This window comes from Pelophylax lessonae (genome assembly GCF_965119305.1).
Source record: "Pelophylax lessonae genome assembly, chromosome: 3".
Taxonomy (NCBI): Eukaryota; Metazoa; Chordata; class Amphibia; order Anura; family Ranidae; genus Pelophylax; species Pelophylax lessonae.
The window spans coordinates 348,508,635-348,652,813 of record NC_138770.1 but is presented as its reverse complement, the minus strand read 5'-3'; the positions used below and the strand labels follow the sequence as shown (position 1 = coordinate 348,652,813).

General features: G+C 45.0%; 1 protein-coding gene across 1 annotated transcript; it reads left to right on the top strand.

The window, feature by feature from the left end:
* Positions 1 to 59,896: 59,896 nt before the first annotated feature.
* Positions 59,897 to 125,387, top strand: LOC309549559 (cyclic GMP-AMP synthase-like). Its single transcript, XM_082249919.1, has 6 exons — positions 59,897 to 60,309; positions 60,526 to 61,020; positions 63,708 to 63,933; positions 74,128 to 74,358; positions 103,960 to 104,059; positions 124,941 to 125,387. Exons 1-6 carry the CDS (start codon positions 59,977 to 59,979, stop codon positions 125,287 to 125,289), a joined length of 1,734 nt encoding a protein of 577 aa, XP_082106045.1. The 5' UTR covers positions 59,897 to 59,976; the 3' UTR covers positions 125,290 to 125,387.
* The last annotated feature ends 18,792 nt before the right edge of the window (positions 125,388 to 144,179 follow it).

The window sequence follows — 144,179 nt, the reverse complement described above, 5'->3', positions numbered from 1 at the left end:
CTGGGGTGCATGCTCAGATAAGGGTCTGGTATGGATTTTTGGGGGGACCCCATTACTTTTTTTTTACGTGGGGTATTCCCTCAAAATCCATACCAGACCCGGAGGGCCTGATATAGAACCTGGGAGGGGGCCTCCACACCTTTTTTTTTCCATTTTGGCGTGGAGTTCCCCCTCAAGGTCCTCAGAGTGCAAGTCGCACCACAAGCCGGATCATCATGATCCAACTTGGATGCGACTTCTATTCAAATCAATGGGCTTAAAGCCGTATCAAAGCTCATAGGCAACCACTGATCTTGAATAGAGGCAGAAAAATGCTGCTTAAAGCTAACGCGGCTAAACGTGCATTAACGCCAATGGAAGAAGCTACTAAAAGCACGCTACTTTTTACGGCTGCTTTTTCCTGGCATTGATAGTGGCTCTGCAGCTCATTTTAACTAACGCTCTGTGTGCATGAGAACTTAGATTGTTTCTTTTCAATGATTTTTATTGAAAGTTTTCAGCATACAAACGTGTGTTATAACAAAACAGCAATAATTGAAAAACGGTACGAAACCGTATAACAGTCCCAGTGGTCAGGTAGTACAGTCCGGGATAGACAAGCATAAAAATACAGTAGGAAACTTATTTCCCAGGAGGGAGACCTTGCGAAGTGAGGGCTCAAGGACTCCCACACACGTGGAGATATAGAGACGTCCCCCCGCAATGCGTCAGAACTCCAACAAACAATATCAGCCTTCGCTAATTGATAAACATATAGGCTACTGCTAGATAGCTGGGCTGAAACCAACCTAGAAGATTAAACCACAGCCGATGACCACCGAGAAATCCTCAGCAAAAAAATAAAATAAAAGAAAAAGGCTGCTGAGAGACAAATATAGCGGATAAAGGAAATGGAGAAGAAAGAAGAAATGGAAAGAAAAGGCGAGAGAAAGAGGAAGAAATGGACCCAACCCCACCCACCGGACCCCCACCTCCAGACCCAAGCGGACTACTTATTCGTTCCCAGTAAGATAATTGAGCCAGGGTTCCCACACTTTGTCGAATATGTGCATCTTATCATCCAGTTGAGCCGACAGCCTCTCATTCAGCATTATCCAGGATAGTTTGTGTCTAAGTTGCTCAAACCGCAGGACAGGAGACCTCCAAGATCTAGCAATCGTAATTTTGGCCGCTGTAAAAATAAATGTTATAAGTTTCCTTTGCGCCCTGGTTGCCGTGTCCACCTTTCTGCCCAGTAGGGCCTGCTGCGGTGACTTAGTCAGGTTTATCTGTGTAAGAGAGTATATAGAGTTATACACTCTGATCCAGAAACGTCTCACTTTGGGGCATTGCCACCAAATGTGGAACATAGAACCAACCTGGCCACAGCCTCGGAAACACTGAGGAGACGCCCCGGGCACAAAGGATGCTATCCTGGTCGGCACCATGTACCAACGCAGCAGTACCTTATAATTAGCTTCTATGATTGAGGTGTTAATTAGGGATCTGGAGGCCTCCTGAGCCATGGCATGCCAGTCTGCCAAATCAATGGTTTCCTGGACGTCTGCCTCCCAACGCTCCATGTATGGGAGTTTCAGAGGAGAGTCCGTCAACATATTGTAAATCATTGAAATATAGCCCCGCAATTTGTCGTGTTTGCGACACAAAAATTCCATAGAAGTCATGGTGGTCAGGTCAGAGAGGTTAGAGAGAGAACGCAGAAAATGATCAATTTGAGTGAACCTAAAATGTTCCGAGGCAGGCAACGTATATTTATCAATCAACTGTTGTTTCTTAAGAATACCTCTATGGTCACAAAAGTCTGCAATACGGAGTAGTCCCTTGTTTGTCCACCACTGGAACGATTTGGGTGAGAGACCCGGGGGGAACCCGCTATTATTGAGGATCGGGGCCAGGGGAGCATGCGGGGAGCGAAAGCCATGCAATTTAGACAATCGGTCCCAGAGGGCTAGGGAGTGAGACAAGGCCGGGCAAAGAATAGGGGGGCGATCTCTGGGTGGCAACCACATAATGTTGGAGATCTCTCGGTCCAAGACGGAGCTAGCCTCCATTCTCATCCAGATTGCAGGGGGTTGATGGGTATGAAATTTCGCTAATTGGGCTAATTGTGCAGCGTAATAATATTTCAGCAAGTCTGGCACTCCCAGACCGCCCCTGATTTTAGGTGTGTAAAGCGTTCTTTTGTTCACCCTGGGTCTCTTATTCCCCCAGATAAATGCGAGAACCTGGCTCTGAAATCGAAGCACCTCCGACCTCTTTAGTGCAACTGGTAGTGTGCGAAACAAATACAACACCCTCGGAAGGACATTCATTTTGACTGAGTGCAGTCGACCAAACCATGAGGGAGGGTGTAATGACCACCGTTCCATGTCCACCTTCAAACGGGCAAATAATGACGGATAATTTTTGGAGTATAATGTGTGCAGGGAAGGAGTCAAATTGATACCTAAGTAAGGCAGGGAATCGGAGTGCCAGACAAATTTAAATGTGTTCTGAAGCAATGTTACTGTCCGTGCTTCAAGGGTCTTAGATTGTTTCTAGAAAAAAACTCTTCTTTGTGGTGTTTCATAAAGATCTCTTGTATCCAGGGCCGGCGCTTCCGCTAGGCGGTCGCCTAGGGCGCACTGCTGCCTAGGGGCGCAGTCACGGATGCAGTTCTCCCTCCTGCTCCCACCACGGATACTGGCCCCCTCACGCTGCGTGCCCCCCGTGGATGCTGTCCCCCCTCGCGCTGCGCCCCCCATGAATACTGGCCCCCGTAGCACTTTCCTCCTCTCTCAGCGCCCGTGATGAGCAGCTCCGCCCACCGCTACTTCCGGGTTTCGTCACATCATGGAGCCGTGGGCGGCAGGAAGGGAAGTGCTGGCGGCGGGACTGGCTACCCCCTCTCACCTGACACTCCCTGACACCCTGCTACCCCCCCTCACCTGACACCCTGCTACCCCCTCTCACCTGACACCCTGCTACCCCCTCTCACCTGACACCCTGCTACCCCCTCTCACCTGACACCCTGCTACCCCCTCTCACCTGACACCCTGCTACCCCCCCACCTGACACCCTGCTACCCCCCTCACCTGACACCTTGTCCTCCCACCTGACACCCTGCTATCCCCTCTCACCTGACACCCTGCTACCCCCTCTCACCTGACACCCTGCTACCCCCCTCACCTGACACCCTGCTACCCCCCCCTCACCTGACACCCTGCTCTCCCCCCCTCTGTGACACTATGAGTAATGCAAGTATAGGGGGGAGTATGGAGAATGCATTGATGCAAGTGCTGCGAATATAGGAACATAGGGAAATTTTGACATTTTTTTAAATTTATTTATGGGGGGGGGGGGGCACAAGTAGCTGGTCTTGCCTAGGGTGCAGAATAGTCTAGCACCGGCCCTGCTTGTATCCTCCCAACTGTGGTAAAACAAGATTACATGGGAAAGACTTGAATCCCTTTTTAAATATAGGGCACCATGTTGGCCTTTTGCCAGTCTATTATTACAAAGCCAGACTTTAGAAAGCCTCTATAAATTAGAAACAATGGCTTTTAACAGAGCTCAACACTTTGAGGACACATAGGTGTTTGGCTTATTCACTATTCACCTTTATTTAGTCTCTTTCTGGACCATATTCATTTTGAACCAACGTTCATTTGAGGCTGTGGCACTACTATTCCCATTATGGACTTAAAAGAGAAGTATGGGAGTTGTGTTTTTTTGTTTTTTTTTAAGAATCCTATTTACCAAGGTGGATGTAGCATCAGTCCAATGCTGCATCTGTCCCCCACCAGGTAGAATCGAGTGATCAAACTCCACCGATCGCTCAGTTCTTACAGCTTCATGAGCAGAGAGCTGGTGACTGTCAGTCTGGAGCACTGGGCTGTGGAGGGGGTGGGAGCGGCCAGCTCAAGCTCTTAGCAGCTCCCTGGGAGGATGAGCCGAGTGTAGGTCCAGGCATGTGGATGGATCCTGACCATACGGTCGCGATCTTTCCCGAGCATGGACTGGCTCTGTGAAGTTAGCCCACTGTCTGATGAAAACAGGTTACAGGAGTGCAGAACAAACTGCATTCCTGGGATCCACAGGAGAAGTACAGCCAAACAAGCTAAACAGAGCTAAATAAGGTGTTTAGTAGATTTGCCTTTCATTAGTCCCCAGTCACCACTAATATATTGAAATCATTTTTTTGGTTCGTCTTACTCTTTTGCAACTTGACATTTGTATTGAATATTTTTACATTTTTTGTTACATTTTTTTATAACATAATTTTTAATGGCATTTGTAACATTGGATGTGACCCTGGTTTAAGTTTAGCCTTTTGAACGTATCAACCATGGAAATATAGTTTGCAGTGTGTAAAGTGTCATTTTGAAACATTCCCAATCCCTGTTCTGCATTCTTTGATGGCTATATTCCCTCCCAGTCTAAGTTTTAATAGGTGGTAGAAACTCCAGAGCCACTGCATACCTCTTGTAGATAAGCAGCGTTATATGACTTGCCTGTAGCGGGTGGTCATGTGCAGTTGGCGAGTTCTCTGGGGTGGGGGTGGTGGATCACTGGAATACTTTGCTGACGATTTTCAACACTGAAGAATTTTTGCACAACACAATAGCACTTTATGGTGTTTCTTATTATGCCCCATCTTTTGTGTGATTGGGTGAAATTGTGTCACATCTTGGAGGCATTGGGAGGAACGGTCCCCCATCGTTTGTGTCATTGGGAGGAACTGTGCCCCTTTGTGGTTGTCAGTGAATGAAATAGTACCCCAAGGGCTGGATAAAATAAAGCAAAGGACTTGGATTTTTATAAACACATACTATACCCTTTGCTCTAATAGTGACCTAAGGAATAGTAAGCAGTTCATGGACTGTATAATTTAGAGTGTTGTTGTATCTCACCCAAGTCACTTATTTTTACCTACTTCCACCGCGCTAGGTGCCAGAAAATGTCAAAAGAGAAGTATGGACTCCTCTAGGTAGATGCATGCAGCGTCGATCCCCTGCCAAATCTGCAATGAGAACTGAGTGATTAAACACTGCTGTTGGCTCAGTTTTTCCCTCCGCTTAAAGCAGAAAGTGGTGACTCAGTCACTGGCTCTCTGCTCTGCCCCTTTAGCGCTCACTGAGATGCTGGGCTGTGAAGGGGCAAGAGGGACTGGTTCAGTTGCCCAGTGGATTTCTAAGAGATTGAGCAAGCTTCGGGTCCAGGCATCTGGATGGATCTTGACCATCATGAATGGGCTCAGGTAAGTATAAGGGGGAGCAGGGGGGATTCTGTTACACAGAAGGTTTTTTACCTTAATGCATTTAGGTAAAAAACCTTTAGGCTTATAACCACTATAAGGAATGGCAGCCTCTACATGTGGTAGCTCAAGGATGAGAATGTGAAAAATGTTTGGGGTTTGTATGCTGAAGCTTTGTGGGTCAGACTATGTAACACACTAACAATTAAGACACACAGAAACTCCCCCAAGCTCAACCGCAATAAAGGGAGTTAATGAGCTGAGTGTCGTTGCTCAGGCGACCATTTTAAATTCATAAGATCACAAAGCCGGCAACACGAATGCTTCTTTACAAAGCTATGAGGACGGCCACGGCCGAAACGCATTAGCATTTCATGATGTTGTCATTGCTGTAAAGTGCTGGAATAAAGATTTGTAAAGAAGCATTCGTGTTGCTGGCTTTGTGATCTTATGTAACACACTAAGTAATGTGTGTACTTTGACCATTTAATGTGCAGTCTGTATCTAGGGACAAAAGCAAATTTGGATTTTATGAAAATAATGTGTCATCTCTGAATTTGAAAAAGGACTTACAACTACATGCGTTTGGTTTTAGTTCTACAATGCCATTTCATCAACCTACTTTCATTATGGTCCAATCTGTGAAATAAAAGAAAATAGAATCAGGTTTACATTGCTGGGTATTTTGCTTCTAATAATTTCTTTAATTTTTTTTTAATTGTAAACGGTAGCTGCTATCTAGACTTGGGGCACTATGGGACTTTTTACATAGGAATCAATCAATGCATCATAAACACCAATCTTCTTACCAAGATACTGTGATTTTCACAATGTATGTACGAATCAAGATTTATGAAATGCAATAAAAGATTCAACAGTTACAATGTTTGTTTCATCATTTCTGAAAAACTTAATTTAATAAAAAGGTTGATGACCCGTAAACACTTGTTCTTGAAACAGCATACAGCTTAAACATACAACAGCTATGAGACCAACTCATAACATATAATGATTTGGTGTGTAATCAACCAGCATTCTGCTATCATATAGAGCATATGTAACTATTAAAGTTTGCATAAATTACTGTGTAGCAAAAAAAAATGTTAATCTCGTGCACTGGTGTGCAGTCATGTTGGAACAGGAAGGGGCCATCCCCAAACTGTTCCCACAAAGCTGGGAGCATGAAATTGTCCAAAATGTCTTGGTATGCTGACGCCTTAGGCGTTCCCTTCACTGGAACTAAGGGGCCAAGCCCAACCCCTGAAAAACAACCCCACACCATAATCCCCCTCCACCACATGATTTGGGCCAGTGCACAAAGCAAAACCCATAAAAACATGGATGTGCGAGTTTGGGGTGGAGGAACTTGACTGGCCTGCACAGAGTCCTGACCTCAACCCGATAGAATACCTTTGGGATGAATTAGAGCGGAGATTTCGAGCCAAACTTTCTCTCTAACATCAGTACTTGACCTCACAAATGTGATTCAGGAAGAATGGTTAAGCATTCCTGTAGACACACAAACCTTGTGGACAGCCTTCCCAGAAGAGTTGAAGCGGTTAGATCTGAAAAGAATGAAAAGAAAGGGGTGCTTTTAGCCCCATTTCTTTATGGGATGGCGCGGTAAGGGGGAATTTTTAAATAAACTTTAAATTATTCAGTCAAAGTATGGGCTTAGTCAGCTGGCCTGTCAGGTATTAAGCCTGGGCAGCTGAACTTTTGACCTGGGTCAGTGTGGTTTGAATTTCCCGCTGAACAGCGGGGTGAGTAGCTAGGCAGATTTGAGGGTCTGGTGCTTATTCCCGCTCTTTATCAGCTGTTACTGGGCAGTTTCAGCGCGTGGAGCTTCGCTCCCGCTCAAATAGCATTTTTAACCTCAAGAGCTTGTGCACTTCGTTCCCCAGCATGAGTCTATTGCGCAAACTATCCCGCCGTTACTGGGCAGTTTCAGCGCGTGGAGCTTCGCTCCCGCTCAAATAGCCCGCCGTTTTTTTACTAAATCTGGTTCTGACTGGCTCCAGTGGGGCTTATTTAAACAAGTGGCCGCGGGGCTCCGGGTCACTTTCACCTCAAGAGCTTGTGCACTTCGTTCCCCAGCATGAGTCTATTGCGCAAACTAATAAAGGAAGCGGGCGAAGCGGGAGGAGAAGATTGGATACGTCGGTGCCTAGAGTTACCTCTACAAGAACGGACTTCGGTAGCCACATCGGGAGAAGCCGTCGGTCAAGCCTCGGTGTTTTCAGCGTGCGTTGTGCCTGAAGAGGAGAGCACCAGTGAGAACACCCGGAAGAAGTGTGGACGAGGCTTCGCAGCACAAGATCGCCGCGCAGAAGAGGAGGACGGAAAGCGACACGATGCCATCAAGAGCCCCCCGTGAGTCTCAGCTCCCACCCTGGGCACAGGGCATCTGACGCAGGTTCCGTAGAGGCGTCGAGATCGAGACCCACCACTACAGCCACCAGGGAGACAGAGGAATCCATCCAAGCTGAGGCATCAGCTTCACAACCCCCGGGTGAGTGCTCTACCACCAAAAGGATGATGCTGATGTTGGCTAACATGTTGGAAGAGTTCAAATCAGTCACTAGCCTTTTTAAAAATCAGTCTTTTCCTCCAACTGCAGCAAATGTCTGGGTTGCGCCATCTAGTGGCGATTTACAAGTTAGTCAGGCATCGGCTTCTTTTGATTTGGCGCAGAGTCAAAACCTCCCAGAAACATGTTTAAGAGAACCAATTGTGTGTGAAATTTCCCCCCCTTGGTTTCCACCTCTCAGGGTCCATGAAGGAGAAAATATGGCAAGGAGCCTTTATTGATCATTGCTCCCCTCAGCTAGAGAATTTGTTTCTAAAGCTGACAAAAAGGAGGAAGATGAGAGGAGGCCTATATCAAAGTCATTTAACAATTGGTTGCAGGCATTCCTAATTTTCTCCAGTGTTTTTTGTGAAAAACATCCTCAAAAAAGTGTGGGATTATTTCAGCATATAGACATTGTCTTAGAGGCGTACAAAAATTTTGGAGGATCTGCATGGTTTTCCTACGATGTGGCTTTTAGGCAAAAATTATCAGTTCAACCATCCTTGAAATGGAGGGTTAAGGATGTGGGTCTATGGCTGGACTTATTTTTACCTCTTTCTTGCCAAGCAGACAGCCAATCCTCAGCAACCCAACATGCAGTCCTTCAGAAAAGGCATCTGCTTTAATTTTAATGAGACAGCATGCAAATGGCCAGGAACGTGTAAATTCAAACACGAGTGTGCTTTCTGTTCAGGATCACACCCTTTATTTAAATGCTTTAAAAGATTGGCGAATTCACAACAGTCAGGAGGAGTTCAGAAAGGCTTCCACGCCAGTGAGGTTAGCAGAAATGCTGCCGTGGCTCCTCAATTACCCAAACAGGGAGAAAGCGCAATTACTAATTGATGGGTTCGCTTTTGGTTTTCAGCTTCCTGCTTTCAAAGGTACTGGCTGTACTATTCATAAAAATTTAAAATCAGTGGAAGGTTTGCATACCATTGTAGCTGAAAAAATTGCTTTAGAACGGAAGGAAGGCAGGTTTGCTGGCCCCTTTTCAGAGCCCCCTTTCTTGAATTTCAGAGTCTCCCCTCTGGGGATAGTTCAAAAAAAGGAACCCAACACGTATAGATTAATTCATCACTTATCCTTCCCTATGAATGATTCACTGAATGATGACATTAATGAGAATTTGTCTTCAGTTCAATATGCAACGTTTGAAGACGCTTTGGAGAGATTGAGATTCGCTGGTCAGGGGGCTCTGCTAGCCAAGGCAGACATTAAGTCTGCCTTTAGGCTACTACCAATCCACCCTAGTTCTTTTAACTCTTTGGGATTTTATTTTAACAACCAGTATTATTATTTCGATAAATGTCTCCCGATGGGATGCTCCCTATCTTGTTTTTTATTTGAAAGCTTCTCCACATTTTTAGAATGGGTGGTATCCCAAATAACCGGTTCTCATCTATTAGTACACTACCTGGACGATTTTCTTTTTATTGGTCCTTTTTATTGGTCCTCAGTCTTCTGCTACATGTTCAATTTTATTGGAAGTCTTTTGGAAGGAAAAACTGTTTTTCCTTCCAAATCACTAGTTTTCCTAGGAATTACAATTGACACGGATCTGATGGAATTTAGGCTGCCAGAGGACAAAATTGACAAGCTTCGCAGATCCCTGCTGGTCACAGTGAGACGGAGAAAGGTTTGCCTTAAAGAGCTGCAATCCCTTTTGGGATTGCTGGCATTCGCATCAAGAGTAATTCCGGTAGGTAAGGTGTTTTCACGAATGATCTATACAGCTATCTCCGGTTTAAAGTCACCTTCTTCTCACGTAAGGATTTCCTCTGACTTAAAGGAAGATCTGCTAGTTTGGCTGCAGTTTCTCATCTTTTTCAACTGTGCTTTTGTTTGGCAGGAGCAGTTTGTTGTGGACGAGAAATTTTTGCTATTTACAGATGCTGCAGGGTCTTAGGGGCTTTGCGTCCATCTGGCGCAATCACTGGTGCGCTGCACTATGGTGTGTCAGATGGAAGAGCTCGGGCCTTACACGCAATATTGTTTTATTGGAACTATTCCCAATAGTAGTGGCTTTAGAGTTATGGGGTCAATATTTCAGAAATAAGAGAATTTTAGTAAGGACAGACAACAGGGGAGTGCTCTTTGCAATTAACTGTTTGTCCTCCAAATCACTCGGGTATCTGATGGCGAAATGTTTACAATTTAATATTTGGCTGAAAGCCTCTTTTGTTCCTGGCAAGTCTAACACACTAGAAGATTGTCTGTCCCGTTTTCAGATGGAACGCTTTTTTCATTTGTTACCGGAGGCAGACAGGATGGGATTTCCTTGCCCTGCACACCTTTGGGATTTGATCTAACTGCTATAATTGAAAATATTGAATGGTCTCTAGCACCATCTACACTGGCTGGATACCAATCAGCTTGGTGGCACTGGACTCAGCATCTCCAGATTTTCAATCTAAAACCAGAAAATGTTTCGGAAAGTTTCTTTTCTGGATTCGTTATTTAAAAAGAAATTGGCAAGGTCCCATATTAATAAAATGCTAGCCGGTATTTCCTTTTTTAATAAACTTCGTAATCAACCGGCTTGCTTATCTTATTTTTCAGTTAGACAGGCTATGAAGGGTTACCGTAAACGCCATTTTAAAACCGATGACAGATTGCCCATCTCCATTGATCTACTCGTTAAGCTGTGTGGGGCTTTGGAGAGAGTTGGTTTCTCCAGTTATGAAAAACGATGTTCAGAGCGGCTTTTGCGGTAATGTTCTTCGCAGCTTTCAGAATCTCCGAGCTACTCCCAGATAAAAAATTAGGTTGTTCAGGTTTAAGAATCCAAGACATTAATTTCTCTTCTTCCAGCGTTAGTATTTTTTTGTCCCACTCTAAAACGGACCAATTAGGTGTGGGAAGGCAAATTCTCTTACATGAATTTAAGAATTCAAACATATGCCCTGTTTTGCTTCTCAGAGATTTTATTTTTCAAAGACCTTCTGTAAGTGAGGTTTTATTTATTCATACCTCAGGTAAATATCTGTCACGTTATCAGTTTTCTGCAGTGTTAAGAATGTGTTTGAAGTTTTTGAACTTGAGTGAGGCAAAAATAACATCACACTCATTCAGAATTGGGGCAGCCACAGAGGCAGCCAGGTTGGGCATGAATATTGATTCTGTAAAGCAGATTGGTAGGTGGGCATCTGACTGCTACAAGTCTTACATCCGCCCTAATACTGTTGTTTAATTTACAGGAAGCCAGGTCACGGTCTGGATCATAGGCCATTCTTTCATTCATTGGGCCCTACATCGTGCCAGGAAGAGAGTCTACTCATAAAATCTAGGACTGAATGCAGATAGATACAAGGTCTTATGGTTTAGTAAGCGGGGAATGTTATGGGCAGAATTGGTGACATTTATAACTAGGCTGGCGAACTCCTTCCTCCACCCTAAGATTTTAGTTATTCATTTAGGAGGTAACGATGTCGGGCGTGTAAAGACTCTGGATTTGTTGTTTCATACAAGGGACGATTTTCTTTACATTCAATCACAATTTCCAGACGCACTGCTGGTCTTTTCTGAAGTGATTCCATGCTTGACATCGTTTAAGTATCACAGTTTAAAGCCTATAGAAAAAATGAGAAAGCGCTTAAACAGGGGCCTCGCCAAATTGCTCACAGGCTTGGGGTTTTTGTCCTACAGGCATGTTGAGTTAGGAGGAATAGCGGGTCTATATTGGAAAGATGGTGTACATCTTTCAGACATAGGATTGGACATTTTTAATAATAATTTAGGCTCTTGCATAGAGCAGGCCGCGTGTTGGGTGTGGGGAGAGGCGTAAAATTTCCGCCTGTCTTGTGGGTAATGTTTTGGAAGTTTTAATTTATATTTGTCAACCTGAGCCGTAGTGGCTAGGTTGTGTTTATGTGATCTGAAGTTATGTGTAAATAAAGCTGAAAGTATTTATTCTGTATGTTTAAAGCCAATAATTAAAGCAGCTGCGGCCTTTATGTCCAAACTATGTCTGTGGTCTTTTATTTAATTTTTAAGTCTTTAGTCTAAGGGTAAAATGAGTTCAATCTGGTTATAATATATTCATCTTGCCTGCCATTCCCATGAAAAGAAAGGGGTGCTTTTAGCCCCCATTTCTTTATGGGATGGCGGTAAGGGGGAATTTTTACATAAACATTAAATTATTCAGTCAAAGTATGGGCTTAGTCAGCTGGCCTGTCAGGTATTAAGCCTGGGCAGCTGAACTTTTGACCTGGGTCAGTGTTGTTTGAATTTCCCGCTGAACAGCGGGGTGAGTAGCTAGGCAGATTTGAGGGTCTGGTGCTTATTCCCGCTCTTTATCAGCCGTTACTGGGCAGTTTCAGCGCGTGGAGCTTCGCTCCCGCTCAAATAGCCCGCCGTTTTTTTACTAAATCTGGTTCTGACTGGCTCCAGTGGGGCTTATTTAAACAAGTGGCCGCGGGGCTCCGGGTCACTTTCACCTCAAGAGCTTGTGCACTTCGTTCCCCCACCCTCCCATCCCTTTGGTCGTCGCGGCCAGTTATTATTTATTGGCTAATACTGTCGCCCTAGCATGGTGCTTCGGTGGACTTTTTTCAGTTTAATTATTAAAGTGAAGTTGGGTAATGTTTTGGAAGTTTTAATTTATATTTGTCAACCTGAGCCGTAGTGGCTAGGTTGTGTTTATGTGATCTGAAGTTATGTGTAAATAAAGTTGAAAGTATTTATTCTGTATGTTTAAAGCCAATAATTAAAGCAGCCGCGGCCTTTATGTCCAAACTATGTCTGTGGACTTTTATTTAATTTTTAAGTCTTTAGTCTAAGGGTAAAATGAGTTCAATCTGGTTATAATATATTCATCTTGCCTGCCATTCCCATGGGCCAACTCAATATTGAACCCTACAGACTAAGACTGGGAAACCATTAAAATTGATGTGTGTGTGTAAAAGCAGGTGTCCCAATACTTTATACAAAGAATGTAAAATATTGGTCTGGCGTAAATAGGAAAAATAGCAGCCACTTAGCAAACCCTGATACCAGTTAGTAAATTATAAAAGGGGAAAAAAAGCAGTGCTCCAAATTGGGCTACAATACATAACATTCAGTTGTACATGAAAAAGTGTCAATGTTCAAAATAGAACTCAATCTTAATAATGCAACGCAAAAAAAACAAAAACCGCCCATAAGTGAAAAGCAATCCAATGAAGGAATAATCCGTGCATCCGTCACCAGCAGCACCCTTACACTCGAGCTTCTTACCAGATGTCCAGGACCATAGATTATAATGGTCAGATAGGCAGTGACAAGTTTATCCAGGAAGGTAACGGTCATATGGATCACAGAACGTATAGGGGAGACTCACAATGATAAAAAAAAAAGGAAAACTTCCATCGTGAGTATACTTCCATCATGATAAAAATGATTTATTTTAAAAGATGGCTACAGTTACCTTCCTGAAAAACATAAAAGGCATTTGTTTTGTATAAGAGAAGAGCAGCAAGCTGTCAGCTTCAAACACTACTGCTGGTAAGCTATCGGGCGCGCGTGATGTCGTCACTGGTAGGCCACTCCATTATTACTTTTAGTAATATAGTGTATTTTGTGTCTTTGACCTTGCTGTAACTGAAGCCTTTACACCCTCCAGCTGTTGCAGAACTACACATCCCATTAGGCATTGTAAAACTTGGACATGCACAGACATGACTAGGCATGATGGGAGTTGTAGTTCCTAAACAACTGGAGCGCCATAGTTTGGAGACCCCTTCTCTACACAGCTGCAGATGAGGAGTTGCAGTGGACCTAAATGAGTGCCTGAAAAAACTCAGCACTCTGAAGCCTAGGAGTTATGCCAAATATCATATTAGTTCTTACTGACATAGAATGTACATATTTAACCACCTCAATACCGCTGTAAATATATATATGACCTTGTACTGAAGTGGTTAAATCAGGATCATGGTTAAGGCTACAACCGTGATCCTGGTATTTTTTTTAATATCAGGCGATTCTGCAAAGTAATACAAGCAGCTACGCATCCACTGGATTACCTTTACAGGTGGCCTTTACCAGGCTTACAATCTGGGAGCATGGTAATGATGCGACCGGCAGCATCAGCTTCACTGGACACAGTAAGAGTAACTGATGATGCTCCTCCCACTGGGTGATGTCAAAAACCTGAAGCAATGAGGATTTAGTCACTTCAAGTTTTGGTTTGATGTAAACAAGCCGTTGCTTGTTTGATCAGATGCTTTGGAAGCCAGAGGAGAGATATGAGATCTAATAGACCCCAGATCTCTCCAAAAAGAGGACCTGTCATGGCCGCAAGCTATCACAAGTGTTATGTTCATGACAGTTCTGGATACTAGTAAACTGTGTTTGGCTACAGCTAAACATATGGTACAGGCTGTTGTGATTGGCCCAGGTACCATGTGACAGTTGTGGGCCAATCCCAGCTCACTAGTACTAAGAAGCAAAGCTGTTATGCATCAGATGAATTTATAACCGCTTTGTTGACATTGTAATTATGTGGGGTGTAGTGTTCCAGTGTGTCTGTACAGGCAAAGCAACGTACAAGTACATCGCTTTGCCTGTACAGGCCGCTCGCCCGCAGTAAATGTACTGTTGGCAAGTGGTTAATTAGGATATCATACTTCTATTTTTTGGTCATAAGCATATTTTTCGGTCATAAGCATCCTAAGACAATTTCCTTACATTCCTTAGCTATGGTACAATGTATTTGTGTGCACCGCTCAGCTACAATTTCCTTCAGTCCCTCTTTTATTCTTGAGGGTTCCTGGAAAAGGCAACCTGCTTCTCGCTCCACTATATACATCTCTTTGGCTTCAAGATGTCTTTATACACCCCTATTGTCTAAATATAAGGCTCCCTTTTCCAGTCAAGGTGCACTCTACTAGATCAGTGAGCGCTTCTCTGGTTTTTCAGCATCAAGCAACTATTTCCCAGATGTGCACGGCCAACACCTGGTCTTCGGTTCACAGTTTTACCAGGTGCATCCTCAAATATCTGTTTCTGCAAGCTTTGGGTGTAAGGTCCTATGGCAGCCTTTTAAGCTGCAGACAGTACCTAGTGTTTACATTGTTTTTTCATTTTGTGGGCTGTTAGCGTTGTTGATTGCTGTATTGCTTATATGTCAGCTGGACTGCTTTGGGTCAAACCAATGGTCTCAGATTCAACTGATTTTGTCCCTTGATAAACACTTGAGAAAACAGGATTTTTGTACTCACAGTAAGGTCATTTTCTTGGAGTTTCTTGTGAGGGACACAGGTCTCATCTCTATATGTTTATTATCTACTCCAAATGCAGATTTTCTAAAAACTGACGCATCATGGGAGGGGATATACTTGTTGTTTAGAAGTGAAATACTTATTTTTCATTGTTTACGCATTTTCTTTCTCCTGAAACACTTTTTTGGCCACCTTAAATGGCTCTTTTATCAACAAAATCTCACTGAAACTTACAGTTATGGCCAAATTGAAGCATCTTGTTATAACGGGTGTCCTCAAAATTCTTAAACAAAGGGAGAGTTAACCGTACAACAGGCTATTTGGAAAAAAAAATTGTGGCCAGAAAACAAACAAACCAAAAAAGAAAAGCACCTGACATAAGTAATCCACGGGAGTAATAATTGCCCCTGCATCGTTGGCCAGTGGGATAAAAAAATGCCCCCTTGTTAGAGGGAGGAATGGTGCCCTATCATTGGTGTGAAGTGGTCACTTAGCTTGCTGGCTCCATGTCCTCTGCTTCTCCGTGAAGAGATGTCATGGTTGGGACACCACTGGGAAAGAAATCACACTTTCTCTGTCGCTCATTGACAGACGTAGTCCTCGTTGATTCAACACACTCGGGTTATGCTGCCCTCCACAGGAGTAGGACTAGACAGGAAAGAAAATACTCTGGCCACACCCTAGGGGCAGTCCCCGAGGGTATATCCTCTCTCTCTCTGCTACAGCAAATCATTTTTTTTCTGTCTAGTTAGGAGTAAGGACCTAGATACCTTGCTGGGATCTTCGGTCCTGGCAGGATTTTTTTCTTAGAAAGATTTTTAGACAGCTTTTTTCTCCAGTGTTCCTGTGAGATCTTCAAGCAAGAAAGCTGAAATGGGCGACGGGCTGGATGTTGAGATCCAGTGGTCACCCCAGTTCAGCCTGCCATAGCCATAGCTCCGCGCTAGGTCGGCCGCGACATAGTCCCACTGGAAGGGGATTGACCCTGCGAGTTAAACGTCTCGCTGAAACGCCAAAGACCATGAGTCACGGCGTCCGTATTGGTCGACAGCCCTCCCACCTCGGTGGAGAGGGGTACTGTCAGGAGTTGGCACCCGCCTGGTTCCGGTATGGTGAGTAGTATGTTCCCTCCTTTCCCCTGACGGGTCTTGTGGTGAACGCGGGCCCCTCTCTGTATGGTAAGGATGGGTTCCCCTCTATCCTATAACATGGCACAGATTCTCCTATTTGAGTGTGATTTTTGTGTATAAAAAGCCAGGAGGCTTGGTTTGGGAGCTGACAATCTAATTGCAAGTATGTTTAAATGATTGTAATCAGTGGCAGTACTAGAATCTTACTGTGATAGATATGGTATCCTACCTGTCAGAAGCCACAGGACATGTATACTGCTTTCCAGGTCATTCCTCCAGCAAAAGCATGCCTCCCGACGGCCACGCTGTCCGCCAGGGTCCGGTACCGCCGGCCACGCGGATCTCCATGTAGAGAGAGGTCTATTGATGCCGAGATACTCTGCAGTCACGCCGCTATTCTGTAAGAGGCCGCCGCTATTCTCTGGTAGATCGCACGAGGCCGCCATTTTGGCGTAGCCTCGTGTCTCCAGCATGGGAGCGGCCATGTTTGAGGTGACTCAAACACCTCGTGGAGCTAGGGGAGGCGCCGGAAGGCGTACAGAGGGGCGGAGCCGCCTCCTTTCTCCCGGGCAGCCAGCCAAGAGACTTCCTGTCTGTTCTAGACAGTGCTGAGACAAGTTGTAGTAAACCCTGAGCATCAAGTGGTGAGCCTGGGGGTCTGTCTATCTCTCTCGATAGGGGTCCCTAAGCAGGTAACATTAAGGGGCTTTGTGGCGCTGGGGGTCTGGAAAAAAAAAAAAAAAGTTTTATTTTGTTTTGGATTGATTTTTTTTCCGGGTAGTAACTGGAATTATCATGGACCCTGCCACACAGGTAACCCCACCTGTTTCCCTCGAGGGGGCTGCGGGACCCGCCGGTGCACAGAGTATAGATGCATTTACAGCAGTTTTGGAGTCTTTGGTGGCTCGGATGGAGACGGCCTGTCAGGAACGGGGGTCAAGAAAGCGACCCCCGCCTACCCCTATATCATCTGACACTTCAGACTCAGATTCTGAGATGGTCATTGCAGCTGCAGGTCCCTCTGCAAGGGCTGTTGTCTCAGGTAAAGTTCCTTCAGACAGTGAGGAGGACGTTCATGCTTCTGCCATAATTCGGGAAGAAGCATTGGTGGACGCACTAGTTGTGGCGGTTCGGGAAACCTTAAGACTTGAGGTTTTACCGGCAGAGGCAACTGAAACAGAGATTCCCTTTGGTACTAACAAACCCACCAAAACGGTGAAGGTTTTTCCTGTACCCAAGTGTTTTGGTAATAAAATTAAAGAAGAATGGGAGCATTCTAAGCGTACCTTTACTATTTCCAAGCGTATTGCTAGACGCTATCCGTTTGAGGAATCCCTCATTAAGAAATGGACGGTACCACCAGTGGTGGATCCACCTATTTCCAGACTGAATAAAGCCACGGTTATTCCAGTGGAGGACACTTCGTCCTTTAAGGACCCGGTGGATCGGAAGGTAGAAGCGGAGTCCCGCACTATCTTTTCCCTGATAGGGTCAGCCTTTAGACCAGTAATTGTCATTGGTCTAGTTTCCCAGACACTAACGGAATGGGCGAGATTGGTGCGCCAGGACCTGAAGGGGAAAGATATCCCCCAGGGAACATCTGAACTGATGGAACAGATCATACAAGTGTAACATTCATGCATTTTTGTTTGTGGATGGATTTACAGCTGCAGAATTATTACACTCAGTAGCCTTGTAGAGAATCTGTTGAACAACATATCCAACTCTCAGGACTTCATCACCGTGTACAGCCTGTTATATACTATATATATATCAATAGATGTTTAATGGAGGGATAGAGTATATGAGGATATAGATGAGAGACAGGCTATTGTATGGTGAGCACTAGAAGTAGTATTAGGAGAGTTGCAGGTGATGGGAAAGCAGATAGGTTCTGATGTCAAGTATAGTGCAGATGGTAAGAGGACACAGATGGAGTATACTTAGACAGAGTAACCTAGTGCAAGGATAGTTCAAGGTAGTCCCAAGAGCTAACAGTCTTATGCAGGTGATAGTGAATAGATAGATAGATAGTCTTGGTAATTGCAGTAGATGACAGTAGGAGATTGGTAGCAAGAATCCCCTGCGGGGTACTTATCACTTAGATAGGTTTAGGAACAACAGTGTCCATTGGAGAGGGGTGATCCCGTAGCGAGATACGGATCACCAGTGAGGTTTCCGGCTTCAGTTCAGCAAGGAAGGTATGTCAGCACCTCCGACTTCTCAGGCGTAGGTGCGATGAACATGTGGGTGAAGGTGAAGACAGCATGCCAGGGGTGATCGGGTGGCGAGACACAGGATCCGAAAACAGGTTCAGGTAGCGAGATACAGGAACGTGTCGAACTGGTATGCTGACTTCAGACAGCGGGACGCTCCAACCATGGCGGTTGAACGAGCGATGAGTGAGAGCAAACCGGCGATTGAAATAGCCGCTCATAGCGGCGCTCGGCAGTGATGTCATCCGGTCTTAAAGGTATATGCGTCCTTGTTATACAAGATGAGACGCAATTAAGAGAGGAGAAATATGGAAGCAAGGGTACCAGAGGTACCGGAACATTACAAAAAGGAATACAGTTCGTCTGTGACGCAGCCTTGGATGCTACCCCCCTATTAGGGCATGCATCTATGTCAGCGGTAATCCTCAGACATGTGCTGTGGTTAAAATGCTGGTCAGCGGACCTAGGTTCCAAAAAGACCTTAACGAATCTCCCCTTTCAGGGGAATCGCCTATTTGGGGCCACCCTAGATGAGATCATTAAGGATGCCACTGGGGGCAAGAGCACTTTCTTGCCACAGGCTGCTAAAGCTAAAGGACCTCGTAACAAGCGGGGACCTTTCTTTACCGCCCATAAAGGGTTTGTGCGCCCGACTGGAACAAGCGGGAAAGGCAAGGCTCCTCCAGGAGGGTTCAAGAAGGGCTGGTCGGACAGACAAAAGACCGACTCAGCCAAACCTGAAGCAAAGGATTACATAGCCTGAAGGTGCGCCCCCACCCGGCTTGAGGGTGGGGGGACGTTTTCACCGGCATTCAGGGCATTAGATCGAGCATCGACCACTGCTACCGGTGCGATTCTTCCCTTCCAACATCTAAGTACTACAGGGAGCGGTAGTTACCATTCCCTGAACAGATCTTTTTCTTTACCTTTTCCAAAGATTAGTCTCAGTTCCCCACAAGAATCGGATCTGGTTGAACAGACAGACCAAGAAGCCTCTAGCCGGGTGACTTCGGTCCCTGAGGTTCAACCAGGAGAGATCACTGTTCCTGATAGGAATCAGGTGTCTGATAAATGTGTGGGAACGGAGAACGATCAGACTTTGTCGGATGGTCAGGGCCAGATAGCTCTAGGGCCGCCTGGTTCAGATCCAGTCAGCGCCAGTGGTCCTAGAAATTCTAGGCTGGCCTCGTCAAGCCGATCTACCCGACTTGGACATGCGAGTCGCGGACGTTCCTTGGGAACTTCGTCTCAGGGAGTGTCTGCGGTCTCAAGGACCAATCTTCCATCATGCTTTACAGTCGCTGGTTTTAATGGCCTGGCCATTGATACCCAGGTACTGAAGGACAGAGGGTTGTCAGCTTCAGTTATTCCTACCCTTATTAAAGCAAGGAAAGAGACTTCCAGCAAGGTCTATTATCGCACATGGAAGACGTATATCGCGTGGTGCGAATCTTTAGGGATTCCTCCACGTACCTATTCGGTGACTCGAATATTGGCCTTTCTGCAATAAGGGGTTGAGCAGAAACTAGCCTTGAGCACCATCAAGGGTCAAGTTTCAGCATTAGCAATCTTCTTTCAGAAACCTTTAGCTACTAAGTCCTTGGTGCGGAATTTCATCCAGGGGGTGCGGCACCTGGCTCCACCAGTCCGCGCGCCCTTACCACCCTGGGATCTTAATTTGGTTTTGTCGGTTCTACAGAAACCTCCTTTTGAAAACATCAGGGAGATTCCCTTGCTTACTTTATCCCAGAAGGTAGCCTTCTTGGTGGCTATCACGTCTGCACGCAGGGTGTCAGAACTGGCTGCATTATCATGCCAGTCCCCATACTTAGTGATTCATAGGGATAAGGTAGTGCTTCATCCTAAGCCATCCTTTCTTCCAAAGGTGGTTTCAGATTTTCATCTGAATGAAGATATTGTACTACCTTCCTTGTGTCCTCAGCCCAGTCATCATCGGGAACATGCGTTGCATTCCTTGGATGTGGTTCGGGCAATCAGGGTATACCTGAAGGCGACGGAATCGTTCCGTAAGACGGATTCCCTTTTTGTGATCCCGGATGGCCCCAGAAAGGGGTTGCCTGCATCTGCCGCGACTATCTCCAAATGGATCAGACAGACGGTGGTACAGGCTTATTCTATTAAGGGTCGGAATCCTCCGTTCCCTGTTAGGGCGCACTCCACTCGAGCGCTCAGTACTTCCTGGGCCTATCGCCATCAGGCGTCAGTGGTCCAGGTATGTAAGGCGGCCACCTGGTCGTCGGTACATACCTTTACAAAATTTTATAAGATTGATGTGATGGCATCGGCGGATGCCTCATTTGGCCGCAAGGTTTTGCAGGCCGCAATTTGAGGAGACCGGTGGTCTACCTCAAGGGTTTTTTTCTGTTGGAAAATTTCTGTTGAGTCTCATCATTGAGGATGAGCATTGTAAACTTCTAGTTGGCACCGGTTGGGCCTTCTAGATTGGATTTGATTTCCATTTTCCCACCCCTCATTTGTGGTACTGCTTTGGGACGTCCCGAGTGTGTTGAATCAACGAGGACTACGTCTGTCAATGAGCGACAGAGAAAAACTGATTTTTGTAAAATCTTACCGTAAAAATCTTTTCTCTTAGCTCATTGACAGACGTAGTACCCGCCCCTCTGTTTTTGAGTTGGGTTGGGTTAAATTCTCTTAACACTGCTTTGTGACATAACTGATTTGCTGTAGCAGAGAGAGAGAGGATATACCCTCGGGGACTGCCCCTAGGGTGTGGCCAGAGTATTTTCTTTCCTGTCTAGTCCTACTCCTGTGGAGGGCAGCATAACCCGAGTGTGTTGAATCAACGAGGACTACGTCTGTCAATGAGCTAAGAGAAAAGGATTTTACGGTAAGATTTTACAAAAATCCGTTTTTCTGATAGTGCCTATTACATTGCCAGGTGCAGCACAATTATTCATGCAAAGCTGCTCTAGTTTTGATAAATTCCCCTTATTATGCCTTAGCCCTAAAAATTGAAGGACTGTACAGAATATAGTATAGATAATCATGAAAAAGGATTTCATCTTGAACCAGAGATTGGGTCAAAGTATTGTCAGACCTGTTTTTCATTTTAAAAAGCAAGTAAAGTGGGCAAAAAATGCCTGCCTTGCCTGCTACAGAGAGCAGTGGAAGCAGTCAAGGATAAATGAATATGGTTTTGTATTTCATTTGAGTCCAACTTATTTTATTTGCGTTTAAGACATCCTGTCCCAAGAAATACAGTACTTGGATGTTTCCTTAAAGGTAAAAGTTATGAGGTGGTAAGAAGAAAGGGTAGTCCCTGAAAGTCTGATTGGAAAATTGCACTTCTGGGAGTGTCAATCCTCACAATCTAAATAGTGATGAGAGATCAGTACCACAAGAATTGATACTGTCATAGATAGATGATGGTTTCCCATGGACTTTGAAGGCCCACGTGAAAAAAACAAAAACAAATAAAAAAAGTGGCTCTACACTCCACATTTCCAGCTTTATTGATCAAATATCCAAATTCTTCCAAAAAGCATTGCTAGTAGCCATACAAAAGAAAATTGATAGCAGGTGCAGGCACTTTTGTTCTACTGCAAACTTTGACATGCAGCTGAAAACACAGAAACAATTCCTATGGAGCTGCAGTTTAGGTAATTATAATCTACAGTTATAAAACAAAATAAAACAAAAATCACAGTGGCTCAGAACCAAACATGGTTTACCTGTTAGTCCATTACTGGTTCTGCTCACTGTTGATTGGGTAGTACATTTACAACATTATGTAAGTATGTCTAAAAATAATTCTGTGCACAAATACTATAACCAAGTAAAAATGTGAAAAATCACCCAGAATATAAATGTGTGTGTGTGTGTGTGTTTGCTGCACTCCAAACACATACAAGTGCTTTAATACTGTATATGCGAGTGGCAAATCCCAATAAAATTTTTGTTTTTGTTTATATTCACCTGTATTGACAAAGGATAAACCAAAATATATAAATATGTGGGAATAAAAGTATATAAAAGATACTGTTGAATTTATTTGCGTAAAGTGCAAGTACACTATATATATTGTAACTGAGCAAAGAAAATATGCAACCAGTAGTCCTCCACTGTGACTCCTCTTTGGGCACACTGTCACCTTTTAGGCTCCATTCACACCTGGGCGTTTTCAGCTCCAAAAACCCTCAAAAGAAACGCTTCCAAAACGCCCAACAAGTAAAACCCCATTCATTTAAATGGCCCCTGTTCACATCTGAGCGTTTTGCAAAACGCCTGTAGCTGAAAAAAGTACATGAGCTTCTTTTTGGGCTGATTACCAGCGTTTTTGATAGATGTCAATGAAAAACGCCTGAAAAAATTGCGGTAAAAATCGCGGTAAAATCGCGGTAAAAACGCTACGCTCAAGTGTGAATGCAGCCTTATAAAATGAGGCTTTAGAGAACAACCTTGTCCTTGTGTAACACTAGGAAAGGCCCTGTACAGGATAAGGCCACTAACCCAGAGACCCTCCACCCTGAGGTGAGGGCTACCTCATGAGAGGTCAGACTTGGAAATATCTCTAATGAGCTCAAATAGCTACAAAAAAAAAAAAAAAAAACAGGTTAACATCCTTCATAGTCACAAGGGAACAGACGGGGAGAAATGATTAATATTCAGGATTTATATAGAGCCAACAATTTACACAGCACTTTACAACTTGAGTGGAGACAGTACAACTACAATACACTTTATTACAGTAGGAAAAAGGGGGGGGAGAATATGTGGGACTTTGTATGAGACTCGTGACCAACAGAGTCTCCATCCCTAATGCATGAAAGCAAAAGCAAAAAACAAAAATGGGACTTTATATGAGGTGTGACCAGCTACAGATTAGATTATAAATACATCATAAGAAAGACCAGAGGCATATCCTACGATGTTCAAAAAGGTGGGTTCCCAGCCCATTGAGGCTACGCCTCCACTACCGCGGCCACAAAGCCGCGCTACTTCTAGTGTGACCCTGTAGTGCGACTTGTTTGCAGCCACTTCTGGGGACCCCAGTGCGACTCCCTTCTATGAGGGACAAGTCGCACTAAAGTCAGCCCAAGAGCAGCGCAAAAACCCTTTTACAAGTCGCTGCGACTCAAGTCGCAGCAGCTAGAACGGGCCTAATTGAAAATAATGGGTTTTGACTTGCTGTGCGACTCGACATGTGTCAAGCCGCACTGCAAGTCGCAATAGTGGAAACTGAGTCCAATAGATTCTAGATTCGGGGAAGAAAAAGGAAAAGAAAGAAAGGGGGGGGGGGGAGAAAAAAAATAGACATTTTTTCTGTTTTTTTTTTTTCTGCTCGGGGTGGCAGAGCTCATCACTCCCTCTATTCAGACACTACCTCCTGGTAGGTGGCACCGGTGGCAAGTTTTCCCTGGGGCTGGTTGAGTAGTCTTTTTTGTTATGGCTACAGGAAAACAAAGCTTAGGCTTATTTTCCTTTAGTGGAGGTGGTTTTTACCTCCCTCTTTTGTTTTTTGTGGGTTTTTGTTTTTTTTTGTCGAGCCTTTTTTCTCCTCCCATTCTTTTTTTTTTGGTTCCCACAAGAGAGTGGAAAAGGTTGTCATATCCGGTATGGAGCAATGCACCTCAAGGACTATTCATTATCAAGAAAGGTACAAGGTATTTCCACTATTTAAGACTCTGTCAATTTTCCTATGGCTACCTCTTTAAGAGTAACCTCGTATAATGTACGAGGATTATGTTCCCCTAACAAATGGGGGAGAATGTGGCAGGAATTGCGGCATTCGCATTTTGATATCCTCTTTCTTCAAGAGACGCACTTTACTGCCTCCTCCACCCCCCAGTTATTCACCAGAATGTTTTCCCAATGGTTTCATAGTGTCTCTCCAATCACTAAAGCAAGGGGGGTATCTATTGCGGTACATAAACACTGTTCCTTTGCCCTGAAGGATTGCCTTCAGGATCCGGAAAGGACGTTTTTTGTTTCTTAAAGGGACAATCAATGGTCAACTATATACTTTTGCAAATTTTTAAGCACCTAATACCGGTGCGGCCCCCTTCCTGACCTCCACGTTGCAGCGGTTTGTGGGGTTTAGGGAGGGTATGGTTGTACTGGGGGGGGGGGCGGATTTCAATGTGGTCATGGATCCAGAATTGGATTCCTCCTCGGGTAATAATTCCCCCTTATCCTTTAGAGCACGTAGACATCTTAAGAAAATGCTTAAATCAATGCATTTAGTGGACTGCTGGCGACTTTTTAATCAAAGTATTAAGGATTATAGTTTTTACCCCAAGGTACATGATATGTATTCTAGGTTGGACTTTCTATTGGTGGATCAGTTTTACCTGCACCTTGTTGAATCTGCTAACATTGGGTCAATTACTCTCTTCCTGATCATCCCCCAGTATCTATTACTTTTAGACCTCCTGGAGCTTATCACGTAACACGGACATGGCGATTAAATGAGAATCTCCTGGATGATCCCCCTACGTTGGAGAGGGTCACCATGGAGAGGGGTGGGAAGGAAGGGGGTGAAAGTGCCCTGTATTGAAGTGGTTAAATATCCTACACGCACGATTCAGGGATTTCCCAATGTCAATGTGGCGATATAGACAAATGATGGATTTTGTAACTAAATTTCCAGCCCCCCCCCTCGATCGATTGATCAACTCTATCCTTTGGAGTCATGGGTGATTAAACCCCCGGAATCTCTGCATTTACTATCTCATATGCACAATCTGGTTTTGGACTCAGTTGTGGAGACGATACATTTTTATGTTTGAGAATGGGAAAGAGTTGGGAATAAAATTCTCCCCTCCGCAATTAACTAATATTATGCAACTAACTCATGTTTCATCTATTAGCACTAGGGTTCGGGAATCTTCTTATAAGTTTATATCGTGTTGGTATAGGACCCCTGCCAAGTTGGCACAGATGTTCCCCACGGCCGATCCAAGCTGTTGGCGAGGGTGTGGCCAGGTGGGCTCGTTTTTACATATTTGGGGGGAATGCCCACATATTCAGTCCTATTGGGATGATATTCATCCCTGGATACAGAAACTGGCCATGGCCCCGTTGGACCACACCCCCTTTCAATACTTCTTCCAAGATACGCATTCCTTTGTAAAGAGATACAGGCGGAGTATTATTCCGTTTGTGCTGAATGCTGCCAAGTGTCTAAATCCCAGACACTGGAAGCAGTCTACAACTCCTTCTCTAGGAGAATGGAAACGAGAGGTTAATGGGATCATGGAGGCGGAGAGGAGGGTGCTGGTTTCCCTGGGTCAGCAGTCTCTTTTTCAAGAAATATGGGCGGGTTGGAGGCTATACTCCGAGGAAATAATTGACATTTAACATGATTGGAAATAGACCATGGACTTGGAGGTGGTATCGTCTATATTCTTATAATTTATACTTGAGGTGCATGCTCAGGATAAAATGGGGGGTCCCTAAGGGGGGTGGTCACTCCTTAGGGGAAACTCTTTTCCCCCCTTTTTTTTTTCTTTTTTCCTTTCTCTCTCTCTCTCTTCTTCTTTCACTTTGACATGACATTAGAGGTAATTAAAGGATCCATTTAAATATAGATTAACCAAAGCTCTCAGATATTGAAGAGTGGAGTTTTGTGAGACTAGTATTTGATTGAGCAATAAGTATAAATTCCTTCCCCTTCTTCCTCATTTTTTTTCTTTCTTTCCCTCCCCCCCTCCTTTTTATTTTTATTTTTTTATCTTTTCCACTGTATGTATCACGAATTATGGTATTGGTTGGTTTGGGGGATAAACTCCCCCTTATGATTTGATAATAGAAATAATCACATAGAAGTGTAATTCACGACAATGGGAAAGAGGGAAAAACTGGGGTTCTTTTTTTTTTTTTCTTTTCTTTTCCCCTCAATACAGGGGAATCATGACACTGGGGTGAAGAAAGGTTTTTGAGATGGGAGATATCTGCCCTTAATGATTGATAATATGAATTAATCACTTTGGGGTATAATTCACGATAATATGATGGAGGAGGGAGAGAGAATATTTTCTCCAAAGATTGTTATTGAAATTAATTGATGGCTAATATGGAGAACATATGAGGTTGGGGGGGGGGGAGAGGCAATGTTTTTATAATTGAAAATGTTAGAAATGAAAGAAGAATTTTTTGGGTTCTTTCCCCATTTCTTCTTTTGTCTTACATTTACTTTGTATGTGTTTTGAAAAATGTAATAAAAATATATAATATAAAAAAAATGTATTTAAAGTCTTTAGACCAAATATCAGTAAAACCAAAGTGTTCACAAAGAATATGTAAACCCATGGTGATGGGATAAACATAAATGATACACATGTGGATGTAAATGGTCCAAGACAATAATACAAAAAGGTACAGTATTAATCTGGTACATTCTGATACATGGTAAACATATAATATAATGGGGTCATGTAACAAAGATACATAATAAAAACTTGTAATAGATGGATTTGCCTAGGTTTGACGCAACGCATTTCATGAAGATTCACTTCATCAGGAGTATGCATAGTTCAAATATCTAGGGAAAATGTATATTCATAAATAACAGTATATCCAATAAATAAATCAACCTTAAAAAAACTATCAAAGGTATAGCTTACAATTGAGTGTCAACTGTTTCAGGGGTGACATATCGTCCAGGGGTATGTCTATCCCGGGCACTGAGGGAGCGAGGCCTGCATGCGCCAGGCAGGTATATAAAATGGATAATGTGGCGAGGATCTCCATAAAGGGATCTCAAAAAGCCTCTACTGACCATACAAGTATAAATCTATAGGAATAATAAAGTGTGTGTGTATATATATATAGAATAATAATGTTGGTAATTCGGAGAGTGTGGCTATAATTGAGATCCAAAGAACCAAAGCCCAAAAAACAGGAAAAAGGAAATAAGTGAAACAGGTAGATATTTAGTGATATGTCGAGCAACCACATAGAGAGAAAAAAAAAATAATATATATAAATATGAACGCACCGACAATATAAAAATAACCGCGTCCCGGAAGTGCGCCATCGCAACTGCACCTTACATTGCTGCTTACATTTTTGCCTTGTGTGAGTATTATTTCAATAAATATTTGGATTTTTACCAACGATATTACACTATGTGAGCCCCTTCTTTCCCCATATACATCCTTGGAACATCTCTGGACCTTGTGAGAGTACGATCTTAGAGTGACCAGATTCGGGCAGATTACAGCTTTCATGCATAGGGATACCATCCAGATCTGACCAGACCACCCAGGGAATTCGAGGGCTTGGACCTGAGGAACGGAATAGACAGTTATTACCCACAGGCTTGTTACCCCTGTAGGGGTAGCTGTAATGATATCTTGCGTTGGCACTCTAGTTTGTCAGGCCGCCATTTCGTTCAAGCGCTGTCACAAGCATCTATCTTGTGTTTCAAGCTTAGTTGACAGTGTTAAAACCAAATGGGTCATTCTTACCAGCTTCATCCTCCAGCCTTTTGGCAGTTTAATGACCCCCTGGGTCACTATATGCCAGGTTCCTGCTAAGCTGACATTTTTCACACCTTTACCATACACAAGCTTTGACCAAGCAGACATTCAGTCTCCCCATGCTTTAAGAGTTAATTTGTAATCTGAACTCAGCATATGGCTACTAGGTAATTTCGGAAAATGACACGGTTGACCATGAAACTTCATATCTTTTTAACCAAACATAACATATTAACAAAAAGTAGATATTTGGGTGCCCCATAAAATACCAATCGAATTAAGTCCAAGCACGGACACCGTCATGCCGAGGAAAGGCAAGCTAGCGATCCAAGGGCGTACAGGGCAGAGGTTAGTCCGAAATACCCCATGTTTAGTGTCTAAAGATAGGACATTCCAAACCGGACCATAAGATATCGGTTTCAAGCGTGTAAACCATTTCAATTCTCAAGATATGAGTGCTTTTATTAATCTGTCAAACGGGGAGGTCCCGTAGCAGTTTAGAAGACTCAGAGCCTATTGGCTAAGTACTTCTGGTGACACCCCCTGGAGAGTCAGAGAAAAACACAGGAACTGAGAGAGTTCGGAGTTCTCATCCTAAGATCGACGGCATAACACCGCCCCAAGGAGAACCAAACATACCTGTTCAACTCTGAAACTTAAGGTAATACCAGGACTGTTTTAATGCAAGTATTTTCATTCTTTTATTCTCCTATTTCTTAATTGCTGTATTGTGTCTCCATTCCTTTGTAACCCATTTTTCTGTAAATATTTTTATTCGCACCAAGTTTTAACCTTTCTTATAATTAAACCTTATTTTGAAAAGTGTTAACTTTGTCTCTAAGTTCTTAAACGCAACTTGACCCAAACGAATCTGCCTCCTGAAGAGCGCTATTGTGTGTTATAGACAGTTATTTTAAAGTCATAATTGATATTTGTACTGTTTGGGCTAACCTATCTGAAACATTCTTGTCAGGTGACAGTGTGTGTTACAGACGGTTAGTCTAAAGTCATAATTGATATTTGTCAAACCATGAGCATCCCCTAGGCTCAGTCAGTATAACGTAGGGGTGGTGGCAGGAAAGGGATAATCGTTTAATTAACCCGGTGACAATCACTCTCAGTCTGCTGGCATCTAGATTGTGGTCCCGCAAGCTGGACAATCTGTGTGCTGGGTGCAGCTGAGAGTGGCATTGTTACACAAGTGACGGCAGGGTGTGAGATTGCTTGGTCTTTGGTCACGAGGTGGATGAGAAGGCCAGGGGTCTGATACCCGTATTCGTCACAGTAGCCACCTCTGGTAAGTGCGGTCCTGGGAGTGCGGGGAGCACCGTTTGACCACTTTACTAAATACCCCTGAGGAGTTTTTAAGGCACCTGCACCAAAGTCACTTTGGTTATATTACTCCTGGCATTTTAAGAATTGTTTTCGGGATTTGGGAACATCCTAAGGATATTTGTCCTATATCTGGTCGTTGCACATATGTTGGACAATTTCTTTCCCTGCTGAACCTGTGTTGTGGGACTTTGGGTCCCCCATATTGCATACATTTTGGAACTTTTCTCTCCTGCTGATTTTGTGTTGTGGGACTTGGGTCCTTTAGGTCCCCCATCTGCTACAGGATTCGTGTTTTTGGCACTAAGAACGCACCTTTTAAGCATCTGTGTTTTTAGAATTCTATGCAATTTTTTTAGCATTTAGGATTTTTACCTTCACTTATATTCTTCATAGTCACTTTATCTCAGCTTTTAGTATTTTTACACATGCATTTCTTATCTACTTAATATCTGTGGAAACTACTGAGCACTTCATCACTTTTTGCACAAATTAGCACTTTATCAGAGCGTTCTGATCTGTATGCGATTTTGGTGAATCGCATTATATGCAATAATATTTCTTGCAATGTTTGCACGCCCTATTGGGCTTATTTGTTTAATATTTCAATCTGTATAACATATCATATGTGTTTTTCCACACCAGAGTGGTATCCACACTATTCACTGGTTATATTTTATTATTTAAAGTCACTGTATATCTGAGTTACATCTACAACTCTTTCGACCTTTCTATACTAAGGAAGTTGAGCCCAATTTCTGGGGCTATCCCTTTCTTGCACAGTCACTTAAGCACTTTTAGTTAACTTTCAGGGTTTCAACCCCCTGTGTTTTGCACTTATTCACTTTAATTTATGAATTTTATCGATAAAACATAACTTTAAGATCTACTCTGTTATTAGAATTGCATATTTATATTTATTACATACATTGACTCATACAGGCAGCGCCATCTACCTCCCCCTTTTTTACTGATTTATTACTATACATCCTCGGATTATAGTTTTAGAGGTGGGCTGCAGCCAGTTATATATTTTTTCCCCAATTTGGTACATCTATATCCTAAGCGCGGATTCTTTACATATTTAATAATACAAAAAGGTACAGTATTAATCTGGTACATTCTGATACATGGTAAACATATAATATAATGGGGTCATGTAACAAAGATACATAATAACAACTTGTAAAAGATGGATTTGCCTAGGTTTGACGCAACGCATTTTGTGAAGAATAACTTCATCAGGAGCATGCATAGTTCAAATATCTAGGGAAAATGTATATTCATAAATAACAGTATATCCAATAAATACATCAACCTTAAAAAACCTAACAAAGGTGTAGCTTACAATTGAGTGTCAACTGTTTCAGGGGTGACATATCGTCCAGGGGTATGTCTATCCCGGGCACTGAGGGAGCGAGGCCTGCATGCGCCAGGCAGGTATATAAAATGGATAATGTGGAGAGGATCTCCATAAAAGGATCAAAAAGTCTCTACTGACCATACAAGTATAAATCTATAGGAATAATAAAGTATATATATATATATATATATAGTGATATGTCGAGCAACCACAGAGAGAAAAAAATATATAAATATGAACGCACCGACAATATAAAAATAAGTAGATATCATAAAATCACCAACAAAGGAGTGAGGATTAAAGTGAAAGATTAAAGGTGCAAGAAAATAGATGTCTAGTAAAAGTAATGTAGACAAGGAAAAAGAGGATATCCAGGTTATAGTGCTGGCTGACACAGCCATAGGAAGTACGTGTCACAGATGGATTGAAAGTGGTAAGAGGGGTGAAAGGTAAACCAAGAGAGCGTGTATACCTGCATAAGCGACAAAGCCGGGATCGCACCCAGCGTCACGCTGGTGCTTAAACATATGGGAAGCTGCCGGACTGACCACGGCCGCCGCACAGCCTCCCTATTTCAAGCATAGGTGGAGAACACGTGACGGGACGCCGGCACCAATACAGACGTCACATCCCATCCGGAAATGCGTGGCGCCGATTCACTGTGGCCAACACCCAACCCCACACCCCGACCCAACTGGGTCAGGGAAGAGGGGGAGGGAATGGAGGTGGCCGGAATGCATCGGAGTGCCCGGAAATGAACAAAACCACGGAGAAGACAGCGACCCCAGCACTACAAGGCAATGCAGAACATAATAGAAACACATGCTGAGAATGAACCCAGCAAGGATATACCAAAACCATAATATGAAAAAAATTATATATAATGACAGAGACAACAATAACATGGAATAATAAATGAGATTATAGTAAAATAAAAAAATTTTTTTTTGAAATATTGCTGGTATATCACATTACAGTAGGAATCAGAGGGCCCTGCTCATTAGAGCTTACAATCTAAGAGAAATGTGTGCAAAACCCTGCACAAAGGCCTTAACTAAAAAATGAGAGGCCTACAGTTTCTGAAACAGAATGACGAAGGCTGAGAATTTCCCCACAACAGTACTCAGATGTTGGTCTGGAGCAGACTAGAGAAAGGACAGGATCCGTATCACAGAACAGTTGTTAAGATAGAATTTCCTAGCCGTGCACAGTATGTTCTCCAGGTGCGATGGTAGACTTTACGAAAAGTTGACTTCCTAGTCTTCAGCAGGATAGGAATGACCTAATCTCACCTCTGTCCAAGACCTGGGCTTCAAAAGCCATGATGTTAAAGCCAGCAATTGAGGAGCGGGATGGTGAATTGGCTTTTGAGATTGAAGATACAGTTGAGCCAGAAGGTCCCTTGAAGAATCCACTAGAAGTCCGATATATCTGAGTACCACTTAAACCTGGGCCAGTTCAGTGCAATGAGAATCATTGGAATGCCCTGTGGATCAGATGAGGGAGAAGCTGTAAAAGAGGAAATGCTCAGGACCTGTGAACAAGCCTGTAAAATTTCTGGTTGAATCTGGATGCCAGAAGATCCATGTTCGGCATCCTCCACCTGTGGCAATGTGCTTGGAACACACCTGAGTGGAGAGACCATTCCTTGGCATCCAGGTGCTGTGGAAAGTTGCTTGCAAATTTTGGAAAGGGCTAATACATGCATGTCCACTTGATGCGGAACTTCACTGTCTCAATCAACCTTGACTAATTTTATTTATGCTGCAAGCATTACGTAAATATGATAAACCTTCTTATTTACGGTTTTAAACTTTTTTTCTTTTTAACATTTCTTTAGCTACTTCTGTGTTTCCAGACCTAGCCAAATCATGTCATACATCCCAAGAGTCTTTAGGAAGGGAATAGGGGTATTCCCAGCAAAGCACTCCAAAGCTTCTGCCAGTATGCCTGAGCTAAGGGCAGACTGATTCCAGGAAGTAAATGCTATATGAATCATATGCATATCATCAGGGGCAGACTGGCAACTTTCAGCCCAGGAGGCAAGTACAAACCAGAGGCCCATGGTGCAGCAACTCGGCCCCCCCTCCCACTCTCCCTCTCCCTGGTCTCCTCCTGACCCCCATTCCAGGCTGAAGGTCTGCTCCAGGTACTCTCTACTCACCGGTCGATTCCGGGTTCCTGACTTGGCCAGCAGGGGGTGGTTGGGGGGAGCTGGGACAGCTCATTTGGGGCTGGCAGGGGGAGGAGAGTCTCCAGTGGGGCATGGAACCAGCATCTGCTTAGACACAGTTAACACCATCTATGCTGGGGGGAGGGTTGCGCTCTGTTCTTGTCTTTATCCCCCACTCAGTAGGTCAGTGGCAGAGACTTTTTACTACTCTTAACCAGGAATCCTTTAGACATGTCTGTGGCAGAAGCGGTGCAGCCTTTTTACGGGGCATCAGAGCGGCCAGGGGGGAAATTGCCCCCCTGCCCCCGGGCCCAGTCCTCCCCTGCATATCATATGCTCAAGATATGAGAAAGTGTATAGGTCAGCGCTGCTCAAAGTGTCAACCAATTCTTACAATATATGAATATGCCAATAATAATTAAATGAAAAATGAAATGCAAAGTGCTGAGTGCAAACCGTGCTTGATTATGCGTAAAAAATCAATGAGTGAATAAATTAATAAATAAAGCACAATATATAAAACTACATATGGCAAATAAATAAATACAAGGTGCTGAGTGCAAAGCGTGCTGGATTATGCATAAAAAATCAATAGTGAATAAATATACCATATATACTCGAGTATAAGCCGACTTTTTCAGCACATTTTTTATGCTGAAAAAGCACCCCCTCGGCTTATACTCGAGTGAGAAAAAAAATGAAAATGGAGAAATGCCAGGAACGATCAGGAATGGCTTTGTATGTCACCCCCGACCCACCAGCCCCGCATCTGCTGCCGTGAATACAGTATTTTGCTGATTAACATGACCCGCCGCCGCCGCTGTCTCCTCTGTAGCAGAGGAGCGGAGGAGACAGTCAGCGGAGAGACAGTGGACGAGCTGCGCCCGCAGCAATGGCTTTGTATGTCACCATCGCGACCCACCCGCCCCGCATCTGCTGCCGTTAAGTCATTTGCCCGAATAACATGACCTGCCGCCGCTGTCTCCTCTGTAGCAGAGGAGCGGAGGAGACAGTCAGCGGAGAGACAGTGGACGAGCTGCGCCCGCACGTCACACTGTGGGAGGAGTCAGTGCTGGCAGCCGCGCTGCTGAAGAGGAAGTGAAGAGCGGTAGAAACTGAGGAAACTGTCACCATCTATTCTGCACATCATCAGCACCCCAAGGTTCCTAATTTTATTTATTCAGTATATATATATATATATATTTTTTTTTTTTTTTTTTTTTTTATTAATTATGGTATACTTGGGTTGGAGGTGTAGGCTTAATGTGAGTTGGGGGGGAGTGGAGGGGAGGTGAAGGCCTAATGTGGGTTGGAGGTGTAATGTACCACTGACCACAACTCAAGGTTTCCTTTTTTTTTTAATATGATATTTACAGTAATATTTTATTTTATAGATTTTTATTTTTTTTACGGTAACATTTCTCTTTATGGTTGACCTGGGTTGAGGGGGGGGGGGGGGAGGCGTAATGTACTGTGTAATGTGCTGTAATGTGCTGTGCTGTAATGTACTGTGTAATGTGCTGTGTAATGTGCTGTGCTGTAATGTACTGTGTAATGTGCTGTAATGTAATGTGTAATGTGCTGTATAATGTACTGTATAATGTACTGTACTGTAATGTACTGTAATGTAATGTACTGTATAATGTACTGTAATGTACTGTATAATGTACTGTGTAATGTAATGTGCTGTAATGTACTCTAATGTACTGTATAATGTACTGTAATGTAATGTGCTGTAATGCATAGGTGTGTTTCTGGTGCAGTGCGGGTGTTCTCTGGTCTATCCCGCTCATTTGCGGGCGCCTGCGGCCTCTGTGAGAAGTCCGATGACTACTGATATCGCCGCTCTTCTTTTCTCCTGCACGCCAGCAGCCTCTGTATTGTCCGTGCCGTACTGGGCAAGAACCTGCCCGCATCTGTGTGCTGGTACCTGGGGTGCACCGCATACAGTTTCTACTGTAAATGGACTTTTTTTAAGAACTATAACTAGGGCTTACAGTATATTTTGAGAATTCAATCGCTATACCATAGTATGGCATTCCTTTTCAGAGTTTTTTTTTTTTTTTTATCCTGTTAGAAATGGATCCCAATACTTCTACCAATCCTGGATCAAAACAAAAATGCAGGTCATACGAAGCTGGTTTCAAACTTAAGGTTGTGTCAAGAGCAGAAGAAAGCAATAACAGTATTGCAAGTAGGGAATTTTGATGAAAAACAAGTGAGGGAGTGGCGGAAAATGAAAGCTGACTTGGAAAAGATTCCAAAGGCAAAAAAAGCTCGACGTGGTTTAACGACTTCATATGAAGCTCTAGAGACAGAATTGCATAAATGGGTTATGGAGTGTCGTCAAAATGGTTACTGCGTAACACGCATGGGAATTCGCTTACGTGCCCTTCAAATGGCTAAGGATGAAAAATTAAAAGCACCAGGCATTGAAAATTTTGTTGCGTCAGCAGGATGGTGTACCCGCTTTATGAATAGGTTTTCTTTATGTTTGAGGCAAAAAACTAAGATTTCGCAGAAGTTGCCAAAAGACCTTGATGAAAAAGTGATGTCATTCCATTCATTCATCATAAAACAAAGAAGGATCCATAACTTTGACTTGGGAGATATTGGAAACATGGATGAAACACCTATGACCTTTGATCTTCCAAGCAACAGAACCGTGGCAAGTTTGGGAGAAAAAACTATTTTACTCAGAACCACAGGAAATGAAAAAAACCATTTCACAGTCGTTCTGTCATGTTTGGCTAACGGAACTAAGCTGCGGCCTGTCATTATTTTTAAAAGAAAGACCTTGCCTAAAAAAGTCAAATTCCCACCACGAATTATAGTGCGCGCACATATTAAAGGCTGGATGGATGAAGACGGAACAAAAAAATGGCTGGAAGAAATTTGGAATGAACGACCAGGAGCAGCCTTAAAGAAAAAACCATCATTGCTAGTTTGGGATATGTTCAGAGGCCACACCTCTGATGAAATAAAAAAATTGGCAAAGTCTTCTCAAGTTACTTTGGCTGTTATTCCAGGTGGGCTTACATCTGTATTGCAGCCCCTAGATGTGTGTTTAAATAAACCTTTCAAAGACCGTGTGCGAAAGATGTGGCATGAATGGATGTCATCTGGTCAGGCCCGACTGAAAAACTGGAAATTTGATGAAGCCCGACATTGAATTAATAGCAAAGTGGGTTCGTGATGCATGGGAAGAGATTCCAGAGGACATGGTGCAACGCGCCTTCAAGAAATGTGGCATTAGTAATGCTATGGATGGCAGTGAAGACAGCGCTTTGTATGAGAACGACAGCAGTGATGGTGATGACTGCGAATTCAATGATGATGATGACAATGTCTATGCTGATAACCTCACACCAGCTATAGCTGAAGCTCTGTTTGGACATACAGATGATGAGGAGGAATCCAGTTTTGAAGGATTTTAACTCTTGTGTTTTAGCTTGGTTGCTGATTGAGCTAAGGTTTTTGTACTTGTAAAGTTATTGTTGATTGGTATCAATATTGTTATATATTGTTTTTATTGACCCTCTTTTCCACTTATAGAGCTAATTTACTGTTGTTCTTTGAAATAAAGATTCAAAAACATTTAACCTACTGATGCCTCAATTAATGTAATTTTATTGGTATCTATTTTTATTTTTAAATTTTACCAGTAGCTGCTGCATTTCCCACCCTAGGCTTATACTCGAGTCAATCATTTTTCCCATCTTTTTGTGGTAAAAGTAGGGGCCTCGGCTTATACTCGGGTCGGCTTATACTCGAGTATATACGGTACTATATATGGCAAATAGGAATGTCTTTCAATAAATAAATAGTGCACAGTTCATCAAGTGACAATGTGAAAAGAAAGGGCTTCAGTGCTCCACTTCTTCCAAAGTGCTGGTGCTCCCCCTCAGTGTCCCCACTCAACAGAACACTGTGTATTAAGAGCCTTTATATAAAGATACTTTTCCTCCAATATAGATGGTTCACTGCTGTTCATGTATCACACTGCAAGGCTGCTGGAAAGCTGTTGCTGGCTGTATTCCCTGTATCAAAAACAGGAGACATTGCCCGCCATGGTGAAATACTTTATTAAGACAAAATACATATTGCACTTACAAACAGATATATAGTCTCACTGTACGGTCCGGTGGTTGCTGCTCCCGCAGCGTGCGTTCCACTGACCGGAAGTCACAATAGTCGGATAAGATGTCACACGTTCTCTGCCTCGCTAGACATGGAGTTTCGCCCTCCTACTGGGTGTTCTCAATAGAGCTATCCACTTGGTCTGAGTCACTAAAAGAGTGTAGAATCTTCACTCCAAAATGTGAATGTTCACTTCATTTATCCATTCTTGGGAAAAGCATCTGCACATTGGGTAAACGAAGAAAAATTGTATTTTCGACTTACCGTAAAATCCATTTTTCTGATGTTCATTGACAGATACAGCTCCTGTCATTCTTGACCATTGGGTATGCTCCCCCCCTACAGGAGTAGGACACTAGGCAGAAAAAACTTCTGGCTACACCCATGGGCAGTCCCAGGGGGTATACTCCTTCTACCTGCTATAGTCACTCAGTTTTGTTACAGGCAATGGCAGGAGAACTATAACTCCAGAGAGGGGTGGGTGCTGTGTCCATCAATGAACATCAGAGTAATGGATTTTACGGTAAGTCAAAAGTCCCATTTTCCCTTTAGTTCATTGAAGGACAAAGCTCCTGTCATTCTTGACCATTGGAGCAGTGTCAAACATGAGAGGTGGGAAATAGCAAAAATTTACCAAGGCTAAACATTAGCCAACCAGGCAACAGGGGCTCAACCAAAACAACTGGAGCCCACTTGAAAAAAACAATACACCCTCAAAGAGGATTAGGTCCTCTTAAACAGCAGCCTGCAAAACCTTGCGGTCAAAGGAAGCATCCGCAAATGTCAACACATCCATTTTATAAAACTTTGTAAAAGTGTGCACCGACGACCAGGTGGCTGCCTTGCAAACCTGAGTCACTGACGCTTAAAGAGGGAAGGCCCAGGAGGCACTAAGGGCCCTAGTAGAGTGGGCCTTGACAGGAAAAGGAGGAACCTGACCCCTGATGGAATAGGCCTAATCCACCGTCTGTCTGATCCATCTGGAAATGGTCGCAGAGGAAGCGGACAACCCTTTGTGAGGTCCGTCTGTGAGCACAAATAGAGAGTCTGCCTTCCTGAAAGACTCCATAGCTGCCAGGTACACCCTTATTGCCCGGACCACATCCAAGGCATGCAAAGCAATTTCCTTAGGATGTTTAGGCCTGGGACACAGGGAAGGCAACACAATGTCTTCATTCAAATGAAAGTCAGAGACCACCTTAAGAAGGAATGATGGACAGGGGCGAAGCACCATCTTATCCTTGTGAATCACCAAATATTGTGAACGACAGGATAACGCCACCAGTTCTGTCACCCTGTGTGCAGAAGCGATATCTACCAAAAAGGCCACCTTCTGGGACACTGTAAGCAGAGGAATGTCCCAAATATTTTCAAAGGGAGGCTTCTGTACAGCTGAAAGCACCAAATTTAGATCCTAGGCAGCAACATAGCCCACACTGGAGGAACCAAATGTCGGACACCCTGAAGAAAAGTACGCACCAGTGTGGCCAGAGGTCCTTGGAAAAAAAACGCCAAGGCCGATACCTGGCCCTTGATGGTACTCAAGGACAATTTCTGTTCAACTCCCCCCCCCCCCCCCCCCCGTATAAGGAAGGTTAACCAGTTCTGGACCAGAAGGATTTGCCCCCTGAATGACAAGGCAATTTTTTGTGATTCGGCACTGCGTTACCTTAATTAACATTCTGCTATATAACATTCCCAAAATTTTTTTTTTATTTTTTTAACATTTTAGCACAATTTGTTTTCTGCTACGTATTTTTGGCAAAAAAAAAAATCGCAATAAGCGTATTTTGATTGGTTTGCGCAAAAGTTATCGCGTCTACTAACTACGGGAAAGATTTATGCCATTTTTTTTTTTATTAGTAATGGCAGCAATCTACGATTTTTAGCGGGGGGAGGGGGGGGGCTAAAAATATGCACTGTTACTGTAATAATGACACTGGCAGAGAGGGGGTTAACACAGTGGGTGATCAAGGGGTTAAATGTAAGCCTAGGGGAGTGATTCTAACTGTATGGGGGTTGGGCTTTTGAAATGATCACAGAGACCTGTGATCCTATATAGAAGGATCACAGGCGCTCTGTGATCATTACATAGTTTGTGAGGTTGAAAAAAAGACATCAGTCCATCCAGTTCAACCTATGATGTGTGTGTTTGCTGTTTACCGTACATTGAATACCCCTGTATGTTGTGGTCTTTAAGGTGCCCATCTAATTGTTTTTGAAACTATCGATGCTCCCTGCTGATACCACTGCTTGTGGAAGAGAATTCCACATCCTTACTGCTCTGACAGTAAAGAACCCCTTACGTATTTTAAGGTTAAACCGTTTCTCCTCTAGTTTTAGTAAATGGCCACGTGTCTTATTATATTCCCTTTCTCTAAAAAGTTTGTTCCTTATGCTAGGGTCATCACCAGTACAGTATTTGTACATTGATATCATATCCCCCCATAATCGTTTCTTCTCCAGAGAGAATAAGTTCTGTGCTTGTAGTCTTTCCTCATAGCTGCTGCCCTCCATTCCCCTAATTATTTTTGTTGCCCTTCTCTGGACTCTCTCCAGTTCCAGCACATCCTTCCTGAGGACCGGTGCCCAGAACTGGACAGCATACTCCAGATGTGGCTGGACCAGAGTCTTGTACAGTGGGAGAATAATCTCTTTATTTCTGGAGTGAATCCCCTTTTCTCTTACGTCCTCCGACAGTCGCCGCCTCTTCATATTCGTCACAATGGGGTAATTGACCTTTGCTCCGTAGGAGTAGCTAGGCAACAGAATATGTCAATGTTAAAGCTTTTAGCATATCCCACCCCCAGGGGGTGGTCCCCTCAGTCAATACCCTCCTGCTTCCTGTATCCATACCTCAGTTTCATTGTCTAGCTATCAGGAGTAGCAGGCTGTTTCTGTGCTGGGGCTTTTTGTCTCAGCCTTTATCTTCTTTTTGATTTTATTTGAGTGTTTTTCTCTCTCTTTACTTAGCTGTTAATTTTTTCAGCATTAGTTAGTTCTTCTGATGAAGAGGATCGTGCGGGCTGGGTCTCGGGCTGGCCCCCCTGGTCGCAGGTTGTGGGCCAGTGGCTTCCCAGCCTGCCATCAAGCGTTCAGTCAGGTTTTTTTCCTGGCATGTGTGAACGACCCATCCCTGTTCGCTGCAGGGATGCTGCGGTGAGGTGGCTACCTCACTGGACGCCATGCGGTTTCACACCGCAGTCCTACTGCGTCCTGGCTGCGACTCTCCCTGTCCTCTGTGCAGCGGCTTGATCGCTTGGGCGGGCTCCCCACGCCGTTCAGAAGGTAAGTGTACTCTGTGTGGGGACCTGTCTGTTTAGTGGGTGTCAGTCTGGGACTGTGTAACCCTGCATTCTGTACACACTGTTGGGCTCCCTGTCTGGTTTGCTGCTTTCTGTGGGCTGCAAAGAGGGGGGCTATCCTGCACTGTTCTGTGTTACAGGCTGTGTGCTTTTCTGTGTGACATGCTGTATGCTGTGGGGCATGATGTGAGACATGTTGTGCATACATGCGGCAGCCGCTGCTGCGGTCCGCCATTTTTTTATTATTACTGCAGGCGTATGATGGCCATTACTGTATGAGGAGAGCGGCGTTTTTGGCGCCAAGCGCCGCCATTTTGGCGGCGATCGCTCAGGCCACATGTCAGCGCTGCATGCTCTGCCTTTGCAGTCCCCCACCGGCGGCCATGTTTGTGCAGCCTTCCATAGGCTTTATAGGAGCGGTCTGTATTACATCACTTCCTTTGCCCTGAGAACAGCGATCGATGCAGCAGCTAGAGTGATCTCTCCAGGTTTACCTTCCTTATTCCTGTATTCCTTGCCTAAGTTTTGTACTTCTCCCTGTGGGGGTCGGTGTGTGCTGTGTGTGTGCGGTGGGCTACGGTCGCCGCGATCTTAAAGGGGCAGTACCCCTATTTTTCCAGGGGCATGGATTCTCAGGAAAGCAAATTTCCTCCCACTTTAGTGGGGGGCCAGGGGTCTGCTGCTTCCCCCGAGGGGGGCGATTTGGCTACCATTGTGGCTAACCTTGCTGCTCAGGTGCAGATGCTTGTGGCTGCTCAATCCACAAAACTGCCCAGAGTTTCAATTTCCTCTGATTCAGAGGGCGATGGTGATGGGGCTGCTATGGCTGGGGTCCCTTTTTCGGGGTCCCGTTCGTCCCTGGACCTTGTAGGGTCGGAAGGGGAGGCAGAGGTTGAAGGGGTTGATGATTCTCCCCCTGGCTCGGCTGAAGAGCTTGCAATCATGGATGAATTGGTTGCTTCTATCAAACAAACACTGCATTTGCAGGATGAACCATGTCCTCCTGCCGTCCTGGCCTCTTATGGGATGCAGCGAAGATGCAAATCATCGCAGGTTTTTCCCTGCACTGAGGATTTTCAGCGCGCTGTTAGTGAACAATGGCGCAACATAAGCCTTTTGCTGTGCCAAGTAGGTTCAAGCTGCGTTATCCCTTCACACCCGCCACTGATGAACGTTGGTGTGTGCCGCCTCCGGTGGATCACGCGGTGGCAGTTTTGAATAAATCTACTGCGAGTCCGGCGGAGGATACCCCGGTGTTCCGGGACCCCACGGACAGGAGACTGGAGTCTCTTGCCCGCCATACTTACTCGGTTACCGGTTCCATGCTAAAAGCTATTTTTGCTTCCCTTATGGCAGCTCAGGCTGTTGCGGATTGGACGCAGGTGCTCAGGCGCGTCCTGGTGGCTGATTCTGCCCCGCCGACAACGTTGGCTATGGTGGATCAAATTCATCAGGGTGTCATGTATTTGTGTGATGCGGACTTGGATATAGTCCCTTTGGCTGCACGTGTGCACAGCGTGGCGGTGTTGGCTGAAATGTTGGTCTGTGGACCAATCTTCTCGCAAAACTTTAGCTAATCTACCCTATACGGGATCTCGCCTTTTTGGCGACTCCTTGGATACGCTGATGAAGGGGATCACTGGGGGTAAGAGCACGCTCTTACCCCAGTCTCACAAGGCTAAGGTTGCTCAAGGTAAGAAGCATGCTTCGTTTAGACCCTCTCAGGGGTCCTTTCGTGCCTTTCGGTCGCACTATAAGGGCAAACCCTTCAAAGGTCAGGGGCAGAAGTCTGGCCAGTCCGGGTCCGCTGCCCATAACAATGCGGCCTGAAGGGGCGCCCTCACCCAGTTCTGGGGTGGGGGGACGTTTGCTCGGTTTTCTTCAACCCTGGCTGGCCCGCGTTCGGGACAGGTGGGTTCAGGAGATCGTTCGGTCTGGTTACAAGATCGAGTTTCTCTCTCGGCCGGCGGGCAGATTTTTTCCCTTAAATCTTCAACTGTCTCCGGAGCGTTTGCGAGATCTGCACCTGGCGGTGCGGGACCTGCGGGCTCAGGGAGTGGTGGTTCCGGTGCCTCATCGGGACAGATTTTGGGGGTTTTACTCAAATCTGTTCACTGTGCCCAGAAAGGAGGGCAAGGTACGTCCGATTCTGGACTTAAAAGCTCTGAACCGCTTTGTGCGGGTTCGCAAGTTCCGCATGGAATCCCTGCGCTCGGTGGTGGCTGCTCTAGTTCCGGGAGAATTCATGGCCTCCATCGATTTGAAGGATGCGTACCTTCACATCCCCATTTTCGAGGGTCACCAGAGGTACCTTCGATTCGCCATTGCGGAGGATCATTACCAATTCGTGGCGCTGCCTTTTGGTCTCGCTTCGGCTCCGCGGGTGTTCACCAAGGTGCTTGCGCCGGTTCTGGCTTTATTGAGAGCCCAGGGCATCTCGGTCCTGGGGTATCTGGTCGACATTCTGGTTTGGTCTGCGACCAGTCAGGGTCTGGTGAAAGACCTGTCCGTCACGATGCTAACTCTACAGGACTTTGGTTGGACGATAAACTTTCCAAAATCGACGCTGTATCCGTCGGTTCGTCTTCCCTACCTGGGAATGATCCTGGACTCGGTCCAGGCGAGAGTCTTCCTGCCAGACGACAAGCTCAGGACACTTCAGGAAGAAGTCAGGTCCCTCAGGGACGTTCCATGCTCAGCCCTCCGGACGGGCATGAGGTGTCTGGGATTGATGGTCTCGGCTTTCGAGGCGATTCCCTTCGCCCAGTTTCACACGCGGGGTCTCCAAGCGGAGATCCTGTCCAGGTGGGACGGGCGACCACAATCTCTGGATCTCCAGATTTCGTTGAGCCATCGCACCAGAAGGGACCTTCTGTGGTGGCTCCAGTCCCCGGCGGTGTCGGGGGCAAGTCTTTTCGTCCTCTTTCGTAGACGGTGATCACCACGGATGCCAGCCTGTCGGGCTGGGGTGGTGTTCTGGGCGTTCTGTCCGCCCAGGGTACTTGGTCGGAGGGGGAATCCTCCCTTCCGATCAACATTCTGGAATTGCGAGCGATAAATCTCTGCCTTCGACGTTGGACGGACAGGCTTCAGGGCCGTCCGGCTCGGGTGCAGACGGACAATGCCACAGCGGTGGCCTACATCAACCACCAAGGGGGCACCAGGAGTGCCTGAGCGGCTCGGGAGGTGGCCGACATTCTGTCTTGGGCCGAGACGCACGTCCCGGCGATCACGGCAGTTCACATTCCGGGGGTGGAGAACTGGCAGGCGGATTATCTGAGTCGTCAGTCCCTGGACCAGGGGGAATGGTCGCTCCACCCGGATGTCTTCCAGATGTTGTGCGCGAAGTGGGGTCTTCCAGATGTGGACCTGTTCGCGTCTCGTCTGAACAACAAGGTGGGAAGGTTCGTGGCAAGAACGTGCGATCCTCGGCAGACGCGTCGGACGCGTTGGTGGCTCCGTGGCATCAGTATCTGCTGATGTATGCATTCCCGCCGATTCAGCTACTATCCAGGTTCCTTCGCAGGTTGTCCTCAGAACCGCTCACGGTGATTCTGGTGGCGCCAGATTGGCCCCGCCGGTCTTTGTATGCAGACCTCGTGAATCTGGCAGTCGAGGCTCCATGGCGTCTGCCTCTTCGAGAAGATCTTCTGTCTCAAGGACCGATATTCCATCCTGCTTTACAGTCGCTGGCTTTGACGGCCTGGCTGTTGAAACCGAGGTCCTGAAGGATAGGGGTCTCTCCCCTGAGGTCATTCACACTTTGATCAACGCTAGAAAGACCTCTTCGGGGAAGGTTTACTACTGTACTTGGAAGGCCTATTTTGCCTGGTGTGAGTCCAGGGGGTTTTCCCCTCGCTCATACTCGGTGTCTAGGGTGTTGTCTTTCCTTCAAACGGGGGTGGACCAGCGTTTGGCGTTGGCCACGATTAAGGGTCAGATTTCTGCGCTGGCCGTTCTCTTTCAACGCCCTGTGGCGTCTAACTCTTTGGTTAGCACTTTTGTTCAAGGGGTGCGACACCTGGTCCCTCCATAGGAGGGAGCCTTTGCCTCCGTGGGACTTGAACCTCGTTCTGTCCGTGTTGCAACATGCTCCCTTTGAGAAGATCAGGGAGATTTCGTTGCCTCTGTTGTCCAAGAAGGTCGCTTTTTTGGTGGCGATCACTTCGGCTCGCAGAGTGTCGGAGCTGGCAGCCTTGTCCTGCAGGTCTCCGTATTTGGTGCTTCACTTGGATAAGGTGGTCTTGCGACCTAACCCTTAGTTTTCTTCCGAAGAGGATCTCGGAATTTCACCTCAATGAGGATATTGTCTTGCCTTCGCTTTGCGCGAAGCCTAAGCATCCAAAGGAGGTGGCTTTGCATTCCTTGGATGTTGTTCGGGCGATCAGGGTTTACCTGTCATCGACTAAATCCTTTCACAAGACGGATTCTCTATTTGTCCTTCCAGAGGGACCTCGGAAGGGCTTGGCGGCGTCGGCTTCTACCATCGCCAAATGGATCAGACAGACCATTGAACAGGCATATGCTTTGAAGGGAAAAGTTCCCCCTATGCCTGTGAAGGCACACTCTACCAGATCTCTGAGTACGTCTTGGGCCTGTCATCATCGGGCTTCTGTGGCCCAGGTGTGTAAGGCGGCGACTTGGTCGTCCGTTCACACCTTCTCAAAGTTCTACCAAGTGGATGTTCAGGCATCGGCGGATGCTTCCTTTGGCCGCAAGGTTCTTAGTGCGGCAGTGCCTTAGGGTCCCTTATTTTTGGGCCCGTGGCTGTTTGGGATGTTTTTATCCCTAGGTTGTTTGTTTTTCATGGGTTGTTTGCTCCTGTTGAGCAAGCTTTTTTCATGCTGCCCAGCTGGTTTCCTTCCTTTGGTAAGGTTCCGTTTTTTCTGCTGTGGATACTGCGTTGCCTTAGGCGCGGCTGCGTTTCACACCCCTCATGTTTGCACTGCTTTGGGACGTCCCCATTGTGACGAATATGAAGAGGCGGCGACTGTCGGAGGACGTAAGAGAAAACTGAATTTTTGTAAAATCTTACCTGTAAAATTCCTTTCTCTGAGTCCTCCGACAGTTGCCGCCCCCGCCCCTCTTTTGGGGTTTGTTATGTACTCTACTGCTATACTACTGAAACTGAGGTATGGATACAGGAAGCAGGAGGGTATTGACTGAGGGGACCACCCCCTGGGGGTGGGATATGCTAAAAGCTTTAATATTGACATATTCTGTTGCCTAGCTACTCCTACGGAGCAAAGGTCAATTACCCCATTGTGACGAATATGAAGAGGCGGCGACTGTCGGAGGACTCAGAGAAAGGAATTTTACAGGTAAGATTTTACAAAAATTCAGTTTTTATACATGGCAGTATTCTGTTTTGCATGCCACTGCCAAGCCTGTTGTACACTAGTACCCCCAGGTCCTTTTCCATCCTAGACTCACCCAGAGGTTTCCCCCCCAGAGAGTAGCTTGCTTTCGTGTTTCTGATTTATCACATTACATTTTTCAACATTAAACCTCATCTGCCATGTAGCTGCCCACCCCATTATTTTGTTCAGGTCTGCTTGTAAGGTTTCCACATCCTGCATAGAAGATATTGGTATGCATAGTTTAGTACAGGGGTCTGCAACCTTTAAGACAAAAAGAGCCACTTGGACCCGTTTCCGAGGAAAAAAAAAAACTGTGAGCCGCAAAACCATTGCGACATTTAAAACAAATATAACACTGCATATATTGTTTCTTACCTTAATGCTATATATATATATACAGGATCGTGCAGTCAGCTGTCAATCTGAAGAAAAAAAGGACTTTCACTTAATGTAAAATATACTTTTGCAAATTAATAGCTAATTAAAATATTTAATTTACCTGGTTAATGGGACTTTTGCTCCTGAACCTCAGTGCTCAGTGTCTGCACATCAGGGCTGTAAGACGTCACCTTCATTTTCACACAGGCTTGCAAGCTATCATCTGTGAGGCGTGATCGAGGTTTGTTTTTAATATAGTTCATTTTGGAGACCTGCTCACATACATATGTGGAACCGAAGATCGACAGGACTCCAAATGCATACTTTTTTCATGTTTATATAAGTGTTGGGGATGGCATTCCATGTTTCGAATACAAGTTTGTCCTGTTTGGGAAGGTTTTCAATATCACTCCATTTATGATTCTGAGCCAGAATGGCCTTCTGACGGGCAACATCCTCAAGAGTAGCGGTCAAGCTTTTGAACTTGGACACCCATATATCTTTGTCGGCTATATCGGCCAGTTCCATCTCAAGATCAGGTTGACTTACACCTGCAAATGCAGTCATATTCAATAGGGATGGATCGATCGCCAGGGGAGTGACAGGGAAGGATAATGTGGTTTTTTCCTCTCTGAACCCACAGAATCATTTCCCAAACGAGCTTTGCATTGCGGTGATTGCAGACTTGAAATATTCCAAATTTATCGTATCATGACTTTGTTTGAACTCTCTCAAAGAGGGAAAGTGAGACAGTGTACCTCTCTGGAAATCTTTGACAAACACTGTCAACTTCCGCTCGAATGCCAAAACCTCCTCCAGCATGTGCAGGGCTGTGCCTCCTTTCCCCTGAAGGGTTGTATTTAGCGTGTTTAGATGGGCTGTCATGTCTACCATAAAATGTAATTTTTCCAGCCACTCTGGCTGTTCCAGCTCAGCAAATGTGAGCTCTTTGCTGGCCAGTAAGGTTTTTACTTCTTCCAAACATGTGACAAAGCGTTTTAGCACCTCGCCTCTGGACAGCCACCGGACCTTGTTGTGGAGCAGGAGGTCAGAATATGTGCTTTCCACCTCATGCAATAGCAAACGGAACTGGCGGTAGCTTAAATCCTTTGCCATTATCTTGTTAACAATCTGAATGACCACATCCATGCATTCGGGGGGAAATGTTTGAGCACACAATGCCTCTTGGTGCAGGATGCAATGAAATGACAGCAGCGTTCTACCCAGTGCCTTCTGCAATAAAGCCACAAAGCCCTTCTGTGCTCCTCTCATGCTTGGTGCCCCATCAGTAGCCACTGAGACCAGGTGGTTGGTGTTTATTTTTTTAGCACTTAAAATGTCCAGGACAGCCTTACAGATACACCCCTTGTTTGGTCTTTTAGTGGTATCAGCTCAATCAGTTCTTCCTGTGGCCCAAAAGAGTTCACATATCGGCAGAACAGCGCTATTTGTTCAATATCACCTTTATCTTTGGACTCATCACAGGCGATGGAGTACGCCACAGCTGAATTAATGTCTTGAATTTGCTGTTTGCTAATGTTTTCTGCCATTTTTAGGGTTCTGTCTTTGACAGTCTTCGCAGAGAGAGGCATGTCTTTGATTTTCTGCACAATTTCATTCTTGTTTTTGAAGTCCATGTATAGATGTTCCGAAATCTTAATGAATGCTTCTTTTATATACTCTCCATCTGTGAACGGCTTCCTGTGCTTGACTATTTCCTGAGCGGCTACAAAACTAGCATATGTTGTGGAATTTGCAGACTTCACCCACTTCTTGAAATTATTTTTGCTCCTATCAACCTTCCTCATAAGTTCTGCAACGGCTTTTCGTCTCTCATCTCCATCTGGATATTTTTCAGCAAAGGCTGTGTGTTTATTCTGGAAATGTCTTGCAATATTCGACTTTTTGTTGTTTGCAAATTTCTCACCACATATTAAGCATACTGGTAAACCAGTCTTGTCAGTAGAGAATGCAAATGATTCTGTCCATGTATCATTAAACACTCTGTTTTCTTCAGAAATTTTTCTTTTCTTGCCTTTATCCATGGCTGGCCTACCGGGGGTCCAAAAAAGGGACGTAATTAGAAATCAGAGGGCCCCATAGCAAAATTTGCTATGCCCAATAATCAATGCCCCAAAATGCCATAGAAAATTAATCAGGGCCCCAGTGTACCATAAATCATAATCAGTGTCTGATGTAAATAATAATTAATAATGAGGGCCCAATGTCATCCTCGTCATTATAAAAATAACTTTTTTGTCACTTTTTTTTATTATTTCTTTGTTTGACCCCTCAGAATTACTCCTCCTCATAGAAATAAACGTTAAATTAACCGGTTGCCGACCGCCGCACGACTATATACTGCGGCGGTCAGCCCCGGCCAGGCAGAGTGACGTATCGGTACGTCACTCGCCTGTCACTGACTTGCAAACCTATCGCGGGCGGGCGCGCGCCCGCCGAGGCGCGCGCCCGCCGCGGCTCGTTCACAGACAAGTCAGTGCGTGTGACCGGCGGACTCGATGTCCGCCAGTCACACTGCGATCGCTCCTGTGAAGGGAGAAAGACAGAGCAGCTTGTGTAAACAAGCTGCCTGTCAGTTCTCCCTGTGTAAAAGTGAAGATCTGTCCGTTCTACTATGTAGAACGGTTGATCTTTGCTTTTACACCAATAGGAATGTCCCTACACAGTTAGAATCATGCCCCTAGGACACACTTAACCCCTCCCTGTCCAATAAAGTTAACCCCTTCCCTGCCAGTGTCATTTTTGCAGTAACAGTGCATATATATAGCACTGATTATTGCAGTAATGTCACTGGTACCCCCAAAAGTGTCAAAAATGTCAGTCAAGGGTCCGATCTGTCCGCCGCAATGTCGCAGTACCGAAAAAAAAATCGCAGATCGCCGCCATTACGCGTTAAAAAAAAAAACACCAAAAATGACAAAAATCTTTCCCTTTGTTAGTAAACGCGATAACTTTTGCGCAAACCAATCAAAATACGCTTTTTGCGATTTTTTTTTACCAAACATAGGTAGCATAAAACAAATTGGCCGAAAAATGTTAAAACATTTTGATTTTTACTTTTTTTTTGGGGGAATTTCATATAAAAAAATGTGAAAAATATTGTTATTTTTGCAAAATTTACGCTCTTTTTTTGTTTATAGCGCGTGATCAAAAAATCGCACAGGTGATCAAATACCACCAAAAGAAAGCTCTGTTTGTGGGAAAAAAAGGACGTCAAATTCGTTTAGGTACAGCGTCGCACGACCGCGCAATTGTCCGTTAAAGTCACGCAGTAAAAAAATCGCAAAAAAAACCCTGGTCCTTTAGCAGCCAAATCCTCTGGGGCTTAAGTGGTTAACAAGTTACCTTTTTTTGTGTGTGTGTGTGTTCTTCACTCCCCTTAAAAACAGTGACCAGCGTACATGCCCCCTTTCAATGCAGTGACCAGCGTACATGCTCCTTACAATGTAGTGACCAGCATACATGCCCCCTTCAATGTATTAGTGACCACCATACATGCCCCTTTCAATGTAGTGACCACCATACATGCCCCTTTCAATGTAGTGACCACCATACATGCCCCCTTTCAATGCAGTGACCACCATACATGCCCCCTTTCAATGCAGTGACCACCATACATGCCCCCTTCAATGCAGTGTGTGGGCCGAGCTCCCCCCCTGAGGCATCACTTCACTTCCATGCCCCCTGAATATGCAGAGACCACCATACATGCCCCCTTCAATGCAGTGTGTGGGCCGGGCTCCCCCCCCCTGAGGCATCACTTCACTTCCATGCCCCCTGAATATGCAGAGACCACCATACATGCCCCTTCAATGCAGTGTGTGGGCCGGGTCCCCCCCCCTGAGGCATCACATGCAGAGACCACCATACATGCCCCTTTCAATGCAGTGTGTGGGCCGGGTCCCCCCCCCCCGAGGCATCACATGCAGAGACCACCATACATGCCCCCTTCAATGCAGTGTGTGTGTGGGCCGGGCTCCCCCCCCCCTGAGGCATCACATTTAGAGACCATCATACATGCCCCCTTCAATGCAGTGTGTGTGTGGGCCGGGCTCCCCCCCCCCCGAGGCATCACATTTAGAGACCACCATACATTCCCCCTTCAATGCAGTGTGTGTGTGGGCCGGGCCCCCCCCCCCCCTGGGGCATCACATGCAGAGACCACCATACATGCCCCCTTCAATGCAGTGTGTGGGCCGGGCTCCCCCCCCAGGCATCACATGCAGAGACCACCATACATGCCCCCTTCAATGCAGTGTGTGGGCCGGGCTCCCCCCCAGGCATCACATGCAGAGACCACCATACATGCCCCCTTCAATGCAGTGTGTGGGCCGGGTCCCCCCCCTGAGGCATCACATTTAGAGACCACCATACATGCCCCCTTCAATGCAGTGTGTGTGTGGGCCGGGCTCCCCCCCCTGAGGCATCACATTTAGGGACCACCATACATGCCCCCTTCAATGCAGTGTGTGTGTGGGCCGGACTCCCCCCCTGAGGCATCACATGCAGAGACCACCATACATGCCCCCTTCAATGCAGTGTGTGTGTGGGCCGGGCTCCCCCCCGAGGCATCACATTTAGAGACCACCATACATGCATCCTTCAATGCAGTGTGTGTGTGGGCCGGGCTCCCCCCCCCCCCTGAGGCATCACATTTAGAGACCACCATACATGCCCCCTTCAATGCAGTGTGTGTGTGGGCCGGGCTCCCCCCCAGGCATCACTTCTCTTACCTCACACTGGTGCCTGGCACGCTGCTGACGGGAGTCTGGACGGATGTCATCTTCCTCCTCACAGTGCGCGCCGCTGCCCCCCGATCTGAAAGGCGGGCGGGAAGGTGACATCGGGACGGTGCGTGACTAACGCACGCACCGCCCCCATGCAATGTCACAGCCAGTACAGCGCCCGCCACAGTGGGGAGTGTCGGGGCGCACAATGCGCCTCCTCCCCTCGCTAGTATTCCCCCCGGAGCCGCGGCAAAGGTGTAAAAGAGCCACATGCGGCTCCGGAAGCCGCGGGTTGCCGACCCCTGGTTTAGTATCATCCGCAAATACTGAGATTGTGCTGGATATCCCCTCCTCTAGATCATTTATGAATAAATTAAACAGGATTGGTCCCAGGACAGAACCTTGGGGGACCCCACTTTCCACACCCGCCCAATCCGAGTACTCCCCATTTATCACCACCCTCTGGACTCTCCCCTGGAGCCAGTTCTCTATCCAGGTACTCACCCTATGGTCCATACCTACATTCCTTAGTTTGTACAGTAAGCGTTTGTGGGGAACGTTGTCAAAGGCCTTTGCAAAGTCCAGATACACCACATCCTTTATCTAGGTGGCAGCTCACTTCATCGTAGAAGGTTAATAGATTGGTTTGGCAAGAACAATTTTTAATGAATCCATGCTGATTACTACTAATAATACCATTTTCGTTACTAAAGTCTTGTATGTGGTCCCTTAACATCCCCTCCAAAATCTTGCAGACTACTGATGTTAGGCTGACCGGCCTATAGTTACCCGGGATATATCTCGGCCCTTTTTTAAATATTGGTACTACATTGGCTTTTTTCCAATCATCTGGCACCATACCTGTCTGTAGACTATCCTTAAAGATCAAGAATAATGGTCTGGCAATCACCTGGCTGAGCTCTTTAAGAACCCTCGGGTGCAAGCCACCCGGTCCCGGTGATTTATTTATGTTAAGTTTCTCTAGTTCAGTTCTAAGTCTATCCTCTGTTAGCCATGGGGGTACTTCCTGAGGTGTATTATTTAGTTTAGCATTACAAGCTGGGTTAGTGTAGCCCCCCGATTCTTTTGTGAAGACTGAAGAGAAGAAATTGTTTAACACTTCCGCCTTTTCTCTGTCTCTGTCATTCCAGAGAGAAGAATGGTCAGCTGTGTTTACAACAGCTGACCGTCGTTTCTCAGTGGGAAATGATTGCGGGTGCCCAGAGGCAATCGGAGCGGGAGGCAGAGCACGCCGCCGGAGGGGCACACTCGTCCCCTAGTTGCAGGCGCGTGACCGACATACAGCTACGTCGGTTTGCGCAGGAAGGGCTGTCTGCCGCAGTAAATCTGTGGTGGGCGGTCCTTAAGTGGTTAAGATGTGAGCCACCGAGAAGGAGTGAGGATGAACCCCAAGAGACTCACACCATGCAATGTATGTCTTCCACGTACGATAGTAGTTCTTCCTAGAAGTAGATTTCCTAGCTTTTAACAGACTCTGACAAACCTCTATCCATCAGCACCTGGCGCTCAACAGCCAAGCCATCGCAGCCAGTGACTGTAAAGCAGGATGGAAGATCAGTCCTTGGTACAGCAGATCCTCGCTGAGAGGAAGCTTCCAAGGAACGTCAGCAACCAGCCGCACTAGATTGGCGTACCAGGCCCGGCGAGGCCAGTCCGGAGCCACTAAGATGACCAGAATCCCTTCTGCCTTGATCCAGCGTAGAAGTTTTGGCAGAAGCTTGAGAGGAGGGAAGAAATCGTAAATCAGATAAAACTGACCCCACGGGGCCACCAGCGCGTCTGTGGCATCCGCCAGAGGATACCTTGACCGAGCCAAAAAACTCTGCACCTTTCTGTTGAGCCGAGACGCCAACAGATCCACCTTGGGGTGCCCCACCAGCAGTGTTGGGGGTAACTAGTTACAAAGTAACTGATTACAGTAACTACATTACTTTTTTTGGTAACAAAGTAATGTAACTAGTTACAATACTAATATTGGTAACTACACTACTTTACTAGGCTAAAGGAGGTAACTACACTACTTTACTAGGCTATAGGAACACGCTTTTCTGCTTTACCCAAGCCATGCGATACAATCGTTATTTCGGAGAATAGAGAGGGATGAAGTTTATGACTTTTTGTTGCACTTTGTTTTATTCTGTTTTTTCAGGTTTTGTTCTCATGTTTTCCAAAGCCTGTGTTTATACAATAAACTCTATGCAGAAAGAGAGTCATGTATCTTGTTCTACACGGTCAATTAAGAAAGAGGAAAGTAAAGTAATAAGTAGTGAAGTTACTTTTCAAATTCAGTAACTAGTAAAGTAATCTTGTTACAATTTACAGAAGTAACTAGTAATTAGTAACTAGTTACATTTTTTGAGTAACTACCCTAACACTGCCCACCAGAGACAAAGCTGATGAAACACCTCTGAATGAAGGGACCACTCCCCTTGGTCCAAGGCCTGCCGACTTAGGTAATCTGCCTGCCAATTTTCCACCCCGGGAATGTGCATGGTGGAGAGGGCTGGAACAAATTTCTGCCCTCCTTAGAATGCTAGCTACCTCCAGAGCTGCCAGGCCACTTCTTGTGCCTCCTTGGTGATTGACATAAGCCTCGGCCATGGCATTGTCCAAATGAATGCGCACTGGGCATGCCTGAACATGATCCATCCAAAGATCCAGACACAGTCTGATCGCATGGAGTTCCAGGACATTGATCGGCAGTTTGGACTCTTCCAACGTCCAGATCCCCTGAGCAGAATGCTTGCCGAGGACGCCTCCCTAGTCGGACAGGCTGGCATCCGTGCTGACCACTGTCCAACACAAGGGAAGGAATGATTTTCCCAGCCCAAGCGCCGAAGAGCAAAGCCACTATATCAGGGACTCCTTTGTTGTGACTCAGCCGGATCTGATTGTCCAGAGACTGTGGAGTCTTGTCCCACTTGGTCAGAATCTCCCTTTAAAGAGACCTCGTATGGAACTGTGCAAACAGAACCGCCTCGAAGGTAGATACCATCAGGCCCAGCACCGGCATGCAAGTCCGGAGAGATGACCATTTGTTAAACAACAGGAGGCGAATTGCAGCCTGCAATTTCTGGAGTTTGTCAAGAGGAAGGGGCACTCTGACTATGGCCGAGTCCAGAGGAAGGCCCAAATAGTCCAGCTTTGTGGACGGAACCGGGGCAGACTTCAGAAAATTCAACCGAAATCCCGCAGAGTTCGTATTGTGAGACTCCGCTTGCAGAGGGAGATCCTCCAAGTAGCCCAGTACCGCAATTCCCCGTTGGTGTAGCAAGGCTAGCACTGGAGCTAACACTTTTGTGAAGACCCGAGGAGTGGAGGCAAGACCAAAGGGTAACGCCACAAACTGATAATGCTCCTCTCCCACAGCAAAGTGGAGGAAATGCTGGTGAGTGGCACATATTAGAATGAGAAGATAGGCATCCTTGATATCTATAGAGGTGAGGAAATCCCCCTGACGCAGGGATGCCACCACTGTTTGAATGGACTCCATTCTGAACTTCTGTACCCCCACAAAGCAGTTCAGCGCCCTGGCGTCCAGGATTTGATGCACTTTGCCTTTCTTCCTGGGGACTGTGAATGGGTTTGAGTAAAAACCCTGAAAATGTTCCAAAGTCGGTACCGGGACGATCACCTCTTGAAGGAACAGGTCTTGTACCGCCCCAAACAGAATTTGCAAACAGTCCCAGTCTGTGGACAGGCGCAAGTTGGAAGGAAAAAACCTTGCCGAGGGACAAGAGCGAAACTCGATCTTGTAACTGGATCGAATGGCTGTGGACCCTCTTGTCTTACACCAGGAAGGTCCACAGGTCCAGAAGCCAATGAAGACGTCCCCCCACCCCCGATGCGGGTGAGGGTGCACCTTCATGCAGAAGGAGCCTTGTCCTCAGGTCTGGAGAAGCCTGCTTTCGGCTTGCCAGACCAGGGTCGTTTGGATCCGCTAGAGGAGGCCCTGAAAAGCTTAGAGCCCTTGTCAGTCGACCCTGAGGGGTGAAAAAAAACTGCTTATGAGCCGCAAAGGAAGGTCTACGTCTATGACAAGGTCCAATGCCCTTCCTAACCGGCGGAAGAAAGGTACTCTTCCCCCCTGTGAGTCCTTTAATGAGGTCATCCAGGGTAGCTCCAAACAAACAGACGATCTCCTTGAAAGGGAATTTCGGTCAAAGCCTTTTTAGAAGTCCGGCCCGCAGACCAGCATTTGAGCCAAAAGACACGCCGAAGGACCACTGCCAAAACAGAGAGGCGAGCCATCAGGGGAGCTGCATCCAGATAAACTGCAGCCCCTGGACCAGCTCAGCAAAGGCAGGAGGAAGTTGTTCACTCTCCAGGTCACGGCGTAGGAGCTTAGCCCACTCGGTCAGAGTTTGCGATACTAGGGCAATGGTAAACACCGGGATACTAGGGCAATGGTAAACACCGGCCTCATTGCCAAACCAGCTAAGCTGTACATAGGGTGGGCCACAGCCTCCATCTTCTGGTCAGCCGGATTCTTAAAGGCCAGGGAACCTTCTACCCGAATCATGGTCCCAAAACAAATTTTGATGCAACGCACCTCTCTCCTGTGCCCAGAGACGGGGCCCCCCAACCAACATTTTCAAAGAGTGTTGCTCTACGGAACTTGTACTTGGTTTTCCAGATTGCCACGGCCTTGTTGCCCTTTAAGACTGAGGATGTCTGTAAACGCTAAATCAAAACAGAGGGCGCACCAGCCTAGTGCATTATCCTCAATAATAGACGTTATTGAATACAAGGAGTTATACTCACAAACATAAGTTTTAAAAGGCACATCAAATCCATACATCTGGAACCATCAAAGTTACGTTACAACAGATGCAATGATGGCTAATCATCTATCGAGGACAATGTATGTTTTAACGTGACATTGACAGTTCCAGATGTATGGATTTGATGTGTTTTAAAAACTCCTTTTATTCAATGAAGACTATTATTGAGGATAATGTGCTAGGCCGGTGCGCCCTCTGTTTGTTTTTAGATTTAGTGTCTACAGACATCCTCAGTCTTAAAGGGCCAGCAAGCCCATGGCAATCAGGAAAACCAAGTACGTGACCTATTATTGAAGATAATGCACTAGGCCGGTGCGTCCTCTGTTTGATTTACCGGAATCATGGTTGCCTTGTTTAATCTGGAAAAGGGACTCCTCATAGGGGTAACGCCTAGTAAAGCGCTTAGGAACCCCATGGGGACACTTTGGTGACAATCCTGTCAAAATAGGCAGGGAAAGGGAACACCTTTTCCGCTCTGGATGGCTTGTGAGTGCCGAAAAGTACCTGTGCCTCCGCCGCAGCTTCAGCTGCGTCCTCTAGCTTCAAGGTCTCATGCACAGATACAATCAGTGCATCTACCAGAATCTTTTCGTGCGTGGTCGTAGATGTGGAGGAATCATCCTCACTACCAGAGGATTCCAGGTGGTCACAGAGTCAGCAGGGTGACCCACATCCGCAGTGGCCAAATCAGATTGAGGATCTGATAAGACAGATGAGGCAGGGGGCGCCCGCAAGCCTTCTCCACCCAGGACACAAGGGACTCCAGGACCGCAGTCAGTGCATGGATGTGCATAGATGGATGGTTGGGAACCGGAGGGCCCCGCTGCCTCAGAGAGGGGATCAGGTGGGGAAACATGCTCAAGACTCCATGAGTCACCAGCGGGACCCCACGAAAAGTCTAACACACTGCTAAGGGACAACACCCACCGCGCTGGCAGCACTGCCCGGTCGCCAAGCACAAGGCACAGAGCGATCCACAGCAGAGAGGGAGAGGACTCCACCAGACTCACCACCCGCCGACACAGGCACCTGCAATTACCAGGAGAATCTGCACTACATGTGCAGCGGTCAGGAAGCTAAATGATCCTGGAGTCAGCACCAGGGGATAAGGAGGGGCTCCCACCGCCGAAGTCGCCACCCACGGGGTTCCATGGTCATGGCCGCCGCTATTTGCAATGAAAACCCTCTCCGCACAATAGTGAAGTAAGTAGCAAAAATGTTTATTAAATAAGGTATAAAACTCACATATGTACGAGAAAAAACAGCGCTTATAAGCGGCAGAATCCACAGGACGCAGCCGCCCAACTTCCGGGTATCATGTGGTGACGTCAGCACGCCTTCCCGACGCGTTATTTAATAAACATTTTTGCTACTTACTTCACTATTGTGGCCCTTATCTTTTTATGGTGATTGCGGGAGAGTTGATTGCCTGTGCTGCTTCCATATACCGTGGTATATACCATTTGGCTTAGCTGGCAGGAGAGATTCAAGAGGGATCCATTGGAGCGGATCAGATTCATAACCCCCAAGGTTCATATTGAAGGGCCTGATTACATTTTCCATCTGGTAAGCGCATTAGCGTGATTTTGGCACTTTGGCACTGTGGAGGAAGAATCACATAACTGTGGTGGAGGATTTCTGTTTCCTTGCACATCTACACAAACTGTTTTGGACTTTCCATTCCTGCATTTGTATTTATGATATATATTCGTTTGGTTACCTTATCCATATACGGGGGCTCACCTTATGGATACAGAGGCAGTGATCCTCTGGTGCTTGATTGTTCATTTATAAAACTTTTTTGCTTGATTGCTCACTGATATCTCTTCACTATTTATGTATATGTTGCAATAACATTTATCACTTTTAGCGCAGCTTTATTTTTGATATTGCACTTTAGTAAATCTGCTTCACTGTATCAGCATCAAAATGGCAACTGAAATTTTTACAGTGTAACTTGGCATCACATAAAGCTAGGTGAACAGATCCTGGATGCATATAGCCAAAACAAACAAAATGTGTCTATATGACTTTTTAAAAACTTTGTCTATTTACTTGAGAAGTGACTGGCTTCAGGTTATACACAGAGATTAACCACTTTAAGACCGGAGGATTTAGCTGCTCAATGACCAGGCCCTATTTTGCGATTCGTCATTGCGTTATTTTAACGGACAATTGCGCTATCGTGCGGCGCTGTAACCAAACTAAATTAACATCCTTTTTTTCCCACAAATAGAGCTTTCTTTTGGTGGTATTTGATCACCTGTGCGCTTTTTATTTTTTGCGCTATAAACAAAAAAAGAGCGACAATTTTGAAAAAATTATATTTTTCACATACTTTTATATGAAATTCTCAAAAACAAAAATGTACAAATCAAAATTTTTTAACATCTTAGGCCAATTTGTTTTCTGCTACATATTTTTGGTAAAAAAAAAAAAAAAAATCGCAATAAGCGTATTTTGATGGGTTTGCGCAAAAGTTATTGCGTTTACTAACTACGGGAAAGATTTAGTTTTTTTTTTTGTTTACTAGTAATGTCGGCGATCTGCAATTTTATGTGGGACTGCGACATTACGGCGGACAGATCGGACCCCTAACTGACATTTTTGACACTTTTGGGGGTACCAGTGACATTACTACAGTAATCAGTGCTAAAAATATGCGCTGTTACTGTAAAAATGACACTGGCAGGGAAGGTGTAAACTGTACTGGTGATCAAGGGGTTAAATGTGACCCTAGGGGCGTGATTCTAACTGTAGAGGGGCGTGGCTTGTGAGATCACCACAGAGACATGCAATCCTATATAGCAGGATCACATAGCCTCTGTGATCATTTAAGGGAGAATGACAGATGGCTGTGTTTACATCAGCCGTCTGTCCTTCTCTGTCAGCGGCCATTTGAGCCGCCGGTCACACGCACTGGCTCCCCAGCTGACGAGCGCTCACCCCCTAGAGTCTCCTGAGCGAGCGACGTAGTACTACTTCGCTTTGCCCAGGAGCGGCTGCCTGCCGCAGTAAAACTGCGGTGGGCAGTCGCTAAGTGGTTAAAAAAATCCTCCTACATATGTTGTACCTGTTTATCTGCAGTCCTTTATTTTCTACATCTGTTCAAAGTCCAGAATTTATAAAGCATCTCAGAGAGTTAAAAAGAAAAAGGGGCGGAGAACTGTAAATGCACTCTTTAGGCCCCTTTCACACATAGGAGTCCGTCAGCGGACTCCGTTTCTCTCAGCGGGGGATCGATCCGCCAATACCCCGCTGAGCAGACACAGTGCGGAGACATAGCTGTCAGGTCCCCGCTGTTCTCTATGGGGGAATCAGATGAGAACGGACCGTCTGTCCGTTCTCATCCGATCTGATGGACGGATGGAAAATAGGGTTTCCATCCGTCCAGATTTAATGGGTCGAATCAGATGTCAGCGGACATGTCTCCACTGACATCCGATGCCCCGTAGAGATGCGTGGGGCATCTGTTCAGATCTGCCTGAAAAATGGACAGGCTGATCTGAACGGTCCGCCTGTGTGAAAGGGGCCTTAGAGTTTAGTGAGGAGAGCTCTGAGAGCTAATGGGAGGGAAGAGAGACACCCTCCCTCCCACCATTTTTCTCTTGGTGTCAGGAAAATTTGTCAGAAGTGATTCATGTTGATAGCAGAGGAACGAAGCAGCAGACAGAAATGGCATGCAGTGCTCTTCATTGAGAACACTATAGAGAGATATGCTTTGTTCATATTTCATGACTGAGGTTTATAACCACTTTAATAGCTGCTCAATCAAGGGGCGATTTCAAACAATAGCGTTCTTCCTCAAGCACCCTACAACAGCCTCGATGGGAAAGGTATGGACCCCAGCTTTAGAGACTCCTTACACTGACCCCAAGGTTATATGATCGCTGGCTTGCATTAGCCAGGTGCAACAGAGTGCCTTGCTTTACTCATCCCAATACCTGGAATGGAGCGAAAGATAGCATGTCTTTCCCTCCTACTCCATTCCAGACAGTCCAAATCCAGGAACCCAAACGCAATTCCTAAAAGAACTTTCAATATTATAGCTGTTGTTTGGGTCCTTTGACTCCTCCACAAACAAAACTGTCAGGACGATCAATTCTGCCCCACATCCTCAGCGTGAAACAAAAGATGGATAGTAAGACAGCTTACAGGTCACATATTTAGTTTCGTTTCTCACTTTTCTATGACTCTGAGATCTGATTTTTACAGGAAAGTGAGAAATAAAACAAGGAGCTTGGTATATTGCTTCTGGTGTACATTTTTAGTACTTGTTTGACATATCTTTGTTGCTTTTTACACTTTCTGAAAATAATCGTTTCAGCTTAGGAACTGCCAAAGTGAAATAATAAATTCCTAAGGAACATTTTTGCTGTAAAGCAGACAACGGGTCACATTTTCAGTTTCGTTTCTCTTTATTATACCTCTGAGGTGGGAGTGATCTTTACAAGAAAATGAATATAAAAGGAGGATGCATTTATGTTTGTAGATAATTTGTGAGGAAGAAGTGAGACCTGAAACAAGGCATTAATAAGACGGACAGTAAAAAATGGCAACTCGCCCAAGGAAACAAGGTGGAAATTCAACAGATTCAGGCAAAGACAGACATCCAAAAGCGATGCAGGAATCTAAATTATCTACATGCTCAGAGTTTCAACATTCTAATTCTGGTCACTCTGATGGTAACGGGAAAGGAAAAAGAAAGACTCAACAACTGGGTAAGAATACCTCCGCATCTACTGTCAATGGCAAAGATATCTATACAAGCACTACTAGAGAGTTCCTTGGAAAATGCAGTGCAAACAATAAAGAGGAGATACTCCAACAGACAGCAAGTGTACAAAATGAAACTAAACCACATGGAAGTATGAAAGCAAAGGAGACTACCTCTAAAAGCTGCAGAAGATCAAAATCAGTGGAACAAAATGATCTTGGAATATCTCTGGGTCAAGTGGACATCAGTCATTGCCATCCAAAGGCACCAAAGGAAACTACCTCTAAAATCTGCAGAAGATCAAAATCAGTGGAACAAAATGATCATGGAATATCTCTGGGTCAAGTGGACATCAGTCATTGCCATCCAAAGGCACCAAAGGAGACTACATCTAAAAGCTGCAGAAGATCAAAATCAGTGGAACAAAATGATATTGGAATATCTCTGGGTCAAGTGGACATCAGTCATTGCCATCCAAAGGCACCAAAGGAGACTAGCTTTAATCAGGGGAGAAGATCAAAATTACCAGAACTACATGATCTAGAAGCAAAAACTAAAACAGACCACTGCATGGTAAACATTGGTCCCAGAAGAAGAAATAGCAAAATAAATGATGAAGACACTTCCAATTCTGGCAGAGATAGAGATGAGATTCAAAGGCAAGCAAGCAGAAGTAACAGTTTGCCAAATTCCAACCTTTCCAAACACTTGAAAAATGCAGTGGAGAGTTTGAAAATGAAGATGGAGGACATTTCAAAAGCAGCAAAGAAAGTTAACAACATCATAGAGATAATTATCAAGTCTGAGCCTACTAAAAGCCACCCTCTATTTAAGAGCATAAAGATAATGTCCACAGGGAGTTACTACGAAGGCGTCAAGGTAATAAATATACTTTGGTTTTTATAATAAATATTTCACAATGCAAAATATTTTATTAGCATTAGGGAGAGATTTAGAAAGCAATAACCGTAATCCTTGAAGCAGCACACTTATATAAACAACAGCAAAAGTGCATATTTTTTATATTAGCTGGCTTGGTGTCCTAGAGGTGAACACCGGGGACTTGCTGCGATGAGGTCCTGACTAGTTTTAACAGAGACATATCATTTGGATTGAGGCATACATTAAAAAAGTTCTCTGTTCAGAATTCCTACAAATAAAAACAAAGAGAATGAGTCTTTACTCGTTTATATTTATGTGACTTGGAATACTAAACTGCTAGTTACAGGTGGGGTTTTTCCATCTTTATTGGAAGCTATTTATAAAATAAAAGCACACATATAGCAGCTATGAATGCTTCTTGTTATTTTCATATTTATGTGTGCTTAGTGCATGTTTAACAGCCCTAAATAACTGCAGCAAAAAGTATACTGGCTTGCAAGAGAACACTCTTCACGCTTGTAAACTCACTACAGCGGTCTATGTCTAAAGCAATTCAAATGTTACCCTCAGGGACATCAACCTGAATTATTCACTGCTAACAATTTTACGGAAGCGGTGACCTTTTTTCACACATGTACTGTTTTATTAACAAATGATTGACAATTTTTTTTTTTACTAAACCTGTTCTAGTTAAAAACTAAACTCCAGCTAACATTTCATTCCTACCCCCTGCTCTCCTGATGATTCAAGCAACCTTTTAAAAATAATGCTTTAGACAACCTTTAATCCTGCAGTATTTCAGTCCTTTATGCGTTCCTGTGACGTCATGGCTCCATCCTCTTGACCAGCATTAGAACAGCACTCACTGTTCCTGGGCATCTGTTTAAAAAAAAAAAAAAAAGAGTATTTGCTATGTCAGAAATAAATCTGGTGGTTAAAGCTGAACTCCAGGAAACCTAAAAATCCTAGGTGACCTGGTAAAGCACTTTTACTTACTTGATCCTGCAGGCTCCTCCCTGATGCTGGACTAAGGTAATCTGATGTCATCAAGACTAATGCAGGGTTCATAGCACTGCATTGGATGTGAGGATGATGAGGAGAAGTCCACCGTTGGAGCATGGGGAAGCCCAATCTACTGGAGGAGTGGAGTATCAGGTGAGTAAATTGCTTTTCTGTTCCTGAGATGAAACTAAGCAATTATCCCTTGTAGTGTGGATGTAGCCCCACTGCAAGGGACGGTTGTTTTGTTAGGTTTTGTGGAGTTGCGCTTTAACCACTTTACCACCGGAGGATTTTCCTGCTTTACGTCCAGGCCACTTTTTGCAACTTGGCACTGCGCGAATTTAACTGACAATTGCGCGGTCATGCAACGCCGTACCCAAACAAAATTTACATCCTTTTTTTTCCCACAAACAGAGCTTTCTTTTGGTGGTATTTGATCACCACTGCGCTTTTCATTTTTTGCGATATTAATAAAAAAAAGGGCGAAAATTTTGCAAAAAAAATGACATTTTCTACTTTGACAGTTAAAAACTATCCAATATATTCACTTTTTGTCATATATTTAGGCCAAAATGTATTTAGCTACATGTCTTTGACCAAAAAATTCTCAATGAGTGTATTTTTAACCGCTTTAAGAAGATTTGAAGATTTTACCCCATTCCTGACCAGGCTATATTTTGCGATTCGGCACTGCGTTACTTTAACGGACAATTGCGTGGTCGTGCGACGCTCTACCCAAATTAAATTTATTTCCTTTTTTTTCCCCACAAATAGAGCTTTCTTTTGGTGGTATTTGATCACCTGTGAGATTTTTAATTTTTGAAAAAAAGAGTGACAATTTTGAAAAAAAAAAAACAATATTTTTTACATTCTGATATATAACATTCCCAAAAAAATGTAAAAATCAAACTTTTTTAACATTTTAGGCCAATTGTTTTCTGCCACATATCTTTGGTAAAAAAAAAAAATCACAATAAGCGTATTTTGATTGGTTTGCGCAAAAGTTATCGCGTTTACTAACTACGGAAAGATTTGTCATTTTTATTGTTTATTTTATTTTACTAGTAATGGCGGCGATCTGCGATTTTTTTTTTTGCGGGACTGCGACATTGCGGCGGACAGACCAGACCCCTAACTAAAATTTTTTACACTTTTGGGGGAACCAGTGACATTACTACAGTAATCAGTGCTATAAATATGCACTGTTACTGTAATAATGACACTGACAGGGAAGGGGTTAACTTTATTGGTGATTAAGGGGTTAAATGTATGCCTCATGCTTACTGACGTGTGTGGGGGGAGGGGGTTGTGTGACAGAGACACAGATCGCAGGTTCAGCTATGATAAATCCTGTAATCTGTCCCTGCCTGTCACATAGGAGATCCGACCGCTTTGTTTACACAAGTGGGCGGATTTCCTCACTCGATCCCCGACGATCAGGGAAGAGCGGCGGTGATCACCGCCGCTCCTCTCCTGGCCCGACTCCCGCTGTGTCTGAATATAGCGGGAGCGCGCCGCCGAGAGAGGGGAGAGTCTGGTGACGTAGGTCTACGTCGCCAGACGATAACGAGCCACTTTGCTGCAGTACCAGCTCAGTGAGCGGTCGGCAAGTGGTTAAAGCCATATATTATAAAAAAAAAAAAAAAAAACTGAACATAAAATACATACTCCTTTTTCTCTAGATATCAAACCCAAATGAATTTGACATCATGCTGAAAATTTCATTTGAAAGTTATCAGACAATTGAGTTGACAAGTATTGATGAGGGGGGTGCTTTCTACACGCTAGCATTTAAAGATCGGAAACCATCAGCCATGACTCCATACATTGATGGTGAAGGAAATATATTGGCCAAACATATCTTGGATGAATTCAGAACTCTGGTCAATAATGTCCTTAAACAGTCAGGTAAGCTAAATCCCTATCTCCTGTACATTTAAACCTGTGTGTAAAGCATATTATTAAAACAGGATAGATTAGACAGACATATCTCATTCCTGTTTAAAGTGAACCTTAAGTGAAATTTCAGGCAAACAGCTAAACACACAGCTGGGAAAACACATTTTATATACATATAGAAAGTCCAAATATGCAACACTACTCGCTTTTCTGCTCCTTATTTCAGTGTTGCATATACAACATTGTCAGAACAATGTTACAAAACTCACTTTTAAAAACTTGCAGGTGAAAGTCCTTGTGTGCTTTAAAAAGAGCAGCACCAGAACGTTGCTCTGATGCTGTATATGTAACCATAAATTGCAGCAGAAAAGTGAGTAGTTTGGTATCTTCTTTTGACTTTTTATATATGGGACCTTGGGGACTGTCAAAAGCAGGCACTTGATCACCCTATTTGATTAGTGTATAATATACATAAATATTTATTTTCTAAATTACCTGCCGCACGGTTAATTTATTCTGTTTAACCACTTTGAGCCAAAAGTGCCTTCTTCCTGGTTTATCGTCATATTTCCTGGACCGCGTTTTTACTACTTAGAAAGGGAAGCTAATACTGATTTACTGTTCAATGAACAAGCTCAAGAACTAGAGGTAACATAGAAAATTACCTTTTTTTAAATTTGTATTAAATCCCTTAACCTAGTCACATAATACATTTCTGCAGAATAAAAGATCCAGAATTTAACACATCTACTTGAAAAAATATGCGTCCTCAAAGGAACGCATCACGCAATACAACATAAACCATGCCGAAGTGCAGGGTAAATTTCTCATCCACAGCATGCTCCAAAGCTGTCCATACATGAATCGAAATACAGCTGGTTCAGCAGGGATCGGCTGTATTTCGATTTATGTATGGGCAGGCTGGTTGTACACAAGTTGATCAACTTTTTCCCAAATGATCAGTGCTGACAGCTATAGCCGGCAACACCGATCATTGCATTCAAACGTTAGGGAAGGCTCCTGCTGTCAGAATACAATACCACAGCAGGAAGGGATCCTCCATGCACCTCAAATGTGTGGATGGGGGAATCAGATCTTTTTTTTGTTCACCCTGCTGGGTCCCCTAAAGACTAAGTACCCCTTTTGTAAAAAAATTAAATAAATGCACGGCATCCACAATTAGCAGATTGCCGGTGCAATGCCAGGATCCTGCACACATTCAGCCAACTATCCTCCCATACCTCCTGTATGGGCAGGCAGTTGCTGAAGTCCACGAAGAATCAATGAACTACGAGAGCGCTCACCAGCGCCCTCATCACAGATCTTTGAGATCTACAAGCCGTCTGCGGTAATGGCAGATGGAACATGTAGTTCATTCAAAGAAAACTGAATGAATGACATGGGTTGGTAACGTACTCAAAGGTGAAATTACCCTTTAAGTGTTGTCTCAGAATTGTATTATATGTGAAGGATAAACGTTTTTAAGATCTAAAAACAGTAAAAAGGAATTATGGGACTGACATACTATTGATAAAAATAAAAGCAGTGGTCCTTGAAGAATTGGAAAGTATTTCAATAAACCAGGTTTTCTGATGCTGCTCCTCTTTCCTTTTTATAGCGGCTTTTAGCTATTGGGGTATAATGAAACAGGAATGCCTCAGGTCAGTTCTGTATTTGAACCTTGGTTAGTTTAGCCATTATATCTTGAATATTTTCTCAAAGCACATGTATTAACAGGCAGTCCCCAAAAATGTGAAAGTCCCACATTCTCGCTAACCTCTCTAACATACAGATGGGGTGGCAGAGAGCATTTTGTGTGAGAGAGCATCTTATACCATCTGGTCAGAAGCTTATATTCAGCTTCCTGGAATCTGCTTGAGATGGGACAACCTATGCACAAAAAATAAGACATGAGCCCTTTATTTTTAAGAGTGAATCCCATAACATTTTCCCATTTACTAAGAAAAGGCAGTAGATACCCTTCACCAAGACAAGAAAAAAGGTTATAGGAGGACAAGATTGCATGCTGCAAGGGCAAAACATCATTACACTATTTCTCAAAAGCAGAGCACATGATCATTGATTGCATTTACTAAATGGATTTCCACAACCCCATACAACAGAAATTTTGAGCCGAAATTGATTAGTAGCTAGGAAAGGCCGAACTAGTGGGTCGACTGGAGGGGAAACCTGTGAAGCTGATAACCAGCTTCATTCCTGTTGGTCCTGCAGAAGAGGAAGAAAGACAGTGTGATTTTAAAAGTACCGCAAATGTATTACCTACTAGTGGTTGGAGCTTTGTAGTGGTAATAACTGGATTTTTGACTTACCGTAAAATACTTTTCTCTGAAGTTCATTGACAGACGCAGCTCTATATTCTTCTTGACCATTGAGTTATGCTGCCCCCTACAGGAGTAGGACACTAGGCAGGAAAAATATTTACCATGCCTATGGGGCAGTCCCACACACTCTGCAATAGGCATCAGTTTTGTTGCAAGCAGTGTTTAGAAAAAAAACAAAAACATCCCACTCATAATTAGAGGGGCAGGTGCTGCGTCTGAACTTCACAGAAAAGGATTTTACGGTAAGTCAAAAATCCAGTTTTCTCTATCGTTCATTGACAGACGCAGCTCCATATTCTTCTTGACCATTGGGACCAAAGCAGTATTTGCATGAGGGATGGCAAAACAACGCAGAAAAGAACGTAATTCCCCAAAAGGCTAAATTTAGCCAATCAGTGAACATAGAGCTCAACCAAGAACAACTGGAGCTCACTTAGAAAAAAACATACACCCTCAAAGAGAAAATGTTCTCTTTACACAGCAGCCTGCAAAACCTTGTGGCCAAAAGAAGCATCCGAAGATGCCAACACATCTACTTTGTAGAATTTTGTAAACATGTGCACAGACGACCATGATGCCGCCTTGCAAACTTGCATTACTGACGCCTGATGGCAAAAAGCCCAAGAGGCACTCAGCGCCCTAGTAGAATGTGCCTTCACAGGGAAAGGTGGAACCTGACCCTTCAGTGAATAAGCCTGTACCACCGTCTGCCTGATCCATCTGGATATGGTCACAGCAGATGCAGCCAATCCCTTTCGAGGTCCTTCCATGAGGACAAAGAGAGAGTCTGATTTCCTGAAAGATTCGGTAGCCGCCAGGTAAACCCTAATTGCCCGAACCACATCCAAAGAATGCAAAGCAATTCCCTTGGGATGCTTGGGCTTAGGACAGAGTGAAGGCAGCACAATGTCTTCATTTAAATGGAAATCAGAAACCACCTTAGAAAGAAACGACTGATTAGGTAGAAGTACCACTTTCTCTCTGTGGACAGAAGTAATAGCCACCAAAAAGGCAACCTTCTGAGACAGTGTAAGCAGAGGAATCTCCCTAATGTTCTCAAAAGGAGGTTTTTTAAGAACAGACAATAACAAGTTAAGATCCCATGGAGGTAACGGGATAGTCTCGGAGGAGCCATATGGGGAACCCCTTGTATAAAAGTGCAAATCAAGCCAAGCGTAGCTAAAAGAGGTTGGAAAAACACAGCCGAAGTCGAAACTTGGCCTTTGATAGTGCTCAAGGCCAACCGCTGTTCAACCCCTTTTTGAAAAAAGTTCAAAATCCTAGCCACCGAAAAAAAAGTGAGGAGTCACCTTCAGGAGATTCAAACCATGAGATATACGATTTCCACGTACGATGATAGATCTTCCTGGAATCAGACTTTCTGGCCTTTAACAGTGTAGGAATCACTGAGTCAGAAAGACCCCTATCCTTCAATACCTGGCTTTCAATAGCCACGTTGTTAAAGCCAGCGACTGTAAAACAGGATGGAAGATTGGCCCTTGAGACAGCAGATCTTCCCTGAGACGGAGTCTCCAAGGAGCATCGGCGACCAACCTTACCAGATCTGCGTACCAAGACCTGCGAGGCCAGTCTGGGGGCCACCAGAATGACCGGAATCCCTTCCACCTCTATTCTGCACTGAAGCCTCGACAGGAGTTTCAGCGGAGGGAATACATAGATCAGTCGATATTGACCCCAAGGAGCCACCAGTGCATCTGTGGCGTCGGTCAGAGGATCTCACGACCTGGCTACAAACCTCTGAACCTTCTTGTTGAGTCGAGAAGCTAACAGGTCGACGTTGGGTGTCCCCCACTGGACACACAAGTAGTGAAACACCTCCTGGAACCTTTTCTGCCCATTTCAGGATCTCGGCCACCTCCCAGGCCGCCAAGACACTCTTGGTTCCCCTTTGATGATTGATGTAAGCCACAGCCGTGGCATTGTCCGAATAACTCCGGACTGTAAACTATTTTTCCAGTGACTCAGGCTAAGCTTTATCGCTCTGAGTTCCAGAATATTGATCGGAAGTCTGGACTCTTCTACTGTCCAGGACCCCTGGACACACAGCTTCCCCAGCACTCCTCCCCAGCCGGACAGGCTGGCGCCGGGGTTACCACAGTCCAATACAATGGGAGGAAGGACTTGCCCTGGCGTAGTGCTAACGAGCGAAGCCACCATAAAAGATCAGTCTGTGTTGTGACTCAACCGAATCATAGTGTCCATGGACTTTGGGTCTTTGTTCCATTTGACAAGAATTTCCCTTTGTAAGGGTACTGTGTGGACCTGAGCAAATGGAACCGCCTCGAAGGTCGACACCATCAGACCTAAGGCTCACATGCAAGTCCGCAGAGAGGACAGGTTGCTGGACAACATCAAACGAATCACCCCCTGCAACTTTTGCAGCTTATCCAAGGGAAGGAAAACCCTCGCCGAAGCGGAGTCCACAGTCAGGCTGAGATAATCCAGTTTTGAGGATGGTACTAGGGCAGATTTTTTTAAATTTATGTTCCAACCAAATTCTTGCAGAGTCCATACAGTGATTGTCAAGTCACCAAAAAGGACTGAATGTGAGTCTGCTCTTAAGAGGAGAGCGTCCAGGTACCCCAGTACCGCAATCCCCCATTGTCGCAGTAATGCCAATACCAGAGCCAACACTTTGGTGAAGACCCTGGGGGCGGAGGCGAGACCAAAGGGTAACGCCACAAATTGATAATGCTCCTCTCTTACAGCATAAATAGGGATGTGTAGATATGCGTCCTTGATATCGATGGAGGCCAAAAAGTTTCCTTGGTGTAGGGACGCCACTAACGTGCAAATGGACTCCATTCAAAACTTCTGTACCTGCACAAAGTGGTTCAGAGCCTTGAGGTCCAGGATTGGACGCACTTTTCCTTTCTTTCCTGGCCACAGTGAACAGGTTTGAATAGAACCCCTGAAAACGTACCCAAGAGGGAACCGACACAATCACCCCTTGTGACAGCAGATCTTGTACCGCCTCTTGTAGATCCCTTAACTGATCTGGAAATAGGCGTAGATTGGATGGGAAGAACCTGTCTGACAGTCGAGACCAGAATTCAATCTTGTAATCAGATCGGATCAGTTTGTGGACCCATTTGTCCTGAATCAAGGAAGTCCATGGTTCCAGAAAGAAGCAAAGACGTCCCCCACCCCAGATATGGGTGAGGGCGTCCCTTCATGCAGACAGGGACTTGTCTGCAGGTCTGGATTAGCCTGCTATTAGACGCATGGTGTGGCTAAATAGCTGGTCTGCCAATCAGGCTTCAAAAAAGGCTCTATCAGATCTCCGCTTTACAGGAGACTGTTTGGTTCCTCATTGGATGAATTAATCAAAGGACTCATAGACGGGAACAGTACTCTTCTTCCTCAATCTGCCAAGGGCACATCACCCCGTAATAGACAGGGGCCTTATTTTACAGTCTACAGGTGGCCCTTTCGTGCCTCCGGCATGCAGTAGAATGGATCTAAGCCATTTAGGTCTTCTGGGGGTTCCAAGAAGACATGGTCGGGCCTTGAGATCCAGGATGGGACACACCTTGCCTTCTTTTCTGGGCACGGCGAACAGGTTTGAATAAAATCCCTGAAAACGTTCCTGAGTGGGAGCTGGCACAATCACTCCTTGTGACAGCAAGTCATGTACCGCCCCTCGCAAGTCCCTTAACCGGACTGGGGATAATTGGAGATTGGATGGGAAGAACCTGTCTGAAGGATGAGACCGGAATTCGATCAGTTCGTGAACCCATTAGTCCTGAATCAAGGAGGTACAGGGTTCCTGAAAGAATCGAAGACGTCCCCCCCACCCCGAACTCGGGTGAGGGCGCCCCTTCATGCAGCCGAGGACTTGTCTGCAGGTCCAGATTGCCCGGACTTAGATTTTCCCGACCATAGCTTCTTGGAACCCCCAGAAGATCTAAACGGTTTACCTTTTTCTTACGACCCCGAGGCACGTAAAAGACGTTTGTGAGCAATAAAGGGAGGCCCCCGCCTAGTACGTGGTGCCTTGCCCTTAGAGGATTGGGGTAGATTAGGGCTCTTACCCCCCGTGATACCTTTGATCAACTCGTCCAGAGAGGATCCAAACAGCCTCTCCCCTATAAAAGGAAAATCAGTCTCAGCCTTCTTAGAAGCTTGGTCAACCGACCAGCATTTCAGCCATACCATGCCCTCAATAGCAATCCCCACTGCTGATGTCCTGGCCACCAACAAAGCTGAGTACAGGGACGTATCACACATGAACACCAGGGCTTGGGTCAACTGGTCTATGAATTTCAGTACCGCAGGGGGGAAGCCGTGCCGTTTCCAAATTACTTTTCAGTAACTTCACCAATTCAGTAGCAGTCTGTGCTACTAAAACATTCACAAAGGTTGCCTTTAACATGTTACCTACTACCACATGTAAATGGTGGGACAAGGATTCCACCCTTCTATTCACGGGATCCGGAAAGGTTGGAGACTCTTCCACCGGTACCAGAATCGCTTAATTTAACCTGGCCACCGGAGAATCCACTTTCAGTTGTACAGTCCACCTATTGGACACCGCCTCCGCAAAAGGATAACGGTGTGCAAAATGCTTAGGCACTACCAACATGTGCTTAATGTATCGCCATTGTTCATCCCCAATAGTGTGAAACATGGTCTCTAAATCCGAAGACCCTGCCGATGGAGGTGAGGGCGGAGGGCGTTTGCGGCTGGCAGCACCAGAAATGACAAAATCCACTTTTGACATCAGGCTTTGCAAAAAAAACTGCAATTTCTGGCTACGACAGTGACAGTGGCTTCCAGGGGGTCTGCAGGTGAATTTTTATCCTGGGACTCCATTGCTCAAATAAAAAAAAATGTATGTGTAATGTCCCTTTAAAGCGGAGTTCCGGGCACAGAATCGTTTTTTTTTTTTTTTTAATGTCCCCCAAACAGTGACCTTTATACCTCTATACATCCGCTAATTCTGTTTCATACATTGAAATAATCGGTTTGCAAGCATAAAATCTTACTTTATAAAATTTGTGATGAGCGCCGCCATCTTTGTCCTGGATCGCCGAGTCCGTTGTGGGGAAATGTCTTCCCTTCTCCCTGGTTCTAGTGGGCGGAGGCCGGTGAATCCAGCGCAAAATCTCGCGCATGCCCAGTACTATGCGATCGGCATCGCCGTCCGCACTGTGCTCCTCCTAACATCGTGTCATTTCCTGTTTTGAAATAACGCGATGAGAGGAGCGGCCGGCCGCCTTCGTCACTGCCCATTGCATCCTGGGAGCCATGAGTAAGAGCTCCCAGGACGCATTGCGGGACAGGAAGTGATGGCGCGGGCCGTGGCCGAGGAAGGAGGAAGTCGATGGAAAGGTGAGTATATTATCCTCTCTAAAAAAGGTAAGGACAAAAAAAAAAGGCCGGGAATATCCAAGTCGGGCACAGGAAAGGATAAGGAAGCGGATGCCTTGAAATCTACAGGCACGATTCTGTGCCCGGAACTCCGCTTTAAGACCATGAAAAACCGCGGTCCCACTGCTATTACTGCGGATTCACAATCCCGGAAAAATATGTAATAGCAGATAAAGAGCAGAAGAGGAAAAAACCAACAGGGAAACCCAGGAACATTACCAGACCACAGAGAAGCATCCAGCCTGATCAGTGTAAAAATTAAACTAACACTGTCGGCACAGGAAGAAGCTCTGCCTCTATTATTATTATTATTTCAGGTTCTTATATAGCGCTGTCAATTTACGCAGCGCTTTACATATACATTACACATTCACATCAGTCCCTGCCCTCAAGGAGCTTACAATCTAAGGTCCCTAACTCACATTCATACATACATAGTAGGGCCATTTTTTTTATACAGGATCCAATTAACCTACCAGCATGTCTTTGCTATCATTATAAAGCAATGCTGCATGCCTGTCCATCCCACGGACCTCAAGAAAATGGCCGCTCATACATTCTCAATGGGGAATTATAAAAAATGGCTGCTTATGCAAACTAATGGGAACACAGAGAACATGAACCACAGCAAAATGGTGGTCCCCACGGCACGCATGCGGTTTCCAGGACCCCCCAAAGGGGTCCCAGAACAATAGGCATCTAAAGGTCCCTATCCAGGGACCCACCCAGGACAATCCACCCACCTCAATTAACCACTTGCCGACCCCCGCAAGTACATATACAGCGGCGGTCAGCCCCTCACAGGCAAAGTGACGTATGGGTACGTCACTAGCCTGTGAGGCTCTGGGAAGCAAGCGCGCGCCGCCGGAGGCACGCTCCCGCGCGGTCACGGACTCCCCCGCGCGTGTGACTGGCGGACCCGATGTCCGCTGGTCACTTGCGATCGTCGGGTGAAGAGGGAGAAAGGCAGGCAGCTGATGTAAACAAGCCGCCTGTCATTCTCCCCTGTGTAGAAACAGTGATCATACGGTTCTACTATGTAGGACCTTGATCACTGTTCCTACAGCTCAAGCCACAGCCAATCACAGTAAGAATCACGCCCCTAGGGACACACACCACCCCTCCCTCTCAAAAAAATTTAACCCATTCACTACCAGTGTCATTTTACAGTAACAGTGCATATGTATAGCACTGATTAGTGTAGAAATGTCACTGGTAACCCCAAAAGTGTCAAAAATGTCAGTCCAGGGTCCGATCTGTCCGCCCCAATGTCACAGTCCCACAAAAAAAAAAAAAAAAAATCGCAGATCGTCGCCATTACACGTTAAAAAAAAAAAACAAAAATGACAAAAATCCTTCCCTTTGTTAGTAAACGCGATAACTTTTTCGCAAACCAATCAAAATACGCTTTTTGTGATTTTTTTTTTCCAAACATATGTAGCATAAAACAAATTAGCCGAAAATTTTAAAAATTTTGATTTTTACATTTTTTTGGGGAATTTCATATAAAAAAATTTGAAAAATATTGTTATTTTTGGAAAATTGTCGCTCTTTTTTTGTTTATAGTGCATGATAAAAAAAATCGCCCAGGTGATCAAATACCACCAAAAGAAAGCTCTGTTTTTCGGAAAAAAAGGACGTCAAATTCGTTTAGGTACAGCGTCGCACGACCGCGCAATTGTCCGTTAAAGTCACGCAGTGCCGAATCGCAAAATACCCCTTGGTCAGGAAGGGGGTAAAATCTTCCGGGGCTTAAGTGGTTAAGAGCTATAACAGCCGCATTATTACTGCCCCTCCCAAGGTAAAACCTGCTAGGAGTAGGGGAATGCCAAGGGGTACACCAGATTAGTCCTCCAGGGTTCCAGGGAACTGAGGGAGCCCCTAAGGTCCAACCATTCCAGGGAGGGGCCCACGCCCACCCCATGACCGCCAAGGGTGTTTGGGGGGACAATTTTACTCACCATACCACAGTACCAGGTGGGCACCACTCCGAAACAGATCACCTCCCACCCGGGATGGGGGTGCTGTCAGCCAAGGGGAAGCTACGACTCAGGGTGTTCCAGGTCGATGCGTCCCAGAGAGACTGTCCACTCGCAGGCTCGTCCCCATCCATCAGATCACTGTTGTGGCGAGGCCTAGTTCTGGACTATAACCTGCTCTCACTGGCCAGGCTGGGAGACCTTAAGAATCTAGATTATCCAGTGCGAAACCGCAGCCGGCTGTTGCTTGCAGTTCCTCTGGATCTTGGTCATTGGGAACTAACTAAATAAAAAAAAAAAATATCACAAAACTTTCCCAGTTACAGCTAAGACCGAAGTCCCAGCAGGGAGATAGGTCCTATTTCTAGCACTAGGCAGAACAAAACTGATGATAGCAGAATCTGAGGGGTTATTAATTATTAGGGGGTTCATTAATGTGACTACTTGATAGCACTTCACAAGTACAAATAGCTCTGTCTTCACAACAGGTAAACCAGCCTCCTTAGAGAGGAAAGACCCTTCAAGCCCTGCAATCACTCTGACTATTCCTAATGTACCTGAAAATATATCGGTGGATCTGGTTCTTGCTCTTCAAATACGACAATGGCCTGAAAGTGCAAGCAATGGAATGAATATTGACGGCTGGCTTGGCACAAAGGAAAAACAAAAATATAGAAAAGAGCCATGCTACATGGTAGCCAAACAGAAAGACAAAAAAGGTAAGATGTATTGCTTGCTTGGATGTTGTGTACTTATTGCATTGTTTAAGCTAAAGACATGGTTGGAATGCATGAATGCAGAATTATTTTAAAGTTCTAGTTAAGTAAAGCCATTCTTGTGAACTTGGCACCCCTGCCGGACAGCACAGCCAGTTTATAAATGAAAGAGAACTGGAACACTAGTGAAGCCATAATCCTGCTCTCCTCCACGTTCAAACTTTCAAAGTGTTAAAGGACAGAATTGCCTCCGAGTGCTGTTCCTCCCTCTGTGGTACAGAGGCCAATAGGAAGCTAATAAATATATATGTACAGTGCTTTGAAGAAGTATTCATACCCCTTGAAATTTTGGCCACTTTTTGTCATGTTACAACGAAAAAACGTAAATGTATTTTATTGCAATTTCATGTGATAGACCAACACAAAGTGGCACATAATTGTGAAGTTTAAGAAAAATGATAAATGGTTTTCAAATTTTTTTTTTACACATAAATATCTGAAAAGTGTGGATTGCATTTGTATTCAGCCCCCCCTGAGTCAATACTTTGTATAACCACCTTTCGCTGAAATTACAGCTGCAAGTCTTTTTGGGTATGTCTCTACCAGCTTTGCGCATCTAGAGAGTACAATTTTTGCCCATTCTTCTTTGCAAAATAGCTCAAGCTCTGTCAGATTGAATGGAGCATATGTGAACAACTATTTTCAAGACTTGTCACAGATTTGAGTACAGCCCTCAGTTTTTGTAAATATTTTTATTATATCTTTTCATATGACAACACTGAAGAAATGACACTTTGCTACAATGTAAAGTAGTGAGTGTACAGCTTGTATAACAGTGTAAGTTTGCTGTCCCCTAAAAATAACTCAACACACAGCCATTAATGTCTAAACAGCTGGCAACAAAACTGAGTACACTACTAAGTGACAATGTGCAAATTGGGCACAAAGTGACAATATTTTGAGTGGCCACTATTATTTTCCAGCACTGCCTTAACCCTCTTGGGCATGAAGTTCACCAGAGCTTCACAGGTTGCCACTGGAGTCCTCTTCCACTCCTCCATGATGACATCCTGGAGCTGGTGGATGTTCGAGACATTGCACTCCTCCACTTTGCGTTTGAGGATGCCCCACAGATGCTCAATAGGGTTTAGGTCTGGAGACATGCTTGGCCAGTCCATCACCTTTACCCTCAGCTTCTTTAGCAAGGCAGTGGTCACGTTGGAGGTGTGTTTGGGGTCGTTCTGTTGGAAACCTACCCTGTGGCCCAGTCTCTGAAGGGAGGGGGATCATGCTCTGCTTCAGTATGTCACAGTACATGTTGGCATTCATGGTTCCCTCAATGAACTGTAGCTCCCCAGTGCCGGCTTCACTCATGCAGCCCTAAACCATGACACTCCCACCTTCATGCTTGACTGTAGGCAGGACACACTTGTGTTTGTACTCCTCACATGGTTGCCGCCACACACGCTTGGCACCATCTGAACCAAATAAGTTTATCTTGGTCTCATCAGACCACAGAACATGGTTCCAGTAATCCATGTCCTTAGTCTGATTGTCTTCAGCAAACTTTTTGCGGACTTTCTTGTGCATCATCTTTAAAAGAGGCTTCCTTCTGGGACGACAGCCATGCAGACCAATTTGATGCAGTGTGCGGTGTATGGTCTTAGCACTGACAGGCTGACCCCCCACACCTTCAACCTCTGCAGCAATGCTGGCAGCACTCATACGTCTACTTCCCAAAAACAACCTCTGGATATGACGCTGAGCGCATGCACTCAACTCATTTGGTGGACCATGGCGAGGCCTGTTCTGAGAGGAACCTGTCCTGTTAAACCGCTGCAGCTCAGTTTCAGTGTCTTGGCAATCTTCTTATAGCCTAGGCCATCTGTAGAGCAACAATTCTTTCTTTTTTTTCAGATCCTCAGAGAGTTCTTTGCCATGAGGTGCCATGTTGAACTTCAAGTGACCAGTATGAGAGAGAGAGCGATAACACCAAATTTAACACACCTGCTCCCCATTCACACCTGAGACCTTGTAACACTAACGAGTCACATGACACCGGAGAAGGAAAATGGCTAATTGGGCCCAATTTAGACATTTTAACTCAGGGGTGTACTCACTTTTGTTACCAGCGGTTTAGACAATAATGGCTGTGTGTTGAGTTCTTTTGAGGGGACAGCAAATTTACACTGTTACACAAGCTGAATACTTACTACTTCACATTGTAGCAAAGTGTCATTTAGTCAGTGTTGTCACGTGAAAAGATATAATAAAATATTTTTAAAAATGTGAGGGGTGTACTCACTTTTGTGAGATACTGTAGGTCTGGACTTTGACTGGGCCATTCTAACACATGAATATGCTTTGATCTAAACAATTCTATTGTAGCTCTAGCTGTATGTTTAGGGTCATTGTCCTGCTGGAAGATGAACCTACGCCCCAGACTAGCAGGTTTTCTTTAAATATTGCCCTGTATTTGGCTCCCTACATCTTCCCATCAACTCTGACCAGCTTCCCTGTCCCTGCTGAAGAAAAGCATCCCCACAACATGATGCTGTCACCACATAGAATGGTGGCATGGTGCATTCAGGGTTATGTGCAGTGTTAGTTTCCGCCACACAGCGTTTAGCTTTAAATCCAAAAAGTTAAATTTTGGTCTCATCTGACCAGAACACCTTTTTCCACATGTTTACGGTGTCCCCCACATGGCTTTTCGCAAACTGCAAATGGGACTTCTTATGGCTTTCTTTCAACAATGGCTTTCTTCTTGCCACTTTTCCTTAAAGGCCAGATTTGTGGAGTCAAACAAAATGGCCACTGCCCCCACCTATTACTGGCCTTCATAGCAAAGAACACATGGAAGGGCTCCACACATGAAACAAACAAAGGTAAAATTCCCAGTTCAATCTGCTAGCCAGTCTGCTTACCAACCAAATTAACCTGTCTAACAGTTTGCGTCAAAACAGGGGTTTAGTTAACACACATTTGCAAACGCATGTGAAAGCTGCAGGGCCACTCCACGGCTCTCTGTATTACCTGCAGTCCCACTCTAATGAATTTATAAGAGCCTTCACAGTGGAAGCACATGCAAGCGAATGGATAGATATGGGCAGGTGAGCCTGGAGGTGGCCCATCCCTCCTCTGAAAGGTAATTGGGGGCATAATGGAAGCCCAGCTGATAGTATTACAGCAAAGGCATCCAGTATGTCCACTCACCAGTACACATTGACAACAAACAAAATGGCCACTGTCCCCACCTATTACTGGCCTTCATAGCAAAGAACACATGGAAGGGCTCCACACATGAAACAAACAAAGGGAATTTTACCTTTATTTGTGAAGTGCCAAGACATTAATCACTAGTATATATTCTTCCAGCATCCAACAACTCTGTGCTGAGCATAGCCCCAGGATACCTCCCCACCCGGACAGGCTGGCATCTGTCGTGACCACTGTCCAATACAAATGGAAGAAATGGACTGGATGGCAGCACTCCAAAAAATTAGTCCTTTATTGAAGAAACAAAAATGCAGAAATACATGAAGGATGATCATACCACAGCGGAGATGATGACACTGGCAGCTAACGCATTTCGCACCCAAGCTGGTGCTTAGTCATAGCTTTGGGTGCGAAACGCATTAGCTGCCAGTGTCATCTCCGCTGTGGTATGATCATCCTTCATGTATTTCTGCATTTTTGTTTCTTCAATAAAGGACTAATTTTTTGGAGTGCTCCATCCAGTCCATTTCTTCCATATGCTTCTGTTGCAACCAGGGCGTGCTCCTGAATTTTCCTCTCTGAGGCTGAACTTTGAATGGAGGCTTTTTGTCCTGGAGCAACACAGTGTCTTATACAAGGGGAGAAAAACTTGCCCTGCCAAAGGCCGGAGAACGAAGCCACCAGACCAAAGAATCCCTGGTTTCCCGGCTCAGACGAATCTGATTGTCCAGAGATTTGGGACACTTGTCCCCTTTTACCAGGATCTCCGTCTGAAGGAACCTCATATGAAACTGTGCAAATGGGACTGCCTCGAAGGTAAACACCATCAGGCCAGGCACTAGCATGCAAGCAAGAGCTGAGTCACAGAATGCAACTTCTGGAGTTTGTCCAGAGGAAGAAACACTCTGACCAGGGCGGATTCCTGAGTCAGACCCAAGTAATCCAATTTCCTTGAAGGGATCAGGGCAGACTTCTGGTATTTCAGAAGGCAACCAAACTCCTTCAAGATCTGGATAGTGATCTCGACGTAGTCCATCAATGCAGGCGAGGACTCTGCTCGCAAGAGGAGGTCGTCCAAGTAGCCCGGCACAGAAATTCCCCTGCTGAACCAGCAACGCCTAGACTGGGGCCAACACCTTTATGAAGACCCGAGGAATGAAGAGAGACCAAAGGGTAATGCCACAAACTAATCTCCCAAAGCAAAAAATGGAGAAAACACTGTTGTTGGGGATATATTGGAAAGTGCAAGTAAGCATCTTTGATGTTAATAGAGGCTAAGAAGTTCCCTGATGTAGGTATGCCACCACCATTTGAATGGACCCTATTTTGAATTTCTGTACCTGTAAAAAACGGTATAAGGCCTTGGGGTCCAGGATCGGACAAACTTTGCCCTCCTTTTTTGGGAATGCAAACAGGTTTGAATAAAAACCTTGAAACCGTTCCGATACCGGACCCAGGACAATCAATCACTCTCTAAAGCAACAGGTCTTGCACTGCCCCAAAAATGTGCTTGCAGTCGATCCGAGAACAGACACACATTGGAGGGAAAGAACCTCTTCGGAAGGTAAGATCGGAACTATCTTGTATCCGGAAAGAATTACTTCGTGCACTCATTTGTTGTTCACTAAGGAGGTCCATGGAGCTGGAAACCAGCAAAGCCAACCCCCTCCCACCTCAAACATGGGTGGGGGGAACCTTCATGCGGAGGAGGCCTTGTCTGCAGGTCTAGAGAAACCCGCTCTCAGCTTGCTCCCGTTGAGGGCTTGAAAGATTTGTTACCCTTGTCAGCAGCCCCTGGGGAACAAAAAAAGATAAGGACCGTGTCTACGACGAGGCTCCTTCCCCTTACAAGACTGTGGAAGGAAAGTACTCTTTCCCCCTCGTGAGACTCCTAATGATGTCATCCAGAGTAGCCCCAAACAGATTTCCCTTGAAAAGGCAAATCAGTGAGAGCCTTTTTGGAGGTTTGGTCCGCAGACCAACACTTAAGCCACAAAACTCGCCAAAGCACCACCTCCAAAACAGAGCTTGGAAAGCAAAGGAGCCGCATCCAGAGATGCATTGCAAACAAATTCCAGCCCCTAGACCAACTGATCCGCCAGTTTAACGCAAGTTTTGATCATTCTGTTAGTGTTTGAGACACCAGGGCAGTTGCCAGGATCGGTCACAAAGCCAAACCAGCAATAGTAAATATGTTGCGGGCCACAGACTCTGCTCTCCTGTCAGCCAAGTGTTTTAAAGCCAGGGATTACTCTACCGGAATCATTGTTGCTTTATTCAACCTGGAAACAGGCGAGTCTACCACTGGTGGAACGGTCCACTTCTTCAGAATTCCTCAGAGATTCCTCAAAGGGATACCGCACTGCAAAATGTTTAGGGACCACAAAGGGATGTTTTGGGTGCTCCCAATCTTTGTAGAAAAAATTAGTCAATATAGGAGGGATAAGGAAACTCTTTGCCCACAACCACAGCCGCCCCAGCTGTATCCTCCATCTTTAAAATCTCACGCACAGAGGTAACAAGCGCGTCCACCAGCGCCTTCTTGTGCGCCGCTGCAGCTGTAGAGAAGTCATCCTCACTATCTGATAGACCAGGGAGCCTGCCGTCAAGCCCTGCAGGGTGGGCCACGTCCTCATAAACAGAGCCAGATTCAGTATGTGACAAGACAGATGAAGCAGGAGAGGGCAGAGGGCACTTCCTGCTAGCCTTCCACCAAAAAGCCACCTCCACCCGGGAAACAAAGTATTCCAGGACCGCCGTCAGTGCATTAATGGAAGGCTGGGACCCCGAGGGACCTGCTGACTGCAAGAGGGGGTCAGGTGGTGAAACATGCTCCTGAGACTCCATAGGAATAAGTGAGAACCCCCCCTCCCTGCAAAAAAAGCATTTGGCACTGCCAGGGAACCCACCTACTTAGAGCCTGTACATCCCACACTACAGCCGAGATACTCAGAGCCTGTAGACCCTGCAACCACAGCAGAGAGAGGAACTCCCCCAACCAGGACACACCACTGCCACCTGAGGAGCGCTAGTCGCCAAGCACCAGAAGAGCCAGAGACCCAGGTGTAGCGTCCAGATAGGGAAGGAAACCAGGGAATCCACATAAGGGGATAGAGGATGTGCCTATAAGGCACATCTGCCGCTGCATGACTCCAATAGCATGGCCGTTGCTCCAGTGAATGCTAGACCAACAAAAAATGGCTGCCGGACCACAAAAGCATGGCCGCTCGGGGAAAAAAAAAGGCCCCAAAAACATGGCCGATGTCCCGTAGACCAGACCACAAAAAAAATTACAGCAGAGCGCACCACAAGGCTCACAGGGACAATGTCATCCATCCCTGGAGTCCACCATGTCGCTGAGGGATCGGGAAGCCTGAACAAAGTGACCCTAAGCAAGGCAGAGCCCCACCCTCACAGGGAGATGTCTACACCGTCAGCCACAGGCCCTCCTAAGTGCAGGTTCAGCACCCCATACCTACCAGATTGAAAACCCCCAGCCCGCAGGACTACCCACAGAAGGGGGGGGGGGAGATGCAGGGGGGAACCACTTACCTGAGCCCATCTTTATCCAGTGATGTTGCAGGAGTTTCTCAGCTGCCCAGGACTCCCCTCCTCATGGCTGAGACAGCAGCACGGCACAATTGGCTCCCATTGCTGTCAAAGTTAGTCAGCCAATCAGGAAAGAAAGGGGGTGGGGCTGGGCCACTGCTGCATGTCTGAAGGGACACAGGGAGCTGTGATTTGGCTCAGGTTCCCCCACAGAAAGCTGCTTGCTGTGGGGGCACTCAATAGGAGGGAGGGGCCAGGAGATCAGAAGGGGGACCTGAGAAGAGGAGGATCTAGGCCACTTTTTGTAAAACCAACTGCACAGAGAAGGTAAGTATAACATGTTCGTTATTTAAAAAAAAAAAAAAAACAAAAAAAACAAGACTTTAAGCCTCCCCCACTGTTTTCACTTGGTAATCTGGCCAGTAACATATCTGTATTTGAGTTCCTCCACTCTACATGAAAGAGCACAGGGGCACCTTTGGACAGCATTGTTATTTCTGGGGGAGGGGGGTGTTAGATGCACTAGCAAATTTAGATACAATAAAATTGAAGCCAAACTCTAGCTATCATTTTAAAAGCAGTTATGGCAACAGTTTCCTTTTGGCAAAAATGTCGTGTATAAATAACTGGGATTTTGTAAGAATTTATCATAAAATCCTTTTCTCTGAAGTTCGACAGACGCAGCTCCATATCTTCATTACCATTGGGTTATGCTCCTCTAATCAGGAATAGGCACTAGGCAGGAAAAAAACGTTACCACGCCCATGGGGGCTGTCCCTGCGGGCATAACCCCACACACTCTGCTTCAGATTGCAGTTTCGTTGCAAGCAGTGTTTAATAGACAAAAAACCCCATACACTCAAAATAAAGGGGCGGGTGCTGTGTCTGTCGATGAACTTCAGAGAAATAGATTTTACGGTAAGTTCTTACAAAAATCCAGTTTTCTCTATCGTTCACCAACAGACGCAGCTCAATATCTTCATTACCATTGGGATGTCCCAAAGCAGTATTGTCATGAGGGGTGGGAAAACAATGCAAAGAAGAACATAATTCCCCAAAGGCTAAAATTAGCCAACCAGGTAAAAAAGGAGCTCAACCAGGAAAAACCGGAGCTCACCCAGAAAAAAACATACACCCTCAAAGAGAACAAAAAAGATTCTCTTTAAACAGCAGCCTGCAAAACCTTGCGGCCAAAAAGAGGCAGCCGAAGATGCCAACACATCTACATTGTAGAACTTTGTAAAAGTATGCACGGACAACCAAGTTGCCGTCTTGCAAGCTTGTCTCACAGACGCTTGATGGCGAAAAAGCCCAAGAGGCACTAAGCGCCCTAGTAGAATGCGCCTTCACAGGGAAAGGAGGAACCTGACCGTACAGTGAATAAGCCTGAACCAACGCCTGCCTGATCCATCTGGATATGGTTGCAGCAGACGCAGCCAATCCTTTCCCTGGTAAGGGCAAAAAGACCGTCTGATTTTCTAAAAGACTCAGTGGCCTCCAGGTAAACCCTAATCGCCTGAACCACATCCAAAGAATGCAAAGCAATTTCCTTAGAATGCTTAGGATTGGGACAGAGTGAAGGCAACACAATGTCTTCATTCAAACAAAAATCAGAAACCACTTTAGGAAGAAAAGGCTGATTAGGTCGAAGTACCACTTTATCTCTGTGGACCACCAGATAAGGTGGACGGCAAGACAACCCCGCCATTTCAGATACTCTGCAAGTAGAAGTGATAAAAAATATAAAGATCAGCGCTCAACTTTTCAATAGGGGGACCACTTGATCTAATATAAATGTGTATAGAAAAGACGTGTCTTAAGAAAAATAATGAATGGTGGTCAAATTAATGAATGTGTCAATGAAAGTGTGTTCAAAATTTTGAATGTATAGAGTGATGATAGAATAAATAAATGTATACAATAATTCAAATAAACATCCAATCAAACATACAATGCTGAGTGACTGTTCATGCAAACCAAAAACATGTGCGACTCTTATACGATCAAATAAATACAACTCATAAAAATGTTGAACATGAGTGACAGTGAAAAAAATAAAAACACCTAAATATAGCAATATTATGCTAAAAACGTGCTTCAACAGTCCATAAAGTGCATGTATTAATTTAAAAAATATACATGATGACAGTCCCAAATGAAGTAAATAAAGTGCAGTGTGCCAAAAAAAAAAAAAAAAAATCTTTCTGTATATAGTGATCTTTCCAATCAACTCTAAAGGTGAAAAAGTGCTCTTCAAACACAGCAAGGTGAGTGTATCCCGGTGAGCATACAATCCAGACACCGAGTGCAGTGGCCGCTCACCTCCACAACACTCAGATTGAGCGTTATATATAACAATCCTGGCAACCCTTTTCAACTTGTTCGCTAACAACCCAGCGTGCTCCAGCAGCAATGGCTACAATAATGGAGATATCGCAGCATAGGAAGCTCAGAACTGCCTTAGTTCCTGTGTTGGTACTTAAAAAGAGAGGCTCTCATGGTGCAGAAACGTAGGGTAGTGTTTATTAACAAAAAATAGTAGTGCAGGCTACTCACATTACAGTCGATAAAACAAAGCAGATAGTGTCACAAACCGCCGATGCGGTGCGATCCGAAGCTTCCGGTCACGGCCGAAGACCGGAAGTGACGTCGGTACGGCTTACCCTGACGCGTTGCGCTACGAACACCCGTAGCTTTCTCAAAGGGGGAAAGAGAAAGCTACGGGCTTTGAGAAAGCTACGGGTGGACTGTTGAAGCACGTTTTTAGCATAATATTGCTATATTTAGGTGTTTTTATTTTTTTCACTGTCACTCATGTTCAACATTTTTATGAGTTGTATTTATTTGATCGTATAAGAGTCGCACATGTTTTTGGTTTGCATGAACAGTCACTCAGCATTGTATTTTTGATTGGATGTTTATTTGAATTATTGTATACATTTATTTATTCTATCATCACTCTATACATTCAAAATTTTGAACACACTTTCATTGACACATTCATTAATTTGACCACCATTCATTATTTTTCTTAAGACACGTCTTTTCTATACACATTTATATTAGATCAAGTGGTCCCCCTATTGAAAAGTTGAGCGCTGATCTTTATATTTTTTAATTACATTGTGATCAGTGGTGACACTATCAGAATCAGCTGCTTGCTTGGAGGAGTTCCACATCTATTTTCTTGATTGGGAAGATCCATCTGATCGCTTACCTCAAAATCACGCATAAGTTTATTATTTCTAAGTAGAAGTGATAGCCACCAAAAAGGCAACCTTCTGAGACTATGAAAGCAGAGAAATCTCCTGAATGTTCTCAAAGAAAAAGGGTAATGGGATTTTTAAGGCCAAAAGAACACCACAAGAATATATAAAAAGGTACAAATTTAATGATTCATTTTAAAATCACAAGTATACATGTGTACATACATAAAGAAAAAATATATTTATACAAAAAAGGTATAAAAACATATCCTGATCAATAAAAATAGTGATGCTCCACTGGTTTCCAATGCATCCAACACGTTTCAGTACAAACCCTTCGTCAGGGGTGTGAATATGTGAAATCGTGTGCATATACCGCTTTTCTGTAATGAAGAGTACAGTACAAATAAAGAAATGTACAAAAGGACAATGAATACAGTCATTTGTAACAGTTGAGACCAAGTCATATGTAACAATTATATAGACTACATATTAGTACAAAATTGTTCACCAGGCAGTGTTAATCCAAGCCTGCGAGCTGCAGAACATCCAAACACTGTAACAAATAACCAGTCGAAAAGGGGTGTTATCACACTCAGCATTAATGAGACTAGTCCCAGGTGTAAGATTAAAGTATGACCGAAAGGAAAAGTTATCTTGCAGATGCGGATTCAGTGAAAAGGTCCAGATAGAATCATTAGGATGTGTAGGGCCGGTATCCAAGTGAGCACAGACAACGGCTCAGTTATATGGCCGCCAGACGCCGGCACATGCGCCACCGGGAAAGTCCACTGGGCATGAGTGACGTGGTAGTCAATAGGACCTGTAGGCAGTGGAGTACACGGCAATGGCCCCCGAAGGATAGGGGGCAGGGTCATGCGTTCGACGGCTTCCGACGCCGAACGGCAGGCATGGGAAGAAAGAAACCCGGATGGCGGGGAACACCCCCATGCACTGACAGATATTGGGAGGAAAAACGAGCAGGAGAGGAGCAGAGGACAAATGAGGACGGAATGCCACATTGCCCCCAAGCCTACCCCTACCAACAAGACCCCCCGGTTGCGCCAGGCAAAGACCGATGGGACCACCAAGAAGAGAAAAAGGGGGGAAAGACACTGAATGTAATTAAAAAAAAAACTAAATGGAAAAATAAAAATAAATATAAAATGTCAATATCAACAAATTGTATACATAGATAATTAGTAAAGTCAAATATTTTATGGCACTGACCAAAGCAAGATGTAGTATAGATCAGAAGATGAACAAAGGGAACATGTAGTGACTATGGTTAGATTAACCATAGATGCAAAAACAGAGTGTATGCTGAGATTGTGGGATGAAATCCTGTCCTGGGGGGACGAATCAAGGCATGCGTGGCTAATAGGCGTTGGAAATATATAGCCAAAGCCGAAACTTGGCCTATGATATTGCCCAAAGCCAACCGTTGTCCAACCCCTTTCTGTAGAAAGGCCAAGACCCTAGCAATGGAAAAAAAGCGAGGGTGCACCTTCAGCCATTCACACCATAAAATGTACGATTTCCACGCACGATGATATATCTTCCTGGAAGTCGACTTCCTAGCCTTCAATAGCGTAGGAATCACAGAGTCAGAAAAACCTCTCTCTCAACACCTGGCTTTCAACAGCCATGCCGTTAAAGCCAGGGACTGTAAAGCAGGATGGAAGATTGGGCCTTGAGGCAGCAGATCTTCCCTGAGAGGAAGTCTCCAAGGAGCATCGGTGACCAACCTTACCAAGTCTGCTTACCAAGACCGGCGAGGCCAGTCTGGGGACACCAGAATGACCAGAATTCTTTACACATCTGAGTAGAAGCCTTGGCAGAAGTGTTAACGAAGGGAAGGCATAAATCAGCCAATACGGACCCCAAGGGGCCACCAGTGTGTCCGTGGTCTCGAAACCCGGCTACAAACCTCTGCACCTTCTTGTGGAGACAAGAAGCAAACAGATCGACGGGGCGCCCCCCACCGAACACACAGGAGATGAAACACCTCCGGGTGTAGGGACCACTCCCCTTGGTCCAACACCTGACGACTCAGGTAATCAGCTTGCCAGTTTTCCACAGCTGGGGTGTGCACCACAGAATAAGCTGGAACAAACTGTTCCGCCCAGGCCAGAATCTCAGCCACCTCCTTGGCCGCCAAGACATTCTTGGTTACCCCCGGTGATTGATGTAAGCCACAGCCGTGGCATTGTCCAATTGAATCCAAACCGGACAATCTTGCAGACGAGTCGTCCATTGTCGCAGACAAAGCTTTATCGCTCTGAGCTCCAAAACATTTATTGACAGTTTGGACTCCTCTACTGTCCAGGTTCCCTGGGCACAGAGCTTCCCCAGCACCCTGCCCCAGCCTAACAGGCTGGTGTCCGTGGTTACCACCGTCCAAAACAACGGGAGGAGGGACTTGCCCTGGCATAGTGCTGGGGACTGAAGCCACAACAGAGCAGACTGTGTGCTGTGGCTCAATCGAATCACAGTAACCAAGGACTTTGGATCCTTGTTCCAATTGACAAGAATCTCCTTTTGCAAAGGTCTTGTATGGAACTGAGCAAACAACTGCCTTGAAGGTTGATTCCATCAGACCCAATGCCTGCATGCAGGTTCTCAGAGAGGGTAGATCGGTTCCCAACAGCAACCAAATTGCCTCCTGCAATTTTGCAACTTATCCAGGGAAAGAAAGACCCTTGCCAAGGCAGAGTCCAGAGTCAGGCCCAGATAATCCAGTCTCAAGGAAGGTATCAGGGTGGATTTCTTGAAACTGATGGTCCATCCAAACTCCTGCAGGGTTTGGACAGCGATCGTGTTAGGTCACCCAGCAGGGCTGAAAGAGAGTCCGCTCTCAAAAGCAGATTGTCTAAGTGCCCCAGTACCGCAATCCCCCGTTGGCGCAGCAATGCCAACACTGGGGCTAGTACCTTGGTAAAAACCCTGGGGGCGGAGGAGAGACCAAGGGGTAACGCCACAAATTGATAATGCTCTTCTGTTACTGCCAAGCGAAGAAACTGCTGATGTCCAGTGTAGATAGGGATGTGTAGATATGCATCCTTCTATTGAGACCAAATATAATCTCCCTGGTGTAGTGACATATATGTAGACCGAGCGGATGGATTCCATCCGAAACTTCTGTACCCGCACAAAGCGGTTCAGGGACTTGAGGTCCAGGATGGGACGCACCTTGCCCTCCTTTCTGGGCACGGTGAATAGGTTTGGAAAAAAAAAACCCTTGAAAGTGTTCCTGAACCCGGCACAATCGCTCCCTTGCAATAGCAAATCGTGTACCGCCCCTTGCAAGTCCATTAACCTGAATGGAGATAGGTGAAGATTTGATGGGAAAAACCTGTCCGAAAGTCGAGACCAGAATTCGATCTTGTACCCTGAGCGGATCAGTTTCCGACCATGGCTTCTTGGAACCCCTAGAAGACCTGAACAGTTTACCTTTTTCTTGCGACCCGGAGGTACAAAAAAGCCGCTTATGAGCAGAGAAGGAAGGCCCCCGTCTAGAACGTGGCGCCATACTCTTAGAGGATTTAGGAAGAAGAGTACGCTTTCCCCCAATGAGACCTTTGATCAACTCATCCAGAGCGGATCCAAACAACCTTTCCCCTGTAAAGAGGAGGTCAGTCAAGGCCTTTTTGGAAGCCTGGTCAGCAGACCAGCTTTGTAGCCACACCAGTGCTGAGCCAACTGGTCCATCAGTTCAAGCACCGCAGGGGGGAGACGTTCAGCTTCCAAGTATGCTTTTAGTAGCTTCACCTATTCAGTAACCATCTGTGACACCAGAATGTTCACAAAAGTCGTTTTCAAAATGGAACCCGCTATCACTTGTAAATGGCGGGATAGGGACTCTGCCTGTCTATTCACGGGGTCCGCAAAAGTCGGTGATTCCTCCACCGGAACCACCGTAGACTTGTTTAGCCTGGAAACCGGGTGACCCTTCGGTGGTACAGTCCACCTAGTGGATACTGCATCTGCAATAGGGTAACAGTGTTTAAAACACTTAGGCACCACCAGCATGTGCTTGATGCGCAACCATTGTTCATCAACAATGGCATGAAACATATCATGATAAGGGAACATCTTGCCTGATTTCTGGGATTTGCGGGAGCCAAAAGACACCTGTGTACCCGACGCTGTAGATTCCTCAGCTAATTTTAAAGTTTCTCGCACTGAAACTATAAGGGCTTCCACCAAGGTGCGTTTCTGCAATGCGGCTGATGAGGACAGGTCGTCTTCACCGACAGAATGCGAAGACACTGACCCTGCAGGGTGGGGTGCCCCTGCTGCGGCCATATCTGCCTCAGAGTCAGAAGACCCTGCTGATGGAGACGAAGGCAGAGGGCGTTTGCGGCTGGCAACACTTGCAATTACAAAATCTACTTTTGACATCAGACTTAGCAAAAATGCTGTGATATAGGACTGTAACTGTGACCCAGAAGGGTCCGCAGCAGCACCTAGGTATGTAGGTGAAATTTTATTCTGGGACTCCATTTTACATTGGTAAGGAAAAAAGTGCACTGTCCCTTTAAGAGTTGCCAAATCGCGATCTCACCGCTATCTTAGTGGGCTACCAAATCCCAGGCTAGTACAATCTAACACCAGAGTGTACAAGGAAAACCCACAGGGAACCCCAGAAAAACGTTACCTCAGGAGCTGCCAGCATGCTCTGTGAAAACTAAATTGAAACTAATCTGCACAGGAAAAGGAAAGAACAGCCTGTGTCTTTGCTAGAATTAAAGTGCCATGCCACTCTTCTGTCCAGTGATCGTGGACCAAAGGAAAATGGCCGCCCCATGCATTCCTATGGGGAGCTAACAGAAAATGGCTGCCCATGTAATACAATGGGAAAAAGAACACATTTATCCACAGAAAAATGGCGCTCCCCACCGCGCGCCATGTGGTCTCCAGGACCCCAAAAGGGGTCCCTGAACATTAGGCATTGGAGGGTCCCAAGAAAGGGACCCCACCCGGACCAACCACCCCCATCAAAAAGGGGCCACAGTGACCGCAATATTTCCAACCCCCACAGTAGGAACCTGCACAGGGTAGGGGAAAAAATGGAAGGGTTTGTGCCCAGTCCTCCCAAGAGGCCAGGGGAACTGAGGGTCCGACCATTCCAGGGATAGGGCCCACGTCCACCCTGAGACCGCTAGAGGTTTTGGGGGGACAACTACTCACCATACCACAATACCAGGTGGGCGCCACTCTGAAAGAGATCACCTCCCACCGGGGATGGGGGTGGTGTCAGCCAGGGGGTGCGCCGCGTTCCAAGTTGATCGCGTCCCCAACAGATGGTTCACTCGCATGCTCGTCCCCATCTGTCGGGGCACTGTCGTGGCGAGGCCTAGTTCTGGACTATAACCTGCTCACGCTGGCCAGGCTGGGAGACCTTAAGGATCTTGATTATCCAGTCCGAAACCACAGCTGGCTGTTGCTTGTAGTTCTCCAGGAACTAACTTGTGAAAATAAAAAATCACAAAATAATAAAAAACTCCCTATTTACTGTGAAGGGAGCTAGGTCCTATTCCTAAAACTAGGCAGAAACAAACTGTAATCTGAAGCAGAGTGTGTGGGGTTATGCCTGCAGGGACAGCCCCTATGGGTGTGGTAAAGTTTTTTGCCTGCCTAGTGCCTATTGCTGATTGGAGGAGCATAACCCAATGGCAATGAAATGGAGCTGCGTCTGTCGATGAACGATAGAAAAAAGTAAAAGCTGATCACTGTAAGCACCCTTGTCAGTAGAAAATGGTTTGTCTCAACCCTGTAACTGCTACATCTACAGAACAACTTGTTCTGTTGAAAAACAACAGACTTATTGACCAGATCACCAGGTGAAAATAAAGGAAAAAAGAAAACAAATGCAGCCATCACATCTATCACAATAAATGTTTGCTTTTGGGTTTAATAACTTGTTAAATCTTCTTTAGAAGGGCTTTTCTTGCTCACTTTTATTAAAACAAAGTTCAAGACATCATACAAGTTTCCATCATAGGGTTTTATTTGTTTTAGCATTACTCAGCCACAAAACAAATATTAATCGGCCTCCTAACTTGCACTTGCAGAGCTGCTTCCCTGGCCTCACATTTCAGGCCCTTTGCTATTTTCCATATAGTTGTCTCCCACAAGCTATGTGCATACATCTAGCAACTTCCTGCCGGTCTCCTAGGCACAGCCCTCCTGACTCCTGGGCAGAGAGAGACCTCCTCTGTAAATTGGGATTAAGCCTTGAACCCTAGTTATGTCTCTAAAATAACCCCTGCACACACCTACTCAACTAGTGTTCTGGTTGTTCACAATCCCGGGACCCAGGATTAGAAACCTTGTCGCTCCCATGTCTCTATGAAGTCTCTGAACTCCAGAAATCAAACCAGGTTACCGTGTGAAACAAGCACACTGCTGCCCCTCGACCTGTCTGGATGAAAACCCTATTCCACAATGTGGCAGTGCACAGGAGTATCACAATATACAGTATATATACTATATGTAAAAACAATGAATTGCTTTTTAATGAATACCTGGATTAAATAATGGGGTTATATACAGTATGTGCATGGAGTTCAGCTTTATGTTGGCTACATTTTTTCTTATCTGCAGTCTATCCTTTATATACATCAGACACTGCCAACCACTATAGAAAAAAAAAATAAAAAATCGGTAAGTTTGGAAAGAAACCAATAAATGGGAATTGTCTAAACATATCAAACCACAAAGATTTTTCTATGCAACAATGAATGGCCAAGGTAACCTTTAGTGCTATTTTGTATACTGTATGCTCTTAGGGGCATAGGTGCATGCATTTTTCACATTTTACCACACACTGTATTACAATACATTATGTCCAATTTGTCCTATTTGAAGACAACTACCAGTTGTATCTACTGTGATACCCTGCAGATGTGTCTGTGGTGTGTTTATGCAGTTAAATTCATCAGGATATCTATGAGTACCAATTGTACCTTCAAAAAAATAAAATCAAAAAGGCATGCTCGCTCTAGGACACAGGTGAGGAATAAATTGGAATATTTTCAGAGTAGACTGACTCGTGTTTAACCACTTCAGCTTCGGAAGGTTTTACCCCCTTAATGACCAGGCCATTTTTTGCGATACGGCACTGCACTGCTTTAACTGACAGTTGCACGGCTGTGCGAAGTTGTACCCAAATAAAATCGATGTCCATTTTTTCCCACAAATAAAGCTTTCTTTTGGTGGTATTTTATCACCTCTGCAGTTTTTATTTTTTGCGCTATAAAGAGGGATTGTGGCGGACAAATCTGATATAGTGACACTTTTTGGGGACCAGTGACACCAATACAGTGATCAGTGCTAAAAATATGCAGTTACTGTATAAATGACACTGGCAGGGAACGGGTTAACATCAGGGGCGAGCAAGGGGTTAGTGTGCTCCTAGGGAGTGCCTTTTAACTGTGGGGGGGAAAGGACTGACTGCAGGAAGAGAGATCTCTGTTCCTGATTAGAAGGAACACAAGATCTCTCTCTTCCTGTCTGACAGAATGGAGAAAAGGTCCATCACTAGCATAAAACTGAAGACTCACAGAGCTCTACCCCACTCGCTGAACACACAAACAAATGGGGCGCTCAGTGGGAAGTTCACCCGCCAACGAGCGCCCCATAATGCACTGCGCTGGTGCAGTGAATAAATTACTGATTGTTTGATGATTGGCCAAAGCATGCACATGACCTGTATGCTTTGGCCAATCACAGTACAATGTCCGTGATTGGCCAAAGGCAAGGTGCCTTTAGTCAATCATGGTTCAGGGGCTAAGTCCACACCCCACACTATATAAAGCTGCTGCTTACACGGCAGCAGTGTAGTGTGTGTTAGGCGAGATAGGAGTGAGATTAGGCAGGTAGTTAGTGGATTGTGTGTTGTATTTAGTAATAGATCAGCCAGTGTAGTATATATATATATATATATATATATATATATATATATATATATATATATATATAAATTTTCAGCTATTGCAGGATATTTCACATAGTTGATATTTATCAGTTATTGCAGGATATATATCAAGCAGTACAGTGCAGTGTAGGGCTGATTCTTATGTTATACAGTGTATTGCAGTCAGTTTAGTGCTGTGCTGTGATTGTAGTGGGGCCACTGAAGTGTATTGATTTTTATTTTTTTGCGGCATCAGGTTCTGTTGCTGCATCATTAGTTCTCCGCCATCTTTGTCGCTGATACTAGTGCGTCTTGCATCAGCAGCGATTTTTTTTTTTTTTTTTTGCAGCATCAGGTTCTGTTTCTGCATTATTAAATCTCCCCCCATCTTTGTTGCTGGTACTAGTGCGTCCTGCGTCAGCAGCAAGTTTTTATTTTTTTCTTTGCAGCATCAGGTTCTGTTGCTGCATTATTAGTTCTCCCCCCATCTTTGTCGCTGGTACTAGTGTGTCCTGCATTAGCAGTGTTTTTTTTTTTTTTTTTGTGCAGCAGCACTATTAAATATTAAGGGCATAATTGCTGCCCCCCTGGTGCATCTCAGACGCTATTCCTCCTGCCTCAGCAGGGGTTTTCATTTTTTCACTATGAGTACAGTACCTGTGTGAGTATGGCACAAGGAAAGGCTTCTTTTTGCCATGCCAGTGGCTGCTAAAAAAGGATGCATGCACTGTCCTGTCACCATTTGAGGAGGCGACAAGGATGGTGAGTCGGGACGATGCATGCATCAGTGATACTATCCCTCTAGTCTTCCTGCTGGAGCACATGCTTTGTGAAATCATGGACAGGGCACTTGAGGCAGAACAGCAGGAGGAAGAGGAGAACTTCCTTTCCTTACAAGGCCCCCTTTATGCAGATATCATTCCTGCTGGGCCACAAAACATACAGAAGCAAGAGGAGGATGAGGATTGTGGCAGCATGGATGTAGAGGATAACATACAGCAGTCTTCAAGGAATGGTTGTCAATCCCCAGAAACCCTAGGAGTTGTACGTGGCTGGGGAGAGGTTGCTCCTGACAATGTCGTCCTTAGTGACTCAGAATCTCATGCTTCTCAAACTTATACTGCATGGGCTCCTTAATTCTGCAAAGCCTGCGAAAGGAACAGAGGATTTGTGGTATCAAGGAGAGGGATTATTAATGGTTGGCAACCCTTCTTGATCCACGTTACAAGGGTAAAATTGCAGAGCTCATCCAGTCTTCGCAGAGGGAGCAGAGGATGAAACCACTTGAGGACGCCTTGAAGAAAAATTAGTGTAACACCTTTTCAGACACTGGGAGGTTAACATTTTCTGGACATGTTTCTGAGGCTTTGTTCAGCCAAAGGAGGGGTGGTGGAGAAGGTGGCCGGTTGACCGATGCCTTTAAACAATTCTTTAGTCCTCAGCGCCCAGGGCTATTAGGTTTAAGCAACCATCGGCAGCATCTCCATCTTATGGTGCAGGATTATCTAGGGGCAAGAGCAGACTTGGAGACCTTTCCAACTGAGCATCCACTGGGTTACTGGGTCTTGAGGATGGACCACTGGCTAGAACTTGCTCAATATGAAATCGAGCTACTGGCCTGTCCTGCTTCCAGCGTGCTTTCCTAACAGAAATTCAGTGCTGCTGGAGGTTTTGTGACGGACAAAAGAGTGCATCTGTCCACAGACTCCGTTGACCAGCTGACATATCAAAATGAATCAGTCCTGGATCAACAGCAGCTATCAAGCCCCTGATGCTGATGTAACTGATTGAATTTGCTAGGGGTCTGCCATCCCTTGAAGACTGCATATGCTGCCTATTCCTATACCTCAATCTTGATTATGCTAGCTTCCAACAATGTTTTTGGCTTAAGGAACCACCAACACCCAAGTCCTAATTGTTCTGTACTTGTATGACAGGTGCATGCAATTTCAAATCTAATTTTTTATAGCAGGGCGTGTTCCTGCGCCCAGCAAGAGTGACTGCAAGGGTTACGGTGTTCGGGCACCACCAACAACCAAGGCCCAATTTTGCTGCACCTGTATGACAAGTACATGCAATTTAAAATCAAATTTCTAACAGCAGTTCCTGCGCCCAGCATGAATAACTGTAAGGAGGTTACGGTGTTCAGGCACCACAAACACCTAAGGCTCAATTTTACTGCATCTGTATGACAAGTACATGCAATTTGAACCTGCGTCCAGCAAGAGTAACTGCGAGGGGTTGCAGTGTTCAGGCACCACCAACACCCAAGGCCCAATTTTTCTGCACCTGTATGACAAGTACATGCGATTTAAATTTTGTATGGAATTTTTAACAGCAGGGCCGTTCCAGTGCCCAGCAAGAGAAACTGTGAGGGGTTACAGTGTCCAGGCACCACCAATACCCACGGCCCAATTTTTCCGCACCTGAATGACAAGTACATGCGATTTGAATTTTGTATGGAATTTTTAACAGCAGGGCCCCTTCCTGCACCCAGCAAAAGTAACTGCGAGGGGTTGCGGTGTTCAAGCACCAACGACCCCCAAGGCTCAATTTTTCTGCACCTGTATAACAAGTACATGCGACCTCAATTTTGTATGGAATTTCTAACAGCAGGGCTCGTTCCTGCACCTTGCACGTTTTTTTTTTTTTTTTTTTATAAAATTGGTGTACCAGATCCAAATCCATACCAGACCTGAAGGGACTGGGGGGGGGGAGACCCTACGCCGTTCTTTTTCATCTGTATTGCCGGGAGCCGACAATACATTACAGTGCCCTGTTTTGGTGCGAACTGAACTGGGAGTCTTCGGCTCATCACTACTGAAAATTGGTCTAGGCAAGAAGGGGGTGAAAGTGCCCTGTATTTACAGTATCTCACAAAAATGAATACACCCCTCACATCTTTGTAAATATTTTATTATATCTTTTCATGTGACAACACTGAAGAAATGACACTTTGCTACAATGCAAAGTTGTGAGTGTACAGCGTGTATAACAGGGTAAATTTGCTGTCCCCTCAAAATAACTCAACACAGCCATTATTGTCTAAACTGCTGGCAACAAAAGTGAGTACACCCCTAAGTGGAAATGTCCAAATGGGGCCCAAAGTGTCAATATTTTGTGTGGCCGCCATTATTTTCCAGCACTGCCTTAACCCTCTTGGGCATGGAGTTCACCAGAGCTTCACAGGTTGACACTGGAGTCCTCTTTCACTCCTCAATGAAGACATCACAGAGCTGGTGGATGTTAGAGACCTTGCTCTCCTCCACCTTCCACTTGAGCATGCCCTACAGATGCTCAATAGGGTTTAGGTTTGGAAATCAGCTTTACCCTCAGCTTCTTTAGCAAGGCAGTGGTCGTCTTGGAGGTGTGTTTGGGGTTGTTCTCATGTTGGAATACTGCCCTGCGGTCCAGTCTCCGAAGGGAGGGGATGATGCTCTGCTTGTGTATGTCACAGTGTATGTTGGCATTCTTGGTTCCCTCAATGAACTGTAGCTTCCCAGTGCTGGCAGCACTCCTGCAGCCCCAGACCATGACACTCCAACCACCATGCTTGACTGTAGGCAAGACACACTTGTCTTTGTACTCCTCACATGGTTGCTGCCTCACACACTTGACACTATCTGAACCAAATAAGTTTATCTTGGTCTAATCAGACCACAGGACACGGTTCCAGTAATCCTTTCTTGTGCATCATCTTTAGAAGAGAGGTTTCCTTCTGGGATGACAGCCATGCAGACCAATTTGATTCAGTGTGCGGCGTATGCTCTGAGCACTGTCAGGCTGACCCCCCCCACCCCTCTACAGCAATGCTGGCAGCACTCATACGTCTATTTCCCAAAAGCAACCTCTGCATATGACGATGAGCATGTGCACTCAACTTCTTTGTTCGACCATGGCGAGGCCTGTTCTGAGTGGAACCTGTCCTTTTAAACCGCTGTATGGTCTTGTTCACGGTGCTGCAGCTTAGTTTCAGGGTCTTGGCAATCTTCTATCTAGCCTAGGCCATCTTTATGCAGAGCAATAATTATTTTTCCAGATCCTCAGAGAGTTCTTCGCCATGAGGTGTCATGTTGAACTTCCAGTGACCAGTATGAGAGTGAGAGCGATAACACCAAATTTCACACACCTGATCCCCATTCACACCTGAGACCTTGTAACACTAATGAGTTACATGCATTGGGGAGGGAAAATGGCTAATTGGGCCCAATTTGGACATGTTCACTTAGGGGTGTACTCACTTTTGTTGCCAGCGGTTTAGACATTAATGGCTGTGTGTTGAGTTATTTTGAGGGGACAGCAAATTTACACTGTTATACAAGCTATACACTCACTACTTTACATTGTAGCAAAGTGTAATTTCTTCAGTGTTGTCACATGAAAAGATATAACAATATTTACAAAAATGTGAGGGGTATATTCACTTTTGCGAGATACTGTAAGTGGTTAAGGGGAACCCTATGAAAGAAAAAAAAAAACGGCGTGGGGCCCCCCCCATAATCCATACCAGACCCTTATCCGAGCAAGCAGCCTGGCTGGCCAGAATGGGGGGGACGGAACGAGCAAGTGCCCTATCCCCCCTCCTGAACCATACTAGGCCACTTGCCCTGGGAAGGGTGCTTGGGGTGTTGATGGGGACCAGGGCCTCTTCTAGACAACCCTGAGCTGTGGTTGTCAGGGTCTGCGGGTCGGAGGCTTATCGGAATCTGGAAGCCCTATTTAACAGGGGGGCCCCCAGATCCCAGCCCCCCCCATGTGAATGGATATGGGGTACATCATACCCCTACCCATTCACAAAAAAAGTGCACAAAAAAAATAAAGACAAAGGCAGTTTTTGACAAATCCTTTATTAAAAAATAAAAATAAAAAAATGGTGTCCCCCCCATGTAAATCCATCGTCAATCACGTCGCCTGGCGCCGCACCTGAAAAATAGAGAGAAAAAAAAGACGCTCCTGCCTCTTCACATGCCTCCAGCATAATGAGCTGTTAGAGCTGTGACAGCTCTTTTATAGGAATCAGACGTCACGAGCACCCCGTAATGCACTGCGCTGGTGCAGTGAATAAATTACTGACGTCACATCAGAAGGGGCGGTGACACCGGGTGGTGTCCCTGCCCCTTTCCTATAAAAGAGCTGTCACAGCTCCAGCAGCTCATTACGCGGGAGGCATGTGAAGAGACGGGATCCCTTCTTGTTCTTCTATTTTTCGGTGCGGCGACGTGATTGACGATGGATTTACACGGGGGGACATTATTTTTTTATTTTTATTTTTTAATAAAGCATTTATTTTAAAAAAGCTTTATTTTTTTGTACACTTTTTTGGTGAATGGGTAGGGGTACGATGTACTCAATATCCATTCACATGGGGGTTAGGCCTGGGATCTGGGGGCCCACTTGTTAAAGGGGGCTTCCAGAGTCTGATAAGCCCCCCACTCGCAGACCCCGACAACCACGGCCCAGGGTTGTCCGGAAGAGGCCCTGGTCTCCATCAACATGGGGACAAGGTGCTTTGGGGGGCACCCTAAAGCACCTTCCCCATGTTGAGGGCAAGCGGCCTGGTATGGTTAAGGAGGGGGGGGCGCTCGCACGTCCCCCCCCTTATCCTGGCCAACCAGGCTGTTTTCTCTGATAAGGGTCTGGAATGGATTTTGGGGGGGACCCCACGTTGTTTTTTTTCCCAAATTTGGCATTCCCCTTAACCACTTCCCGCCCGCCCGTCCTATAGGGAATTGACGGTGAGAAGGTGGTTGCATTATCCTGACCGGACTACATATGACGGCGGCAGCGATCGGTGCTGAGGTGTGTCACTGACAAACTGCATCTCCTGACGTAGGCTCTTTACCATGTGACCAGCTGTGTCCAATCACAGCTGGTCACATAGTAAATAGGAAGTGCCGTTGATCGGCTTTCCTCAGATCGTGCCCGACAGGCACAAGTAGAGGAGAGCCAATCTGTGGCCCTCCTGACAGGGGGGGGGGGCTGCACTGGTAATCAGAGCATTGATTACCAGTGCAGACCCTTGGAAGAGTGCCACTAGGATGACCAGGGATGCCCACCCATGACCCCAGGAATGCCCACCATGGATGGCTCAGGGAACCTGCCAGTGCCCTCCCCATCAGTGCTGCCTGCCAGTGCCCTCCCCATCAGTGCTGCCCACCAGTACCCATCATTGCCATCTATCAGGGCCGCCCACCAGTGCCCATTATTGCCCACCAGTGCCGCCTATCAGTGCCCATTAGTGCCGCCTATCAGTGCCACCTATCAGTGCCACCTATCAGTGCCCAGCAGTGCCGCCTATCAGTGCCCACCAATGCTGCATATCAGTGCTACCTATCAGTACCACATATCAGTGCCCATCAGTGTCACATATTAGTGCCACCCCATCAGTGCCTCCTCATCAGTGCTTCCTCATCAGTGCGGCCTCATCAGTGCAGAAAAAAACATATCTATTTACAAAATTGTATAACAAAAAAACTTTTTTTTTTTTTCAAACTTTTCTTTTTTTTTATTTGTTTAGCAAAAAAGAAAAAAACCTTGCGGAGATCAAATACCACCAAAAGAAAGCTCTATTTGTGGGAAAAAAATGACATAAATTTGGTGTAGGTACAATGTTGCATGACCGCACAATTGTCATTCAAAATGTAACAGCGCTAAAAGGTGAAAATTGGCCTGGACGGGAAGGGGGTGAAAGTGCCCTGTATTGAAGTGGTTAAAATCTGTACTAAACCTGAAGGGCCTGGTTATGGACTGGGGGGGACCCCACACCGTTTTTTTTTTTCATGTTTTTTTATCTGTTGTGGCGGGAGCCAAAAATACATTACAGCTGCAAGTTTAAATTACATTTTTTCCTTTAGAAATGTCAGTATTGCTGTAGCAGGTGAATACATCGCACAAATACGCCACTTTACAAGCACATTAAGGGGACCCCCCAGGCACGATATTTAACTACTTCAATACAGTGCACTTTCACCCCCTTCCTGTCCAGGCCAAATTTTCAGCTTTCAGTGCTGTCACACTTTGAATGACAATTGCGTGATCAAGATACGCTGTACCCATAAGAAATTTTTATCATTTTTTTTCACCCAAATAGAGCTTTCTTTTGGTGGTATTTATTCACCACTGGGTTTTTTTATTTCTTACAAAAAAAAAAGAAAAAAAAAACAGAAAATTTTGAAAAGAAAAAAATAGTTTTCTTATTTTCTGTGAGTAATTTTGAAAATAAATATTTTTTTCTCCTTCACTGATGTGTTGATGAGGTGGCACTGATAGGCTGCACTGATGAAGTGGCATTTATGGGCACTGATGAGGTGGCACAGATGCGGAGGTACTAATATGTCGCACTAATGGGCACTGATGGACATTAATGGGCAGCACATCAGTGCCCACAAACGGTGCCCATAGTGCTGTCAGTCAGTGCCTAGATGAGCAGGCACTGATGGGCACTGACTGGCAGCACTGTGGGCACTGTTCACTTTTTTGTAATCAGGGCACTGATGATCACTGCCCTGATTACCTGTCCGGGTCTCCGCTGTGAGGAGGAGCCGCTGATTGGCTCTCCTCGCCTCACACTCTGACAGTGTGAGGCGAGGAGAGACGATAAATGGCACAGTCTCATTTACATGTGACCGGCTGTGATTGGACACAGCCGATCACATGGGTAAAGAGCTATGTCATTGACTCTTTACCGAGATTGGGGTCGCGCCGTGTCTTAGTAACACAGTGCTGCCACGATCGTGGCATTGCGTGCCCCCGCGGGCAGTGAGAGAGGGGTTGTTCTGGTGCGTCGCCACATGACGGCGTCCTAGAACAATAGCTGCACCGCTCCGCCGTCATTTGACGGTGGGCGGGCAGTAGGTGGTTAAAGGAATTTTTTATTTTTATTGTTTCACTTTAAGCAATATTAAAATCACTGCTCCTTTAAAAACGATTCTTTTTTAAAAAATTTTAGCATTAGTACATGTCCCCCAGGGCAGTACCTGGGTCCCCATAAACTTTTTTTTGGACAATAACTTGCATTTAAGCCTTTAACCACTTTACAACCGGAGGATTTTGCTGTCTTCCGTCCAGGCCACTTTTTGCGATTCGGCGCTGTGCGACTTCAACTGACAATTGCGCGGTCGTGCGACGCCGTACCCAAACGAAATTTACGTCCTTTTTCTCCCACAAACAGAGCTTTCTTTTGGTGGTATTTGATCACCTGTGCGATTTTTACTTTTTGCGCTATAAACAAAAAAAGAGCGTTTATTTTGAAAAAATAACAATATTTTTCACATTTTTTTATATGAAATTCCCCCCAAAAAAGATGTAAAAACCAATTTTTTTAAAAGTTTTTGGCCAATTTGTTTTATGCTACATATGTTTGGTAAAAAAAATCGCAATAAGCGTATTTTGATTGGTTTGCGCAAAAGTTATTGCGTTTACTAACAAAGGGAAAGATTTCTGTCATTTTTGGTGTTTTTTTTTTAACGCGTAATGGCGGCGATCTGCGATTTTTTTTGCGGGACTGCGACATTGCGGCGGACAGACCGGACCCCTGACTGACATTTTTGACACTTTTGGGGGTACCAGTGACATTACTGCAGTAATCAGTGCTATATATATGCACTGTTACTGTAAAAATGACACTGGCAGGGAAGGGGTTAATTTTATTGGAGAGGGAGGGGTTAATGTATGCCTGGTGCTTACTGACGTGTAGGGGGGGAGGTGACTATGTGATTCATGGACAGATCGGATGTCCAGCTATGCTGAACAGTCCGATCTGTCACTCCCTGTCACTATGGAGATCCGCCCGCTGTGTTTACACACAGCGGGCGGATCTCCAGACTCGATCCCCGACGATCGGGTAAGAGCAGCGGCGATCGCCGCTGCTCCTCCCCTGGCCCGACTCCCGCTGTGAATGAAAACAGCGGGAGCGAGCCTCCGGCGGCGCGCAAGCGCCGCCCAGAAGGGGAGGAGTCCAGTCACGTTAATACTACGTGACTGGACGGGAACGAGCCACTCTGCCGCAGTAGTATTACCGTGAGCGGTAGTAGAGTGGTTAAAATGAGCACTTTTGATTTTTCATGTTCGAGTTCCATAGACTTCAATGGAGTTCACATGCTCTAACAAACTTTTCCCCCGTTCGCGGTGTTCCTGTGCAAACCGAACCGGGGGGGGGGGGGGGGGGTGTTCGGCTCATCACTATTGCCCACATACTGCAAGCTTGCTCTCTCTATTTCATTGTACAAAATGAATGTTCTGACGTGATAGACTGCAACAGTTTACTCTGAGGCAGAAGGGGTGGCTTCCCTCTTACTCACTTCACTTTGTTGCCACAGTTTAGAAATGATTGTATGCCCTGGATTTATGGATTCTATTCTATTTATATCTATTCTATTTTGTACTGTATTGCACAACTCCTCTTTTGTGCGTTGCGTTGTTGTGGATGGGCCGTCTAAAGCCAAACTAGCAGCCATGTAAGTTGGGGGTCCTTCTCTAATGTGTCTTCTGGCCAGACAAAATAAAAAATTTGGGCAGTACTTTTATTAAACACTTCTATCGGGGCAGTTTTGTTTGCTCATTTAGCTTCTGCCCCCATGTGCAAGCTATTCTTCATGTTCTTCACTGCATAGTAGGGGACCATAATCGTGCAAAAAGGTTTGCAATGCTTTAAAATCAAAAGTGCCTTCAAGTTTTAAGGTTTTGTCCCCTTTGTCCATTCTACCCATTTATCTAAGGGCTCTCAATGTATGCAGAACCGTACCTTCGCTTCATATTTGCTCATCTTTCCCCAGGCATTTTCTGAGGGTCCCTGGCCTTCCATTCCCTACTTAATTTAGTGTTTATGACTGGCTAGGTTTTCTCTTCTCTAGTTGTGCCTATAGCCCTCTTGCCTTTATCACAATACAGCAGTCTACAGTTACGTAAATAGAAGGGGTTTACAACAACATACAAAACATGTAAGAGACCCTCTTAATCTCTTCTCTGTGGGTTTTATTCTGACCATACCATGCACCTCTGACCAAGGCGGTGGATGGGCCAGCATAGGGAGCTGCAGAGGTTTATCCTTGTCCACACTTGGTCCAGCTCGAAAAGGTGGACACAAACACATTCACACACACAAGTTTATCCAACCAGAAAGCAGGTCTGCTTTTCTTGAGATCGAACAGAACACAAAAGGAAAGGTAAAAATTTAACCTTAACCGCTTGCCGACTGCCCACAGTATATTTACTGCGGCAGTCAGCCCCTCACAGGTAAAGCGACGTAGGTCTACGTCGCTAGCCTGTGAGTGGTCTCGGGATCGAGCACGCGCCGCCGGAGGCGCGCTCCCGCGCGGTCACGGACCCCCCCCGCGCGTGTGACCGGCAGACCCGATCGTCCGCCGGTCACTCGCGATCGTCGGTGGAGAGGGAGAAAGGCAGGCTGCTAATGTAAACAAGCCGCCTGTCATTCTCCCCTGTGTAGGAATAGTGATCATACAGTTCTACTATGTAGGACCGTTGATCACTGTTCCTACACCTCAAGCCACAGCCAATCACAGTTAGAATCACACCCTAGGGACACACATAACCCCTCCCTCTCAAAAAAGTTAACCCCTTCACTGCCAGTGTAATTTTACAGTAACAGTGCATATTTATAGCACTAATTATTGTAGTAATGTCACTGGTAACCCCAAAAGTGTCAAAAATGTCAGTCAAGGGTCCGATCTGTCTGCCGCAATGTCGCAGTACCGCAAAAAAATCGCAGACCGCCGCCATTACGCGTTAAAAAAAAAAACAACAAAAATGACAAAAATCTTTCCCTTTGTTAGTAAACGTGATAACTTTTGCACAAACCAATCAAAATACGCTTTTTGCGATTTTACCAAACATATGTAGCATAAAACAAATTGGCTGAAAATGTTAAACAATTTTGATTTTTAAATTTTTTTGGGGGAATTTCATATAAAAAAATGTGAAAAATATTGTTATTTTTGCAAAATTGATGCTCTTTTTTTGTTTATAGCGCATGATCAAAAAATCGCACAGGTGATCAAATACCACCAAAAGAAAGCTCCGTTTGTGGGAAAAAAAGGACGTCAAATTCGTTTAGGTACAGCGTCGCATGACCGCACAATTGTCCGTTAAAGTCACGCAGTGCCGAATCGCAAAATAGGCCCTGGTCAGGAAGGGGGTAAAATCTTCCGGGGCTTAAGTGGTTAAGGGCAACTTACCTAGACAACATATAAGGGTTTGTGGTCCCGATTGAGGCACAGTATCTTCTGGAGACTCTGTCCATTCCTTCCTCCTGACTCACCAAAACTGTTGGACTATTCTTGTGGGACAATAAAATAAAAGCAACAGATAAAACAGGAGACGACTTGACACTAAATTAAGTCACAGCATCTGTTCTAAAGTTTGTTAGATCTCATTTTATACCCAAGAAAAGGGTGGTGTGCAATGTAAATAAAAATTATCAAATAGTCATATTTCATAGCATCTATCTCTAAATGTTGCAAAACAAAAAACTTGAAATGGGAGGGGGTGAGAGAGAGTGAGCATTACATTTTGTCTATGAAGAAAATAGACACTGCAAAACCATTATACAAAATAGATGCACTTGTGCTTACAATACAATACAGTGAATTTCTTTGTCAATTAGTATGCTGCAAACCTCCCATTTCACACAGTTCTAGCATCATTTGTTTCATGTAGTTCTGTTCATGCAGATGACTGTTCCCTTTTTTCCAGATACTTGGCGTATTTCCTTTTCAAATATTGAAAAAGATATAATAAGTCATCACGGAAGTGCAAAAACCTGCTGTGAGCGTCAAGGATCCATGTGCTGCAGGTTAGTGGTGGAAATAGTGCTACAGACATATTTACAACAATTACAGCTCCAGCTTATATTTTAAGCTCTGCGTAAAGTGCATCAGAATTTGATCTAGATTGGTATAGTATACTAGATCTTCACTGCTATTTGTGATCTTGATCTCACTTTGACCTTCACTGCTGGCTGAAATTCTGACTTACAACACATTTATATCTGTAGTGTTCCAGAAGTGTATATGACATTTTTTAAGAACATATTCTGTCACTTTCTAGATATTAAAATATATAAATAGCTAAATAAAAGTACTTCAAGAAGAATTCCCGGTATGAATAACTTTACATAGTTACATTGGTCCAACTTGAACCAGTGCAACTATGCATATATTTTTATTATACACAAGGGATCACATTACAGTAATATCCACTAGTTTTAAGGTACCGCGGTGAGCAAATGCTCTGCTGTATTGTGAACACTAGAGGTCGCCTGCTTGGCAAAGTGTTCTTTAATGGATGTAGTGCAGAGGTGACTTCACTGCTTTGATTGGATGTAGTGCAGAGGTGACTTTACTGCTTAATATGTTAATGAGGGGAAGCTTGAACTGTCCATGGGACAGTCTCTGAAATCTAGATGTGCTTGTTTACCATGAGACTATACAGTATCTCACAAAAGTGAGTACATCCCTCGCATTCTTGTAAATATTTTATTATAACTTTTTTTATTATTTTTATTGGTATTTTAAAGTATAACAAAGAAATGCGGACGCAGCCGCTAGACTTTGGAGTAATAAACAGTATAACATAACAAATTAGGTATAAAGTGAGTATCACAAAAGGATATTATCCATAGATATAATCAAGTAGATGCCAGATATTTTATCATAACTTTTCATGCGACAACCCCAAAGAAATTACACTTTGCTACAATATAAAAGTAGTGAGTGTACAGCATGTATAACAGTGTAAATATGCTGTCCCCTCAAAATAACTCAACACAGCCATTATTGTCTAAACAGCTGGCAACAAAAGTGAGTACACCCTAAGTGAAAATGTCCAAATTGGGACCATAGTGTCAATATCTTGTGTGGCCACCATTATTTTCCAGCACTGCCTTAACCCTCTTGGGCATGAGGTTCACCAGAGCTTCACAGGTTGCCATTGGAGTCCTCTTCCACTCCTCCATGATGACATCACGGAGCTGGTGGATGTTGGAGACCTTGCGCTCTTCCACCCTCTGTTTGAGGATGCCCCACAGATGCTCAATAGGGTTTAGGTTTGGAGACATGCTTGGCCAGTCCATCACCTTTACCCTCAGCTTCTTTAACAAGATAGTGGTCATCTTGGAGGTGTGTTTTGGGTCATTATGTTGGAATACTGCCCAGCGGCCCAGTCTCTGAAGGGAGGGGATCATGCTCTGCTTCAGTATGTCACAGTACATGTTGGCATTCATGGTTCCCTCAATGAACTGTAACTCCCCAGTGCCAGCAGCACTCATTCAGCCCCAGACCAAGAAACTCCCACCACCATGCTTGACTGTAAGCAAGACACACTTGTCTTTGTACTCCTCACCTGGTTGCTGCCTCAAACACTTGACACCATCTCTACCAAACAAGTTTATTTTGGTCTCTCATCAGACCACAGGACATGGTTCCAGTAATCCATGTCCTTCGTTTACTTGTCTCCAGCAAACTGTACGCAGGCTTTCTTGTGTATCATCTTTAGAAGTGGCTTCCTTCTGGGATGACAGCCATGCAGACCAATTTGATGCAGTGTGCGGCGTATGGTCTGAGCACTGACAGGCTGACCCCCCCCCCCCCCTCCCCTTCAACCTCTGCAGCATTGCTGACAGCACTCATACATCTATTTCCCAAAGACAACCTCTGGATACGATGCTGAGCACGGACACTCAAACCTTTTGGCCAACCATGGCGAGGCCTGTTCTGAGTGGAACCTGTCCTGTTAAACTGCTGTATGGTCTTGGCGACCGTGCTGCAGCTCAGTTTTAGGGTCTTGGCAATCTTCTTTTAGCCTAGGCCATCTTTATGTAGAGCAACAATTCTTTTTTTTCAGATCCTCAGAGAGTTCTTTGCCATGAGGTGTCATGTTGAACTTCCAGTGACCAGTTTGAGAGAATGAGAGCGATAACACCAAATTTAACACACCTGCTCCCCATTCACACCTGAGACCTTGTAACACTAACGAGTCACATGCCATCAGAGGGGGAAAATGGCTAATTGGGCCCAATTTGGTCATTTTCACTTTGGGGTGTACTCACATTTGTTGCCAGCAGTTTATATATTATTGGCTGTGTTGAGTTATTTTGAGGGGACAGAAAATTTACACTGTTCTACAAACTGTACACTTACTACTTTACATTGTAGCAAAGTGTCATTTCTTCAGTGTTGTCACATTAAAATACATAATAAAATATTTACAGAAATGTGAGGGGTGTTTTCACTTTTGTGAGATACTGTATACAAATATAATGTGTTTTTTTCAAATGTTTAGGCCTTCATGTTATACCGCTACCTATAGGATTAAACAATGGCAAATATAATCCCTCCTACCACCAGTATGGCTCAAGTTTGTAGCAAAGCAATATGGAAAGTATAATCACAAAACACAGTGGGCTGGGTACCTCTGCCCCTCAATGGACTTCTAAAAAGGATTTTTTGGTAAATACGTTCTCTCTCATCCATTAACTGCTTGCTGCCTAGTGTGTGTATGTACAGTGCCTTGCGAAAGTATTCGGCCCCCTTGAACTTTTCGACCTTTTGCCACATTTCAGGCTTCAAACATAAAGATATAAAACTGTAATCTTTTGGGAAGAATCAACAACAAGTGGGACACAATCATGAAGTGGAATGAAATTTATTGGATATTTCAAACTTTTTTAACAAATAAAAAACTGAAAAATTGGGCGTGCAAAATTATTCAGCCCCCTTAAGTTAATACTTTGTAGCGCCACCTTTTGCTGCGATTACAGCTGTAAGTCGCTTGGGGTATGTCTCTATCAGTTTTGCACATCGAGAGACTGAAATTTTTGCCCATTCCTGCTTGCAAAACAGCTCGAGCTCAGTGAGGTTGGATGGAGAGCGTTTGTGAACAGCAGTTTTCAGTTCTTTCCACAGATTCGCGATTGGATTCAGGTCTGGACTTTGACTTGGCCATTCTAACACCTGGATATGTTTATTTGTGAACCATTCCATTGTAGATTTTGCTTTATGTTTTGGATCATTGTCTTGTTGGAAGACAAATCTCCGTCCCAGTCTCAGGTCTTTTGCAGATTCCATCAGGTTTTCTTCCAGAATGGTCCTGCATTTGGCTCCATCCATCTTCCCATCAATTTTAACCATCTTCCCTGTCCCTGCTGAATGAAAGCAGGCCCAAACAATGATGCTGCCACCACCATGTTTGACAGTGGAGATGGTGTATTCAGGGTGATGAGCTGTGTTGCTTTTACGCCAAACATAACGTTTTGCATTGTTGCCAAAAAGTTTGATTTTGGTTTCATCTGACCAGAGCACCTTCTTCCACATGTTTGGTGTGTCTCCCAGTTGGCTTGTGGCAAACTTTAAACAACACTTTTTATGGATATCTTTAAGAAATGGCTTTCTTCTTGCCACTCTTCCATAAAGGCCAGATTTGTGCAGTATACGACTGATTGTTGTCCTATGGACAGAGTCTCCCACCTCAGCTGTAGATCTCTGCAGTTCATCCAGAGTGATCATGGGCCTCTTGGCTGCATCTCTGATCAGTCTTCTCCTTGTATGAGCTGAGGGTTTAGAGGGACGGCCAGGTCTTCGTAGCTTAGCAGTGGTCGGATACTCCTTCTTTTTCAATATTATCGCTTGCACAGTGCTCCTTGGGATGTTTAAAGCTTGGGAAATCTTTTTGTAACCAAATCCAGCTTTAAACTTCTCCACAACATTATCTCGGACCTGCCTGGTGTGTTCCTTGTTTTTCATGATGCTCTCTGCGCTTTAAACGGACCTCTGAGACTATCACAGTGCAGGTGCATATATGCGGAGACTTGATTACACACAGGTGGATTCTATTTATCATCATTAGTCATTTAGGTCAACATTGGATCATTCAGAGATCCTCACTGAACTTCTGGAGAGAGTTTGCTGCAGTGAAAGTAAAGGGGCTGAATAATTTTGCACGCCCAATTTTTCCGTTTTTTGTTAAAAAAGTTTGAAATATCCAATAAATTTCGTTCCACTTCATGATTGTGTCCCACTTGTTGATTCTTCACAAAAAATGACAGTTTTATATCTTTATGTTTGAAGCCTGAAATGTGGCAAAAGGTCAAAAAGTTCAAGGGGGTCGAATAATTTTGCAAGGCACTGTATATATATATATATATAAACCTCCCGGGCAGCAAGTGGTCATACCAGGATCACAGCTTTCCGTAAAAGTGCTCCAATCACTTTTGGATCGGCTAACCACAGATATATCAATGCTGTCTGAAAAAAACCTTACGTTTGAAGCCGGCATCAGATGAGGTAAAAATGTGCACCTGCTAGAACCTGGAGAATGTGTGACCATAATGCCAGATGGCAGCCTTACATACAGTGCATTCGGAAAATATTCTCATTGCTTTTCTTTTTTCAACATTTTGTTATGTTACAGCCTTATTCCAAAATGGATTAAATGAATTGTTTTCCTTTTAAATACTACAAACAATACCCCATAATGACCAGGTGAAAAAAGTTTGTTTGAAATCTTTGCAAATGTATTAAAATAAAAAAACAAAAAAAAAAATGTACATAAGTATTCCCAGCCTTTTCCCAATACTTTGTTGAAGTACCTTTGGCACCAATTACAGTCTCAAGTCTTTTTGAGTATGATGCTACAAACTTGGCACACCTGTTTTTGGGCAGTTTCTCCCATTCTTCTTTGCAGGACCACTCAAAGCTCCATTAGGTTGGCTGGGGAGCGTCGGTGCACAACCATTTTCAGATCTCTCCAGGGATGTTTAATCGGGTTGAAGGTCTGGGCTCTGGCTGGGCCACTTAAAGACATTCACAGAGTTGTGAACCAGAGGGAGGAGGGTGAGGCGGACCTCATGTTACAGATAGGATTGGCAGCAAGGATGGGAAATGTCATTATAATGGGGGACTTTATCCAGATATAGACTGGGCAGAAGGAACCGCACACTCAGCCAAGGCTAGGCAGTTCCTAAATGTTTTGCAGGACAATTTCATGGGTCAGATGGTGAATGCACCGACAAGAAACAATGCGGTACTTGACCTACTGATTACCAACAATACAGACCTGCTCACGGATATAGAAATATGGGACAACTTAGGAAACAGTGACCATAGGTCAATTGGTTTCAGTATTAATTACAGTAATAGGAAACACAAGGGTAATATAAGGACACTGAATTTCAAAAGAACCAATTTCCCTAAACTGCGCTCGCTGCTAGAAAATATCAAATGGGATAGAACCCTGGGAACAAAGAACACGGAGGAAAAATGGGAGTGCTTCAAGAGCATACTTAACAAGGGGATTGGCCAGTGCATTCCAAAGGGAAATAAATTTAAAAGAGCAAAACTAAACCCTGGGTGGCTAAACTCCAACATAAAAATGTATATTAGTGCTAAAGAAAAGGCTTTCAAAAAATACAAGACTGAGGGGTCATTGGCAACATTTAAGCATTACAAAGAATGTAATAAGAAATGTAAAGATGAAATCAGGGCGGCTAAAATAGAACACGAGAGACATATAGCGGAGGAGAGTAAAAAGAACCCCAAGAAATTCTTTAAGTATATAAACAGTAAGAAAGTGAGGCCAGAACACATTGGCCCCATAAAAGACGATAAAGGAAATATGGCCACTGAGGACAGAGAAAAGGCGGAAGTGTTAAATAATTTCTTCTCTTCAGTCTTCACAAAAGAATCGGGGGGCTACACGAAGCTTGCTTGTAAGGCCAAACTAAATAATACACCTCAGGAAGTGCCGCCATGGCTAACAGAAGATAGACTTAGAGCTAAACTAGAGAAACTTAACATAAATAAATCCCCGGGACCGGATGGCTTGCACCCGAGGGTTCTTAATGAGCTCAGCCAGGTGATTGCCAGACCATTATTCTTGATCTTTAAGGATAGTTTACAGATGGGTATGGTGCCAGCTGATTGGGAAAAAGCCAACGTGGTATCAATATTTAAAAAGGGTCCGAGATGTATCCCGGGTAACTATAGGCCGGTCAGCCTAACATCAGTAGTCTGCAAAATTTTGGAGGGGATGTTAAGGGACCACTTACAAGACTTTAGTAATGAAAACGGTATTATAAGTAGTAATCGGCATGGATTCATGAAAAATCGTTCTTGCCAAACCAATCTATTAACCTTCTACGATGAAGTGAGCTGCCACCTAGATAAGGGAAAGCCTGTGGATGTGGTGTATCTGGACTTTGCAAAGGCCTTTGACACCGTTCCCCACAAACGCTTACTGTACAAACTAAGTAAGGTAGGTATGGACCATAAGGTGAGTACCTGGATAGAGAACTGGCTCCAGGGGAGAGTCTAGAGGGTGGTGATTAATGGGGAGTACTCGGATTGGGAGGGTGTGGAAAGTGGGGTCCCCCAGGGTTCTGTCCTGGGACCAATCCTGTTTAATTTATTCATAAATGATCTAGAGGAAGGGATATCTAGTACAATATCAGTATTTGCAGATACTAAACTAGGCTTGCCAATATCTTCTATGCAGGATGTGAAAACCTTGCAAGCGGACCTCAACAAAATAACGGGGTGAGCAACTACATGGCAGATGAGGTTTAATGTTGAAAAATGTAAAGTAATGCACCTGGGGGCCAGAAACCAGAAAGCAAGCTACTCACTAGGGGGGAAACCTCTGGGTGAGTCTAGGATGGAAAAGGACTTGGGGGTACTGGTAGACAACAGGCTTGGCAGTGGCATGCAATGCCAAGCCGCCGCAAGCAAAGCCAACAGAATACTGGGATGTATAAAAAAGGGGATTCACTCCAGAAATAAATGGATTTTTGTAAAATCTTACCATAAAATCCTTTTCTCTTAAGCTCATTGACAGATGTAGTCCTCGTTGATTACTAACAACTCGGGTTATACTGCCCTCTACAGGAGTAGGACTAGACAGGAAAGAAAACATTCTGGCCACACCTTAGGGGCAGTCCCAGAGGGTATATCCTCTCTCTCTCTGCTACAGCAAATCAGTTATGTCACAAAGCAGTGTTTAGAGAATTTAACCCAACCCAACTCAAAAACAGAGAGGCGGGTACTACGTCTGTCAATGAGCTTAAGAGAAAAGGATTTTACGGTAAGATTTTACAAAAATCCATTTTTCTCTGTCGCTCATTGACAGACGTAGTCCTCGTTGATTACTAACAACTCGGGACGTCCCAAAGCACTACCACAAATGAGGGGTGGGAAAATGGAAATCAAAATCCAATCTAGAAGGCCCAACCGGTGCCAACTAGAAGTTCTAAAGGCTCATCAATCAAAGATGAGACTCAACAGAAATTCCAACGGAAAAAAACCCTCGAGGTAGACCACCGGTCTCCTCAAATTGCGGCCTGCAAAACCTTGCGGCCAAATGAGGCATCCGCCGATGCCATCACATCAATTTTATAAAATTTTGTAAAGGTATGTACCGACGACCAGGTGGCCGCCTTACACACCTGGACCACTGATGCCTGATGGCGGTAGGCCCAGGAAGTACTGAGCGCTCGAGTGGAGTGCGCCTTAACAGGGAACGGAGGATTCCGACCCTTAATAGAATAAGCCTGTACCACCGTCTGTCTAATCCATTTGGAGATAGTCGTGGCAGATGCAGGCAACCCCTTTCTGGGGCCATCCGTTATCACAAAAAGTGAATCAGTTTCACGGAACGATTCCGTAGCCTTCAGGTATACCCTGATTGCCCGAACCACATCCAAGGAATGCAACGCATGTTCCCGATGATGATTGGGCTGAGGACACAAGGAAGGTAGCACAATATCTTCATTCAGATGAAAGTCTGAAACCACCTTTGGAAGAAAGGATGGCTTTGGATGAAGAACTACCTTATCCCTATGAACCACTAAATATGGGGACTGGCATGATAATGCAGCCAGTTCTGACACCCTACGTGCAGAAGTGATAGCCACCAAGAAGGCCACCTTCTGGGATAAAGTAAGCAAGGGAATCTCCCTGATGTTTTCAAAGGGAGGTTTCTGCAGAACCGACAAAACCAAATTAAGATCCCAGGGCGGTAAGGGCGCGCGGACTGGTGGAGCCAGGTGCCGCACCCCCTGAATGAAATTCCGCACCAAGGAATGAGTCGCCAAGGGCTTCTGAAAGAAGATTGCTAATGCTGAAACCTGACCCTTGATGGCGCTCAAGGATAGTTTCTGCTCAACCCCCTTTTGCAGAAAAGCCAAGATCCGGGTCACCGAATAGGTACGTGGAGGAAATCCCAAAGATTCACACCACGCGATATAAGTCTTCCATGTGCGATAATAGACCTTGCTGGAAGTCGCTTTCCTTGCCTTAATTAGAGTAGGAATAACTGAAGCTGACAACCCTCTGTCCTTCAGTACCTGGGTGTCAATGGCCAGGCCATTAAAACCAGCGACTGTAAAGCACAATGGAAGATCGGTCCTTGAGACCGCAGACCCTCCCTGAGAGGAAGTCTCCAAGGAGCGTTCACGACTAGCATGTCCAAGTCGACCTGACCGGCTTGACGAGGCTAGCCTAGAATTTCCAGGATAACTGGAGTTCCCTCCATCTCCATCCTGCGGAGAAATCTCAGCAGCAATCTGAGGGGAGGGAATACCTCTAATAGCTGACACTGCCTTAACAGGCCGTTCAGCGCGTCTGCTGCGTCCGCTGCGTCCGCTGGAGGATCGTGGGCGCGCGTTACCAATCTCCGCGCCTCCGGGATGCTCTGAAGAAGACACAGATGGTGAAATCCTTGGTGATCGACTTAAGTCATCACCCTGATGTTGTCTGACTGGATCCGAACCAGGCTGCCCTAGAGCTACCTGGCCCAGGCAATCCGACAAAGTCTGATCGTTCTCTGTTCCCACACATTTATCAGACACCTGATTCCTATCAGGAGTGATGATTTCTCCTGGTTGAACATTAGAGACCGAAGTCACCCGGCTAGAGGCTCCTTGGTCTGTCTGCTCAACCGGATCCGATTCCTGTGGGGAACTGAGACTAATCTTTGGAAAAGGTAAAGAAAATGATCTGTTCAGGGAACGGTAACTACCGCTCCCTGTAGTACTTAAATGTTGGAAGGGAAGAATCGCACCGGTAGCAGTGATCGATGCTCGATCTAGGGCTCTGAATACCGGTGAAGACGTCCCCCCACCCTCAAGCCGGGTGGGGGCGCACCTTCAGGCTGTGTAAGCCTTAGCTTCAGGTTTGGCTGAGTCGGTTTTTTGTTTGTCCGACCAGCGCTTCTTGAACCCTCCTAGAGGGGTTTTGCCTTTCCCGTTCGCTCCAGCAGAGCAATCGAACCCTTTATGAGCGGCAAAGAAAGGTCCACGCTTGTTACGAGGTCCTTTAGCTTTAGCAGCCTGTGGCAAAAGTGCTTTTGCCCCCAGTGACATCCTTAATGATCTCATCTAGGGTGGCCCCAAATAGGCGATTCCCCTGAAAGGGGAGATTCGCCAAGGTCTTTTTGGAACCTAGGTCCGCTGACCAGCATTTTAACCACAGCACACGTCTGAGGATTACCGCTGACATAGATGCATGCCCTAATAGGGGGGTGGCATCCAAGGCTGCGTCACAGACAAACTGTAGTCCTTGTATAATCTGTTCCATCAAATCAGATGTTGCCTGGGGGATACCTTTCCCCTTCAGGTCCTGGCGCACCAATCTCGCCCATTCCGTTAATGTCTGAGAAACTAGACCAATGACAATTACTGGTCTAAAGGCTGACCCTATCAGGGAAAAGATAGTGCGGGACTCCGCTTCTATCTTCCAATCCACCGAATCCTTAAAGGACGAAGCGTCCTCCACCGGAATAACCGTGGCTTTATTCAGTCTGGAAATAGGTGGATCCACCACTGGTGGTACCGTCCATTTCTTAATGAGGGATTCCTCAAACGGATAGCGTCTAGCAATGCGCTTGGAAATAGTAAAGGTACGCTTTGAATGATCCCATTCCTCTTTAATCTTATTACCAAAACATTTGGGTAAAGGAAAAACCTTCACCGTCTTGGTAGGTTTGCTAGTACCAAAGGGAATTTTCATTTCAGTTGCCTCTGCCGGTAAAACCTCAAGTCTTAAGGTTTCCCGAACCGCCACAACTAGTGCGTCCACCAATGCTTCTTCTTGTGCTATGGCGGAAGCAAGAACGTCCTCCTCACTGTCTGAGGGAACTTTACCTGAGACAACAGCCCCTGCAGAGGGACCTGCAGCTGCAATGACCATCTCAGAATCTGAAGTATCAGATGATATAGGGGTAGGCGGGGGTCGCTTTCTTGACCCCCGTTCCTGACAGGTCGTCTCCACCCGAGCCACCAAAGACTCCAAAACTGCTGTAAATGCATCCATACTCTGTGCACTGGCGGGTCCCGTGGCCACCTCGAGGGAAACAGGTGGGGGTACCTGTGTGGCAGGGTCCATGATAATTCCAGACACTACCCGGAAAAATATCAATTGCCAAAAAAAATAAAACCTTTTTTTTTTTTTCAGACCCCCAGCGCCACAATGCCCCTCAGTGTTACCTGCTTAGGGACCCCTGCAGAGCGAGAGAGAGAGATAGACCCCAAGGCTCACCACTTGATGCTCAGAGTTTCAAATGCAACTTGTTTCAGCACTGTCTATAACAGACAGGAAGTCTTTGGCTGGCTTCCCGGGTAAAAAGGAGGCGGCTCCGCCCCTTTGCACGCCTTCCGGCGCCTCCCCTAGCTCCACGAGGTGTTTTGGTCACCTCAAACATGGCCGCCCCCATGCTGGAGACACGAGGCTACGCCAATATGGCGGCCTCGTGCGATCTGCCAGACAATGGCGGCGGCCTGTACAGGATAACGGCGTGTCTGGCGGCCTGCGGGAGTATCTCGGCCCCACAAACCTTCACCCTAATGGTGATCAGCCTGGCCGGCGGTACCGGACCCTGGCGGGCCGCATGCGGTCCGTGGGCCGTCGGAAGGCAGCCTGCCCTTGCTGGAGGAATGCGATCTGGACTGCAGTTATACATGCATAGACATCGCCCTGTGAACACCTCTGACATGTAGGATACCTTATGCTACCACAGTAATATTCTAGTACTGCCACTGACTTCAGTTATCTTTACAGTTTTGAAATGACATAGATTGTCAGCTCCCAAACCAAGCCTCCTGGTTTCTTGTTCACAAAAATCACACTCAAATAGGGGGATCTGTGACATGTTATAGGATAGAGGGGAGACCCATCCTTACATTTCAGAGAGGGGCCCGCGTTCACCACAAACCCGTCAGGGGGAAAAGGGGGAACATACTACTCACCATACCGGAACCAGGCGGGCGCCAACTCCTGACAGTACCCCTCTCCACCGTGGTGGGAGGGCTGTCGACCAATACGGACGCCGTGACTCATGGTCATTGGCGTTTAAGCGAGACGTTTAACTCGCAGGGTCAGTCCCCGTCTAGTGGGACTATGTCGCGGCCGACCCAGCGCGGAGCTATGGCCTGCACGCGCTCGTAGGCTGAACTGGGGTGACCACTGGATCTCAACATCCAGCCCGTCGCCCAGTTCCAGCTTTCTTGCTTGAAGATCTCACAGGAGCACTGGAGAAAAAAGCTGTCTAAAAAATCTTTCTAAGAAAAAAAATCCTGCCAGGACCGAAGATCCTAGCAAGGCATCTAGGTCCTTACTCCTAACTAGACAGAAAAAAACTGATTTGCTGTAGCAGAGAGAATATACCCTCTGGGACTGCCCCTAAGGTGTGGCCAGAATGTTTTTTTTCCTGTCTAGTCCTACTCCTGTAGAGGGCAGCATAACCTGAGTTGTTAGTAATCAACGAGGACTACGTCTGTCAATGAGCGACAGAGAAAAAGAGATTCTCCCACTCTACAAGACTCTGGTCCGGCCACATCTGGAGTATGCTGTCCAGTTCTGGGCACCGGTCCTCGGGAAGGATGTGCTGGAACTAGAGAAAGTCCAGAGAAGGGCAACAAAAATGATTAGGAGAATGGAGGACATCAGCTATGAGGAAAGGCTACAAGCACTGAACCTATTCTCTCTGGAGAAGAGACGATTGAGGGGGGATATGATATCAATGTACAAATACTGTACTGGCGACCCTAGCATAAGGAACAAACTATTCAGAGAAAGGAGATACAATAAGACACGTGGCCACTCACTAAAACTAGAGGAAAGGCGGTTTAACCTTAAAGTGCGTAAGGGGTTCTTCACTGTAAGAGCGGTAAGGATGTGGAATTCTCTTCCACAAGCAGTCGTATCAGCAGGGAGCATTGATAGTTTCAAAAAACTATTAGATGGGCACCTTAGAGACCACAACATACAGGGGTATACAATGTACGGTTGAAAGCAAACACACACACACATCATAGGTTGAACTGGATGGACTGATGTCTTTTTTCAACCTCACTAACTATGTAACTATGTAAGTTGTCCTGTAGTCACTCCTTTGTTATCTTGGCTGTGTGCTTAGGGTTGTTGTGCTGTTGGAAGGTGAACCTTTGCCCCAGTCTGAGGTCCAGAGCGCTCTGGAGCAGATTTTCATGAAGGAAGTCTCTGTACAATGCTGCATTCATCTTTCCCTCAATCCTGACTAGTCTCCCAATTCCTGCCGCTGAAAAACATCCCTGCAGCATGATGCTGCCACCACCATGCTTCGCTGTAGGGATGGTATTGGCCAGGTGATAAGCGGTGCCTTGTTTCCTCCAGACAGGACGCTTGCCATTCAGGCCAAAGAGTTCAATATTTGTTTCATCAGACCAGAGAACTTTGTTTGTCATGGTCTTCGAGTCCTTCAGGTGCCTTTTTGGCAAAATCCGGGTGGGCGGTCATGTGCCTTTTACCGAGAATTGGCTTTGGTCTGGCCACTCTACCATACAGGCCTGATTGTTGGGAGTGCTACAGCGATGGTTGTTCTTCGGGAAGGTTCTCCTCTCTTCAGAGAAAAACTGGACCTCTGTCAGAGTGACCATCAGGTTCTTGGTCACCTCCCTAAGGCTCTTCTCTCCTGATCACTAAGTTTGGCCAGGCGGCCCACTCTAGAGTCCTGGTGGTTTCAAACTTCTTCCATTTATGGATGATGGAAACCACTGTGCTCATTGGGACCTTCAATGCTGCAGAATATTTCTGTACCCTTAACCCAGATCTGTGCCTTGATACAATCCTGTCTCAGATGTCTACAGACAATTCCTTGGTTTTCATGGCTTGGTTTGTGCTTTGACTTGCATCATTAACTGTGAAACCTTATATAGACAGGTGTGTGCCTTTCCATATCATGTCCAACCAACTGCATTTACCACAGGTGGACGCCAATCAAGTTGTTGAAACAGTCCAAGGATGATCAGTGGAAACAGGATGCACCTGAGCTCAATATTAATTATTTACAGCCTTTGCTGTGACAATCAAGTAGATAATTTTTTGTTTTTTATTTTTAATAAATTTGCAAAGATTTCAAACAAACCTTTTTCATGTTGTCATTATGGGGTATTGTTTGTAGAATTTTGAGGAAAAAAATTTATTTAACTCATTTTGAAATAAGGCTGTAACATAAAATGTGGAAAAAATGAAGCACTGAATACTTTGCAGATGCACTGAATCTGAAAACCAGTTGCTTAATTCCAAAAACCCAAGACGTGCTCACGGATCAAAATCAAAAGTTTTTTCTGTAAGGTTTGCAGTTCAAATAACAGAGGTGGCTACAAGGAAATCTACCTGCTTGGTGAGAGAATAAGATATCAATAGATGTCTGAGTTCAATAGTAGTTTCTGAAGTGCAGAGAGAACCAGAGTCAGAGACTACTGTACAAAGCCTTAAAAAAAAAAAAAAAATGTTTGAGGCCAACAGTATGAAATGGAATCAATATGGATCAGAGGGCTCTCCAGTAGGTGGGTCCAATGCTTATAAAAAAAAAAAAAATGGCCAAATCACCTGAAGCTCCAGCTGTTTTGTAAGAGATGAAATTCCTTTGTACTGACAGGGTGCTATAGAACTCTGCCTCCCCAGCCCAACAGGCTTTTTGAGAATCTTCCAAAAGGTGTGAATAAAGGATTCCCGACTCCAGAACCTTATTCCTGAGACACCAGGCCAGGAGTAGCCTAGCTTTTGCTGTCAACCAAATCTTTCCAGAGACAGGACGGATTTGTCACAATGACAAAATGTTGCATTGCACGCGTCTAGAGTATATTGGGCAGAGATATTGTGCAAAAGGAACTGCCTCAAAGAAGACTACCATCAGCCTCAACACTGACATGCAGAAGCAAAGTTACATGGCTACTTGATTGAAGTGTGATGACAAGACCAGAGAACCTGAAGCATCTTCTAGGAAGGGAAAACTCTTGTCACTGAGATGTGTCCTGTACCAGACCCAGATATCCAAGTGATTAGAGCTTTTCAGTGGCGATTTCTAAAGGTTCAAGAACCTTTCTGAATCTCTGATCTCTGGTCAGACAGAGCCCTTGAAAACTGTTCTTTTAACAGGAGGTTGTCTAGGTAGCCCACAATAAGGATGCCAAGAGAACACTGGAGCCTGTACCTTGGTGAACACCCCTGGTACAGAAAAGAGGCTGAAGGGCAGGGTCGTTAACTGGTAATTTTAGGTTCAACCGCATAGTGTAGTAATCATTGATTTGCTGGAAAGAAGGGAAAAATCTATGTGCTAGCTTTAATGTCCACAAAAGACAAAGCCTTTCTGTTTGAATCCTCCCAAATTTCTTATTGCCTTCTAGCACAAACTTTTCAGCACAAATTAAAACATTGAGTGTATTGAGATCCAAGATGGGGTACATGCCCCCTTTGACTTTGAGAGCAGTTAATGGGTTTGAGTAAAACCACTGAAACCATTCTGCTGCTGCAACTTAGCCAATGCCATCTTTGGTCCAGAAGACCAGAGGGCCACATGGTGATCTCCCTACAGAGACACAAGGTTGAAGCGAGAATGCTAGGAGAGGGAATGAAATCCTATTGACACCATATCCTGCATCCAATAATCTGGAATTCAAGTTTACTAAGCATCGGCAAACAGATGTCCCATCCAGTCTGGAAAGTGGGGACACACATTTATGTGGAGTAGGGCTTATCAGAGGATTTGCCAGACTTTGGGTGTGTACAGCAAACCAAGGTTGGAGAAGTAAAAAAAAAAAAAAAAAAAAAAAAGAATTTGAGGGATTGGAGAAATGAAAGGGCAATAAATGGCACCTGCTCCTTAGCTTCTGCTAGGGATAATGGGTGCTCTTTCCACCAGTAGAACCCCTGGTGATATCAGGAAGTGCATAATTTGCCGGTATGGAAGTTACTTTGTTAAGGCAAGACGCAGCCAGACTCACCATTGAAACTGATCACTTCTGAACTTCTCACAAATAGATACAGTGGGGCATGCAAGAGAGCAACTTATCAGGGTGTTTTCAATTAAGGTAAAGTTGGAAAATCATGTGCAAAGGGGAACTATTTGTTGCCCTAGGGCCCAAGACAAAGACAGCACTGGTAGAAGCAAAAGGCTGATTATTATGTTTGGTGTGCGCAGTATCGATGAGTTGAATTGCTCTCCTTTAATTTGGAAGTAATGGAAGTAGGCTGTGACTACTCAGGTAAGATCATCAGTTAAGAACTTGAAATAGAATATGATAAAATGGGAAGGGGAGCACATTTGTTGACTCTGATCAGAGTTAGCAAACAACTGTTTAAACTGGGTCAAAAAATCCTGCATTAATATGGTAAAAACCTCAGATGAGACAGCAGAGGAAGCAGCCTCATTCGAACTAAGATATTCTGGGGGGGGGGGGGGGACCAGCACCATCAATAGCCACCCTGCAAGCACTCCCTGACCCATTAGTGGAACATTGCTCAAGACATGTATTAAAGCAGGAAACTGCCCATGATCCCCCCCCCCCCCCATGTCTGAAATTGGACATGCAGCATGGTTAACTTTGCTCAAAGTACTCGCAAAATCTAGCAAGCTGCTAGCAGGTGAGGGTCAGTAGCCAAAAGTGACCAAAGGTATCATAGGCCAGCAGCAGAAATGAACTGAATATCCATGTGGTATTTACAAGCAGTAGGGAGTTATTCCTCCAGAGAGAAAGCGTTAAGTGCGCATAAAACTCTACCCTGTGGAGGACATCGCTGATTCCCACAGCTTTAACCTCTTCAACAGCTAAAGCCAGTAGGAAGAGAAAATAATCATGCACAGCAACCAATAACGAGGGAGCTCTCATTGCTTGGCTTGACCCAACCTGTCTTCAGAGGCAGTGAAGCGCAGAGGCAATGGCAGTAGCTCTGGATTTTGAAAGCAGATAAGTTTAAGAACTTGGTCTGGAAAGCGTGGAACCCAGTAGCTGAAGGTCACTTCCAGGCTAGCCCTGTAACATCCAGTCTACTGGAGTCCAGATATACAGGCCAAAAGCCAGGCTGAAGAGGACTACTGTGCATAGCTGCAGATTTGAGGGTAAACCCCCAGCAGTGGGATAGGGAGTCTAGGGTGACGAAAAATGGGATTTTTGACTTACTGTAAAATCCATTTCACTGCGTTCATTGAAGGATTCTTGACCATTGGGTTATACTGCCCCCCACAGGAGTAGGGCACTAGGCAGAAAAAAAAAAAACTTGACTGCCTATGGGCAGTTCCAGGAGGTATACTCTCCCTCTCTGCTATAGGTACTTGTTTTGTTACAAGCAGTGTCATAAGTATCACAGCTCCATAGAGGGGTCGGTGCCATGTCAGTCAATGAATGCAGAGAAATGGATTTTACGGTAAACCAAAAATCCCATTTTCGCTTTTGTTCATTGACATAGCTCCTTAGGATTCTTGACCATTGGGACGTCCCAAAGCAGTGTCAAACATGAGGGGCAGGAACGGCAAATAATTCCCAAGGCTAATAAGAAAAATTGCACTGCGCTATGGGTATATAGAATATATATATATATGTATAAATAAATAGAAAAAACCTAAATGCTGCTGTTCAAAAAATATAAAAAAATTTTAAAATATGAAATGACTATTACACATCGCAAAAAGGTCGTGATAAAATAATACGCATTGCGGTAAACATTTAAGGGACTGCCCATAGGCGTAGTCAAGTTCTTTTTTCTGCCCAGTGTCCTACTCCAGTAGGGGGCAGTATAACCCAATGGTCAAGAATCCTAAAAAGCTGTGTCCGTCCATCAATGAATGAAAGGGAAAAAATGATAGTGAAATAAATTAGTCTTTAACCACTTCAATACTGAGCACCTTAAACCCCTTTCTGCCCAGGCCAATTTTTATCTTTTAGTGCTGTCACACTTTGAATAACAATTGCATGGAAATGCAACACTGTACCTAAATGAAGTTTTCATCACATACTTTGAGACAGAAATTTCCTTTGGTGGTATTTAATCACCACTGGGTTATTTTTTGCTAAACAAATGAAAAAGAAACAAACCAAAAGTTTTTAAAAAATATAATTTTTGTAAGAACTTACCGTAAAATTATTTTCTCTGAGTCCTCTGACAGATGCAGCCTCTTCCACATTTCATCACTATTGGGTAATGGCACCCCCTGCAGGAGCAGGCTAGGTAGTGAAACTTCATTAAACAGCTTTAACTAGACACACCTTAGGGGCTGTCCCTCTAGACATTACCCTCAGAAACTTAGAGCTTACTAATCAGTTCCGTAGCAAGCAGTACAGGAAGACCAACAACCCCAAAATAGAAGGGCGGGGGCTGCGTCTGTCAGAGGCTGCGTCAGGCTGCGTCTGTCAGAGAAAATAATTTTACGGTAAGTTCTTACAAAAATTCTATTTTCTCTTATGTCCTTAGAAGAGGCTGCGTCTTTCAAAGTTTCATCACTATTGGGATGTCCCAAAGCAGTGCAGGTGTGAGGGGTGGGAAAAGAAGCAACCAACAGAACGGCAGCATGCCAACAACGCCAGAACAAAACGTGGCCAACAGGGCAACAAAAGCTCAACCAACAGGAGCTAACTCCAGAACAAAAAATTCAAGAAGAGAAAACATGTCTCTTCAACAAACCGCAGCGCTCAAAACTTTGCGGCCAAAGGAAGCATTTGAGGATGTCATCCCGTTAATCTTATAGAATTTGGTAAAAGTGTGCACAGACGACCAAGTCGCCGCTTTGTACACCTGAGCCACAGAAGCCTGATTGAGAAAAGCCCAAGAGGCACTCACAGCTCTAGTAGAATGTGCCCTCACAGGGAAAGGAGGCACCTGATCCTTGAGTGAATAGGCCTGAACAATAGTCTTTCTGATCCATTCAGAAATGGTTGCAGCAGACGCAGCCGAACCCTTTCCGAGGTCCCTCAGGAAGGACAAAAAGAGAATCAGACTTCCTAAAGGACTCCGTGGCAGACAGGTAAACCCTGATTGCCCGAACCACATCCAACGAACGCAAGGCAAATTCCTTGGGATGCTTAGGCTTCGCACAAAGCAAAGGCAAAACAATATCTTCATTGAGCTGGAAGGAAGACACCACCTTAGGGAAAAAAGACGTCCAGATAAGGCGAACGGCAGGATAGAGCCGCCAATTCAGACACTCTGCGAGCAGAGGTGATAGCTACCAGAAAAGCAACTTTCTGGGACAACACAGGCAGAGGTATTACTCTGATATTCTCAAAGGGAGGTCGTTGCAAAATGGACAAAACCATATTCAAATCCCACGGAGGCATTGTTTTTTTTTTTTTTTTTTTTTTACTAGTAATGGCGGCGATCTGCGATTTTTTGTGTGGGACTGCGACAGACAGATCGGACCCCTGACATTTTTGACACTTTTGGGGGGGACCAGTGACACTACAGTAATCAATGCTATAAATATGCACGTTACTGTAATAATGACACTGGCAGGGAAGGGGTTAACACTGTTGGTGATCAAGGGGTTAAACGTATGCCTCATGCTTACTGACGTGCGTGTGTGTGTGTGTGTGGGTTCTGTGACAGAGATCGCAGGTTCCGCTATGCTGAATCCTGTGATCTCTCCCTGTCTGTCACAGAGAAGATCAGCCTGCTTTGTTTACACAAGCGGGCTGGTCTTCTCACACTTTCCCTGACGATTGGGAAAGAGAGGCGGTGCCTCGGCCCGCCGAGACAGCTAGGAGTCTAGCGACGTAGATGTACGTCGCCGGACCCAGGGCTGCCACTGTGCCGCAGTAGTAGCACAGTGAGCGGACCTAAAGTGGTTAAAGCTTTTTAATGAAGTTTCACTACCTAGCCTGCTCCTGAAGAGGGCGCCATTAACCAATAGTGACGAAACTTGGAAGAGGCTGCGTCTGTCAGAGGACGCAAGAGAAAAAAGTTTTAGTTTTGGTTATAAAATTTAGCAAACAAGTATTTTTTCTTTACGGATGTGCACTGATGGGCAGTAAAAAGGGGGCACTGATTATCAGTGTAAAGATTGTACTCACTGTATCCGGTCAGCCTTTTCTCACACAGACAGCATGTGAGGAAAGGACTGCCAATAACCGGCAAGTCTTTTTACATGTGACCAGCTGTGATTGGACACAGCTGATCACTTGGAAAAGGACGGCTGTGATTTGCCCTTTACCGCGATCTGTGATCATCTGTGTAGGGCACAGAGCGCGATTGATGTGTGGCCCAGTAGGTGCGTGGGGGAGGGGGCGCTTCTAGGAAGACGTCCATGGACACCCTGCCAGAATTGGAGAGTCGCACTGTAGTCTTTCAGCTATAGCACAGTAGGGAAGTGGTTGATAAATCAAAGCGGAAGAAATCTGTCCATTCCCTAGGAAAGGAACAAAAACCTGAGGCGTGCTTGGTTGTAGTAGCGATTATACTACCCTTTCGCTGTTTTTTTTGCCAGTGTCCAATCTTTCTGTAGAAGTACAACCCAGACATTTAACTTTCAATAATTTTTATGAAAAAATTGACTTTACAATAAAATGATATTGTAACATCATAACAGAATGAAACCTGCCACAGGCTTACATAAACAGTGAGTAGTAAATAGACACTTATAAGGTATTGCCAAAAAACCTAGTGACCGAGTATCAGAAGACATTGCAATTATCTCACCAAGTTGATAGGCACATCAAAGAACAAGAGAGTATCTAAAATATCTCATGGGAGAGAAATCCTGTATATCATACATCTTGGAAGTACCAGAGAAGAAAGAAGCAAGGAAAGCCAAGAAAGTGTAGAGTGAAGAGAGGGGGAACCCAGAGAGGACACGAAGTGGTGCGCCACAACCCAAACACTTAAAGTGACAGTAAAGCCCTGGGTTTTTTTTTTTCATAAAACAAACATACTTTCTCTTTTTTGTGCAATGGTTTTGCAGCTTAGCCTCGATTCCCCGCTTCTCAGGCCTCCCACTGGCGCTCCTGCCCCCCCCATTTGCTATGTGGGCACTCAAGCGTGCTTGTTCGAAACCACTCTCAGACATTAAACACACACAAGCTCAGCCACCCCTGATTGACAGCAGTGGGAGCCAATGGCTCTTGCTGCTTTATCTGAGCCAATCAAGAGTGAAAAACCCGGAAGGCCCTCTACTCTCATGTACATCATTGGATCAAGATCAGCTCAGGTATGTATATGTGGGAGCTACATAGGGTGCTTTTTTTTTTTTTTAATCTTACTGCATAGAATGCATTAAGGTTAAAAAAAAAAAAAAAAAAACCTTCTGCCTTTACAAACACTTCAAGGACTACCTGTGTCCCTCAACAGATGAAAAAGAATATGAGGCTGTTTCCATGTTTTTTGTTTCCTTACAGCCTTAATTTGATTTTTGCATGCTCTCACTGTACAAATATCCTTCAGGAAACAGTGTCTTAAACTGATGAAGTATATACTGAAACAACTCAAGGAGAGCGGAAATCGGAGAATGAATCAATTTTACTCATACCAAGCAAAGACTGCTCTACTGCATGCATGCGTTCAGTACCCAAAAGATGAAGATTGGAAGCTGGAAGACCTGGATATCTGCTTCAATAGATATGTTGAATTCTTTCAAAAATGCCTAAAAAACTATTTTCTCTCTAACTTTTTTATACCTTCCCAAAACCTTTTTAGTCCAGGTGAAGTTGATAAAGCAAGCTGCAACTACCTTCTTGAAGAGTTAGAAAAGCAAAAGGTTGAAAACTACCCAATATTTTTAAAGAGTATGTAAACCCCACATTTCATATTCCTGATATGTGCCTGCTGTATGAAAAATAATCCTGTTCTCTTTGTATTGCTTCCTTTGTGTGAAAGTCCTGGTATCCCTGTCAGTCCACCTGATGGGGGGGGTACTTGTGTTTTTTATATATCTATACAAAAATAATTTGCCTTTTATTTATATAGCAGTCCACAGGTTCTCCCAAGCTGTCACTGGATTCTGAAGGAGGTCAGGGATATGATTAAAATCGGCTATAGACGGCAATGTATGGACAGGCTGAATGTACCCAAGTTAATCAATCAACTTGGGCACAACCAGCCTGTCTGATTTTAAATGGGATAATTGCTAGCAGTTATCACTGTGCTCCTCCACTGGGAGTACACAATGGAGAACACAACAGTCAGGGTCGATAGGGGAATTGAGTGATTTTCTTACAACCTGTGATTGCAGGAAAGAAAATTGCTTCATCTATGGCCGGCTTAACTCCTTGGTTTCCAGCCACTGTGAATTAAAAGCCCTCCTTGGACACACCCAGGGCCTACAAAACACCAAACCGTGGGCAGCTGTATGCATACATATCTTCTCATCCTAAGGCTCCATGAAAACTGGGATTAAAAACAGTTCCCTTGGCAGAAAAAACAAAAACAAAAAAAAACGCTCATCTAGAGCGATTTTGTACACAGTTTAGGCAAGTTTAGCTTTTTTTCCTGCCTAAAAGGTCCAATCAAACGCAAACCAGAAGTGTTTTTTTTTTCCTGCTGCTAAATGCCGAGCTTAAAATATGCCTCTAATTGTCTTACTGTGCATAGACACATAGGATACCATTGAGCTGCTTCTACAGGCAAAACTCCTGTAGAAGTAGTGATTTTTAAGCCAGTGTGCATGGACCCTAAAGCCTAGTACACACAGGCCGAAAGTCGAGCATTCGGCTTGTGTGTATAGGAGCTGGTATAACAGAAGCTAGATGTTTAGCCGGCTTCTGTCAGACAGGCATGCCAAAAAAACAGAGTTTTGGTGGGGGGGCCGCCACCCTGTCTGAACACAATAGCTCAGCAGGGGAGTTTGCTGTATTAACGTCAGATCATTAGTACAGTGGCTCCGAACGCAAGCTATCGTTTTTTTTTTTTTCCATTCAACCCACTGGGATGAATGAAAAATATACCTACTAGTGCGTACTAGGCTAGGAAATTTTATCCAATCAATAATGGTTTGGGTGGTCAAGGGAGGTTGTGGAAACTTGCAATACTTTCAGTTACTTTGCAAATGCTTTCTCCTACTGCAGCAGATATTTCAAACTGAAAAATCACAAAAAGGTAAATTTATCCCCTGCACTGAATTATAGGAATGCTTAGAAATTACAAATTTTATCAATTGCTATTAGGTTACTAAACGATTAAAATATATATTAGGTAAATCAATACCAAGATGGAATTAAGTTTGCATTTTGTCCATTTTTATTTAGAAATAAAAACAAATATTCAGACTGTGTACTAAAGAATCCTTTTGTGTTTTAGGAAAATGTGTAAAACATCTTTTGGATACTTAAAGTTAGGGCTAAGGATAAGAAAACCAACCCATAGCAATACTGTTTTAGCTGGTCAGGCCATAAAAGTTTGCAAGTGTGTGCAAGCTAAACCCCTGTTTTTAATGTGAACTGTTACAGGACAATTTGGTTTGTTGCAGGCTGGTTGGTAAGTTGAGCTCAGAAATAAATAGGATAAATATAGCTCCATACATAATGACAATAGATCGATGGACATTTTATTGTGCACTCAAAGTGCTGTCAGTCCAATGTTGCTGGTGACCTTCCTTGCCAATAAGTGACTCACTCCACTGTAGCTTATAGTGACCCTACTACATAACACCTCTTGCTTCCTCCAGTCTCCCAGAATTCTCACTTCCACTTCATGATATAAAAGCTTATATCAATCCAATACTGCAGGGTGCACAACTCTCAGTACATGGGACACTTCCACTTCCATCCACAGGGGTCTCCCTTAGTAGAGTAGCTCAACAGATATCATGATTCTGTCCCTTTAAATATCCATGTAGATAAACTGCATAGCTCTCAGTAAAGTAAATACAAAGAAAATGCTCCCACAGTGTAGTATGATGAAAGATTTAATGGATTTAATAAATAAAAAATACACTCACATTTACAAAACAAAAACCTCAAAAGGTACCACATATACTGAGATGTGTGCACCCTGGAGGATTGGAGTGATATAAAGCTGTCATATCACAAAGTGGAGGTGAGAGTTCTGGGAGACTGGAGGGAGCATGATGTGTTAAGCTATAAAAGGATCACTATAAGCTACAATGGAGTGGGTCACTTATTGGCAAGGAAGATCACCAGCACCATTGGACTGACAGCACTTTGATGGACATTTTATTGTGCACTCAATCTATTGTCATTACGTGAAGAGTTATATTGATCAAATGTATTTTATTTTTGTTGTGCATCACTACCCTTAATACCTTTATGGAGGTTTATTGTTTGGCAGTGCTACACCACATTTATTTTTAAGAACATTTTTTAGGAACACAATTGGTGTATTAACAGCAGCTGGTTAGGATATTTCACAGGAAGAGTAGGTGCTTTATACACTTCATTTATTTCAGTTGGTTTGTCCACAATTATTTACACATACAGAGATATATTTCCACACCATTTATTTGTTGAGTGGGAGCACCAGGCTATTTCCAACCCATAGGTAAGCGCAAGAGGCACACAACCCCTCCTATCTTTTGCAGTGTTGGCATTAAATCACTTTTTAAACATCCAAAACTGCTGTGTTGTTCTCAAGTGCACATCAAAAAGCAGCCAGTCTATGCTGTCCTTATTGCATTGTTTCATAATCTTCTTGTTTGGTTACTTGGTTTTCTTTGGAACGGTTACAAAAAAAACAAAACAAAACATGAGCCTGACCTGGAACTCAGTGTGCCACAATACAGAGAACAGGAAGAGCAGCCTTGAGGTGTGACTCACCAACAAGCTTCATTGACTTTCATAACAGCATAAATCTGATTTAGGAGGAACAGTGTATTTTTTTTTATGAATGAGGCTTTGCAGCAGTACAGCAGATATGGAGGGTTTAACATAACACATGCATACCTTGTAACAGTAAAACTTTATTGATGGAACATTCTTATACAACAGTGGCATACGAAGAATACTGAAAGGTTTGGTACAATTTTCAAAACTCTACACCAGTGTCTAGACTGGAAAATTAAACTTTTTTTTTTTTTTTTAAAGGTTAACTTTTATTGTACACATAAATAGGTACAAAACATTTCAGCAAAAGTATTACATAGAAAAGGAAAAGTAACATTGTTAACGAAGTTGTCATTCTGGATAAAGTTCTTTATTCATTGAAAATGGTTCACCCTCACAGAATGAGTCCCAATGCCTAAAAAAAAAAAAAAAAAAAAAGTGTTATATAGAGACTGATTAACCTCCTACCTAAACTGATCTCATTTAGCTCATAAAAAGGGAAAAGTATTCTTTGTCCCAGCAGCGCTGCTTTCTCACTTGTATTCTGGCTTTCTAAACATGTTCCTGTAGTAAACCTAACACGTACAGTGCATACGGAAAGTATTCACAGCGCTTCACTTTTTCCACATTTTGTTATGTTCTATTATAGCCTTATTCCAAAATGGATTAAAAATTGATTTTTGTAAAATCTTACCGTAAAATCCTTTTCTCTTAAGCTCATTGACAGACGTAGTCCTCCTTGATTAATATCAACTCGGGTTATACTGCCCTCTACAGGAGTAGGACTAGACAGGAAAGAAAACGTTCTGGCCACACCCTAGGGGCAGTCCCAGAGGGTATATCCTCTCACTTCCTGCTACAGCAAATCAGTTATGTCACAAAGCAGTGTTTAGAGAATTTAACCCAACCCAACTCAAAAACAGAGGGGCGGGTACTACGTCTGTCAATGAGCTTAAGAGAAAAGGATTTTACGGTAAGATTTTACAAAAATCCATTTTTCTCTGTCGCTCATTGACAGACGTAGTCCTCCTTGATTAATATCAACTCGGGACGTCCCAAAGCAGTGCCACAAATGAGGGGTGGGATAACAGAAATCAAAATCCAGAAGGCCCAACCGGAGCCAACCAGAAGCATCAAGGACTCATCGAGCAAAAAGATGAGACCCAAGTGAAAAAACCCAACAAACCCTCGAGGTAGACCAACAGTCTCCTCAAATTGCAGCCTGCAAAACCTTGCGGCCAAATGAGGCATCCGACGATGCCATCACATCAACTTTATAAAATTTTGTAAAGGTATGAACTGACGATCAAGTAATCGCCTTGAAAACCTGGACCCCTGACGGCGGTAGGCCCAGGAAGTACTGAGCGCCCGAATAGAGTGCGCCTTAACAGGGAACGGAGGATTCCGACCCCTACATAGAATAAGCCTGTACCACCGTCTGTCTAATCCATTTGGAGATAGTCGCGGCAGACACAGGCAACCCCTTTCTGGGGCCATCCGTGATCCCAAAAAGTGAATCCGTTTTACGGAACGATTCCGTAGTCTTCAGGTATACCCTGATTGCCCGAACTACATCCAAGGAATGCAACGCACATTCCTGAGGATGATTGGGCTTAGGACACAAGGAAGATAGCACAATATCTTCATTCAGATGAAAATCTGAAACCACCCTAGGAAGAAAGGATGGCTTCGGATGAAGAACTACCTTATCCCTATGAACCACTAGGTATGGGGAATGGCATGATAATGCAGCCAGTTCTGACACCCTGCGTGCAGAAGTGATAGCCACCAAGAAGGCCACCTTCTGGGATAATGTAAGCAAGGGAATCTCCCTGATATTTTAAAAGGGAGGTTTCTGCAGAACCGACAAAACCAAATTAAGATCCCAGGGCGGTAAGGGCGCGCGCACTGGCGGAGCTAAGTGCCGCACCCCCTGGATGAAATCCCGCACCAAGGAATGAGTAGCCAGCGGCTTCTGAAAGAAGATTGCTAACGCTGAAAACCTGACCCTTGATAGTGCTCAAGGATAGTTTCTGCTCAACCCCCTTTTGCAGAAAAGCCAAAATTCGGGTCACCAAATAGGTACGTGGGGGAAATCCCAACGATTCACACCACGCAATATAAGTCTTCCATGTGCGATAATAGAATTTGCTAGAAGTCTCTTTCCTTGCTTTAATTAGAGTAGGAATAACTGAAGCCGACAACCCCTTGTCCTTCAGAACCTGGGTCTCAATGGCCAGGCCGTTAAAAACAGCGACTGTAAAGCACGATGGAAGATCGCTCCTTGAGACCGCAGATCCTCCCTGAGAAGAAGTCTCCATGGAGCGTCTGCGACTAGCCTGCCCAAGTCAGCGTACCCGGCTTGACGAGGCCAGCCCGGAATTACCAGGATAACTGGAGTTCCCTCCACCTCTATCCTGCGGAGAAATCTCAGCAGTAACTTGAGAGGGGGGAAGACATACAGTAGCTGATACTTCCCCTACGGGGTGCTCAGCGCGTCTGCTGCGTCCGCTAGAGGATCGCGGGCGCGAGCCCTGTTGAGCCAACCTGCCAACAGATCCATATCCGGGGTGCCCCAATGAAGGGACAGCTGGTGAAATACCTCTGGATGAAGAGACTATTCCTCTTGATCCAGAATCTGACGGCTGAAATAATCTGCCTGTCCACCCCCGTGATAAATATCGCGGAGAGAACTGGAACAACTGTTCCCCCAATAAAGAATGTTGGCCACTTCTATGGCCGCCAGGGCACTCTTGGTGCCCCTTGGTGATTGACATAAGTCATGACCGTGGCATAGTCCGATTGGATCCGAACCGGACTGCCCTGGAGCTGCTCGGTCCAGTAAATCAGACAGTCTGATCGCTCTCAGTTCCAACACCTTTATCGGTAACCTGGAATTTATCAGAAGAAATGACTTCCCCTGGCTGAGCATCAGAGACCGAAGCCACCAGACCAGAGCCTCCCTGGTCTGCTCGCTCAATCGGATCCGATTGTCCAGGGAATCGGGATTCCGATTTCATATGAGAAGAATCTCCTCTTTGGAGAATTTGGGTATGAGACTGGGCAAACGGTACTGCCTCTAAGGAGGCGACCATCAATCCCAGCCAGTTGACGGACAGCAAGATCCGAATCATTGACTGAATCTTCTGGAGTTTCTCCGCCTGGAGAAACACTCTTGCCAAGGATGTATCCAAAATTAGGCCCAGATAGTTCAGTCTCCTGGTGGGAACCAGGGATGATCTTTGGGAAAAGAAAACGCTGATGTCCTGCGAAGATGGGGATATGAAGATAGGCATCCTAAATGTCTATGGACGCCAGGAAATCCCCCTGATGCAGGGAGGCCACCACTGTATGGATGGACTCCATCTCTTCCAAGACCAGAATTGGACGCACCTAGCCCTTTTTCCTGGGCATTGTGAACAGGTTCGACTCATAGGTGTGCGCAGCCTATTGCATTAGGGTGTGCACCCCAAAGTTTAAATACACATGCATGTGTTTGCCTACATGTACATGGCCCTGATACATTACTCTCCCTGCTGGCAAAGTGAAATAGAAGTGTGTGGCACATCTCTTATGGCAGAGCAGGTCCGAGGGAGATCTTTCCCATCTCCTCACTGGCAAACAGAGCGATAATGCTAATGTGCCCTAGGTGATTAGGGTGTGCCCGGGCACACCCGGCACACCCTGTGCGCACGCCTATGGTTCGACTAGAACTCTTCCAAGGAATGGGAACTACCACTGCTTGTTGCATCAAGCTGTTCCCCGCAAAGCTTTTTAAGCGACCCGGGGATGTCGAATATTGGAAGGGAAGAATCGCACCGGTGGAAGTGATCGAAACTCGATCTTGTATCCCGAACATATGACCTTGCGAACCCCTTTATCCGGGATTCTGGAAAGCCCTGGATCCGAAAACCGGTGAAGACGTCACCCCACCCTAGAGATGGGTGGGGCCCATTCTGTCAATCCAACGAGATAACAGTGGCTTTATTTAGTCTGGAAATCGGTGAGTCCACTATTGGTGGTACCGTCCATCTTTGTAATGAGGGATTCCTCAAAATGATAGCGCCTAGCAATGCGTTTGGAAATAGCAGGGGCTCGTTTACGGAAGACCCCATTTGGGCAAGGGAAACCCTTCACCATTTTGGTAGGTTTGCTAGTACCAAAAAAGGAATAAGAGTCTCAGCTACCTCTGCCGGTGTAACCTCAAGATTCAAGGTTTCCCGGCAATGACCAGCTCAGAATCCGTATCTGAAGTATCAGATGACATAGGGGTAGGCGGGGTCGCTTTTCTTGACCCCCGTCCCTGACAGGCTACCTCCACCCGGGATACCAAAGACTCCAAAACTGCTGATAATGCATCATCACAAGTGGGGTACTGGAGGGTCCTGCGGCCACCCCGAGGGGATCAGGTGGGGATACATGAGTGGCAGGGTTCATGTAACAAGACACTTGCCAGCAAACACAAAAAAATTAATTGCAAGAAAAAAACTTTTTTTTTTTTTTTTTTAAACTTAGTCCCCCAGCGCAGTAGCGCCCCTCAGTCTACCTGCTTGGACCCCTCAGAAAGAGAGAGAGAGAGAGAGACCCCAAGGCTCACCTGATGCACAGAAGTTTCTTATCATCCTTCTTCCAGCACTGTCTGTTACAGACAGGAAGTTTTTGGCTTGCTTTCCCTGGGCCAAGGAGGCGGCTCCGCCCCTTTACACGCCTTCCGGCGCCTCCCAATTACTCCACGAGGTGTTTGGTCACCTCAAACATGGCCGCCCCCATGCTGGAGACACGAGGCTACGCCAATATGGCGGCCTCGTGCGATCTGCAGGAAAATGGCGGCGGCCTGTGTAGGATAGCGGCGGCTTGCAAGCGGCCTGCGGGATGTGTGCATTCGGCCTGTGCGGCCTGCGGAAGTGCCTCGGCCTGCGGGAGGCTGTGTGGCCTGTGGAAGTGACCGGCTTTCTGGAGGGATGGCGATCTGTGGCTGCAGTAACTCAGGCATAGGCATCGGCCTGTGTACACACTAGACAGGTAGGATACCTCTATACCTCAATAGTAATGCCTTTTAGTAGTCTGCCACTGACTTCAGTCAACCTTACAGTCATATAGTGACTTTAGATAGTCAGCTCCCAAACCAAGCCTCCTGGTTTCTATTCACAAAAATCACACTCAAATTGGGGGATCTGTGACCTGTTATAGGATAGAGGGAGACCCAGAAAACCGAGTGTCCGACCATCCCAGAGAGGGGCCCGCGTCCACCAACAACCCGACAGGGGGAGAGGGGGAACATTCTACTCACCATACCGGAACCAGGCGGGCGCCAACTCCTGACAGAACCCCTCTCCACCGGGGTGGGGGGGCTGACGACCAATACGGACGCCGTGACTCTGTTGGTCATTGGCGTCCAGGCGAGACGTTTAACTCGCAGGGTCAGTCCCCGTCCAGTGGGACTATGTCGCGGCCGACCCAGCGCGGAGCTATGGCCTGCACGCGCTCGTAGGCTGAACTGGGGTGACCACTGGATCTCAACATCCAGCCCGTCGCCCAGTTTCAGCGTACTTGCTTGAAGATCTCACAGGAACACTGGAGAAAAAAAGCTGTCTAAAAAAGTATTTCTAAAAAAAAAAATCTTGCCAGGACCGAAGATCGTAGCAAAGAATCTAGGTCCTTACTCCTAACTAGACAGAAAAAAACTGATTTGCTGTAGCAGGAAGTGAGAGGATATACCCTCTGGGACTGCCCCTAGGGTGTGGCCAGAACGTTTTCTTTCCTGTCTAGTCCTACTCCTGGAGAGGGCAGTATAACTTGAGTTGATATTAATCAAGGAGGACTACGTCTGTCAATGAGCGACAGAGAAATAAATTTTCCTCAAAACTCTACAAACAATAATCTATAATGACAATGTGAAAAAAGTTTGTTTGAAATCTTTGCAAATTTATACAAATAAATAAATGTACATAAGTATTCACAGCCTTTGCTTAATACTTTGAAGATTCCTGCTTTAACTGGTGACAAAAGTGCTTCAACAAACTATGGCTCTCCAGTTGTTCAGGAACTACAATTCCCATCATGCCCGCTCAAGGACATTCAAAGAGTTGTCCCGTAGCCACTTCTTGTTATCTTGGCTGCGTGCTTAGGGTCGTTCTGTTGGAAGATGAACCTTCGCCCCAGTCTGAGGTTCAGAGTGCTCTGGAGCAGGTTTTCATCAAGGATGTCTCTGTACATTGCTGCATTCATCTTTCCCTTGATCCTGACTAGTCTCCCAGAAAAACATCCCCACAGCATGATGCCGCCACCACCACCATGCTTCCCTGTAGGTATGGTATTAGCTAGGTAATGAGCGGTGCCTGATTTCTTCCAGACATGACACTTGCCATTCAGGCCAAAGAGTTCAATCTTTGTTTTATTAGACCAGAGAATTTTGTTTCTCATGGTCAGAGTCCTTCAAGTGCCTTTTGGCAAACTCCAGGCAGGCTGTCATGTGCCTTTTACTGAGGAGTTGCTTCCATCTGGCCACTCTGCAGCACTCCAACAATCAGGCCTGTATGGAAGAGATGGTTGTTCTGGAAGGTTCTCCTGTGTCCACAGAAAAACGCTGGAGCTCTGTCAGAGTGACCATCTGGTTCTTGTTCACCTCCCTGACTGAGGCCCTTCTCCCCCGATAGCTCAATTGGACCAGGTGGCCCGCTCTAGGAAGTCTGGGTGGTTCCAAACTTTTTCCATTTATGGATGATGGAGGTCACTGTGCTTGGGACTGGGACCTTCAATGCTGCATACATTTTTCTGTACCCTTTCCTAGATCTGTGCCTCTATACAATCCGGTCTTGAAGGTCTACAGACAATTCCTTGGACTTTGTGGCTTGCTTTGTGTATGCACTGTTAACTGTGGGACCTTATATAGACAGTTGTGTACCTTTCCAAATCATGTCCAATCAACTGAAATTACCACAGTGGATATAAAAAGTCTAAACACCCCTGTTAAATGTCAGGTTTCTGTGATGTAAGAAAATGACACAAAGATTAATAATTTCAGAACTTTTTCCATCTCTGTGACCTAGTAAAAATAAAAAACTAAAATAATGTGGTTGCATAAGTGTGCACACCCTCTTATAACTGGGGATGTTTGTGTTCAGAATTAAGCAATCACATTTAAACTTGTGATAAATAGAAGTCAGTACACACCTGCCATCAGATTAACCCCAAATAAAGTTCATCTGTTCTAGTAGGTCTTGCCTGACATTTTCTTAGCTGCATACTACAGCAAAAGCCACGGTCCGCAGAGAGCTTCCAAAGCCTCAGAGGGATCTCATTATTAACCTCTTCTGGACCGGAAGATTTTCCCCCTTAATGACCAGGCCATATTTTGCAATTCAGCACTGCTTTACTTTAACGGACAATTGCGTGGTCGTGCGACGCTGTACCTAAATAAAATTGATGTCCTTTTTTCCCCTCACAAATAGAGCTTTTGGTGGTATTTGATCACCTGTGCGATTTTTATTTTTTGCGCTTTAAACAAAAACACAGCGACAATTCTGAAAAAAAAAAAAAAATTAAAAATTATTTTTTTTTTTTTAACATCTTAGCCCAATTTGTTTTCTGCTACATATTTTTGGTAGAAAAAAAATAATCGCAATAAGCGTATTTTGATTGGTTTGCGCAAAAGTTATTGCGTCTAACTACGGGGAAAGATTGATGTCATTTTTATTTATTTTTACTAGTAATGGGGGCGATCTGCGATTTTTTGTGGGACTGCGACATTGCGGCGGACAGATCGGACCCCTGACTGACATTGACACTTTTGGGGGGGGGGGGATCAGTGACATTACTACAGTAATCAGTGTTAAAAATATGCACTGTTACTGTAATAAAGACACTGGCAGGGAAGGGGTCAACAGTGTGGGTGATCAAGGGGTTAAATGTGTACCTAGGGGTGTGTTTCTGTGGGGAGCATGGCTTGAGGAATAACCATAGAGACCTGTGATCCTATATAGAAGTTGTAAATACAACTGACCGTTATTCTAACAGCTGACCATTCTCTCTCAGCGGGGAACGACCCAAAACATACATCCAAATCAACAAAGGAATGGCTTCACCAGAAGAAGATTAACGTTTTGGAATGGCCCAGCCAAAGCTCAGACTTGAATCCAATTGAAAATCCGTGAGATGATCTGAAGAGGGCTGTGCACAGGAAATGCCTTCTCAATCTGATAGATTTGGAGTGTTTTTTGCAAAGAAAATATTGCCAAGTCAAAATGTGCCATGCTGATAGATTTATACCCAAAAAGACAGTGCTTTAATAAAATCAAAAGGTGCTTCAACAAAGTATTAATTTAAGGTTGTGCACACTTATATAACCATATTTTAGTTTTGTAATTTTACTTCCCTCCACCTAAAAGATTTCAGTTTTGTTATTCAACTGAGTTGAGCAGGTTTATAGGTCACATTAAAGGTGGAAAAAGTTCTGAAATGATTTGTCTTATTTTTGTATTTTTTAATAAATTTGCAAAGATTTCAAACAAACTTCTTTATAGTGTTGTCAATATGTAGAATTTTGAGGAAAAACTGGATTTTTGACTTATCGTAAAATCCTTTTCTCTTAAGCTCATTGACAGACGCAGGACTGATATCTTGATATCCATAGGGTTATACTTCCCCCTACAGGAGTAGGACACTAGGCAAGAAAAAAGCTCTGGCCACACCCATGGGCAGTCCCAGGGGGTATATCCTCTCTCTCCCTGCCACAGGATGTCAGTTTTTTTCTGCCTAGTCAGGAGTAAGGACCTAAGTTCCTTGCTGGGATCTCTGGTCCTGGCAAGCTTTTTTTAGATAAATCTTTGCTGGGTATTCCCCTCATCTCAGAAACTAAACCAAACTCGCAAAATACAAAATTTTGGAATTTAAGATATTTCAAAAAATTTAGGTCCAGAACATGGCTTATACTGCGTTGGACTTTGGTACCGTGAACAGGGTGAAGAGAGGTTTTCGGAAGAGGTGATAAGGGACCTTTCTGTGCGATATCATTGCACACAGCAGAACTGCTTTGATTACCAAGGAGGCCCAGGAAATATATCATTGTGTAGATATAAGGGCACCGTCTCAGTGTTCCTCTGACAGGCTGAACGTGCATGACCTGTGAAAGTAGGACATATCTGTCTGGTAATCAATCTACACAATGGAATGGATGTTTTTTTGAACATCATAGAGGGTAAAGTGTTAGATTTAATTGTGTATTATTCCGATTCCCCTCTTCTTATAAGCCCTCTTTGGGTTTGATATATGAGAGGGGGAACGGTGCAGTTACGTCCCTAGACCCTGCAACCATGTGTAGGCCGCAGTACTAGACACTACTGATTTAGTCCTCAGAGACACTGATGTCTAGCATACTGTATGTATTGGGATATTTAGGGTAAGTGGTGATTCACTATATATACTTTTGACTATCCAGAATTGTCAAGACAAGCCCACCTCTCTCTTCCCTGCATTATGGCCCTATGTTGTGCCTGCAGCATGAGACGATCGGATTTGTCCTCTTATAATCTTTTGTTTTTGTTAAGTAGTTATAGGTGTTACATGGTGTGTGGTGTGGTCCCCCCCCCCCCGCCCACTTTTTTTCTCTCTCTCTCCCTTTTGTACCTGGGTGAGGGATAGGAGGTTGACCAAGTTAATCTGCACTTTTGAAAAATGATATACCTATACATATTTTCTTTCCTTTAATCGTAGGTCTTTCATTTTTAGAACTAAAACGTTTTTGGATAACTGTCATAAGTGGACACAGGCGGTGTGTAACAAAACGCGTAATTGTGGCAACACACTTCTTATAGGACATAAGTATACGGATGTAACAAGTTTTGCACATGTTTTTAATGTCACTTCAGCTTTGTATAATAAAGCTTATAATATAGCTAGAATATGTTTTATATAACTATTTGGTGTATCCATTTGATATTTAAATACCAGCCAGCTACCTTTGAGTGCCCTTTTCTAAAGTACAGAGGGAACCATATGAAGACCCATTTACAAAAAAAGTAAACGACCAACGGTTTCTGAAACTTAATGGAAAGAGCTGAGACTTGATCTTTGATGGTGCCAGAGGAGAGCTTTGTGCCACAGAGAAATTTCTTAGATGGAAATACCCTAGACTCAGAAAAAAAGTAAGCCCTCCAGGGTAATGATGGACCTTGCGAACAGTGGACTGTTTAGCTTTGAGCATTGTAGCAATCAAAGACTCAGATGCCCATGTCCCTTAGACCCTTGGCTGCAATAGCCATAGTATTAAAACAAGCGCATTCAAAAAGAATGGAAAACTGGCTTGAGAAAGTAGATCCAGATATTCTGGCGGGGCCTATGGTGCATCTGCTAGAAGTCTTACCAAACACGACAGGGCCAATCCACAGCAATTATAATAACAATAAATCCTTCCCATCTCAATCCAGAGGAGCAGGCGAGTAAGAAGATTCAGAGGAGTAAAGACAAATTGTTGTCCTTATCCCACCGAGCCACCAGGGCATCCACTGCAATTGGACACAAACTTGTTTAGTTGTTGATCCCGGAGGTTCACATCTGGCATCCCCAAATTGTGTTGTGTCCCCCAAAACAATTCTTGGTGTAGACACCATGTTACTGGGTCCACACGTTGCCAGGTGAGGAATTCTGCCTGCCAACTATCTACGCTTGGAATGTAAATAGCTGCCAAGGCTGGAACATGCAGTTCTGTTAAAGACAGAAACTTCTTGCCATTGAGACGTTTAGTTTCTCCCTTATGGTTGATGTACACTGATACTATGGCATTATACAACTGAATTCAGATTGAATGGCCCTCAAACAGGTTAGTCAAACACTGAAGGGATAGCCAAATCGCCTGAAGCTCCAAAACTTAACAGGAGAGATTCCTCTGATAATTCAGTCCCCTACACTGACACGTTGCCTACGTTTTCTGCACCTCACCCAGCCTCCACAGGCTGACAACTGTCCTGAGAATCATTCAAAGAGGGAAGAAAGGACTTTGACTCGATTCTTGGGTCACCAAGCGAGGGATGGCCTGGTCTTTGGTGTCAAGCAAACTGATCTGTCAAGAGACATTGCATTGCAGAAATCTTGGCCAAAGGGATTGGGGGAAGAGTCAGACAGCTTCTTGATTGAGGAGATTGAAATCTAAAGCTTCTCTTGCGGAAGAACCACTCTGAACCAAGACGTGTTCAGAACAAAAGCCAACAAGTGATGAGTTGGTTCTAATGATGATTTCTGAGGACTTCGCATTGACCCAATAGTTTGGACAGTCAGGGATATGTTGTACAACAGAGCTCCTGCCAACTATTCCCTCAGCAAGACATGCTGCAGTCACAAAGTGCATAGGCAATGTATAGGCTTAGGGCAAGTGGCAAGGCCTCATTTACTCACAAAACGAAGACAGCTGGTAGCAGATAAGGGTTATTGACCAGAAAAGGTTTGTGTGGCTCTATATGCAGAAAGAGCATTAGCAGGGAGATGCTTTAATGCTGTTTTTCAAGAAAGAGAAAGAAACGCACATGATATTCCCCAGTAGACATCAGCACCCAATTCCACAGCGTTAACCTCGTCTATGGAAAGCCATTGGGAGCAGGGAATAAGGACACCCAAAGACAAAAAAAAAAAAAAAAAGAAATAGATTGATTTAGCCATAGTGTCCCTGTAACTTCCTGTGAGAATAACAGAAAGCACAAGCAATAATGTATTGCTTTCAAGTTATCTTCTGTAAACGGCACATTCGCCTGTCCACCCGGTGATGAAGAAAGAGAGAGAAGTATTTGTAGTACAAATTAGTATTACCAGGTAAAAATAAAGGGAAAAAGCCTAAAAAGAGAAAATAAATGCAGTCACCACATCTTAAGACTGTCGAGATGCATTATAGTATATTTTTGCTTTCAGGTTTAGACATGCTTTAACCATCTTGCTGCCACCATTGTAAGGATCATGCGAGTTGTAGCTGCACCTTTTACACACACTCCCAGTGACTGCAGCTGCCAGGAGTGTATGTACTTGTTAAATTGTGTTTGCTTTCTCCCTTAAATGACTTTACAGCTACCCAAACATTTCCAACCTTTTTGGTAGTACCATATAAAAACCCTTTTTCACCATATATCTTGCTGCCTTTGCTTTCCCACCCACCCATGGGGAAGGCATGGTGGGAGTCACTGTGTATAGCAGAGGAAGCTCAATAAATAAATGTCAGTTCGCCGAGCAGTCTCTGAGGTTGAAATGCCCGTGTTCTTGTCAATCAAAAAAACATTTCTAGGTATGGTAGTAGATTTTTCTCAAAATGCCTTAGTCCGCCGGCCAGTTTTCCACTCCTGGAATGTGTACCGCGGAGAGAGCTGATCCAAAGCATTCTTCCCACCAGAGAATGCCTGCTACTTGCAGGACTGCCAATACACTCCTTGTTCTGCCCTGGGGATTGACATAAGCCATCGCTGTGGCATTGTCCCACTGAATCTGTACTTGGAGCCCCCGGAGTTGATCTGTCCAGTGATCCGGGCACAGCCTGATCACCTGAAGTTCCAAACATTGATCGGTAGTCTGGGCTCCTCCAGCATCCAACAACCCTGAGCAGAGCTCTGTCCCAGCACACCTCCCCAACCGGACAGACTGGCATCCGAGGTGACCACTGCCCAATACAAGGGAAGAAAAGATTTGCCCTGCCGGAGAGCAAAGCCACCAGACCAGTGACTCCCTGGTTTCCTGGTTCAGCCAGATCTGATTGTCCACAGACCTCGGACACTTGTCCCATTTCACCAGGATCTCCCTTTAAAAGGGACCTAGTATGGAACTGTGCAAATGGAACTGCCTGGAAGGTGGACACCATCAGGCCCAGCACCCACATGCAAGTCCGGAGGGAGGACCACCTGCTGGACAGCAGTAGATGAATCGCAGCATGCAACTTCTTCTGGACTTTGTCCAGAGGAAGGAACACGCTGGTTAGAGCTGAATCCAGAGTTGGACCCAGATAATCCTTATTTCTGGATGGAATCAGAGGAGACCTCTGGTAATTTAGAAGTCAACCGAACTCCTTCAGGATCTGTAAAGTGATCTTCACGTTGTCCATCAAGGCAGCAGAGGACCCTGCTCGCCACAGGAGGTAGTCCAGGTAGCCCAGTACCACAATTTCCTGCTGATGTAGCAAAGCCAGAACTGGGGCCAACACTTTTGTGAAGACCCAAGGAGCGGAGGAGAGACCAAAGGGTAACGCCATGAACTAATAGTGCTCCATAAGGGCACATAATGGAATGTGCAAGTAAGCATCTTGGTTGTCGATAGAGGCAAGAAAATTCCCGATGTAGGGATGCAACCACTGTGCGAACGAACTCCATTCTGAATTTCTGTACCCACGCACAAAGTAGTTCAGGGCCTCGAGGTCCAGAATCGGCCGTACCTTGCCCTCCTCCTTAGGGACCATGAACAGGTTCGAATAAAATCCTTAAAACTGTTCCGATACCGGAACAATCTCACCCTGAAGCAACAGGTCTTGCAATGCCCCAAAGAGAGCTTGCAATCGGTCTGGGGACATACACACATTGGAAGGAAAGATCCTTTCTAGAGGGCAAGATTGAAACTATCTTGTAACCGGACAGTATCACTTCGTGGACCAATACGTCCCCACACCCCAGGCATGGGTGAGGGCGTGGAAAAACAAAAAATTGGTGGTATGCACCTATCTTCTGCGCTCTGAGAAAAGACTTTGAACAGCCTAGGCCACACACATGCGGCTACCAGAGACCGTACACTTGGCTTCTCCTGGATGCTTCAACCTTGCAGCCCCTTCAAGACCAGGGTAGTCTGGGACCACTGCAATCACCCCTATGCAAAACTGCCAAAACAGATAGTTTAGAAATCAGGGGAGCCGCATCCAAAGAGGCATCGCAGACAAACTGCAGCCCCTGGACCAACTGGTCCGCCAACTCAGCAAAAGCAGTGGGAATCTGCTCACCCTCTAGATCACGGCACAGAAGTTTAGCCCGCTCAGTGTTTGAGACACCAGGTCAATGGCCAGGACTGGCCTCAGCGCCAAACCAGCAATAGTGAACAAATTGCAGGCCACAGACTCCGCCTTCCTGCCAGCCGGATCTTTAAAAGCCAGAGATTCCATTATTGGAATCATGGTTGCCTTGTTCAACCTGGAGACAGGGGGGTCCACTTCTTGAGAAGGGACTCTTCAAAGAAGTACCTCACAGCAAAGCTTTTAGGGACCACAAAAGGGCACTTCGGACGCTCCCAATCTTTAAAGACAAACTTGTCAAAATAGGAGCAATAAGGAAACACTTTTGCTGTGTGAGACAGCTTGTGGGTGCCAAAGGGGACCAGCACCTCTACAACAGTATCAGCTGCATCCTCCATTTTTATAGTCTCCCACACAGATGTAATCAGTGCGTAAACTAGTGCCTTCCCGTGTGCAGCTACAGGTGTGGAGGAATCACCCTCACGATCTGATAAATCAGGGAGTGTGGCTACAAACCCCGCAGGATCTGGCGAGACAGAGGCAGCAGGGAAGGGCGGGGAAAGCTTTTTGCTAGCCCGCTGCCACAAAGGCCACCTTCACCCGGGAAACAAAGGACTCCAGGACCGCTGTCAGTACATCAATGAATGGCTGGGACCCAGAGGGACCTTCTGGCTCCAAGAGGGGGGTCAGGTGGGGAAACATGCTCCTGAGACTCCATAAAGTAAAAGGGGGAACCCACCACAAAAAAGCGTCTAGCACCACTATGGGACACCCCCACCGCACCAGTAACCCCACTGGGGCACCAGTATGTAGAGTAGTGGATAGAACCTGCATTTAGTGCATTTGCAGCCAGGTTTTGTGCTTCATGTCTCACTTGTTCTCTGTACAATGCAGGGAGGCCTGCCCATGTTCCCCAAAAGCATTCTCCTAAGCCAGATTTCCCTTTCCAAAGAATTCAAATAGATTACATTCAGATGTCCAGAATAGGCACCTATGAGTATGCTCTAGTGTGCGTTGACATGTTTTCAGGTTGGCCTGAGGCGCAAAAACAGCAGTAAAGAAAATTCTAAACAAAATAGTTTGTAGATATGGAGTTCCTGAAACTATTGAGAGTGACAGAGGAACCCATTTTACTGGAGAAAAAATGAAAGAGGTAATGGAAGCCCTGAAACTATTGAGAGTGACAGAGGAACCCATTTTACTGGAGATGTAATGAAAGAGGTAATGGAAGCCCTTTACATACAGCAAGCTTTCCATACACCTTAGACAAATATGTAACACTAAAAATAGTCTATGCAAATATAGACAATCAAGTGATCCTCTAAATACTTTGTGTTTTGGATTAATTTTATTTTTTACATTTCCATACACCTTATCCACAAAGCAGTGGTAAAGTTGAGAGACTCAATGGAATTTTGAAAAACAGATGTGCAAAAGTTAAAGCAGATACGGGGAAAGGATGGGTGGAAGCTTTGCCAATAGCCCTATATTCTGTACAAACTACCCCTAAAAAAACCACATGGGCTGTCCCCCTATGAGATTTTATTTGGAGAGCCACCCAAAACAGGGCTATATTTTCCCCAACAGTTGCAGGCTTCTCACTCTAGTTTATTAGAATATGTTCAGATTTTGAAAAGAACATTGAATAAAGTACATGAAGGTGTTTATAACTCTATCCCGACCCAGACTGTTTCAGGTATTCATAGAATCCAACCAGGTGACTGGGGGGTTGTCAAGTGACACATCAGAAAGCCGCTAGAACCAAAATTTGACGGACCACTTTTGGCGCTTTTGACAACAGGTTCCGCTGTCAAGTTGGAAGGAAAGCCCATCTGGATTCACGCCAGTCATTGCAAGAAATCCTAAAGTGATGATATCCTTTGAAAAAAAATGATGTTTCTTTTTCTATTTGTGAGAACTGAGACATGGAAAATTAACCCTTTCATC

Coding starts and splice junctions, on each gene's coding strand:
- LOC309549559 (XM_082249919.1), top strand. CDS start 59,977: ATGGCAACTCGCCCAAGGAAACAAGGTGGAAATTCAACAGATTCAGGC. Junction 63,934..74,127: donor TAATGTCCTTAAACAGTCAG/GTAAGCTAAATC, acceptor TCTTCACAACAG/GTAAACCAGCCTCCTTAGAG. Junction 74,359..103,959: donor CAAACAGAAAGACAAAAAAG/GTAAGATGTATT, acceptor CCTTTTTTCCAG/ATACTTGGCGTATTTCCTTT.